This window comes from Triticum urartu, chromosome 4A, assembly GCF_056163025.1.
Source record: "Triticum urartu cultivar PI428250 chromosome 4A, HENAU_Tu73, whole genome shotgun sequence".
Lineage (NCBI taxonomy): Eukaryota > Viridiplantae > Streptophyta > Magnoliopsida > Poales > Poaceae > Triticum > Triticum urartu.
The window spans coordinates 103,967,264-104,111,442 of NC_141876.1; the positions used below are offsets into that span (position 1 = coordinate 103,967,264).

At 47.4% G+C, this 144,179-nt stretch overlaps 1 protein-coding gene across 1 annotated transcript; it reads right to left on the minus strand.

Moving 5' to 3' along the window:
• Positions 1–120,981: 120,981 nt before the first annotated feature.
• LOC147974990 (uncharacterized) lies at positions 120,982–121,608 on the minus strand. Its single transcript, XM_087520228.1, has one exon. The coding sequence runs from the start codon at positions 121,606–121,608 to the stop codon at positions 120,982–120,984; it is 627 nt and encodes a 208-aa protein (XP_087376354.1).
• Positions 121,609–144,179: the final 22,571 nt, after the last annotated feature.

Below are 144,179 nucleotides of genomic sequence, written 5' to 3' on the forward strand. Positions count from 1 at the left end.
GTACTGGACTGCAGCTAAGCCCCCGAGTGGGAGGATTGCTCTCCACTCGGTAGGATTTTACAAACTTAGGCGAGTACTGGACTGCAGCTAAGCTTCCGAGTGGGAGAACTTAGGCGAGTACTAGACTGCAGCTAAGCCCCCGAGTGGGAGGATTGCTCTCCACTCGGTAGGATTTTACAAACTTAGGCGAGTACTGGACTGCAGCTAAGAGATCCGAGTGGTTGAACTTAGGCGAGTACTTGACTGCAGCTAAGCCCCCGAATGGGAGGATTGCTCTCCACTCGGTAGGATTTTACAAACTTAGGCGAGTACTGGACTGCAGCTAAACCTCCGAGTGGTTGAACTTAGGCGAGTACTGGACTGCAGCTAAGCCCCCGAATGGGAGGATTGCTCTCCACTCGGTAGGATTTTACAAACTTAGGCGAGTACTGGACTGCAGCTAAGCCTCCGAGTGGGAGAACTTAGGCGAGTACTGGACTATAGCTAAGCCCCCGAGTGGGAGGATTGCTCTCCACTCGGTAGGATTTTACAAACTTAGGTGAGTACTGGACTGCAGCTAAGACTCCAAGTGGGAGAACTTAGGCGAGTACTGGATTGCAGCTAAGCCCCCGAGTGGGAGGATTGCTCTCCGCTCGGTAGGATTTTACTAACTTAGGCGAGTACTAGACTGCAGCTAAGCCTCTGAGTGGGAGAACTTGGGCGAGTACTAGACTGCAGCTAAACCCCCAAGTGGGACGATTGCTCTCCACTCGGTAGGATTTTAGAAACTTAGGCGAGTACTGGACTGCAGCTAAGCCTCCGAGTGGGAGAACTTAGGCGAGTACTGGACTACAGCTAAGCCCCCGAGTGGGAGGATTGCTCTCCACTCGGTAGGATTTTACAAACTTAGGCGAGTACTAGACTGCAGCTAAGCCCCCGAATGGGAGGATTGCTCTCCACTCAGTAGGATTTTACTAACTTAGGCGAGTACTAGACTGCAGCTAAGCCTCTGAGTGGGAGAACTTAGGCGAGTACTAGACTGCAGCTAAGCCCCCAAGTGGGACGATTGCTCTCCACTCGGTAGGATTTTACAAACTTAGGCGAGTACTGGACTGCAGCTAAGCCTCCGAGTGGGAGAACTTAGGCAAGTACTGGACTACAGCTAAGCCCCCGAGTGGGAGGATTGCTCTCCACTCGGTAGGATTTTACAAACTTAGGTGAGTACTGGACGGCAGCTAAGACTCCAAGTGGGAGAACTTAGGCGAGTACTGGACTGCAGCTAAGCCCCCGAGTGGGAGGATTTCTCTCCACTCGGTAGGATTTTACAAACTTAGGCGAGTACTGGACTGCAGCTAAGACTCCGAGTGAGAGAAGTTAGGCGAGTACTGGACTGCAGCTAAGCCCCCGAGTGGGAGGATTGCTCTCCACTCGGTAGGATTTTACAAACTTAGGCGAGTACTGGACTGCAGCTAAGCTTCCGAGTGGGAGAACTTAGGCGAGTACAAGACTGCAGCTAAGCCCCCGAGTGGGAGGATTGCTCTCCACTCAGTAGGATTTTACAAACTTAGGCGAGTACTGGACTGCAGCTAAGACTCCGAGTGGTTGAACTTAGGCGAGTACTTGACTGCAGCTAAGCCCCCGAATGGGAGGATTGCTCTCCACTCGGTAGGATTTTACAAACTTAGGCGAGTACTGGACTGCAGCTAAACCTCCGAGTGGTTGAACTTAGGCGAGTACTGGACTGCAGCTAAGCCCCCGAATGGGAGGATTGCTCTCCACTCGGTAGGATTTTACAAACTTAGGCGAGTACTGGACTGCAGCTAAGCCTCCGAGTGGGAGAACTTAGGCGAGTACTGGACTACAGCTAAGCCCCCGAGTGGGAGGATTGCTCTCCACTCGGTAGGATTTTACAAACTTAGGTGAGTACTGGACTGCAGCTAAGACTCCAAGTGGGAGAACTTAGGCGAGTACTGGACTGCAGCTAAGCCCCCGAATGGGAGGATTGCTCTCCACTCAGTAGGATTTTACTAACTTAGGCGAGTACTAGACTGCAGCTAAGCCTGTGAGTGGGAGAACTTAGGCGAGTACTAGACTGCAGCTAAGCCCCCAAGTGGGACGATTGCTCTCCACTCGGTAGGATTTTACAAACTTAGGCGAGTACTGGACTGCAGCTAAGCCTCCGAGTGGGAGAACTTAGGCGAGTACTGGACTACAGCTAAGCCCCCGAGTGGGAGGATTGCTCTCCACTCGGTAGGATTTTACAAACTTAGGCGAGTACTAGACTGCAGCTAAGCCCCCTAATGGGAGGATTGCTCTCCACTCAGTAGGATTTTACTAACTTAGGCGAGTACTAGACTGCAGCTAAGCCTCTGAGTTGGAGAACTTAGGCGAGTACTAGACTGCAGCTAAGCCCCCAAGTGGGAAGATTGCTCTCCACTCGGTAGGATTTTACAAACTTAGGCGAGTACTGGACTGCAGCTAAGCCTCCGAGTGGGAGAACTTAGGCGAGTACTCGACTACAGCTAAGCCCCCGAGTGGGAGGATTGCTCTCCACTCGGTAGGATTTTACAAACTTAGGTGAGTACTGGACTGCAGCTAAGACTCAGAGTGGGAGAACTTAGGCGAGTACTGGACTGCAGCTAAGCCCCCGAGTGGGAGGATTGCTCTCCACTCGGTAGGATTTTACAAACTTAGGTGAGTACTGGACTGCAGCTAAGACTCCGAGTGGTTGAACTTAGCCGAGTACTAGACTGCAGCTAAGCCCCCGAGTGGGAGGATTGCTCTCCACTCGGTAGGATTTTACAAACTTAGGCGAGTACTGGACTGCAGCTAAGACTCCGAGTGGGAGAACTTAGGCGAGTACTAGACTGCAGCTAAGCCCCCGAGTGGGAGGATTGCTCTCCACTCGGTAGGATTTTACAAACTTAGGCGAGTACTGGACTGCAGCTAAGCCTCCGAGTGGGAGAACTTAGGCGAGTACTAGACTGCAGCTAAGCCCCTGAGTGGGAGGATTGCTCTCCACTCGGTAGGATTTTACAAACTTAGGCGAGTACTGGAGTGCAGCTAAGACTCCGAGTGGGAGAACGTAGGCGAGGACTGGACTGCAGCTAAGCCCTCGAGTGGGAGGATTGCTCTCCACTCGGTGGGATTTTACAAACTTAGGTGAGTACTGGACTGCAGCTAAGCCCCCGAGTGGGAGGATTGCTCACCACTTGGTAGGATTTTACAAACTTAGGCGAGTACTGGACTGCAGCTAAGCCTCCGAGTGGGAGAACTTAGGCGAGTACTAGACTGCAGCTAAACCCCCGAGTGGGAGGATTTCTCTCCACTTGGTAGGATTTTACAAACTTAGGCGAGTACTGGACTGCAGCTAAGACTCCGAGTGAGAGAAGTTAGGTGAGTACTGGACTGCAGCTAAGCCCCCGAGTGGGAGGATTGCTCTCCACTTGGTAGGATTTTACAAACTTAGGCGAGTACTGGACTGCAGCTAAGACTCCGAGTGAGAGAAGTTAGGCGAGTACTGGACTGCAGCTAAGCCCCCGAGTGGGAGGATTGCTCTCCACTCGGTAGGATTTTACAAACTTAGGCGAGTACTGGACTGCAGCTAAGCTTCCGAGTGGGAGAACTTAGGCGAGTACTAGACTGCAGCTAAGACCCCGTGTGGGAGGATTGCTCTCCACTCGGTTGGATTTTACAAACTTAGGCGAGTACTGGACTGCAGCTAAGACTCCGAGTGGTTGAACTTAGGCGAGTACTTGACTGCACCTAAGGCCCCGAATGGGAGGATTGCTCTCCACTCGGTAGGATTTTACAAACTTAGGCGAGTACTGGACTGCAGCTAAGCCTCCGAGTGGTTGAACTTAGGCGAGTACTGGACTGCAGCTAAGCCCCCGAATGGGAGGATTGCTCTCCACTCGGTAGGATTTTACAAACTTAGGCGAGTACTGGACTGCAGGTAAGCCTCCGAGTGGGAGAACTTAGGCGAGTACTGGACTACAGCTAAGCCCCCGAGTGGGAGGATTGCTCTCCACTCGGTAGGATTTTACAAACTTAGGTGAGTACTGGACTGCAGCTAAGACTCCAAGTGGGAGAACTTAGGCGAGTACTGGATTGCAGCTAAGCCCCCGAGTGGGAGGATTGCTCTCCACTCGGTAGGATTTTACTAACTTAGGCGAGTACTAGACTGCAGCTAAGCCTCTGAGTGGGAGAACTTAGGCGAGTACTAGACTGCAGCTAAGCCCCCAAGTGGGACGATTGCTCTCCACTCGGTAGGATTTTACAAACTTAGCCGAGTACTGGACTGCAGCTAAGCCCCCGAGTGGGAGGATTGCTCTCCACTCGGTAGGATTTTACTAACTTAGGCGAGTACTAGACTGCAGCTAAGCCTCTGAGTGGGAGAACTTAGGCGAGTACTAGACTGCAGCTAAGCCCCCAAGTGGGACGATTGCTCTCCACTCGGTAGGATTTTACAAACTTAGGCGAGTACTGGACTGCAGCTAAGCCTCCGAGTGGGAGAACTTAGGCGAGTACTGGACTACAGCTAAGCCCCCGAGTGGGAGGATTGCTCTCCACTCGGTAGGATTTTACAAACTTAGGCGAGTACTAGACTGCAGCTAAGCCCCCGAATGGGAGGATTGCTCTCCACTCAGTAGGATTTTACTAACTTAGGCGAGTACTAGACTGCAGCTAAGCCTCTGAGTGGGAGAACTTAGGCGAGTACTAGACTGCAGCTAAGCCCCCAAGTGGGACGATTGCTCTCGACTCGGTAGGATTTTACAAACTTAGGCGAGTACTGGACTGCAGCTAAGCCTCCGAGTGGGAGAACTTAGGCGAGTACTGGACTACAGCTAAGCCCCCGAGTGGGAGGATTGCTCTCCACTCGGTAGGATTTTACAAACTTAGGTGAGTACTGGACTGCAGCTAAGACTCCAAGTGGGAGAACTTAGGCGAGTACTGGACTGCAGCTAAGCCCCCGAGTGGGAGGATTGCTCTCCACTCGATAGGATTTTACAAACTTAGGTGAGTACTGGACTGCAGCTAAGACTCCGAGTGGTTGAACTTAGGCGAGTACTAGACTGCAGCTAAGCCCCCGAGTGGGAGGATTGCTCTCCACTCGGTAGGATTTTACAAACTTAGGCGAGTACTGGACTGCAGCTAAGACTCCGAGTGGGAGGATTGCTCACCACTCGGTAGGATTTTACAAACTTAGGCGAGTACTGGACTGCAGCTAAGCCTCCGAGTGGGAGAACTTAGGCGAGTACTAGACTGCAGCTAAACCCCCGAGTGGGAGGATTTCTCTCCACTTGGTAGGATTTTACAAACTTAGGCGAGTACTGGACTGCAGCTAAGACTCCGAGTGAGAGAAGTTAGGCGAGTACTGGACTGCAGCTAAGCCCCCGAGTGGGAGGATTGCTCTCCACTCGGTAGGATTTTACAAACTTAGGCGAGTACTGGACTGCAGCTAAGCTTCCGAGTGGGAGAACTTAGGTGAGTACTAGACTGCAGCTAAGCCCCCGAGTGGGAGGATTGCTCTCCACTCGGTAGGATTTTACAAACTTAGGCGAGTACTGGACTGCAGCTAAGCTTCCGAGTGGTTGAACTTAGGCGAGTACTTGACTGCAGCTAAGCCCCCGAATAGGAGGATTGCTCTCCACTCGGTAGGATTTTACAAACTTAGGCGAGTACTGGACTGCAGCTAAGCCTCTGAGTGGTTGAACTTAGGCGAGTACTGGACTGCAGCTAAGCCCCCGAATGGGAGGATTGCTCTCCACTCGGTAGGATTTTACAAACTTAGGCGAGTACTGGACTGCAGGTAAGCCTCCGAGTGGGAGAACTTAGGCGAGTACTGGACTACAGCTAAGCCCCCGAGTGGGAGGATTGCTCTCCACTCGGTAGGATTTTACAAACTTAGGTGAGTACTGGACTGCAGCTAAGACTCCAAGTGGGAGAACTTAGGCGAGTACTGGACTGTAGCTAAGCCCCCGAGTGGGAGGATTGCTCTCCACTCGGTAGGATTTTACTAACTTAGGCGAGTACTAGACTGCAGCTAAGCCTTTGAGTGGGAGAACTTAGGCGAGTACTAGACTGCAGCTAAGCCCCCAAGTGGGACGATTGCTCTCCACTCGGTAGGATTTTACAAACTTAGGCGAGTACTGGACTGCAGCTAAGCCTCCGAGTGGGAGAACTTAGGCGAGTACTGGACTACAGCTAAGCCCCCGAGTGGGAGGATTGCTCTCCACTCGGTAGGATTTTACAAACTTAGGCGAGTACTAGACTGCAGCTAAGCCCCCGAATGGGAGGATTGCTCTCCACTCAGTAGGATTTTACTAACTTAGGCGAGTACTAGACTGCAGCTAAGCCTCTGAGTGGGAGAACTTAGGCGAGCACTAGACTGCAGCTAAGCCCCCAAGTGGGACGATTGCTCTCCACTCGGTAGGATTTTACAAACTTAGGCGAGTACTGGACTGCAGCTAAGCCTCCGAGTGGGAGAACTTAGGCAAGTACTGGACTACAGCTAAGCCCCCGAGTGGGAGGATTGCTCTCCACTCGGTAGGATTTTACAAACTTAGGTGAGTACTGGACTGCAGCTAAGACTCCAAGTGGGAGAACTTAGGCGAGTACTGGACTGCAGCTAAGCCCCCGAGTGGGAGGATTGCTCTCCACTCGGTAGGATTTTACAAACTTAGGTGAGTACTGGACTGCAGCTAAGACTCCGAGTGGTTGAACTTAGGCGAGTACTAGACTGCAGCTAAGCCCCCGAGTGGGAGGATTGCTCTCCACTCGGTAGGATTTTACAAACTTAGGCGAGTACTGGACTGCAGCTAAGCCTCCGAGTGGGAGAACTTAGGCGAGTACTAGACTGCAGCTAAGCCCCTGAGTGGGAGGATTGCTCTCCACTCGGTAGGATTTTACAAACATAGACGTGTACTGCACTACAGCTAAGCCTCCGAGTGGGAGAACTTAGGTGAGTACTGGACTGCAGCTAAGCCCCCGAGTGGGAGGATTGCTCACCACTCGGTAGGATTTTACAAACTTAGGCGAGTACTGGACTGCAGCTAAGCCTCCGAGTGGGAGAACTTAGGCGAGTACTAGACTGCAGCTAAACCCCCGAGTGGGAGGATTTCTCTCCACTTGGTAAGATTTTACAAACTTAGGCGAGTACTGGACTGCAGCTAAGACTCCGAGTGAGAGAAGTTAGGCGAGTACTGGACTGCAGCTAAGCCCCCGAGTGGGAGGATTGCTCTCCACTCGGTAGGATTTTACAAACTTAGGCGAGTACTGGACTGCAGCTAAGCTTCCGAGTGGGAGAACTTAGGCGAGTACTAGACTGCAGCTAAGCCCCCGAGTGGGAGGATTGCTCTCCACTCGGTAGGATTTTACAAACTTAGGCGAGTACTGGACTGCAGCTAAGCCTCCGAGAGGGAGAACTTAGGCGAGTACTGGACTGCAGCTAAGCCCTCGAGTGGGAGGATTGTTCTCCACTCGGTAGGATTTTACAAACTTAGGCGAGTACTGGACTGCAGCTAAGCCTCCAAGTGGGAGAACTTAGGCGAGTACTGGACTGCAGCTAAGAACCCGAGTGGGAGCATTGCTCTCCACTCGGTAGGATTTTACAAACTTAGGCGAGTACTGGACTGCAGCTAAGACTCCGAGTGAGAGAAGTTAGGCGAGTACTGGACTGCAGCTAAGCCCCCGAGTGGGAGGATTGCTCTCCACTCGGTAGGATTTTACAAACTTAGGCGAGTACTGGACTGCAGCTAAGCTTCCGAGTGGGAGAACTTAGGTGAGTACTAGACTGCAGCTAAGCCCCCGAGTGGGAGGATTGCTCTCCACTCGGTAGGATTTTACAAACTTAGGCGAGTACTGGACTGCAGCTAAGCTTCCGAGTGGTTGAACTTAGGCGAGTACTTGACTGCAGCTAAGCCCCCGAATAGGAGGATTGCTCTCCACTCGGTAGGATTTTACAAACTTAGGCGAGTACTGGACTGCAGCTAAGCCTCTGAGTGGTTGAACTTAGGCGAGTACTGGACTGCAGCTAAGCCCCCGAATGGGAGGATTGCTCTCCACTCGGTAGGATTTTACAAACTTAGGCGAGTACTGGACTGCAGGTAAGCCTCCGAGTGGGAGAACTTAGGCGAGTACTGGACTACAGCTAAGCCCCCGAGTGGGAGGATTGCTCTCCACTCGGTAGGATTTTACAAACTTAGGTGAGTACTGGACTGCAGCTAAGACTCCAAGTGGGAGAACTTAGGCGAGTACTGGACTGTAGCTAAGCCCCCGAGTGGGAGGATTGCTCTCCACTCGGTAGGATTTTACTAACTTAGGCGAGTACTAGACTGCAGCTAAGCCTTTGAGTGGGAGAACTTAGGCGAGTACTAGACTGCAGCTAAGCCCCCAAGTGGGACGATTGCTCTCCACTCGGTAGGATTTTACAAACTTAGGCGAGTACTGGACTGCAGCTAAGCCTCCGAGTGGGAGAACTTAGGCGAGTACTGGACTACAGCTAAGCCCCCGAGTGGGAGGATTGCTCTCCACTCGGTAGGATTTTACAAACTTAGGCGAGTACTAGACTGCAGCTAAGCCCCCGAATGGGAGGATTGCTCTCCACTCAGTAGGATTTTACTAACTTAGGCGAGTACTAGACTGCAGCTAAGCCTCTGAGTGGGAGAACTTAGGCGAGCACTAGACTGCAGCTAAGCCCCCAAGTGGGACGATTGCTCTCCACTCGGTAGGATTTTACAAACTTAGGCGAGTACTGGACTGCAGCTAAGCCTCCGAGTGGGAGAACTTAGGCAAGTACTGGACTACAGCTAAGCCCCCGAGTGGGAGGATTGCTCTCCACTCGGTAGGATTTTACAAACTTAGGTGAGTACTGGACTGCAGCTAAGACTCCAAGTGGGAGAACTTAGGCGAGTACTGGACTGCAGCTAAGCCCCCGAGTGGGAGGATTGCTCTCCACTCGGTAGGATTTTACAAACTTAGGTGAGTACTGGACTGCAGCTAAGACTCCGAGTGGTTGAACTTAGGCGAGTACTAGACTGCAGCTAAGCCCCCGAGTGGGAGGATTGCTCTCCACTCGGTAGGATTTTACAAACTTAGGCGAGTACTGGACTGCAGCTAAGCCTCCGAGTGGGAGAACTTAGGCAAGTACTAGACTGCAGCTAAGCCCCTGAGTGGGAGGATTGCTCTCCACTCGGTAGGATTTTACAAACATAGACGTGTACTGCACTACAGCTAAGCCTCCGAGTGGGAGAACTTAGGTGAGTACTGGACTGCAGCTAAGCCCCCGAGTGGGAGGATTGCTCACCACTCGGTAGGATTTTACAAACTTAGGCGAGTACTGGACTGCAGCTAAGCCTCCGAGTGGGAGAACTTAGGCGAGTACTAGACTGCAGCTAAACCCCCGAGTGGGAGGATTTCTCTCCACTTGGTAAGATTTTACAAACTTAGGCGAGTACTGGACTGCAGCTAAGACTCCGAGTGAGGGAAGTTAGGCGAGTACTGGACTGCAGCTAAGCCCCCGAGTGGGAGGATTGCTCTCCACTCGGTAGGATTTTACAAACTTAGGCGAGTACTGGACTGCAGCTAAGCTTCCGAGTGGGAGAACTTAGGCGAGTACTAGACTGCAGCTAAGCCCCCGAGTGGGAGGATTGCTCTCCACTCGGTAGGATTTTACAAACTTAGGCGAGTACTGGACTGCAGCTAAGCCTCCGAGAGGGAGAACTTAGGCGAGTACTGGACTGCAGCTAAGCCCTCGAGTGGGAGGATTGTTCTCCACTCGGTAGGATTTTACAAACTTAGGCGAGTACTGGACTGCAGCTAAGCCTCCAAGTGGGAGAACTTAGGCGAGTACTGGACTGCAGCTAAGAACCCGAGTGGGAGCATTGCTCTCCACTCGGTAGGATTTTACAAACTTAGGCGAGTACTGGACTGCAGCTAAGACTCCGAGTGGGAGAACTTAGGCGAGTACTAGACTGCAGCTAAGCCCCTGAGTGGGAGGATTGCTCTCCACTCGCTAGGATTTTACAAACTTAGGCGAGTACTGGAGTGCAGCTAAGACTCCGAGTGGGAGAACGTAGGCGAGTACTGGACTGCAGCTAAGCCCCCGAGTGGGAGGATTGCTCTCCACTCGGTAGGATTTTACAAACTTAGGCGAGTACTGGACTGTAGCTAAGCCTCCGAGTGGGAGAACTTAGGCGAGTACTGGACTACAGCTAAGCCCCTGAGTGGGAGGATTGCTCTCCACTCGGTAGGATTTTACAAACTTAGGCGAGTAATAGACTGCAGCTAAGACTCCGAGTGGAAGGATTGCTCTCCACTCAGTAGGATATTTTAAACTTACGCGAGTATTGGACTGCAGCTAAGCCCCCGAGTGGGAGGGTTTCTCTCCACTCGGTAGGATTTTACAACCTTAGGCGAGTACTGGACTTCAACTGAGCCTCCGAGTGGGAGAACTTAGGCGAGTACTAGACTGCAGCTAAGCCCCCGAGTGGGAGGATTGCTCTCCACTCGGTAGGATTTTACAAACTTAGGCGAGTACTGGACTACAGCTAATCCTCCGAGTGGGAGAACTTACGCGAGTACTAGACTGCAGCTAAACCCCCGAGTGGGAGGATTTCTCTCCACTTGGTAGGATTTTACAAACTTAGGTGAGTACTGGACTGCAGCTAAGACTCCGAGTGAGAGAAGTTAGGCGAGTACTTGACTGCAGCTAAGCCCCCGAGTGGGAGGATTGCTCTCCACTCGGTAGGATTTTACAAACTTAGGCGAGTACTGGACTGCAGCTAAGCCTCCGAGTGGGAGAACTTAGGCGAGTACTAGACTACAGCTAAGCCACCGAGTGGGAGGATTGCTGTCAACTCGGTAGGATTTTACAAACTTAGGCGAGTACTGGACTGCAGCTAAGCCTCCGAGAGGGAGAACTTAGGCGAGTACTGGACTGCAGCTAAGCCCTCGAGTGGGAGGATTGTTCTCCACTCGGTAGGATTTTACAAACTTAGGCGAGTACTGGACTGCAGCTAAGCCTCCAAGTGGGAGAACTTAGGCGAGTACTGGACTGCAGCTAAGCCCCCGAGTGGGAGGATTGCTCTCCACTCTGTAGGATTTTACAAACATAGGCGAGTACTGGACTACAACTAAGACTCCGAGTGGGAGAACTTAGGCGAGTACTAGACTGCAGCTAAGCCCCCGAGTGGGAGGATTGCTCTCCACTCGGTAGGATTTTACAAACTTAGGCGAGTACTGGAGTGCAGCTAAGACTCCGAGTGGGAGAACGTAGGCGAGGACTGGACTGCAGCTAAGCCCTCGAGTGGGAGGATTGCTCTCCACTCGGTAGGATTTTACAAACTTAGGCGAGTACTAGACTGCAGCTAAGACTCCGAGTGGGAGGATTGCTCTCCACTCAGTAGGATTTTACAAACTTAGGCGAGTACTAGACTGCAGCTAAGCCTCTAAGTGGGAGAACTTAGGCGAGTACTAGACTGCAGCTAAGCCCCCGAATGGGAGGATTGCTCTCCACTCGGTAGGATTTTACAAACTTAGACGAGTACTGCACTGCAGCTAAGACTCCGAGTGGGAGAAATTAGGCGAGTACTGGACTGCAGCTAAGCCCCCGAGTGGGAGGATTGCTCTCCACTCGGTAGGATTTTACTAACTTAGGCGAGTACTAGACTGCAGCTAAGCCTCTGAGTGGGAGAACTTAGGCGAGTACTAGACTGCAGCTAAGCCCCCGAATGGGAGGATTGCTCTCCACTCGGTAGGATTTTACAAACTTAGGCGAGTACTGGACTGCAGCTAAGACTCCGAGTGGTTGAACTTAGGCGAGTACTGGACTGCAGCTAAGCCCCCGAATGGGAGGATTGCTCTCCACTCGGTAGGATTTTACAAACTTAGGCGAGTACTGGACTGCAGCTAAGCCTCCGAGTGGTTGAACTTAGGCGAGTACTGGACTGCAGCTAAGCCCCCGAATGGGAGGATTGCTCTCCACTCGGTAGGATTTTACAAACTTAGGCGAGTACTGGACTGCAGCTAAGCCTCCGAGTGGGAGAACTTAGGCGAGTACTGGACTACAGCTAAGCCCCCGAGTGGGAGGATTGCTCTCCACTCGGTAAGATTTTACAAACTTAGGTGAGTACTGGACTGCAGCTAAGACTCCAAGTGGGAGAACTTAGGCGAGTACTGGACTGCAGCTAAGCCCCCGAGTGGGAGGATTGCTCTCCACTCGGTAGGATTTTACTAACTTAGGCGAGTACTAGACTGCAGCTAAGCCTCTGAGTGGGAGAACTTAGGCGAGTACTAGACTGCAGCTAAGCCCCCAAGTGGGACGATTGCTCTCCACTCGGTAGGATTTTACAAACTTAGGCGAGTACTGGACTGCAGCTAAGCCTCCGAGTGGGAGAACTTAGGCGAGTACTGGACTACAGCTAAGCCCCCGAGTGGGAGGATTGCTCTCCACTCGGTAGGATTTTACAAACTTAGGTGAGTACTGGACTGCAGCTAAGACTCCAAGTGGGAGAACTTAGGCGTGTACTGGACTGCAGCTAAGCCCCCGAGTGGGAGGATTGCTCTCCACTCGGTCGGATTTTACAAACTTAGGTGAGTACTGGACTGCAGCTAAGACTCCGAGTGGTTGAACTTAGGCGAGTACTAGACTGTAGCTAAGCCCCCGAGTGGGAGGATTGCTCTCCACTCGGTAGGATTTTACAAACTTAGGCGAGTACTGGACTGCAGCTAAGCCTCCGAGTGGGAGAACTTAGGCGAGTACTAGACTGCAGCTAATCCCCTGAGTGGGAGGATTGCTCTCCACTCGGTAGGATTTTACAAACATAGACGTGTACTGCACTACAGCTAAGCCTCCGAGTGGGAGAACTTAGGTGAGTACTGGACTGCAGCTAAGCCCCCGAGTGGGAGGATTGCTCACCACTCGGTAGGATTTTACAAACTTAGGCGAGTACTGGACTGCAGCTAAGCCTCCGAGTGGGAGAACTTAGGCGAGTACTAGACTGCAGCTAAACCCCCGAGTGGGAGGATTTCTCTCCACTTGGTAGGATTTTACAAACTTAGGCGAGTACTGGACTGCAGCTAAGACTCCGAGTGAGAGAAGTTAGGCAAGTACTGGACTGCAGCTAAGCCCCCGAGTGGGAGGATTGCTCTCCACTCGGTAGGATTTTACAAACTTAGGCGAGTACTGGACTGCAGCTAAGCTTCCGAGTGGGAGAACTTAGGCGAGTACTAGACTGCAGCTAAGCTCCCGAGTGGGAGGATTACTCTCCACTCGGTAGGATTTTACAAACTTAGACGAGTACTGGACTGCAGCTAAGCCTCCGAGAGGGAGAACTTAGGCGAGTACTGGACTGCAGCTAAGCCCTCGAGTGGGAGGATTGTTCTCCACTCGGTAGGATTTTACAAACTTAGGCGAGTACTGGACTGCAGCTAAGCCTCCAAGTGGGAGAACTTAGGCGAGTACTGGACTGCAGCTAAGCCCCCGAGTGGGAGGATTGCTCTCCACTCGGTAGGATTTTACAAACTTAGGCGAGTACTGGACTGCAGCTAAGACTCCGAGTGGGAGAACTTAGGCGAGTACTAGACTGCAGCTAAGCCCCCGAGTGGGAGGATTGCTCTCCACTCGGTAGGATTTTACAAATTTGGCGAGTACTGGAGTGCAGCTAAGACTCCGAGTGGGAGAACGTAGGCGAGTACTGGACTGCAGCTAAGCACCCAAGTGGGAGGATTGCTCTCCACTCGGTAGGATTTTACAAACTTAGGCGAGTACTGGACTGCAGCTAAGCCTCTGAGTGGGAGAACTTAGGCGAGTACTGGACTGCAGCTAAGCCCCTGAGTGGGAGGATTGCTCTCCACTCGGTAGGATTTTACAAACTTAGGCGAGTACTAGACTGCAGCTAAGACTCCGAGTGGGAGGATTGCTCTCCACTCAGTAGGATATTTTAAACATACGCGAGTATTGGACTGCAGCTAAGCCCCCGAGTGGGAGGGTTTCTCTCCACTCGGTAGGATTTTACAAACTTAGGCGAGTACTGGACTTCAACTAAGCCTCCGAGTGGGAGAACTTAGGCGAGTACTAGACTGCAGCTAAGCCCCCGAGTGGGAGGATTTCTCTCCACTCGGTAGGATTTTACAAACTTAGGCGAGTACTGGACTACAGCTAATCCTCCGAGTGGGAGAACTTATGCGAGTACTAGACTGCAGCTAAACCTCCGAGTGGGAGGATTTGTCTCCACTTGGTAGGATTTTACAAACTTAGGTGAGTACTGGACTGCAGCTAAGACTCCAAGTGAGAGAAGTTAGGCGAGTACTGGACTGCAGCTAAGCCCCCGAGTGGGAGGATTGCTCTCCACTCGGTAGGATTTTACAAACTTAGGCGAGTACTGGACTGCAGCTAAGCCTCCGAGTGGGAGAACTTAGGCGAGTACTAGACTACAGCTAAGCCACCGAGTGGGAGGATTGCTCTCAACTCGGTAGGATTTTACAAACTTAGGCGAGTACTGGACTGCAGCTAAGCCTCCGAGAGGGAGAACTTAGGCGAGTACTGGACTGCAGCTAAGCCCCCGAGTGGGAGGATTGATCTCCACTCGGCAGGATTTTACAAACTTAGGCGAGTACTGGACTGCAGCTAAGCCTCCAAGTGGGAGAACTTAGGCGAGTACTCGACTGCAGCTAAGCCCTCGAGTGGGAGGATTGCTCTCCACTCGGTAGGATTTTACAAACATAGGCGAGTACTGGACTACAGGTAAGACTCCGAGTGGGAGAACTTAGGCGAGTACTAGACTGCAGCTAAGCCCCCGAGTGGGAGGATTGCTCTCCACTCGGTAGGATTTTACAAACTTAGGCGAGTACTGGACTGCAGCTAAGCCTCCGAGTGGCAGAACTTAGGCGAGTACTAGACTGCAGCTAAGCCCCTGAGTGGGAGGATTGCTCTCCACTCGGTAGGATTTTACAAACTTAGGCGAGTACTGGAGTGCAGCTAAGACTCCGAGTGGGAGAACGTAGGCGAGGACTGGACTGCAGCTAAGCCCTCGAGTGGGAGGATTGCTCTCCACTCGGTAGGATTTTACAAACTTAGGCGAGTAGTAGACTGCAGCAAAGACTCCGAGGGGGAGGATTGCTCTCCACTCAGTAGGATTTTACAAACTTAGGCGAGTACTAGACTGCAGCTAAGCCTCTGAGTGGGAGAACTTAGGCGAGTACTAGACTGCAGCTAAGCCCCCGAATGGGAGGATTGCTCTCCACTCGGTAGGATTTTACAAACTTAGACGAGTACTGCACTGCAGCTAAGAATCCGAGTGGGAGAAATTAGGCGAGTACTGGACTGCAGCTAAGCCCCCGAGTGGGAGGATTGCTCTCCACTCGGTAGGATTTTACTAACTTAGGCGAGTACTAGACTGCAGCTAAGCCTCTGAGTGGGAGAACTTAGGCGAGTACTAGACTGCAGCTAAGCCCCCGAATGGGAGGATTGCTCTCCACTCGGTAGGATTTTACAAACTTAGGCGAGTACTGGACTGCAGCTAAGACTCCGAGTGGTTGAACTTAGGCGAGTACTGGACTGCAGCTAAGCCCCCGAATGGGAGGATTGCTCTCCACTCGGTAGGATTTTACAAACTTAGGCGAGTACTGGACTGCAGCTAAGCCTCCGAGTGGTTGAACTTAGGCGAGTACTGGACTGCAGCTAAGCCCCCGAATGGGAGGATTGCTCTCCACTCGGTAGGATTTTACAAACTTAGGCGATTACTGGACTGCAGCTAAGCCTCCGAGTGGGAGAACTTAGGCGAGTACTGGACTACAGCTAAGCCCCCGAGTGGGAGGATTGCTCTCCACTCGGTAGGATTTTACAAACTTAGGTGAGTACTGGACTGCAGCTAAGACTCCAAGTGGGAGAACTTAGGCGAGTACTGGACTGCAGCTAAGCCCCCGAGTGGGAGGATTGCTCTCCACTCGGTAGGATTTTACTAACTTAGGCGAGTACTAGACTACAGCTAAGCCTCTGAGTGGGAGAACTTAGGCGAGTACTAGACTGCAGCTAAGCCCCCAAGTGGGACGATTGCTCTCCACTCTGTAGGATTTTACAAACTTAGGCGAGTACTGGACTACAGCTAAGCCTCCGAGTGGGAGAACTTAGGCGAGTACTGGACTACAGCTAAGCCCCCGAGTGGGAGGATTGCTCTCCACTCGGTAGGATTTTACAAACTTAGGCGAGTACTAGAGTGCAGCTAAGACTCCGAGTGGGAGAACGTAGGCGAGTACTGGACTGCAGCTAAGCCCCCGAGTGGGAGGATTGCTCTCCACTCGGTAGGATTTTACAAACTTAGGCGAGTACTGGACTGCAGCTAAGCCTCCGAGTGGGAGAACTTAGGCGAGTACTGGACTGCAGCTAAGCCCCTGAGTGGGAGGATTGCTCTCCACTCGGTAGGATTTTACAAACTTAGGCGAGTACTAGACTGTAGCTAAGACTCCGAGTGGGAGGATTGCTCTCCACTCAGAAGGATATTTTAAACTTAGGGGAGTATTGGACTGCAGCTAAGCCCCCGAGTGGGAGGGTTTCTCTCCACTCGGTAGGATTTTACAACCTTAGGCGAGTACTGGACTTCAACTAAGCCTCCGAGTGGGAGAACTTAGGCGAGTACTAGACTGCAGCTAAGCCCCCGAGTGGGAGGATTGCTCTCCACTCGGTAGGATTTTACAAACTTAGGCGAGTACTGGACTACAGCTAATCCTCCGAGTGGGAGAACTTACGCGAGTACTAGACTGTAGCTAAACCCCCGAGTGGGAGGATTTCTCTCCACTTGGTAGGATTTTACAAACTTAGGTGAGTACTGGACTGCAGCTAAGACTCCGAGTGAGAGAAGTTAGGCGAGTACTGGACTGCAGCTAAGCCCCCGAGTGGGAGGATTGCTCTCCACTCGGTAGGATTTTACAAACTTAGGCGAGTACTGGACTGCAGCTAAGCCTCCGAGTGGGAGAACTTAGGCGAGTACTAGACTACAGCTAAGCCACCGAGTGGGAGGATTGCTCTCCACTCGGTAGGATTTTACAAACTTAGGCGAGTACTGGACTGCAGCTAAGCCTCCAAGTGGGAGAACTTAGGCGAGTACTGGACTGCAGCTAAGCCCTCGAGTGGGAGGATTGTTCTCCACTCGGTAGGATTTTACAAACTTAGGCGAGTACTGGACTGCAGCTAAGCCTCCAAGTGGGAGAACTTAGGCGAGTACTGGACTGCAGCTAAGCCCCCGAGTGGGAGGATTGCTCTCCACTCGGTAGGATTTTACAAACTTAGGCGAGTACTGGACAACAGCTAAGACTCCGAGTGGGAGAACTTAGGCGAGTACTAGACTACAGCTAAGCCCCAGAGTGGGAGGATTGCTCTCCACTCGGTAGGATTTTACAAACTTAGGCGAGTACTGGACTGCAGCTAAGCCTCCGAGTGGGAGAACTTAGGCGAGTACAAGACTGCAGCTAAGCCCCTGAGTGGGAGGATTGCTCTCCACTCGGTAGGATTTTACAAACTTAGGCGAGTACTGGAGTGCAGCTAAGACTCCGAGTGGGAGAACGTAGGCGAGGACTGGACTGCAGCTAAGCCCTCGAGTGGGAGGATTGCTCTCCACTCGGTAGGATTTTACAAACTTAGGCGAGTACTAGACTGCAGCTAAGACTCCGAGTGGGAGGATTGCTCTCCACTCAGTAGGATTTTACAAACTTAGGCGAGTACTAGACTGCAGCTAAGCCTCTGAGTGGGAGAACTTAGGCGAGTACTAGACTGCAGCTAAGCCCCCGAATGGGAGGATTGCTCTCCACTCGGTAGGATTTTACAAACTTAGACGAGTACTGCACTGCAGCTAAGACTCCGAGTGGGAGAAATTAGGCGAGTACTGGACTGCAGCTAAGCCCCCGAGTGGGAGGATTGCTCTCCACTCGGTAGGATTTTACTAACTTAGGCGAGTACTAGACTGCAGCTAAGCCTCTGAGTGGGAGAACTTAGGCGAGTACTAGACTGCAGCTAAGCACCCGAATGGGAGGATTGCTCTCCACTCGGTAGGATTTTACAAACTTAGGCGAGTACTGGATTGCAGCTAAGACTCCGAGTGGTTGAACTTAGGCGAGTACTGGACTGCAGCTAAGCCCCCGAATGGGAGGATTGCTCTCCACTCGGTAGGATTTTACAAACTTAGGCGAGTACTGGACTGCAGCTAAGCCTCCGAGTGGTTGAACTTAGGCGAGTACTGGACTGCAGCTAAGCCCCCGAATGGTAGGATTGCTCTCCACTCGGTAGGATTTTACAAACTTAGGCGAGTACTGGACTGCAGCTAAGCCTCCGAGTGGGAGAACTTAGGCGAGTACTGGACTACAGCTAAGCCCCCGAGTGGGAGGATTGCTCTCCACTCGGTAGGATTTTACAAACTTAGGTGAGTACTGGACTGCAGCTAAGACTCCAAGTGGGAGAACTTAGGCGAGTACTGGACTGCAGCTAAGCCCAAGAGTGGGAGGATTGCTCTCCACTCGGTAGGATTTTACTAACTTAGGCGAGTACTAGACTGCAGCTAAGCCTCTGAGTGGGAGAACTTAGGCGAGTACTAGACTGCAGCTAAGCCCCCAAGTGGGACGATTGCTCTCCACTCGGTAGGATTTTACAAACTTAGGCGAGTACTGGACTGCAGCTAAGCCTCCGAGTGGGAGAACTTAGGCGAGTACTGGACTACAGCTAAGCCCCCGAGTGGGAGGATTGCTCTCCACTCGGTAGGATTTTACAAACTTAGGCGAGTACTAGACTGCAGCTAAGCCCCCGAATGGGAGGATTGCTCTCCACTCAGTAGGATTTTACTAACTTAGGCGAGTACTAGACTGCAGCTAAGCCTCTGAGTGGGAGAACTTAGGCGAGTACTAGACTGAAGCTAAGCCCCCAAGTGGGACGATTGCTCTCCACTCGGTAGGATTTTACAAACTTAGGCGAGTACTGGACTGGAGCTAAGCCTCCGAGTGGGAGAACTTAGGCGAGTACTGGACTACAGCTAAGCCCCCGAGTGGGAGGATTGCTCTCCACTCGGTAGGATTTTACAAACTTAGGCGAGTACTGGATTGCAGCTAAGACTCCGAGTGGTTGAACTTAGGCGAGTACTGGACTGCAGCTAAGCCCCCGAATAGGAGGATTGCTCTCCACTCGGTAGGATTTTACAAACTTAGGCGAGTACTGGACTGCAGCTAAGCCTCCGAGTGGTTGAACTTAGGCGAGTACTGGACTGCAGCTAAGCCCCCGAATGGTAGGATTGCTCTCCACTCGGTAGGATTTTACAAACTTAGGCGAGTACTGGACTGCAGCTAAGCCTCCGAGTGGGAGAACTTAGGCGAGTACTGGACTACAGCTAAGCCCCCGAGTGGGAGGATTGCTCTCCACTCGGTAGGATTTTACAAACTTAGGTGAGTACTGGACTGCAGCTAAGACTCCAAGTGGGAGAACTTAGGCGAGTACTGGACTGCAGCTAAGCCCCCGAGTGGGAGGATTGCTCTCCACTCGGTATGATTTTACTAACTTAGGCGAGTACTAGACTGCAGCTAAGCCTCTGAGTGGGAGAACTTAGGCGAGTACTAGACTGCAGCTAAGCCCCCAAGTGGGACGATTGCTCTCCACTCGGTAGGATTTTACAAACTTAGGCGAGTACTGGACTGCAGCTAAGCCTCCGAGTGGGAGAACTTAGGCGAGTACTGGACTACAGCTAAGCCCCCGAGTGGGAGGATTGCTCTCCACTCGGTAGGATTTTACAAACTTAGGCGAGTACTAGACTGCAGCTAAGCCCCCGAATGGGAGGATTGCTCTCCACTCAGTAGGATTTTACTAACTTAGGCGAGTACTAGACTGCAGCTAAGCCTCTGAGTGGGAGAACTTAGGCGAGTACTAGACTGAAGCTAAGCCCCCAAGTGGGACGATTGCTCTCCACTCGGTAGGATTTTACAAACTTAGGCGAGTACTGGACTGGAGCTAAGCCTCCGAGTGGGAGAACTTAGGCGAGTACTGGACTACAGCTAAGCCCCCGAGTGGGAGGATTGCTCTCCACTCGGTAGGATTTTACAAACTTAGGTGAGTACTGGACTGCAGCTAAGACTCCAAGTGGGAGAACTTAGGCGAGTACTGGACTGCAGCTAAGCCCCCGAGTGGGAGGATTGCTCTCCACTCGGTAGGATTTTACAAACTTAGGTGAGTACTGGACTGCAGCTAAGACTCCGAGTGGTTGAACTTAGGCGAGTACTAGACTGCAGCTAAGCCCCCGAGTGGGAGGATTGCTCTCCACTCGGTAGGATTTTACAAACTTAGGCGAGTACTGGACTGCAGCTAAGCCTCCGAGTGGGAGAACTTAGGCGAGTACTAGACTGCATCTAAGCCCCTGAGTGGGAGGATTGCTCTCCACTCGGTAGGATTTTACAAACATAGACGAGTACTGCACTACAGCTAAGCCTCCGAGTGGGAGAACTTATGTGAGTACTGGACTGCAGCTAAGCCCCCGAGTGGGAGGATTTCTCACCACTCGGTAGGATTTTACAAACTTAGGCGAGTACTGGACTGCAGCTAAGCCTCCGAGTGGGAGATTTTAGGCGAGTACTAGACTGCAACTAAACCCCCGAGTGGGAGGATTTCTCTCCACTTGGTAGGATTTTACAAACTTAGGCGAGTACTGGACTGCAGCTAAGACTCCGAGTGAGGGAAGTTAGGCGAGTACTGGACTGCAGCTAAGCCCCCGAGTGGGAGGATTGCTCTCCACTCGGTAGGATTTTACAAACTTAGGCGAGTACTGAAATGCAGCTAAGCTTCCGAGTGGGAGAACTTAGGCGAGTACTAGACTGCAGATAAGCCCCCGAGTGGGAGGATTGCTCTCCACTCGGTAGGATTTTACAAACTTAGGCGAGTACTGGACTGCAGCTAAGCCTCCGAGAGGGAGAACTTAGGCGAGTACTGGACTGCAGCTAAGCCCTCGAGTGGGAGGATTGTTCTCCACTCGGTAGGATTTTACAAACTTAGGCGAGTACTGCACTGCAGCTAAGCCTCCGAGTGGGAGAACTTAGGCGAGTACTGGACTGCAGCTAAGCCCCTGAGTGGGAGGATTGCTCTCCACTCGGTAGGATTTTACAAACTTAGGCGAGTACTGGAGTGCAGCTAAGACTCCGAGTGGGAGAACGTAGTCGAGTACTGGACTGCAGCTAAGCCCCCGAGTGGGAGGATTGCTCTCCACTCGGTAGGATTTTACAAACTTAGGCGAGTACTGGACTGCAGCTAAGCCTCCGAGTGGGAGAACTTAGGCGAGTACTGGACTGCAGCTAAGCCCCTGAGTGGGAGGATTGCTCTCCACTCGGTAGGATTTTACAAACTTAGGCGAGTACTGGACTGCAGCTAAGCCTCCGAGTGGGAGAACTTAGGCGAGTACTGGACTGCAGCTAAGCCCCTGAGTGGGAGGATTGCTCTCCACTCGGTAGGATTTTACAAACTTAGGCGAGTACTGGAGTGCAGCTAAGAATCCGAGTGGGAGAACGTAGTCGAGTACTGGACTGCAGCTAAGCCCCCGAGTGGGAGGATTGCTCTCCACTCGGTAGGATTTTACAAACTTAGGCGAGTACTGGACTGCAGCTAAGCCTCCGAGTGGGAGAACTTAGGCGAGTACTGGACTGCAGCTAAGCCCCTGAGTGGGAGGATTGCTCTCCACTCGGTAGGATTTTACCAACTTAGGCAAGTACTGGAGTGCAGCTAAGACTCCGAGTGGGAGAACGTAGGCGAGTACTGGACTGCAGCTAAGCCCCCGAGTGGGAGGATTGCTCTCCACTCGGTAGGATTTTACAAACTTAGGCGAGTACTGGACTGCAGCTAAGACTCCGAGTGGGAGGATTGCTCTCCACTCAGTAGGATTTTACTAACTTAGGCGAGTACTAGACTGCAGCTAAGCCTCTGAGTGGGAGAACTTAGGCGAGTACTAGACTGCAGCTAAGCCCCCGAATGGGAGGATTGCTCTCCACTCGGTAGGATTTTACAAACTTAGACGAGTACTGCACTGCAGCTAAGCCTCCGACTGGGAGAAATTAGGCGAGTACTGGACTGCAGCTAAGCCCCTGAGTGGGAGGATTGCTCTCCACTCGGTAGGATCTTACAGACTTAGGCGAGTACTGGACTGCAGCTAAGCCTCCGAGTGGGAGAACTTAGGCGAGTACAGGACTACAGCTAAGCCCTCGAGTGGGAGGATTCATCTCCACTCGGTAGGATTTTACAAATTAGGCGAGTACTGGACTGCAGCTAAGCCTCCGAGTGGGAGAACTTAGGCGAGTACTGGACTGCAGCTAAGCCCCTGAGTGGGAGGATTGCTCTCCACTCGGTGGGATTTTACAAACTAAGGCGAGTACTGGACTGCAGCTAAGACTCCGAGTGGTTGAACTTAGGCGAGTACTGGACTACAGCTAAGGCCCCGAGTGGGACGATTGCTGTCCACTCGGTAGGATTTTAGAAACTTAGGCGAGTACTGGACTGCAGCTAAGCCTCCGAGTGGGAGAACTTAGGCGAGTACTGGACTACAGCAAAGCCCCCGAGTGGGAGGATTGCTCTCCACTCGGTAGGATTTTACAAACTTAGGTGAGTACTGGACTGCAGCTAAGACTCCGAGTGGGGGAACTTAGGCGAGTACTGGACTGCAGCTAAGCCCCCGAGTGGGAGGATTGCTCTCCACTCGGTAGGATTTTACAAACTTAGGCGAGTACTGGACTGCAACTAAGCCTCCGAGTGGGAGAACTTAGGCGAGTACTGGACTGCAGCTCAGCCCCCGAGTGGGAGGATTGCTCTCCACTCGGTAGGATTTTACAAACTTAGGCAAGTGCTGGACTACAGCTAAGATTCCGAGTGGGAGAACGTAGGCGAGTACTAGACTGCAGCTAAGCCCCCGAGTGGGAAGATTGCTCTCCACTCGGTAGGATTTTACAAACTTAGGCGAGTATTGGACTGCAGCTAAGGCTCTGAGTGGGAGGATTGCTCTCCATTCGCTAGGATTTTACAAACTTAGGCGAGTACTGGACTACAGCTAAGCCTCCGAGTGGGAGAACTTAGGCGAGTACTAGACTGCAGCTAAGCCCCTGAGTGGGAGGATTGCTCTCCACTCGGTAGGATTTTACAAACTTAGACGAGTACTGCACTACAGCTAAGCCTCCGAGTGGGAGAACTTAGGTGAGTACTAGACTGCAGCTAAACCCCCGAGTGGGAGGATTGCTCTCCACTCCGTAGGATTTTACAAACTTAGCCGAGTACTGGACTGCAGCTAAGCCTCCGAGTGGGAGAACTTAGGCGAGTACTAGACTGCAGCTAAACCCCCGAGTGGGAGGATTTCTCTCCACTTGGTAGGATTTTACAAACTTAGGCGAGTACTGGACTGCAGCTAGGCCCCCGAGTGGGAGGATTGCTCTCTACTCGGTAGGATTTTACAAACTTAGGCGAGTACTGGACTGCAGCTAAGCCTCCGAGTGGGAGAACTCAGGCGAGTACTAGACTGCAGCTAAGCCCCCGAGTGGGAGGATTGCTCTCCACTCGGTAGGATTCTACAAACTAGGCGAGTACTGGACTGCAGCTAAGCCTCCGAGAGGGAGAACGTAGGCGAGTACTCGACTGCAGCTAAGCCCTCGAGTGGGAGGATTGTTCTCCACTCGGTAGGATTTTACAAACTTAGGCGAGTACTGGACTGCAGCTAAGCCTCCCAGTGGGAGAACTTAGGCGAGTACTGGACTGCAGCTAAGCCCCTGAGTGGGAGGATTGCTCTCCACTCGGTAGGATTTTACAAACTTAGGCGAGAACTGGACTGCAGCTAAGCCTCCGAGTGGGAGAACATAGGCGAGTACTGGACTACAGCTAAGCCCCCGAGTGGGAGGATTGCTCTCCACTCGGTAGGATTTTACAAACTTAGGCAAGTACTGGACTGCAGCTAAGACTCCGAGTGGGAGAATGTAGGCGAGTACTAGACTGCAGCTAAGCCCGCGAGTGGGAGGATTGCTCTCCACTCGGTAGGATTTTACAAACTTAGGCGAGTACTGGACTGTAGATAAGCCTCCGAGAGGGAGAACTTAGGCAAGTACTGGACTACAGCTAAGCCCTCGAGTGGGAGGATTGTTCTCCACTCAGTAGGATTTTACAGACTTAGGCGAGTACTGGACTGCAGCTAAGCCTCCAAGTGGGAGAACTTAGGCGAGTCCTGGACTGCAGCTAAGCCCTCGAGTGGGACGATTGCTCTCCACTCGGTAGGATTTTACAAACTTAGGTGAGTACTAGACTGCAGCTAAGACTCCGAGTGGGAGAACTTAGGCGAGTATTGGACTACAGCTAACCCCCCGAGTGGGAGGATTGCTCTCCACTCGGTAGGATTTTACAAACTTAGGCGAGTACTGGACTGCAACTAAGCCTCCGAGTGGGAGAACTTAGGCGAGTACTGGACTGCAGCTAAGCCCCCGAGTGGGAGGATTGCTCTCCACTCGGTAGGATTTTACAAACTTAGGCGAGTACTGGACTGCAGCTAAGATTCCGAGTGGGAGAACGTAGGCAAGTACTAGACTGCAGCTAAGCCCCCAAGTGGGAGGATTGCTCTCCACTCGGTAGGATTTTACAAACTTAGGCGAGTACTGGACTGCAGCTAAGGCTCTGAGTGGGAGGATTGCTCTCCACTTGGTAGGATTTTACAAACTTAGGCAAGTACTGGACTGCAGCTAAGCCTCCGAGTGGGAGAACTTGGGCGAGTACTAGACTACAGCTAAGCCCCTGAGTGGGAGGATTGCTCTCCACTCGGTAGGATTTTACAAACTTAGGCGAGTACTGGACTGCAGCTAAGCCACCGAGTGGGAGAACTTAGGCGAGTACTAGACTGCAGCTAAACCCCCGAGTGGGAGGATTGCTCTCCACTTGGTAGGATTTTACAAACTTAGGCGAGTACTGGAGTGCAGCTAAGACTCCGAGTGAGAGAAGTTAGGCGAGTACTGGACTGCAGCTAAGCCGCCGAGTGGGAGGATTGCTCCCCACTCGGTAGGATTTTACAAACTTAGGCGAGTACTGGACTGCAGCTAAGCCTCCGAGTGGGAGAACTTAGGCGAGTACTAGACTGCAGCTAAGCCCCCGAGTGGGAGGATTGCTCTCCACTCGGTAGGAGTTTACAAACTTAGGCGAGTACTGGACTGCAGCTAAGCCACCGAGTGGGAGAACTTAGGCGAGTACTAGACTGCAGCTAAACCCCCGAGTGGGAGGATTGCTCTCCACTTGGTAGGATTTTACAAACTTAGGCGAGTACTGGACTGCAGCTAAGACTCCGAGTGAGAGAAGTTAGGCGAGTACTGGACTGCAGCTAAGCCCCCGAGTGGGAGGATTGCTCCCCACTCGGTAGGATTTTACAAACTTAGGCGAGTACTGGACTGCAGCTAAGCCTCCGAGTGGGAGAACTTAGGCGAGTACTAGACTGCAGCTAAGCCCCCGAGTGGGAGGATTGCTCTCCACTCGGTAGGAGTTTACAAACTTAGGCGAGTAGTGGACTGCAGCTAAGCCTCCGAGAGGGAGAACTTAGGCGAGTACTGGACTGCAGCTAAGCCCTCGAGTGGGAGGATTGTTCTCCACTCGCTAGGATTTTACAAACTTAGGCGAGTATTGGACTGCAGCTAAGCCTCCAAGTGGGAGAAGTTAGGCGAGTACTGGACTGCAGCTAAGCCCCCGAGTGGGAGGATTGCTCTCCACTCGGTAGGATTTTACAAACTTAGGCGAGTACTGGACTGCAGCTAAGACTCCGAGTGGGAGAACTTAGGCGAGTACTGCACTGCAGCTAAGCCCCCGAGTGGGAGGATTGCTCTCCACTCGGTAGGATTTTACAAACTTAGGCGAGTACTGGACTGCAGCTAAGCCTCCCAGTGGGAGAACTTAGGCGAGTACTGGACTGCAGCTAAGCCCCTGAGTGGGAGGATTGCTCTCCACTCGGTAGGATTTTACAAACTTAGGCGAGAACTGGACTGCAGCTAAGCCTCCGAGTGGGAGAACATAGGCGAGTACTGGACTACAGCTAAGCCCCCGAGTGGGAGGATTGCTCTCCACTCGGTAGGATTTTACAAACTTAGGCAAGTACTGGACTGCAGCTAAGACTCCGAGTGGGAGAATGTAGGCGAGTACTAGACTGCAGCTAAGCCCGCGAGTGGGAGGATTGCTCTCCACTCGGTAGGATTTTACAAACTTAGGCGAGTACTGGACTGTAGATAAGCCTCCGAGAGGGAGAACTTAGGAAAGTACTGGACTACAGCTAAGCCCTCGAGTGGGAGGATTGTTCTCCACTCAGTAGGATTTTACAGACTTAGGCGAGTACTGGACTGCAGCTAAGCCTCCAAGTGGGAGAACTTAGGCGAGTCCTGGACTGCAGCTAAGCCCTCGAGTGGGACGATTGCTCTCCACTCGGTAGGATTTTACAAACTTAGGTGAGTACTAGACTGCAGCTAAGACTCCGAGTGGGAGAACTTAGGCGAGTATTGGACTACAGCTAACCCCCCGAGTGGGAGGATTGCTCTCCACTCGGTAGGATTTTACAAACTTAGGCGAGTACTGGACTGCAACTAAGCCTCCGAGTGGGAGAACTTAGGCGAGTACTGGACTGCAGCTAAGCCCCCGAGTGGGAGGATTGCTCTCCACTCGGTAGGATTTTACAAACTTAGGCGAGTACTGGACTGCAGCTAAGATTCCGAGTGGGAGAACGTAGGCAAGTACTAGACTGCAGCTAAGCCCCCAAGTGGGAGGATTGCTCTCCACTCGGTAGGATTTTACAAACTTAGGCGAGTACTGGACTGCAGCTAAGGCTCTGAGTGGGAGGATTGCTCTCCACTTGGTAGGATTTTACAAACTTAGGCAAGTACTGGACTGCAGCTAAGCCTCCGAGTGGGAGAACTTGGGCGAGTACTAGACTGCAGCTAAGCCCCTGAGTGGGAGGATTGCTCTCCACTTGGTAGGATTTTACAAACTTAGGCGAGTACTGGACTGCAGCTAAGCCACCGAGTGGGAGAACTTAGGCGAGTACTAGACTGCAGCTAAACCCCCGAGTGGGAGGATTGCTCTCCACTTGGTAGGATTTTACAAACTTAGGCGAGTACTGGAGTGCAGCTAAGACTCCGAGTGAGAGAAGTTAGGCGAGTACTGGACTGCAGCTAAGCCGCCGAGTGGGAGGATTGCTCCCCACTCGGTAGGATTTTACAAACTTAGGCGAGTACTGGACTGCAGCTAAGCCTCCGAGTGGGAGAACTTAGGCGAGTACTAGACTGCAGCTAAGCCCCCGAGTGGGAGGATTGCTCTCCACTCGGTAGGAGTTTACAAACTTAGGCGAGTACTGGACTGCAGCTAAGCCACCGAGTGGGAGAACTTAGGCGAGTACTAGACTGCAGCTAAACCCCCGAGTGGGAGGATTGCTCTCCACTTGGTAGGATTTTACAAACTTAGGCGAGTACTGGACTGCAGCTAAGACTCCGAGTGAGAGAAGTTAGGCGAGTACTGGACTGCAGCTAAGCCCCCGAGTGGGAGGATTGCTCCCCACTCGGTAGGATTTTACAAACTTAGGCGAGTACTGGACTGCAGCTAAGCCTCCGAGTGGGAGAACTTAGGCGAGTACTAGACTGCAGCTAAGCCCCCGAGTGGGAGGATTGCTCTCCACTCGGTAGGAGTTTACAAACTTAGGCGAGTAGTGGACTGCAGCTAAGCCTCCGAGAGGGAGAACTTAGGCGAGTACTGGACTGCAGCTAAGCCCTCGAGTGGGAGGATTGTTCTCCACTCGCTAGGATTTTACAAACTTAGGCGAGTATTGGACTGCAGCTAAGCCTCCAAGTGGGAGAAGTTAGGCGAGTACTGGACTGCAGCTAAGCCCCCGAGTGGGAGGATTGCTCTCCACTCGGTAGGATTTTACAAACTTAGGCGAGTACTGGACTGCAGCTAAGACTCCGAGTGGGAGAACTTAGGCGAGTACTGCACTGCAGCTAAGCCCCCGAGTGGGAGGATTGCTCTCCACTCGGTAGGATTTTACAAACTTAGGCGAGTACTGGACTGCAGCTAAGCCTCCCAGTGGGAGAACTTAGGCGAGTACTGGACTGCAGCTAAGCCCCTGAGTGGGAGGATTGCTCTCCACTCGGTAGGATTTTACAAACTTAGGCGAGAACTGGACTGCAGCTAAGCCTCCGAGTGGGAGAACATAGGCGAGTACTGGACTACAGCTAAGCCCCCGAGTGGGAGGATTGCTCTCCACTCGGTAGGATTTTACAAACTTAGGCAAGTACTGGACTGCAGCTAAGACTCCGAGTGGGAGAATGTAGGCGAGTACTAGACTGCAGCTAAGCCCGCGAGTGGGAGGATTGCTCTCCACTCGGTAGGATTTTACAAAGTTAGGCGAGTACTGGACTGTAGATAAGCCTCCGAGAGGGAGAACTTAGGAAAGTACTGGACTACAGCTAAGCCCTCGAGTGGGAGGATTGTTCTCCACTCAGTAGGATTTTACAGACTTAGGCGAGTACTGGACTGCAGCTAAGCCTCCAAGTGGGAGAACTTAGGCGAGTCCTGGACTACAGCTAAGCCCTCGAGTGGGACGATTGCTCTCCACTCGGTAGGATTTTACAAACTTAGGTGAGTACTAGACTGCAGCTAAGACTCCGAGTGGGAGAACTTAGGCGAGTATTGGACTACAGCTAACCCCCCGAGTGGGAGGATTGCTCTCCACTCGGTAGGATTTTACAAACTTAGGCGAGTACTGGACTGCAACTAAGCCTCCGAGTGGGAGAACTTAGGCGAGTACTGGACTGCAGCTAAGCCCCCGAGTGGGAGGATTGCTCTCCACTCGGTAGGATTTTACAAACTTAGGCGAGTACTGGACTGCAGCTAAGATTCCGAGTCGGAGAACGTAGGCAAGTACTAGACTGCAGCTAAGCCCCCAAGTGGGAGGATTGCTCTCCACTCGGTAGGATTTTACAAACTTAGGCGAGTACTGGACTGCAGCTAAGGCTCTGAGTGGGAGGATTGCTCTCCACTTGGTAGGATTTTATAAACTTAGGCGAGTACTGGACTGCAGCTAAGCCTCCGAGTGGGAGAACTTGGGCGAGTACTAGACTGCAGCTAAGCCCCTGAGTGGGAGGATTGCTCTCCACTCGGTAGGATTTTACAAACTTAGGCGAGTACTGGACTGCAGCTAAGCCACCGAGTGGGAGAACTTAGGCGAGTACTAGACTGCAGCTAAACCCCCGAGTGGGAGGATTGCTCTCCACTTGGTAGGATTTTACAAACTTAGGCGAGTACTGGACTGCAGCTAAGACTCCAAGTGAGAGAAGTTAGGCGAGTACTGGACTGCAGCTAAGCCGCCGAGTGGGAGGATTGCTCCCCACTCGGTAGGATTTTACAAACTTAGGCGAGTACTGGACTGCAGCTAAGCCTCCGAGTGGGAGAACTTAGGCGAGTACTAGACTGCAGCTAAGCCCCCGAGTGGGAGGATTGCTCTCCACTCGGTAGGAGTTTACAAACTTAGGCGAGTACTGGACTGCAGCTAAGCCACCGAGTGGGAGAACTTAGGCGAGTACTAGACTGCAGCTAAACCCCCGAGTGGGAGGATTGCTCTCCACTCGGTAGGATTTTACAAACTTAGGCGAGTACTGGACTGCAGCTAAGACTCCGAGTGAGAGAAGTTAGGCGAGTACTGGACTGCAGCTAAGCCCCCGAGTGGGAGGATTGCTCCCCACTCGGTAGGATTTTACAAACTTAGGCGAGTACTGGACTGTAGATAAGCCTCCGAGAGGGAGAACTTAGGAAAGTACTGGACTACAGCTAAGCCCTCGAGTGGGAGGATTGTTCTCCACTCAGTAGGATTTTACAGACTTAGGCGAGTACTGGACTGCAGCTAAGCCTCCAAGTGGGAGAACTTAGGCGAGTCCTGGACTGCAGCTAAGCCCTCGAGTGGGACGATTGCTCTCCACTCGGTAGGATTTTACAAACTTAGGCGAGTACTGGACTGTAGATAAGCCTCCGAGAGGGAGAACTTAGGAAAGTACTGGACTACAGCTAAGCCCTCGAGTGGGAGGATTGTTCTCCACTCAGTAGGATTTTACAGACTTAGGCGAGTACTGGACTGCAGCTAAGCCTCCAAGTGGGAGAACTTAGGCGAGTCCTGGACTGCAGCTAAGCCCTCGAGTGGGACGATTGCTCTCCACTCGGTAGGATTTTACAAACTTAGGCGAGTACTGGACCGCAGCTAAGACCCCGAGTGGGAGGATTGCTCTCCACTCGGTAGGATTTTACAAACTTAGGCGAGTACTGGACTGCAGCTAAGACTCCGAGTGGGAGAACGTAGGCGAGTACTGGACTGCAGCTAAGCCCCCGAGTGGGAGGATTGCTCTCCAGTCGGTAGGATTTTACAAACTTAGGCGAGTACTGGACCGCAGCTAAGACTCCGAGTGGGAGGATTGCTCTCCACTCGGTAGGATTTTACAAACTTAGGCGAGTACTCGACTGCAGCTAAGCCTCCGAGTGGGAGAACCTAGGCGAGTACTAGACTGCAGCTAAGCCCCCGAGTGGGAGGATTGCTCTCCACTCGGTAGGATTTTACAAACTTAGATGAGTACTGCACTGCAGCTAAGCCTCCGAGTGGGTGAACTTAGGCGAGTACTGGACTGCAGCTAAGCCCCCGAGTGGGAGGATTGCTCTCCACTCGGTAGGATTTTACAGACTTAGGCGAGTACTGACGGCAGCTAAGCCTCCGAGTGGGAGAACTTAGGCGAGTACTGGACTGCAGCTAATCCCTCGAGTGGGAGGATTGCTCTCCACTCGGTAGGATTTTACAAACTTAGGCGAGTACTGGACTGCAGCTAAGCCTCCGAGTGGGACAACTTAGGCGAGTACTGGACTGCAGCTAAGCCCCTGAGTGGGAGGATTGCGGCTAAGCCCCTGAGTGGGAGGATTGCTCTCCAGTCGATAGGATTTTACAAACTTAGGCGAGTACTCGACTGCAGCTAAGCCTCCGAGTGGGAGAACTTAGGCGAGTACTGGATTGCAGCTAAGCCCCCGAGTGGGAGGGTTGCTCTCCACTCGGTAGGATTTTACAACCTTAGGCGAGTACTGGACTGCAACTAAGCCTCCAAGTGGGAGAACTTAGGCGAGTACTGGACTGCAGCTAAGCCCCTGAGTGGGAGGATTGCTCTCCACTCGGTGGGATTTTACAAACTTAGGCGAGTACTGGACTGCAGCTAAGACTCCGAGTGGTTGAACTTAGGCGAGTACTGGACTGCAGCTAAGCCCTCGAGTGGGAGGATTGCTATCCACTCGGTAGGATTTTACAAACTTAGGCGAGTACTGGACTGCAGCTAAGCCTCCGAGTGGGAGAACTTAGGCGAGTACTGGACTGCAGCTAAGCCCCCGAGTGGGAGGATTACTCTCCACTCGGTAGGATTTTACAAACTTAGGCGAGTACTGGACTGTAGCTAAGCCTCCGAGTGGGAGAACTTAGGCGAGTACTGGACTGCAGCTAAGCCCCCGAGTCGGAGGATTGCTCTCCACTCGGTAGGATTTTACAAACATAGGCGAGTACTGGACTGCAGCTAAGACTCCGAGTGGGAGGATTGCTCTCCACTCGGTAGGATTTTACAAACTCAGGCGAGTACTAGACTGCAGCTAAGCCTCCGAGTGGGAGAACTTAGGCGAGTACTGGACTGCAGCTAAGCCCCCGAGTGGGAGGATTGCTCTCCACTCGGTAGGATTTTACAAACTTAGGCGAGTACTGGACTGCAGCTAAGATTCCGAGTGGGAGAACGTAGGCAAGTACTAGACTGCAGCTAAGCCCCCAAGTGGGAGGATTGCTCTCCACTCGGTAGGATTTTACAAACTTAGGCAAGTACTGGACTGCAGCTAAGGCTCTGAGTGGGAGGATTGCTCTCCACTTGGTAGGATTTTACAAACTTAGGCGAGTACTGGACTGCAGCTAAGCCTCCGAGTGGGAGAACTTGGGCGAGTACTAGACTGCAGCTAAGCCCCTGAGTGGGAGGATTGCTCTCCACTCGGTAGGATTTTACAAACTTAGGCGAGTACTGGACTGCAGCTAAGCCACCGAGTGGGAGAACTTAGGCGAGTACTAGACTGCAGCTAAACCCCCGAGTGGGAGGATTGCTCTCCACTTGGTAGGATTTTACAAACTTAGGCGAGTACTGGACTGCAGCTAAGACTCCGAGTGAGAGAAGTTAGGCGAGTACTGGACTGCAGCTAAGCCCCCGAGTGGGAGGATTGCTCCCCACTCGGTAGGATTTTACAAACTTAGGCGAGTACTGGACTGCAGCTAAGCCTCCGAGTGGGAGAACTTAGGCGAGTACTAGACTGCAGCTAAGCCCCCGAGTGGGAGGATTGCTCTCCACTCGGTAGGAGTTTACAAACTTAGGCGAGTACTGGACTGCAGCTAAGCCACCGAGTGGGAGAACTTAGGCGAGTACTAGACTGCAGCTAAACCCCCGAGTGGGAGGATTGCTCTCCACTTGGTAGGATTTTACAAACTTAGGCGAGTACTGGACTGCAGCTAAGACTCCGAGTGAGAGAAGTTAGGCGAGTACTGGACTGCAGCTAAGCCCCCGAGTGGGAGGATTGCTCCCCACTCGGTAGGATTTTACAAACTTAGGCGAGTACTGGACTGCAGCTAAGCCTCCGAGTGGGAGAACTTAGGCGAGTACTAGACTGCAGCTAAGCCCCCGAGTGGGAGGATTGCTCTCCACTCGGTAGGAGTTTACAAACTTAGGCGAGTAGTGGACTGCAGCTAAGCCTCCGAGAGGGAGAACTTAGGCGAGTACTGGACTGCAGCTAAGCCCTCGAGTGGGAGGATTGTTCTCCACTCGGTAGGATTTTACAAACTTAGGCGAGTATTGGACTGCAGCTAAGCCTCCAAGTGGGAGAAGTTAGGCGAGTACTGGACTGCAGCTAAGCCCCCGAGTGGGAGGATTGCTCTCCACTCGGTAGGATTTTACAAACTTAGGCGAGTACTGGACTGCAGCTAAGACTCCGAGTGGGAGAACTTAGGCGAGTACTGCACTGCAGCTAAGCCCCCGAGTGGGAGGATTGCTCTCCACTCGGTAGGATTTTACAAACTTAGGCGAGTACTGGACTGCAGCTAAGCCTCCGAGTGGGAGAACTTAGGCGAGTACTGGACTGCAGCTAAGCCCCCGAGTGGGAGGATTGCTCTCCACTCGGTAGGATTTTACAAACTTAGGCGAGTACTGGACTGCAGCTAAGACTCCGAGTGGGAGAACGTAGGCGAGTACTGGACTGCAGCTAAGCCCCCGAGTGGGAGGATTGCTCTCCACTCGGTAGGATTTTACAAACTTAGGCGAGTACTGGACTGCAGCTAAGACTCCGAGTGGGAGGATTGCTCTCCACTCGGTAGGATTTTACAAACTTAGGCGAGTACTAGACTGCAGCTAAGCCTCTGAGTGGGAGAACTTAGGCGAGTACTAGACTGCAGCTAAGCCCCCAAGTGGGACGATTGCTCTCCACTCGGTAGGATTTTACAAACTTAGGCGAGTACTGGACTGCAGCTAAGACTCCGAGTGGGAGAACTTAGGCGAGTACTGCACTGCAGCTAAGCCCCCGAGTGGGAGGATTGCTCTCCACTCGGTAGGATTTTACAAACTTAGGCGAGTACTGGACTGCAGCTAAGCCTCCGAGTGGGAGAACTTAGGCGAGTACTGGACTGCAGCTAAGCCCCCGAGTTGGAGGATTGCTCTCCACTCGGTAGGATTTTACAAACTTAGGCGAGTACTGGACTGCAGCTAAGACTCCGAGTGGGAGAACGTAGGCGAGTACTGGACTGCAGCTAAGCCCCCGAGTGGGAGGATTGCTCTCCACTCGGTAGGATTTTACAAACTTAGGCGAGTACTGGACTGCAGCTAAGACTCCGAGTGGGAGGATTGCTCTCCACTCGGTAGGATTTTACAAACTTAGGCGAGTACTCGACTACAGCTAAGCCTCCGAGTGGGAGAACCTAGGTGAGTACAAGACTGCAGCTAAGCCCCAGAGTGGGAGGATTGCTCTCCACTCGGTAGGATTTTACAAACTTAGATGAGTAGTGCACTGCAGCTAAGCCTCCGAGTGGGTGAACTTAGGCGAGTACTGGACTGCAGCTAAGCCCCCGAGTGGGAGGATTGCTCTCCACTCGGTAGGATTTTACAGACTTAGGCGAGTACTGGACGGCAGCTAAGCCTCCGAGTGGGGGAACTTAGGCGAGTACTGGACTGCAGCTAATCCCTCGAGTGGGAGGATTGCTCTCCACTCGGTAGGATTTTACAAACTTAGGCGAGTACTGGACTGCAGCTAAGCCTCCGAGTGGGACAACTTAGGCGAGTACTAGACTACAGCTAAGCCCCTGAGTGGGAGGATTGCGGCTAAGCCCCTGAGTGGGAGGATTGCTCTCCAGTCGATAGGATTTTACAAACTTAGGCGAGTACTCGACTGCAGCTAAGCCTCCGAGTGGGAGAACTTAGGCGAGTACTGGATTGCAGCTAAGCCCCCGAGTGGGAGGGTTGCTCTCCACTCGGTAGGATTTTACAACCTTAGGCGAGTACTGGACTGCAACTAAGCCTCCGAGTGGGAGAACTTAGGCGAGTACTGGACTGCAGCTAAGCCCCTGAGTGGGAGGATTGCTCTCCACTCGGTGGGATTTTACAAACTTAGGCGAGTACTGGACTGCAGCTAAGACTCCGAGTGGTTGAACTTAGGCGAGTACTGGACTGCAGCTAAGCCCTCGAGTGGGAGGATTGCTATCCACTCGGTAGGATTTTACAAACTTAGGCGAGTACTGGACTGCAGCTAAGCCTCCGAGTGGGAGAAGTTAGGCGAGTACTGGACTGCAGCTAAGCCCCCGAGTGGGAGGATTGCTCTCCACTCGGTAGGATTTTACAAACTTAGGCGAGTACTGGACTGTAGCTAAGCCTCCGAGTGGGAGAACCTAGGTGAGTACAAGACTGCAGCTAAGCCCCAGAGTGGGAGGATTGCTCTCCACTCGGTAGGATTTTACAAACTTAGATGAGTAGTGCACTGCAGCTAAGCCTCCGAGTGGGTGAACTTAGGCGAGTACTGGACTGCAGCTAAGCCCCCGAGTGGGAGGATTGCTCTCCACTCGGTAGGATTTTACAGACTTAGGCGAGTACTGGACGGCAGCTAAGCCTCCGAGTGGGGGAACTTAGGCGAGTACTGGACTGCAGCTAATCCCTCGAGTGGGAGGATTGCTCTCCACTCGGTAGGATTTTACAAACTTAGGCGAGTACTGGACTGCAGCTAAGCCTCCGAGTGGGACAACTTAGGCGAGTACTGGACTACAGCTAAGCCCCTGAGTGGGAGGATTGCGGCTAAGCCCCTGAGTGGGAGGATTGCTCTCCAGTCGATAGGATTTTACAAACTTAGGCGAGTACTCGACTGCAGCTAAGCCTCCGAGTGGGAGAACTTAGGCGAGTACTGGATTGCAGCTAAGCCCCCGAGTGGGAGGGTTGCTCTCCACTCGGTAGGATTTTACAACCTTAGGCGAGTACTGGACTGCAACTAAGCCTCCGAGTGGGAGAACTTAGGCGAGTACTGGACTGCAGCTAAGCCCCTGAGTGGGAGGATTGCTCTCCACTCGGTGGGATTTTACAAACTTAGGCGAGTACTGGACTGCAGCTAAGACTCCGAGTGGTTGAACTTAGGCGAGTACTGGACTGCAGCTAAGCCCTCGAGTGGGAGGATTGCTATCCACTCGGTAGGATTTTACAAACTTAGGCGAGTACTGGACTGCAGCTAAGCCTCCGAGTGGGAGAAGTTAGGCGAGTACTGGACTGTAGCTAAGCCCCCGAGTGGGAGGATTGCTCTCCACTCGGTAGGATTTTACAAACTTAGGCGAGTACTGGACTGTAGCTAAGCCTCCGAGTGGGAGAACTTAGGCGAGTACTGGACTGCAGCTAAGCCCCCGAGTCGGAGGATTGCTCTCCACTCGGTAGGATTTTACAAACATAGGCGAGTACTGGACTGCAGCTAAGACTCCGAGTGGGAGGATTGCTCTCCACTCGGTAGGATTTTACAAACTCAGGCGAGTACTAGACTGCAGCTAAGCCTCCGAGTGGGAGAACTTAGGCGAGTACTAGACTGCAGCTAAGCCCCCGAGTGGGAGGAATGCTCTCCACTCGGTAGGATTTTACAAACTTAGACGAGTACTGCACTACAGCTAAGCCTCCGAGTGGGAGAACTTAGGCGAGTACTGGACTGCAGCTAGGCCCCCGAGTGGGAGGATTGCTCCCCACTCGGTAGGATTTTACAGACTTAGGCGAGTACTGGACTGCAGCTAAGCCTCCGAGTGGGAGAACTTAGGCGAGTACTGGACTGCAGCTAATCCGTCGAGTGGGAGGATTGATCTCCACTCGGTAGGATTTTACAAACTTAGGCGAGTACTGGACTTCAGCTAAGCCTCCGAGTGGGAGAACTTAGGCGAGTACTGGACTGCAGCTAAGCCCCTGAGTGGGAGGATTGCGGCTAAGCCCCTGAGTGGGAGGATTGCTCTGCACTTGATAGGATTTTACAAACTTAGGCGAGTACTGGACTGCAGCTAAGCCTCCGAGTGGGAGAACTTAGGCGCGTACTGGACTGCAGCTAAGCCCCCGAGTGGGAGGGTTGCTCTCCACTCGGTAGGATTTTACAACATTAGGCGAGTACTGGACTGCAACAAAGCCTCCGAGTGGGAGAACTTAGGCGAGTACTGGACTGCAGCTAAGCCCCTGAGTGGGAGGATTGCTCTCCACTCGGTGGGATTTTACAAACTTAGGCAAGTACTGGAGTGCAGCTAATACTCCGAGCGGTTGAACTTAGGCGAGTACTGGACTGCAGCTAAGCCCTCGAGTGGGAGGATTGCTATCCACTCGGTAGGATTTTACAAACTTAGGCGAGTACTGGACTGCAGCTAAGCCTCCGAGTGGGAGAACATAGGCGAGTACTGGACTGCAGCTAAGCCCCCGAATGGGAGGATTGCTCTCCACTCGGTAGGATTTTACAAACTTAGGCGAGTACTGGACTGTAGCTAAGCCTCCGAGTGGGAGAACTTAGGCGAGTACTGGACTGCAGCTAAGCCCCCTAGGGGAGGGTTGCTCTCCACTCGGTAGGATTTTGCAAACTTAGGCGAGTACTAGATTGCAGCTAAGCCTCCGAGTGGGAGAACTTAGGCGAGTACTGGACTGCAGCTAAGCCCTCGAGTGGGAGGATTGCTCTCCACTCGGTAGGATTTTACAAACTTAGGCGAGTACTAGACTGTAGCTAAGCCTCCGAGTGGGAGAACTTAGGCGAGTACTAGACTGCAGCTAAGCCCCTGAGTCGGAGGATTGCTCTCCACTCGGTAGGATTTTACAAACTTAGGCGAGTACTGGACTGCAGCTAAGACTCCGAGTGGTTGAACTTAGGCGAGTACTGGACTGCAGCTAAGCCCCCGAGTGGGAGAACTTAGGCGAGTACTGGACTGCAGCTAAGCCCCTGGGTGGGAGGATTGCTCTCCACTCGGTAGGATTTTACAAACTTAGGCGAGTACTGGACTGCAGCTAAGCCTCCGAGTGGGAGAACTTAGGCGAGTACTGGACTGCAGCTAAGCCCCCGAGTGGGAGGATTGTTCTCCACTCGGTAGGATTTTGCAAACTTAGGCGAGTACTGGACTGCAGCTAAGCCTCCAAGTGGGAGAACTTAGGCGAGTACTGGACTGCAGCTAAGCCCCCGAGTGGGAGGATTGCTCTCCACTCGGTAGGATTTTACAAACTTAGGCGAGTACTGGACTGCAGCTAAGACTCCGAGTGGGAGAACTTAGGCGAGGACTGGACTGCAGCTAAGCCCCCGAGTGGGAGGATTGCTCTCCACTCGGTAGGATTTTACAAACTTAGGCGAGTACTGGACTGCAGCTAAGCCTCCGAGTGGGAGAACTTAGGCGAGTACTGGACTGCAGCTAAGCCCCCGAGTGGGAGGATTGCTCTCCTCTCGGTAGGATTTTACAAACTTAGGCGAGTACTGGACTACAGCTAAGACTCCGAGTGGGAGAACGTAGGCGAGTACTGGACTGCAGCTAAGCCCCCGAGTGGGAGGATTGCTCTCCACTCGGTAGGATTTTACAAACTTAGGCGAGTACTGGACTGCAGCTAAGACTCCGAGTGGGAGGATTGCTCTCCAATCGGTAGGATTTTACAAACTTAGGCGAGTACTAGACTGCAGCTAAGCCTCCGAGTGGGAGAACTTAGGCGAGTACTAGACTGCAGCTAAGCCCCCGAGTGGGAGGATTGCTCTCCACTCGGTAGGATTTTACAAACTTAGACGAGTACTGCACTGCAGCTAAGCCTCCGAGTGGGAGAACTTAGGCGAGTACTAGACTGAAGCTAAGTTCCAGAGTGGGAAGATTGCTCTCTAGTCGGTAGGATTTTACAAACTTAGGCGAGTACTAGACTGCAGCTAAGACTCCGAGTGGGAGAACTTAGGCTAGTACTGGACTGCAGCTAAGCCCCGAGTGGGAGGATTGCTCTCCACTCGGTAGGATTTTACAAACTTAGGCGAGTACTGGACTGCAGCTAAGCCTCCGAGTGGGAGAACATAGGCGAGTACTGGACTGCAGCTAAGCCCCCGAATGGGAGGATTGCTCTCCACTCGGTAGGATTTTACAAACTTAGGCGAGTACTGGACTGTAGCTAAGCCTCCGAGTGGGAGAACTTAGGCGAGTACTGGACTGCAGCTAAGCCCCCTAGGGGAGGGTTGCTCTCCACTCGGTAGGATTTTGCAAACTTAGGCGAGTACTAGATTGCAGCTAAGCCTCCGAGTGGGAGAACTTAGGCGAGTACTGGACTGCAGCTAAGCCCTCGAGTGGGAGGATTGCTCTCCACTCGGTAGGATTTTACAAACTTAGGCGAGTACTAGACTGTAGCTAAGCCTCCGAGTGGGAGAACTTAGGCGAGTACTAGACTGCAGCTAAGCCCCTGAGTCGGAGGATTGCTCTCCACTCGGTAGGATTTTACAAACTTAGGCGAGTACTGGACTGCAGCTAAGACTCCGAGTGGTTGAACTTAGGCGAGTACTGGACTGCAGCTAAGCCCCCGAGTGGAAGAACTTAGGCGAGTACTGGACTGCAGCTAAGCCCCTGGGTGGGAGGATTGCTCTCCACTCGGTAGGATTTTACAAACTTAGGCGAGTACTGGACTGCAGCTAAGCCTCCGAGTGGGAGAACTTAGGCGAGTACTGGACTGCAGCTAAGCCCCCGAGTGGGAGGATTGTTCTCCACTCGGTAGGATTTTGCAAACTTAGGCGAGTACTGGACTGCAGCTAAGCCTCCAAGTGGGAGAACTTAGGCGAGTACTGGACTGCAGCTAAGCCCCCGAGTGGGAGGATTGCTCTCCACTCGGTAGGATTTTACAAACTTAGGCGAGTACTGGACTGCAGCTAAGACTCCGAGTGGGAGAACTTAGGCGAGGACTGGACTGCAGCTAAGCCCCCGAGTGGGAGGATTGCTCTCCACTCGGTAGGATTTTACAAACTTAGGCGAGTACTGGACTGCAGCTAAGCCTCCGAGTGGGAGAACTTAGGCGAGTACTGGACTGCAGCTAAGCCCCCGAGTGGGAGGATTGCTCTCCTCTCGGTAGGATTTTACAAACTTAGGCGAGTACTGGACTACAGCTAAGACTCCGAGTGGGAGAACGTAGGCGAGTACTGGACTGCAGCTAAGCCCCCGAGTGGGAGGATTGCTCTCCACTCGGTAGGATTTTACAAACTTAGGCGAGTACTGGACTGCAGCTAAGACTCCGAGTGGGAGGATTGCTCTCCAATCGGTAGGATTTTACAAACTTAGGCGAGTACTAGACTGCAGCTAAGCCTCCGAGTGGGAGAACTTAGGCGAGTACTAGACTGCAGCTAAGCCCCCGAGTGGGAGGATTGCTCTCCACTCGGTAGGATTTTACAAACTTAGACGAGTACTGCACTGCAGCTAAGCCTCCGAGTGGGAGAACTTAGGCGAGTACTAGACTGAAGCTAAGTTCCAGAGTGGGAAGATTGCTCTCTAGTCGGTAGGATTTTACAAACTTAGGCGAGTACTAGACTGCAGCTAAGACTCCGAGTGGGAGAACTTAGGCTAGTACTGGACTGCAGCTAAGCCCCGAGTGGGAGGATTGCTCTCCACTCGGTAGGATTTTACAAACTTAGGCGAAACAGATTCGCAGCTAAGCCTCCCGAGTGAGAGGCTTGCCCATCACTTGGTAGGATTTTCTTTCGAACTTAAGCTAAACGGATTCGTGGCTCAGCACCCCCACTGGGGGATTTCGGAGGTAAATAAAAGCAACAACAATCGTGCGAGAAGACTGAAAATCTCTTGTCTTTGACGAACAAATTACAAAAGTACTTCTTATTACATTTTATTCAAATGAGTGCTTATGTATAAAAGGGGCGAAGCAGCTCCACGTTCCAGGCCCGTGGCTCATCCCTCTGATGCTCAACACTGTAGAGATGGTATGCTCCATTGTGGAGAACTTTGGTGATGATGAAGGGGCCTTCCCAAGCCAGGGCGAGCTTGTGTGGTTTCTGTTGATCCACTCGAAGAACCAGGTCTCCCTCTTGAAAGGTTTGACCCCCCACATTTCTGGCATGGAATCGACGCAAGTCTTGCTGATAAATGGTCGACCAGATCAAGGCCATCTCTCTTTCCTCCTCTAAGAGATCGACTGAATCTTGCCGGGCCTGCTCTGCTTCCTCTCGGAGAAGAGCTCGACTTGGGGTGCGTTGTGGAGCAGGTCACTTGGCAGAACAGCTTCGACTCCATAGACCAAAAAGAAAGGAGTTCGTCCAGTCGACCAATTGGGATTTGTCCTCAAACCCCAAAGAACTGAAGGAAGTTCATCAACCCAAGCTCCTGCTACGTGTTTGAGATCACGCATCAGTCAGGGTTTCAATCCTTTGAGAATTAGTCCATTCGCCCTTTCTGCTTGTCCATTCGACTGCGGGTGGGCGACTGAAGCATAGTCGACTCGTGTGGCTTGAGAAGCGCAGAAAGCTCTAAAATCATCAGAATCGAAGTTCGACCCGTTGTCAGTGATGATGTTGTGTGGAACTCCATATCTGAATGTCAACTCTCTGATAAAACTGACAGCGGTGCTGGCTTCGAGATTCTTGATAGGTTTAGCTTCGATCCATTTGGTAAACTTGTCAAGTGCTACGAGCACATGAGTGAAGCCGCTCCTACCGGTTCTCAGTGGTCCCACCATATCCAATCCCCAAACAGCAAAGGGCCAGACGAGGGGAATGGTCTTCATGGTGGACGCTGGCTTGTGAGACATGTCGGAGTAAAACTGGCAGCCTTCACATCTGTCGACTATATCTTTCGCCATTTCATTTGCTCGCGGCCAATAGAATCCTGCTCGGTATGCTTTAGCCATGATGGCCCAAGAGGACGCATGGTGACCACAAGTTCCCGAGTGGATGTCATTGAGGATCATTTGACCTTCTTCTGGCGTTATGCACTTCTAACCAACTCCAGTCACACTTTCCCTGAACAATTCTCCTCTTATCACAGTAAAGGCCTTTGATCGACGGATGATCTGTCGAGCCTCTTCTTCGTCCTCTGGGAGTTCCTGCCTAAGGATGTACGCAATGTACGGCACTGTCTAGTTGGGAGTAATGACTAGAACCTCCATGACCAGGTCGACCACGGCTGGGACCTCGACTTCAGTCGGATCTGTTGCGCTCTTAGGTTGCAGGGGCTCTTCAGTAAAAGGATCTTCCTGAACTGTCGGTGTGTGAATATGCTCCAAAAACACATTGCTGGGAATGGCTTCTCTCTTGGAACCTATCTTTGCCAAGTCATCGGCTGCTTGATTTTTCAGTCGGGGTATGTGATGGAGCTCTAACCCCTCAAACTTCTTTTCCAACTTCCTCACCGCGTTGCAGTAACCAGTCATGGCTGGGCTTCTAACGTCCCACTCCTTCATCACTTGATTGACTACCAAATCTGAGTCGCCGTAAACCATGAGGCGATGGACACCGAGTGAGATGGCCATACGCAACCCATATAGGAGTGCTTCATATTCAGCTTCATTATTGGAGGAATCAAAGTGAATCTGAAGGACATATCTGAGCTTGTCTCCTCGGGGGGATACCAGAACCACCCCAGCACCAGAACCATTCAGCATTTTGGATCCATCAAAGAACATGGTCTAGTGCTCTGAGTGAACTTGAGTCGATAGTTTTTGTTCAATCCACTCGGCGAGGAAATCTGCTATTGCTTGGGACTTCATAGCTTTCTTTGCCTCAAACTTGATATCTAAGGGAAGGAGTTCAATCGCCCATTTTGCCACTCGACCAGTTGCATCTCTGTTGTGCAGGATCTCTGACAATGGAGCATCACTGACGACTGTAACAGAGTGATCAGAGAAATAGTGTGCAACCTTCTTCGTGGTCATGTAAATCCCATAAACGAGCTTCTGATAGTGCAGATATCTCTGCTTTGACGGAGTCAGAACTTCAGAAATATAATAAACTAGGTGCTGAACTTTATAGGCTTTTCCCTCTTCTTCCTGCTCGACCGTAAGTACTGTACTGACGACTTGTCCAGTGGCTGCTATATAAAGTAGTATAGGCTCTTTGCTGATTGGGGCAGCAAGCACCGGCTGGGTGGAAAGCAGGGCTTTTAGCTCTGCAAATGCTGCATCAGCTTCAGGAGTCCACTCGAACTTATCTGAATTCTTCATCAGTCGGTAAAGAGGAAATGCCTTTTCACCGAGGCGAAAAATGAATCGACTTAAGGCGGCCAAACAACCAGTAAGCTTCTGGACATCGTGCACATGCACAGGGCATTTCATCCGGACTATGGCACCCACTTTCTCTGGGTTAGCATCGATCCCTCGTTCGGAAACGAGAAAACCAAGTAATTTCCCGCCTGGAACTCCAAACGTGCACTTTGATGGATTAAGCTTGATATCGTACCTTCTGAGGTTGGCAAAGGTTTCAGCAAGGTCAGCCAGTAGGTCGGAACCTTTACGTGACTTGACCGCAATGTCATCCATGTATGCTTCCACATTCCAACTGATCTGAGTGAGCAGGCACTTCTAAATCATCCGCATGAATGTGGCACCAGCATTCTTCAAGCCGAATGGCATAGTGACATAACAAAAGCATCCAAATGGGGTGATGAAAGCTGTTTTTATCTCGTCGGGTCCGTACAGACGGATCTGGTGGTACCCAGAGTAGGCATCCAAAAAGGACAAACGCTCGCACCCCGCAGTCGAGTCAACTATTTGGTCGATGCGAGGGAGAGGAAAGTGGTCCTTCGGGCAGGCCCGATTGATATGCTTGAAGTCAATGCACATGCGAAGTGAATCGTCCTTCTTTGGGACCATGACAACATTAGCTAACCACTCGGAGTGGTAAATCTCACAGATAAACTCAGCTGCCAAAAGCCGAGCCACCTCTTCACCGATTGCCTTCCTCTTCTATACGGCGGACCGTCGGAGATGTTCTTTGACTGGTTTCACTTTTGGGTCGACTCGCAAATGATGCTCAGCTAGTCCCTTGGGAACACCTGGCATGTCCGAAGGTTTCCATGCAAAGATGTCCCAGTTCTCACAGAGGAACTGGATGAGCGCTTCTTCCTATTTGGAGCCGAGTGTGGTTGAAATGTGAGTCGGAGCAGCATTGGAGTCTGTCGGGTGAATGTGAATCGACTTTGTTTCGCCAGACGACTGGAATGCTGAATCTGTGGCGGGCTTCTTGGCTCGCAACAAATCACTCGGATCTTCATTTTTCTGATATTCTTGCAATTCTACTACGGCCATATGTGCATCGGCGATGTTTGAACCCTTCTGGAAGCACTCTTCCGCCTTCTTCCGATTACCAGTGATAGTGATCACCCCTTTGGGACCAGGCATCTTCAATTTGAGGTACACGTAACATGGTCGGGCCATAAAACGTGCATAAGCTGGCCTGCCCAGAATACCATAATAGGCACTCTGAAAATCCACAACTTCAAATCTCAACCTTTCTTTGCGGTAATTCTTGGAATCACCGAAAACCACGTCGAGAGCAATCTGGCCGAGTGATGCAGCCTTCTTACCTGGAATGACCCCATGGAAACTCATATTACTCTCACTGAGTCTGGACATCGGAATGCCCATTCCTTTCAACGTCTCTGCATACAGTATATTCAGGCCACTGCCACCATCCATCAGAACCTTTGTCAGTCGGGTGCCTTCGACTACTGGGTCGACCACCAACGCTTGCCTCCCAGGGGTGGCTATGTGCGCTGGGTGATCGGACTGGTCGAATGTAATGGCAGTCTGGGACCACTTCAGATAACTGGGTGTCACCGGAGCGACCATGTTCACTTCTCTGTTGATGACTTTCAATCGACTTTTACTCTCAACGTCAGCGAAAATCATCATCCTCTTCCTCGTCCTCATGTGGGGATAACCATCATCATCCTCTTCCTCATCCTCAACCTTGTCTGCTTCCTTCTCCTTTTCCTTGAGTTGTTTCTCTCGGAACTGTTGGATTAGGAGTCGACACTGTCGAGTGGTATGCTTCGGCTAAATGAAATTACCCTCTTCATCTTTTTTGGTGTGGATGTGGCATGGCAAATCCAGCACATCATTTCCATCTTGATCTTTTACTTTCCTGGGGTTCCACGGCCCCTTGGGCTTCCCCTTGAACTTTCCTTGAGTCACAACTAAGGCTTCACCAGGAGCGGCTTGCTTGGCCTTGTGCTTCTGTTTCCGACTGGAGTTTCCTCCTCCGGCTTCATGGGCGACTGTTTTGTGCTTGCCACTCCGGAGTCGATCTTCTTCTTCACCGTTGGCATACTTGGTGGCAATGTCCATCATCCGAGTCAGAGTCATATCTCATGTCCGACCGAGTTTCATATTCAACTCCCAATACTTGACGCCTTCTTTAAAGGCACAAATTGCCTGATGATCAAACACATTCTCCACCGTGTGATGCAATGTGATCAAGCTCTGGATATAATCCCTCAAAGACTCATTCGGTTTCTGCACGCAACACTGTAATTCGGTCAGCTCTGCCGGCCGTTTGCAAGTACCTTCGAATGTTCTGACAAATACTCGGGCAAGATCTTCCCAAGTATAAATACTTCTTGGTGCTAACTGATTCAGCCATGCTCTAGCCGAGCCCTCCAGCATCAAAGGAAGGTGTTTCATGGCCACTTCATCATTGCCGCCACCAATCTGGACAGCCACTCGGTAGTCTTTGATGACCCACAAGAATAGGGGATCGCAACAGTTTTTGATAAGTAAGAGTGTCGAACCCAACGAGGAGCTAAAGGTAGAACAAATATTCCCTCAAGTTCTATCGACCACCGATACAACTCTACACACGCTTGACGTTCGCTTTACCTAGAACAAGTATGAAACTAGAAGTACTTTGTAGGTGTTGTTGGATAGGTTTGCAAGATAATAAAGAATACGTAAATAAAAAGTAGGGGCTGTTTAGATAAAGAAACAATAAAGTAAATATAGCGAGTGTGGAAAAGTGGTGGTAGGAGTTGCGAAATTGTCCCTAAGCAATTAACTACTTTAATAGACCGCGATAGCAAGTATTATGTGGGAGAGGCCACTGCTAGCATGTCATCCCTGACTTGGAATTCTATGCACTTATGATTGGAACTATTAGCAAGCATCCGCAACTACTAATATTCATTAAGGTAAAACCCAACCATAGCATTAAGATATATTGGTCCCCCTTCAATCCCGTATGCATCAATTTCTATGCTAGGTTGAAGCTTATGTCACTCTTGCCCTCCAATACATAGTCCTATCAACATTGTGACGCCCCCGATTTGATCGTACATTACTCATACATGCAAACATGTACGATCAAGATCAGGGACTCACGGGAAGATATCACAACACAACTCTACAAATAAAATAAGTCATACAAGCATCATATTACAAGCCAGGGGCCTCGAGGGCTCGAATACAAGAGCTCGATCATAGACGAGTCAGCGGAAGCAACAATATCTAAGTACAGACATAAGTTAAACAAGTTTGCCTTAAGAAGACTAGCACAAACTGGGATACAGATCGAAAGAGGCGCATGCCTCCTACCTGGGATCCTCCTAAACTACTCCTGGTCGTCGTCAGCGGGCTGCACATAGTAGTAGGCACCTCCCGAGTAGTAGTAGTCGTCGTCGACGGAGGCGTCGGGCTCCTGGACTCCAATGTCTGGTTGCAGCAATCGGATATAGGAAAGGGGAAAAGGGGGAGAAAAGCAACCGTGAGTACTCATCCAAAGTACTCGCAAGCAAGGAGCTACACTACATATGTATGCATTGGTATCAAATGGAAAAAGGATATCTTATGTGGACTGAACTGCAGAATGCCGGAATAAGAGGGGGATAGCTAGTACTGTCGAAGACTACACTTCTGGTAACCTCCATCTTGCAGCAGGAGAAGAGAGTAGATGGTAAGTTCACCAAGTAGCATCGCATAGCATAATCCTAACCGATGATCCTCCCCTCGTCGCCCTGTGAGAGAGCGATCACCAGTTGTATCTGGCACATGGAAGGGTGTGTTTTATTAAGTATCCGATTCTAGTTGTCATAAGGTCAAGGTACAACTCCAAGTCGTCCTGTTACCGAAGATCACGGCTATTCGAATAGATTAACTTCCCTGCAGCGGTGCACCAGATAACCCAACACGCTCGATCCCATTTGGCCGGACACACTTTCCTGGGTCATGCCCGGCCTTGGAAGATCAACACGTCCCAGCCCTACCTAGGCACAACAGAGAGGTCAGCACGCTGGTCTAAATCCTATGGCGCAGGGGTCTGGGCCCATCGCCCATTGCACACCTACACGTTGCGTACGCGGCCGGTGAGCAGACCTAGCAACCTCCATTACAAAGGAAGTTGTGTTACGCGGTCCAACCTGGCGCGCGCCGCTCAGTTGCTGACGTCACGAAGGCTTCGGCTGATACCACGACGTCGCGTAGATGGTTAGTGCGTATAGGCCAGTAGCCAGACTCAGATCAAATACCAAGATCTCGTTAAGCGTGTTATTCTAAAATAACCATGGATGCCGACCAGGGCCAGGCCCACCTCTCTCCTAGGTGGTCTCAACCTGCCAAGTCGTTCCGCCACAAAGTAACAGTCAGGGGACTTCGGGAACTCAGGCCCACCTCTACCGGGATGGATCCACCTGCCCCTTCAGCCCCCAACATCGGAATCACTCACGGGTACTACTACGAGCCGACCCGACTTTAGTCACCACCTGTATAGCATGTATATATTTATAAGTATATACCCGCGATCACCTCCTGAGTGATCACTGCCCGATAGTATAGCATGGCATACGGACAAGAATGTAGGGCCACTGATGATAAACTAGCATCCTATACTAAGCATTAGGATTGCAGGTAAAGGTAACAACAGTAGTAGCAAGGACAGGCTATGCATCATGATAGGATTAACGGAAAACAGTAACATGCTACACTACTCTAATGCAAGCAGTATAGAGGGTAGAGTAGGCGATATCTGGTAATCAAGGGGGGGCTTGCCTGGTTGCTCTGGCAAGAGAGAGGGGTCGTCAACACTGTAGTCATACTGGGTAGCAGCAGCGTCGGTCTCGGTGTCTAGCGAGAGATGAGGGGGAAGAAACAATAAATATGAAGCAAACAAATGCATAGCGATGCATTACATGACAAGTAGCGGTGCTAGAGGTGCTCTAACGCGATAAGAGGTGGTACCGGTGAACGGGGGAAACATTCAGGAAAATATCCTTGGTGTTTCGCGTTTTCGGACAGATGAACCAGAGGGGGAAAGTTGCGTGTTCACTATGCTAGGGATGCGTGGCGGACGAACGGGCTGCGTATCCGGATTCGTCTCATCGTTCTGAGCAACTTTCATGTACAAACTTTTTCCATCCGAGTTACAGTTTGTTTTATATGATTTTTCAAAGTTTTAAACAATTTCTAAAATTTTCTGGATTTATTTATTATTTCAAAATTAAAGGTGAAAATGCTAAGTGTACCCACAGCTTGTACACAACAATGTACTAAAGGGGATGACAGGTGGGGTCCAGTTGACTGCCCAGTCAGCAGTCAACTAGGACTGTTGACTGGTCAAAGGGGGTCTAGTGGGACCCTCCTGTCAATGACTAGGCTAGTCCAGTCAGTAGTTTGACTTAGTCAAACTAGACAGGGGGTCCACCTGCCATTGGTTGATATTTTAACAGATTGTTTTTAATGGAATAATTACTTGACGGGGCCCATCTATCAGGGTCACATGTGTTTTAACAAATTGTTTAAATCAGTGTAATCAGAGGTGGGGCCCTACTGTCATGGACACATCAAGCTAATTAGAAGTTAATTAGCTATTTAAGCTACATTAATTAATTTTAATTAAAAATTTATTATTATCATTATTCTTTTTACTCATTTATTTTCATTCTTATCCCGGGGCGGGCCCCAGCGGTCAGTGGCACAACAGAGCCACTCGGGGATGGGCATGCGAGCACACGCGCAAAGGCATGGCCGCGCCGCAGTAGGGCGCTGACGAGCAGCGGCTTGCCCTGTGAGCGCAGTCATAGCTGGGGTTCGTTGGACGACGGAGACCCACTGTAGGGCGACGGCCAGACGCAACCAGTGCAGGGAGAGCAGCAGCAGGGGAGGCACCGGGTGGCGTGGCTGCGGACGGAGAGGGGCGAAGGCGGGTAGCATGACGGAGGAGGAGGAGCAGCTGCGGCTGCAGCGTGGTAGAGTGGGGGCGACGAGCGCGGGCCGAACGGAGCGAAGGGAGGCGCGGCGGCGTGCGCGCGGGCGCAGGGGGGCTGCGGGTGGCATAGGTCGCGGCAAGGCGCGAGCAGGCGAGGCAGGGTTGTGCCTGGGCACGGCCAGGCGCTCGGTAGCAAGGGCAAAAGGGCGGGGGTGAGCGGGAGGTGCAGACGACGGTGGACGGTGGCTATCGGCGGCTACGAGGAGGAGGCAACGAAAAAAGGGGGGGTGTCGAGGGGGAGCTCACCCCAGAGCTCAGGGGGCAGCGGTGGTGGTGGCCGGGGCAGAGGGATCATTGCGGCGGCGTTGGAGGAGCTGCGGGGCGGAGGAAGTGCTCCTCGGGCGCGGGCGAAGCATCGAGGGGGAGGGCGGCTCCGGCGAGAGGGGGGGTGCTCCGGGCGTCGTCGTCGAGGCCGAAGCGGCGGTGGCAGGGCGGCGCCGGCGACAGCGAGCCGCGACGGGGTCGCACCCCCGATTCGGATCGGAGGGGGATGGAGCGAGGGGTAGTGGGGGTTGTGGGTGCGGTTAGGATTTCGGAGGGGGAGGGTAAGGGGCCATATAGGCCAGGGGAGGTGCGGGGTGGGCCGGCTGGGCCGGCCTAGTCGGCCGAGCCGACTGGGCCAAGAGGCCCAGGGTGAGGGGGGCCTTTTGTTTTTATTTTATTTTTTTGTTTTTGTTTACAGTTTTGCCTTTTCTTTTTATTTTATTCTCGTTTCTATTTTATTAAATCTTATATTTTACAAAATACAAAAGTTGCACCTAAAAGAGCATTAATAATTATGCCACTGTCACAATTAGCTTCACAACTAAAACAAAATAGTTTGCAATGGTTTATTATTTTAACCTCATTTAAATAATTGGTTTTGCTACTGTTTTAATCATTTTAGATTATTAAAGCATCTTAATAAAATGTGGTTTCTCCATCATATTTACCTATGCATTATTTGGTACAACCCGATCATTTTTGTTTTAAGGTTTGAAAACTTTTATAGTTTGTTTTTTTTAATTTGGACTCGAACCAGTTTCGAACTAACGCGAGATTAGCAACAGTAACCGATGTGACCTGGCATCATTAGTGTGGGATCACTGTAGCTTAAATATCCGGGCGTCACAATTCTCCTCCACTACAAGAAATCTCGTCCCGAGATTTAAGAGGGGGAATAAGGGGGAAAGGTCTGGTTACGAAATTCTAACGAATCTTCTCGGTCTTGGTTGCTCTTCTCTAAGTCGTCGATCCATTACATTGACGTCTTCATTTGTCTGCTTCAGGTCATCCTGATGAAGTCGCCATCCTTCCTTCAGGATCTCCATCGTACTTACGGAAAGCTAAGGGGAAAAACTCGAGAAGGACGGAGCTAAACATATGTTAGGTACCTGGGGGCTATCTCAGTGAACGTGGTATAGAGGCATCTCTTGAGTTGAAATTCAAGAAAGTTATCGAGAGCAAGGTAAGGAGGGGCAACAAGAAGCTCCAAGCGGTTAGGCAATCGTCCGTTGCCTGAAACAGAGGGTGAAAGGGGTTCATAGCAATGGCAATAAGTATTGCGCCTGATACCAGAATAGATCACTAGGAAGGTGGCTCGTGATCTTTCATATGAAGCCAAGCGTGAGGAATAACTTTAGAAACAGGGGTGTACAGGAGAGTCAGGTTTCGATCCTATGGAACTTTGGGTTATGGTCCCACCATATGGTTAAAAGTAGGAAGGTCGGTGACATCTTGCACGATCATGTAAGCAAGGCATGTCAGAGGATAGTATGTCGGTCATGTCGGCAACACATCAGTACCAAGGGCGAGGGACGAAGAGAACCATTTTCCTGCTCATTGAACGAGGCGGACCAGTAGGCAAGATTCTCGTCCATCGGTGGTTACTGGAATGCCATCAACAAAAGTAACAGGGTCTTTCTAACAGAGTGGTACAACGAGGTGTTTACATAAGCAGGGATATATTACTACTTATACAATATAGATCACAAGAAGGTTTAAACAAACCAATGGAAAGGAAAAGTGATTATCAGGTTTAAACAGAACAATGGAAAGGAAAATGTGTTTAAACACATATTTCAAGGGTATATTTTTCCCAAGGACAAGCAGAACATATTATCCATGACAAGATATAATGTAGAAAACTCTTTAGGTAGGGGAGAGAATTTTCATGACATTACCCGTACAACGGTGTTTGGATAATTGAGCAGGAAACATTTAACATTAGGCTTCAAATGTTCTCGTTGAAAATTGGAGTACCATATATATGCTTCGAGATAGCTTTGACATGGTATTCAGGCAAAGGTCAGACTTTGGAAACATAAAGGATCCATCAGGAATAACTTGTAGAATAAGTCTTACAATTTCCTCATGGAAGAATGGATAACCTTGCTGAAAAGGAATCTATAACCATAGGGCCTCCGGCCGGGTGTGCTAAGCATGACATCCTTGATATAAAAGATGGTAATACTCCAAGGTAAAGAAGAACAAATGTTGGATAGCAAGGATCTCCAAGTATAACTCAAAACACGAACAAGTTTGTGTTGGAGGGAAGGCAAGAATGTTGTCGATGACAACTCAAATCATCGAGGGGCACTGATGGTGTTCCTCAACATGAATTTATTTGATATTCTAGAAGAACTCAGAATGCTCATGATGATCACGACACATTAGTCGAGAGATTCCATGAAGATGTAATCAATTGGAGATGATTTCAAGTCAAAGGAATGATGAAGCGAAAGGTTATTGGACATGGGTACGACACAAACTCGAAATCAAGCTTGCTGTTCAAGGGGAAATGATACAACAAGGAGGATCGACGTAAGGTTAGTTCATCGTCGAAAATTTGTGCTCCGGGAAGGACCAGGTAGCACAGTTAAAATCATCACAGTAATGATATAGCCAAACAGGGTAGGAAGGACATGGTCGGGTACAAACTCGTAAGCAAAGAAGATTTATAATAGTTGTTGAACCATAGTGTGGACTCGGGTTATCGATCTTTGGGTGTTTAATAACTCAGAGCCTGTGAAAAATTGGAATCAGTGAGAATGTAGTACTTGATGAAGAACTCATAATAGGTTGTGTAGTACTTGATATTATCGAGGTACCATGGTGTAATACTCGACAGAAGATCAAAGTAAAGGTTGGACTGGTGTATTGATCCACAAAAGACAAGTGCTTAAACATGCCCATGAAATGGGGTAAAAGAAGAACATATGGTCGAAACCACGATTGCAAAAGGTCGGATCCCAGATATAAGAACTTATACAAATGGAAAATTTTTAATTTAAGAGAAGCTTTAATGATAAGATCTACATTGTGTCCATGGGCATGAACACAAAGTTCAAGGTCGACTCCCACTTCTTCAATGCATAACCTTTCATTCACTACTCTAGATAAAAATGATTTCAGTGTCAAAACCTACTTGGTGAATTACCAGAGAAGTATGACCCATGAAAACTTTCGGGTTCACACAGATTAAGAAAGGCATAGGTTTAACCCGTCAGGGTATCGTGGAAACATATACCACAAGCTTCAATTGTAAATACCACCAGCTCGAAAGCAGAGCATGGTTGGCCAAATCAGAGAATAAGATTTACCAATGGCATTATGTATCAGGGAAAGAACTTCTCAAGGTTTTTGTATACAAAGGACACTGTCAGATGATAATTCAACAAAGGATCTAATGGTCCACAATGGAGTTGATGTGAGTACTGACACACAATCAGAAGAAGAAACAATGCAAGGAGATCAGATTATAGGAACAACTGACTAACTCAAATCTCAAATGCAAAGGAATTATGAATTCCAAGACAAGAGATCAGAAGCAATGCTCTGATTGGGGATGGATAAGTTGAATAGCCTTAGGGGTACAATCGATGGCAATTGCGTTGGTCGAGATCCAGCTCATGTATAAAATGGCGTCTGAGCCGGAAGGATGAATTCTAGGATCTGGTTGAGGATTGCGAGCATTCATAATTTATTGAATCGATGGACTCAATATGATAGTGATAAAGGATGCCAATAAGATTACTATACTTATGGGATTAATCATAATGAAAGCAAGCAAGAAATTCCAGAGCAATAGGTTGCTGAGGATCAGAAGATCGAATGGTGTTTCGAAGACTTCTGTGAAACACATGAACAACTGGGGACGAGTGGAAACTCGGTATGTGTGAGAAAGTATTCGTAGGGGTATTTCTGCGGCAAAGAACTAGAAGACAGTGGTACTAGGGATTCTTAAAAGTCGGAGAGCAATTCGATGCATCTTGTAACAACAAGAGAAACTCAGAGTAATGGTATGAACAACAAGTGTATGCCATTATCCATATGGATATATCGGTAGTCGGGAATTGAAAATGCAGAGGGCATAAGGGTCTCGGGAATGGTCGAAGAGTATCTTCAAAATCTTTTGGTGTAGTAGATGATCATCTGTAGTAAGGGGCTCTCCGGAAGGAAGTAATTACGAGAACCTAGAGTTAGAGTTAGCAAAATCTTTTAACCCGAATAGAAGAGAGATCAGAGTCCCAGATTATAGATGAGGAATAAAAGATCCTAATACCACCCAACGGCGACGTGGGCCCGTAAGGCACACAACCATGTTAGTAAAAAGTTTTGTAATGTCTAGACTCGACTTCGGCCAAGGAGGGTGGAAGGGGGATTCCTACAGGCAGTCAGCTCTGATACCAACTTGTGACGCCCCCGATTTGACCGTACACTAATCATACACGCAAACGTGTACGATCAAGATCAGGGACTCACGGGAAGATATCACAACACAACTCTACAAATAAAATAAGTCATACAAGCATCATATTACAAGCCAGGGGCCTTGAGGGCTCGAATACAAGAGCTCGATCATAGACGAGTCAGCGGAAGCAACAATATCTGAGTACAGACAAAAGTTAAACAAGTTTGCCTTAAGAAGACAAGCACAAACTGGGATACAGATCGAAAGAGGCGCAGGCCTCCTGCCTGGGATCATCCTAAACTACTCCTGGTCATCGTCAGTGGGCTGCACGTAGTAGTAAGCACCTCCCGAGTAGTAGTAGTCGTCGTCGACGGAGGCGTCGGGCTCCTGGACTCCAACGTCTGGTTGCAGCAATCGGATATAGGAAAGGGGAAAAGGGGGAGAAAAGCAACCGTGAGTACTCATCCAAAGTACTCGCAAGCAAGGAGCTACACTACATATGTATCCATTGGTATCAAATAGAAAAAGTGTATCTTATGTGGACTGAACTGCAGAATGCCGGAATAAGAGGGGGATAGCTAGTACTGTCGAAGACTACGCTTCTGGTAACCTCCATCTTGCAGCAGGAGAAGAGAGTAGATGGTAAGTTCACCAAGTAGCATCGCATAGCATAATCCTAACCGATGATCCTCCCCCCGTCGCCCTGTGAGAGAGCGATCACCGGTTGTATCTGGCACTTGGAAGGGTGTGTTTTATTAAGTATCCGGTTCTAGTTGTCATAAGGTCAAGGTACAACTCCAAGTCGTCCTGTTACCGAAGATCACGACTATTCGAATAGATTAACTTCCCTGCAGGGGTGCACCACATAACCCAACATGCTCGATCCCATTTGGCCGAACACACTTTCCTGGGTCATGCCCGGCCTCGGAAGATCAACACGTCGTAGCCCTACCTAGGCACAACAGAGAGGTCAGCACGCCGGTCTAAATCCTATGGCGCAGGGGTCTGGGCCCATCGCCCATTGCACACCTGCACGTTGCGTACGCGGCCGGTGAGCAGACCTAGCAACCTCCATTACAAAGGAAGTTGCGTTACGCGGTCCAACCCGGCGCGCGCTGCTCAGTCGCTGATGTCACGAAGGCTTCAGCTGATACCACGACATCGAGTGCCCATAACTGTCCCCGCATAGATGGTTAGTGCGTATAGGCCAGTAGCCAGACTCAGATCAAATACCAAGATCTCGTTAAGCGTGTTATTCTGAAATAACCACGGATGCCGACCAGGGCCAGGCCCACCTCTCTCCTAGGTGGTCTCAACCTACCTTGTCGCTCTGCCACAAAGTAACAGTTGGGGGCCTTCGGGAACTCAGGCCCACCTCTACCGGGATGGAGCCACCTGCCCCTTCAGCCCCCAACATCGGAATCACTCGCGGGTACTCCTACGAGCCGGCCCGACTTTAGTCACCACCTGTATAGCATGTATATGTATAAGTATATACCCGCGATCAGCTCCCGAGTGATCACGGCCCGATAGTATAGCATGGCAGACGGAAAAGAATTTAGGGCCACTGATGATAAACTAGCCTCCTATACTAAGCATTAGGATTGCAGGTAAAGGTAACAACAGTAGTAGCAAGGACAGGCTATGCATCAGGATAGGATTAACGAAAGATAGTAACATGCTACACTACTCTAATGCAAGCAATATAGAGGGTAGAGTAGGCGATATCTGGTGATCAAGGGGGGGGGGCTTGCCTGGTTGCTCTGGCAAGAGAGAGGGGTCGTCAACACTGTAGTCGTACTGGGTAGCAGCAGCGTCGGTCTCGGTGTCTAGCGATAGAAGAGGGGGAAGAAACAATAAATATTAAGCAAACAGATGCATAGAGATGCATGACATGACAAGTAGCGGTGCTAGGGTGCTCTAACGCGATAAGAGGTGGTACCGGTGAAGGGGGGAACATTCGGGAAAATATCCCCGGTGTTTCGCGTTTTCGGACAGATGAACCGGAGGGGGAGAGTTGTGTGTTCACTATGCTAGGGATGCGTGGCGGACGAACGGGCTGCGTATCCGGATTCGTCTCATCATTCTAAGCAAGTTTCATGTACAAAATTTTTCCATCCGAGTTACAGTTTGTTTTATATGATTTTTCAAAGTTTTAAAGAATTTCTAAAATTTTCTGGATTTATTTATTATTTCAAAATTAAAGGTGAAAATGCTAAGTGTACCCACAGCTTGTACACAACAATGTACTAAAGGGGCTGACAGGTGGCGTCCAGTTGACTGCCCAGTCAGCAGTCAACTGGGACCGTTGACTGGTCAAAGGGGGTCTAGTGGGACTCTACTGTCAATGACTAGGCTAGTCCAGTCAGCAGTTTGACTTGGTCAAACTAGACAGGGGCGTCCACCTGCCATTGGTTGATATTTTAACAGATTGTTTTCAATGGGATAATTACTTTACGGGGCCCATCTATCAGGGTCACATGTGTTTTAACAAATTGTTTAAATCAGTGTAATCAGAGGTGGGGCCCTACTGTCATGGACACATCAAGCTAATTAGAAGTTAATTAGCTATTTAAGCTACATTAATTAATTTTAATGAAAAATTGATTATTATCAACATTCTTTTTACTCATTTATTTTTGTTCTTATCCCGGGGCGGGCCCTAGCGGTCAGTGGCACAATAGAGCCACTCGGGGATGGGCATGCGAGCACACGCGCAAAGGCATGGCCGCGCCGTAGTAGGGCGCCGACGAGCAGGGGCTCGCCCTGTGAGCGCAGTCGTAGCAGGGGTTCATTGGACGGCGTAGACCCACTGTAGGGCGGCGGCCAGACGCAGCCAGTGCATGGAGAGCAGCAGCAGGGGAGGCACCGGGTGGTGCGGCTGCGGACGCGGAGGGCCGAAGGCGGGTAGCACGACGGAGGAGGAGGAGGAGCAGCTGCGGCTGCAGCGTGGTGGAGCGGGGGTGACGAGCGCGGGCCGACCGGAGCGAAGGGAGGCGCGGCGGCGTGCACGTGGGCGCAGGAGGGCTGCGGGTGGCGTAGGTCGCGGCAAGGCGCGAGCAGGCGAGGCAGGGTTGTGCCTGGGCGCGGCCAGGCGCTAGGGAGCAAGGGCAAAAGGGCGGGGGTGACCGGGAGGTGCAGACGACGGCGGACGGCGGCTATCGGCGGCTACGACGTGGAGGCAACAAAAAAAGGGGGTGTCGAGGGGGAGCTCACCCCAGAGCTCAGGGGGCAGCTCGGCGACGTCGGGGCAGCGGTGGTGGTGGCCGGGGCAGAGGGATCGTTGCGGCGGCGTTGGAGGAGCTGCGGGGCGGAGGAAGTGCTCCTCGGGCGCGGGCGAAGCATCGAGGGGGAGGGCGGCTCCGGCAAGAGCGGGGGGGGGGGGGGGGGGGGGTGCTCCGGGCGTCATCGTCAAGGCCGAAGCGGCGGTGGCAGGGCGGCGCCGGCGACAGCGAGCCGCGACGGGGTCGCAGCCCCCGATTCGGATCGGGGGGAATGGAGCGAGGGGTAGTGGGGGTTGTGGGTGCGGTTAGGGTTTCGGGGGGGGGGGGGGGGTAAGGGGCCATATAGGCCAGGGGAGGTGCGGGGTGGACCGACTGGGCCAAGAGGCCAAGGGGGAGGGGGCCTTTTGTTTTTATTTTATTTTTTGTTTTTGTTTACAATTTTGCTCTTTTTATTTTATTCTCGTTTCTATTTTATTAAGTCTTATCTTTTTCAGAATACAAAAGTTGCACCTAAAAGAGCATTAATAATTATGCCACTGTCACAATTAGCTTCGCAACTAAAACAAAATAGTTTGCAACAGTTTATTATTTTAAGCTCATTTAAATAATTGTTTTGCTACTGTTTTAATCATTTTAGAGTATTAAAGCATCTTAATAAAATGTGGTTTCTCCATCATATTTACCTATGCATTATTTGGTACAACCCGATCATTTTTGTTTTAAGGTTTGAAAACTTTTATTGTTTGTTTGATTTTTAATTTGGACTCGAACCGGTTTCGAACTAAAGCGAGATTAGCAACAGTAACCGATGTGACTTGGCATCATTAGCGTGGGATCACTGTAGCTTAAATATCTGGGCGTCACAAACATACAACTAACCCTATGGTGTGATCCACGCGCGCAATCATATGATGGGCACCAAAGGACAGCAACATAACCACAAGCAAATTAAATCAATCATAGCAATTCATCAACCACCGATAGGACAACGAAAATCTACTCAGACATCATAGGATGGCAACACATCATTGAATAATAATATGAAGCATAAAGCACCATGTTCAAGTATATGGTACAGTGGGTTGCGGGAGAGTGGAACTCTGTATATAGAGGGGGGAAGGTGATGGAGATGTTGGTGAAGATGGCGGAGGTGTTGGTGTAGATCGCGGTGATGATGATGCCCCCCGGTGGAACTCCGGTGTCACCGGAAGCGAGGGGGAGAGAGCCCCCCTCCTTCTTGTTCTTCCTTGACCTCCTCCCTAGATGGGAGAAGGGTTTCCCCTCTGATCCATGGCCTCCATGGCACGGGAGGGGCGAGATCCCCTATGAGATTAGATCTGTCTCTCTGTCTCTTCTCTATTTCTGCGTTCTCAGATTCTTCCCTTCCACCGTTTCTTATATTCCCGGAGATCCATAACTCCGATTGGGCTGAAATTTTGACACGATCTCTATCCGGAAATTAGCTTTCTTGCGGTGAAAGAGGGCATCAACCGCCTTACGGGGTGGCCATGAGGGTCAGGGGCGCGCCTGCCTCCCTAGGGCGCGCCCCCTACCTCGTGGGCCCCTCGTGCATCGTCTCACGTGGATTCTTCTTCCAAAAAATCATATATATTCCAAAAAAAAATCTACGTCAGTTTTTATTCCGTTTGGACTCCGTTTGGTATGGATATTATGCGAAACAAAAAACATGCAACAAACAGGAACTGACACTGGGCACTGGATCAATATGTTAGTCCCAAAATAGTATAAAAAGTTTCCAAAAGTATATGAAAGTTGAATAATATTGGCATGGAACAATCAAAAATTATAGATAGGACGGAGACGTATCAGCATCCCCAAGCTTAATTCCTGCTCGTCCTTGACTAGGTAAATGATAAAAAAGATAATTTTTCATGTGGAATGCTACCTAGCATAATCTTGATCACATATCTAATCATGGCATGAATATTAAGATACGAGTGATTCAAAGCAATAGTCTATTATTTGACATAAAAACAATAATACTTCAAGCCTACTAATAAAGCAATCATGTCTTTTCAAAATAACATGGCCAAAGAAAGTTATCCCTACAAAATCATATAGTCTGGCTATGCTCCATCTTCACCACACAAAATATTCACATCATGCACAACCCCGATGACAAGCCAAGCAATTGTTTCATACTTTTGACATTCTCAAACCTTTTCAACTTTCACGCAATACATGAGCGTGAGCCATGGACATAGCACTATAGGTGGAATAGAATATGATGGTGGAGAAGACAAAAGGAGAAGATAGTCTCACATCAACTAGGCGTATCAACGGGCTATGGAGATGCCCATCAATAGATATCAATGTGAGTGAGTAGGGATTGCCATGCAATGGATGCACTAGAGCTATAAGTGTATGGAAGCTCCAACTGAAACTAAGTGGGTGTGCATCCAACTTGCTTGCTCATGAAGACCTCGGGCATTTGAGGAAGCCCGTCGTTGGAATATACAAGCCAAGTTCTATAATGAAAATTCCCACTAGTATATGAAAATGATAACTCAAGAGACTCTCTATATGAAGAACATGGTGCTACTTTGAAGCAGAAGTGTGGTAAAAGGATAGTAACATTGCCCATTCTCTCTTTTTCTCTCATTTTTTTTTGTTTTTTTTGTTTTTTTCTATTTTTTGTAGGCTTCTTTGGCCTCTCTCTCTTTTTTGGGGGGCTTCTTTCGCCACTTTTATTTTGATAACCTCACATGGGACAATGTTCTAATAATGATGATCATCACACTTTTATTTACTTACAACTCAATATTACAACTCGTTATATAGAACAAGGATATGACTATATATGAATGCCTCCGGCGGTCTACCGGGATGTGCAATGATCTAGCGTAGCAATGACATAAAAAAAATGGACAAGCCATGAAAACATCATGCTAGCTATCTTACGATCATGCAAAGCAATATGACAATGAATGCTCAAGTCATGTATACGATGATGATGAAATTTGCATGGCAATATATCTCGGAATGGCTATGGAAATTCCATGATAGGTAGGTATGGTGGCTGTTTTGAGGAAGCTATATGGTGGGTTTATGGTACCAGCGAAAGTTGCGCGGTACTAGAGAGGCTAGCAATGATGGAAGGGTGAGCGTGCATATAATCCATGGACTCAACATTAGTCATAAAGAACTCACATACTTATTACAAAAATCTATTAGTCATCGAAACAAAGTACTATGCGCATGCTCCTAGGGGGATAGATTGGTAGGAAAAGACCATCGCTCGTCCCCGACCGCCACTCATAAGGAAGACAATCAATAAATACCTCATGCTCCAACTTCGTTACATAATGGTTCACCATACGTGCATGCTACGGGAATCACAAACCTCAACACAAGTATTTCTACAATCCACAACTACCCACTAGCATGACTCTAATATTACCATCTTTATATCGCAAAACTATTGCAAGGAATCAAACATATCATATTCAGTGATCTACAAGTTTTATGTAGGATTTTATGACTAACCATGTGAATGACCAATTCCTGTCATCTCTGTAAATAGATATAAGTGAAGCAAGAGAGTTTAATTCTTTCTACAAAAGATATGCCTATGCTCTAACAAATATAAGTGAAGCAAAAGAGCATTCTACAAATGGCGGTTTCCTATGTAAAGAGAAACAGACAATCCAAACTTCAAATGATATAAGAGAAGCACATGAAGCATTCTATAAAGCCATACTCAAAAGATATAAGTGAAGTGCAGTGAGAATTCTATAAATCAACCAAGTACTATCTCATACCAGCATGGTGCAGAAAAGAAAAATGAAAACTAAATGCAAAAGATGCTCCAAGATTGCACATATCGCATGAACGAAATGAATTTGAAAACATACCGATACTTGTCGAAGAAAGAGGGGATGCCTTCCGGGGCATCCCCAAGCTTAGACGCTTGAGTCTCCTTGAATATTTACTTGGGGTGCCTCGGGCATCCCCAATCTTGAGCTCTTGCCTCTCTTTCTTCTTCTCACATCGAGACCTTCTCGATCATCGAACACTTCATCCACACAAAACTTCAACAGAAAACTGGGTAAGACCCGTTACTATAATAAAGCAAATCACTACTCTAAGTACTGTTGAAAACCAATTCATATTTTGTTTTAGAATTGTTTCTACTGTAATATAACTTTTTCATGGCTTAATCCACTAATATAAATTTGATAGTTTCATCAAAACAAGCAAACTATGCATCAAAAACAGAATATGTCTAAAACAGAACAATATGAAATAATCTGAACATTCACTATACTTATGGTACTTGAGAAATTCTACAAAAATTAGGAAAAATAAATAATTTGTATATAAAGACAGTGCAAAAAGAATCAGAACCATTTGACATTCCAGCTAAAAATGTAAAATCACGCACTACAGCCAAAGTTTCTGTCCTGCACCGTACAAACCATCAAGCAAATGTAAACATCCTAAAGGCAAACCTTGGCACATTATTTTTATAATAAAATGGAATTGTACAAGGGTATAATTATTTTTATTGAAAAGTTTCTGTAATCAAGATTCACAAAGTTTCCATGAGCATGAACAAAGTTCAAGGCTAGCTCCCACTTCAACAATGCTTGTTTTTCTCACTTTCACTTTCCTTTTTGAAAAAGTTTTGGGTTCCCCTCTTTATTTTTGTTGTTTTTAAACTATATGAAAGCACTCAACAGAAATAAATGACTCTCTAAAACTTCCAGGTTGTCTCCCTGGCAGCGCTTTCTTTAAAGCCATTAAGCTAGGCATATAGTGCTCAAGTAATGGATCCACCCGGATCCCAAGGTATATCAAAGCTAATTTCAATTAACAATGATTTGTAATTTAGTGGTGAGCACAAGGTAACATATATCATGTAATGATGAAGTCTAACTCTCTTCCTATGCATCATCATGTCATAAAAGAACAATTCATGCACACACAGTAAAGGTCAATGCATAGTATAAACAGTTTTTTGCAATCTTGTCATATTGGAAACATAATGAGGTGGAGATATAGTTCCTCTCTCATAATAATTGCAAGTAGGAGCAAAAAGCACATGCATATTATATTCATCAAAATCATCATGTGCAACGGTAAAAGGCAACCCATCAATATAATCCTTAATAAGTGCAAACTTCTCCGATATAGTGTAGTCGGGAGAATTCAAAAGGATAATAGGACTATCATGCGTGGGTGCAATAGCAACAATTTCATGTTTAACATAAGGAACTATAGCAAGTTCATCTCCATAAGCATAATTCATATTGGCATCTTGGCCACAAGCATAGAAAGCATCATCAAAAAGGGATATTTCAAGAGAATCAAAGGGATCATAATAGTCATCATCAAAATCATCCTTCGGTAAGCACGAAGGGAAATTAAACAATGTATGAGTTGTAGAGTTACTCTCATTAGAAGGTGGGCACGGGTAGCTAATCCGCTCTTCCTCCTTTTGTTCTTCGCTCTCCTCCTCATCTTTTTCATCCAATGAGCTCACAGTTTCATCAATTTCTTCTTCCATAGACTCCTACAAAATATTAGTCTCTTCTTGGACAGCGCAGTAGTACTCAATATATGGTTCAACATAGGCATTAGAAGCATAATTATCATAGCAATATTTAAGTATGGCAAAATTTTCTGATTTGTAAAGAGTAGCACCATACTTTTCAATCAAAGAAGCAATTTCGTAAGCACCCTTAAAAGCAACACATTCTTCAATTTGTTGAACATCATAGTAATTATAAACACCCTTAGCATATGAAGATACGATTCCATTATCACCAAACTCACATTGATAGGGAAGGTGTTTCTTAGGGTTTTCAGAACAACAAGTAAAATCATATATTTCACGTAAATTCCAAGCATAGCATTGCAAACGATGAATTTGATCCAGTAAAAGTTTCCCTTTTTCAGATATTCGGTGTCGCACACAACAAGCATGCTCATCTAAGGATTTTCCCTCAACTAAGCTAGTTGGGGTTTCAGCACGAGCACATAGGGATCGAGGATGATCCAAGTAATAGGCTTCAGAAGTGTGATAGATTTTGAGTGGTTCTTCAACCATTGGTTTAGTAGGTACAACTAATTATTTTGGTATTTTGCGATTCCTACCCATAACTGAAGATAGAAAACAACTAAGAACGACAAATAAAAATTACTTAGTGATAAAGCAAACAAGCACACATGAGAATATTCACCCCACGCTATTGCTCCCCGGCAACGGCGCCAGAAAAAGGTCTTGATAACCCACAAGTATAGGGGATCGCAATAGTTTTCGATAAGTAAGAGTGTTGAACCCAACGAGGAGCTAAAGGTAGAACAAATATTCCCTCAAGTTCTATCGACCACCGATACAACTCTACGCACGCTTGACGTTCGCTTTACCTAGAACAAGTATGAAACTAGAAGTACTTTGTAGGTGTTGTTGGATAGGTTTGCAAGATAATAAAGAATACGTAAATAAAAAGTACGGGATGTTTAGATAAAGAAACAATAAAGTAAATATAGCGAGTGTGGAAAAGTGGTGGTAGGAGTTGCGAAATTGTCCCTAAGCAATTGACTACTTTACTAGACCGATAGCAAGTATTATGTGGGAGAGGCCACTGCTAGCATGTCATCCCTGACTTGGAATTCTATGCACTTATGATTGGAACTATTAGCAAGTATCCGCAACTACTAATGTTCATTAAGGTAAAACCCAACCATAGCATTAAGATATATTGGTCCCCCTTCAATCCCGTATGCATCAATTTCTATGCTAGGTTGAAGCTTCTGTCACTCTTGGCCTCCAATACATAGTCCTATCAACATACAACTAACCCTATGGTGTGATGCACGCACGCAATCATATGATTGGCACCAAAGGACATCAACATAACCACAAGCAAATTAAATCAATCATAGCAATTCATCAACCACCAATAGGACAACGAAAATCTACTCAGACATCATAGGATGGCAACACATCATTAGATAATAATATGAAGCATAAAGCACCATGTTCGAGTAGAGGGTACAGCGGGTTGCGGGAGAGTGGACCACTGTAGATAGAGGGGGGAAGGTGATGGAGATGTTGGTGAAGATGGCGGAGGTGTTGGTGTAGATTGCGGTGATGATGATGGCCCCCGGTGGCACTCCGGTGTCATTGGAAGCGAGGGGGAGAGAGCCCCCCTCCTTCTTGTTCTTCCTTGACCTCCTCCATAGATGGGAGAAGGGTTTCCCCTCTGGTCCATGGCCTCCATGGCACGGGAGGGGCGAGAGCCCCTCCGAGATTGGATCTGTCTCTCTCTGTTTCTGCGTTCTCAGATTCTTCCCTTCCACCGTTTCTTATATTCCCGGAGATCCGTAACTCCGATTGGGCTGAAATTTTGACACGATCTCTATCCGGAAATTAGCTTTCTTGCAGCGAAAGAAGGGCGTCGACTGCCTTATGGGGTGGCCACGAGGGTCAGGGGCGCGCCCCCTACCTCGTGGGCCCCTCGAGCATCGTCTCGCGTGGATTCTTCTTCCCAAAAATCATATATATTCCAAAAAAATCTCCGTCAGTTTTTGCTCCGTTTGGACTCCGTGTGATATGGATATTCTGCGAAACAAAAAACATGCAACAAACAGGAACTGGCACTGGGCACTGGATCAATATGTTAGTCCCAAAATAGTAGAAAAAGTTGCCAAAAGTATATGAAAGTTGAATAATATTGGCATGGAACAATCAAAACTGGCACTGGGCACTGGGTTGGATCGACTCCGCTATCCGGGCTGTAGCTGCGAGATTCTGGATCGGAGTTTGGTATACCTGAGTCGGAGGCGGAAAGAGTTGACGTCGACTGGATTTAGGAGCACACCGTGGAGCACGCTCGCCGAGTGCGTGCTGGAGATTCTCCAGTCGAGTGCGCTCAGCCAAGTTGGCCAGGCGCGCCGCCTCCAAGTCCTGGGCCTCAGGGGTTTCTCCTACGATAGGAGTGTGCAGTGCATCCATGTTCCGGCGGCGAAACTCTTCTCTTCGCTGTGAAGATAGGGGTTCGGGGCGGTACTCTTCATGAACGCGCGACGGATCGCCGTCCCCATCGCCTCCATCTTCACGGGTGAAACCAGGAGGACTGCATGGCCCATTGACCATCAAAACTTCCGCCGCAGGGTCGCTGCTATCGCACTCGGATGCAGTCTCTACGGAGCCAGCCGACAGATCGAACAAGCCGTAGAGAGTTTCGTCGGGCTCGATTGCCGCGACTTGAGGGGTGGCCGACTGGCGAACCACCGCATGCTTCACCCACCGCTGAAGCCTCGATCGACCGGAACGTTTGCTCTGGCGGGTCGCAGGGAGGGGGAAGCCGTAGGAGCCGACCGATACTGGGTCGACGGCTGCCGCAGGAGGACGCCGCGGACATACGCACGAAAGTGCGTTGCCCCGCGGACGGGGAGTGCGTCGACGTCGAGTGGAGCCTCCTGAAGCCAAGCTGAGTCGTCGGCAATAAACACGAGCACGCCAAGATGGATCTCGCGGCGCTCAGCCAAACTTCCGCCTGAAACCATGATGAAGGGGATCGGAAAAATTGCAACTTCTCCAAAAAGTCGCTAAGACACCTGCCCCATAGTGGGCGCCAACTGTCGTGGTTCTAAGTCTGACAGTAGAATGGGGGGGTAGGTATGTAGAGGCAAGATCCTAGCTACGGAGGAGTTGTACACGCGAGTTTTACGAGTTCAGACCCTTCTCGGAGGAAGTAACAGTCCTACGTCTCGAAGCCCGGAGGCGGTCGACTGGATATATGCGTGTGAGTTACAGGGGGTGCGAGCCCTTGTCGGGGAGGAGGAGGGTGGCTTATATAGAGTGCGCCAGGACCCCAGCCAGCCCATGTTACAAAGGGTTCAATGTACATTAAGGCAGGGCGTTACTGGTAACGCTAGCAATAAAGAGATATAAATGATCTTTAAGGTTACGGAGTGAATGATCGACCGTTGTCATCCTGAGTGATGTTAGGCCTTCTACACTCTGAGTGGTTTCTTGTATCGTCGAGTGTCTTCAAGACTGTCGAGTGGAACATAGCTTTACGGTCGAGTGGATGATGATTTTTCTTCGACTGCTTCTGGTCCTTTTAGAGGTTACCTTGGGGAGGGTATCTTGGACAGATCCATGACCCTACCCTAGGTACATAGTTTCGTCAGCAACCACCGTTGGGGACGAAATTGCAGCAGCGCAACTCGACGCGTTGAAGGAGGAGTACTAGCTCGCCTTCGTCCTCTCCAATTCTCTCATGGAGCACCACCTCAGCGTCGGCAAGTCCGGTGATGGTTAGGGCGACAACAAATAGAGCTCCGATGGCGAGTAGTTTAAATTTAAGTATGATCTAGTTTAAGTTTGAAGTATGTTTTATCAACTATGTTTATGTCGCGAACTATGTTTACTTTTCGTTTTATTAAGCTTGTATATGTTTATGTGGAACTCCGATGATGTTTAAATTACGCGAACTACTAGTTTGAAAACCGGGAAGAATTTCGTGACATTTGTGGGATCTGTCCTGTCTCTGCGTTCGTTGCACCGCAAATTTTGTTCGCAGGATACCGTAAACAAAATTTGCACGACGACGGTTTGCGGAATCTTCTAGAGATGCTCTTACACCCTTCATGCTTTTCAGTTAACATATAAGATTTCCTTATAGTTTGATTCAATTTAATTCCATATTTTTAGAGGTAAAAAGGAGTTTTTATTACATAGTAACAGGCTTACAATATGCTAATTGCCTTGCCAGCCCTAGCCCCTCGCCCTAGCCGCGTCATGGGCCACTCCGGCTACTGCGGCCACCATATTTCCATCGGATTGCTATGACCAACCTTCTCTCCCAACCTTCCACTACTACACCTTACGATCATGTCAGTCGCAACACTCAACTTCAAGAGGGGACATGATTTGAAGAGAAGATCTGGGACCAGTGGGATCTTTGCACCAATTCTTTGGAGAGTGATGAGGAGTTCCATCTCATGGCGGAATTCACTAGATCCAAGATCAGACTCACATAGTCATATTTTTTGTAATCATCTGTGTAAATCTTATGGCCAAGTCCTTAGATCCCATGCCATCTATCTATACTAGATGCGAGCCAATTTGGCCATAGATCTCTTGCAACAAATCGAGTCACACGGCTAACAGATGTTGTTGTGTGTTCTAGGCGCCTCCCCCCTCATATATATAGGTGGGAAGGAGAGGGAGCAGCCAAGGGGGCGCCCAAGTAGGAGGAATCCTACTTGGGGCCCTAGTGCAATTTTCCCTCCTTACCATAACTTCTGGAGGGGGAAGGAAGGAGGAGGGAGGAGGGAAGGAAGGGGGAGACCGAATCCCTCCCCTTCCTTTCTCTCTTATCCTCTTTCCTTCCCCTCCTATTTCGGCCTACATGGAGTGCACCAGCCCCTAAGGGGCTGGTCTGCCCCCTTCTTGGCCCATTAAGCCCATGGAGTTGCCGGGGGGATGCTCGGAACCCCTTCCGCTGACCTGATACGTACTCGATACCCCCAGAACACTTTCGGTGTCCGAATACCATCGTCCTATATATCAATCTTTACCTATCGACCATTTGAGACTCCTTATCATGTCTGTGATCTCATCCGGGACTCCGAACAACATTCAGTCACCAAATCACACAACTTGTATAATACAAAATCGTCATCGAACGTTAAGCATGCGTACCCTATGGGTTCGAGAACTATGTAGACATGACCGAGACACCTCTCCGGTCAATAACCAACAGCGGAACCTGGATGCTCATATTGGGTCCTACATATTCTATGAAGATCTTTATCGGTCATACCGTAATGAGAACATATGTTATTCCCTTTGTGATCGGTATGTTACTTGTCCGAGATTCGATCATCGGTATCTAAATACCTAGTTCAATATCGTTACCAGCAAGTCTTACTCGTTCCGTAATACATCATCCGGTAACTAACTCATTAGTCACATTGCGTGCATGGCTTATTATGATGTGCATTACCGAGAGGGCCCAGAGATACCTCACAGATACTCGGAGTGACAAAGCACAATCTCGATCTATGCCAACCCAACAAACACCTACGAAGATACCTGTAGAGCATCTTTATAATCACCCAGTTACGTTGTGATGTTTGATAGCACACAAGGTATTCCTCCGGTATCCGGGAGTTGCATAGTCTCATAGTCGAAGGAACATGTATTTGTCATGAAGAATGCAATAGCAATCACTACAAAAAAAAGACACATCCATGACATTTTGTGCCGAACGATTTTTTTTCTGTCATGCTTATGACACTTCTATGACGATAATCGTGACAAAACCCGGTATCATCATAGATGTGGTGGGCTCCTACTTCTATGACAAAAAATCATGACAGAAAATGGGCTTTTCGTCCTGGGCGGGCCAGAGACGTGGCTGCATGACATTCTTTGGGCCGCCCATGACAGAAAAAATCCTGGTAGAAGTGGGGGTGAGGAAAAAATCGCGGAGTTCCCGGTTACGGTGGGTAGTCAGGGCAGAGCGATGCACTGTGGTTTGCGCGTTTCTCTCATGTACGCGTGTGTGTGTGAGGCGTTGGCTAACTGAACCCAAGCAATCACACGCTACTGAACCCGAGTAATCGATCCCTTGGCTGTTAACTGAACCGAGCGATTCATTCGTTGTTGACTGAACCCGAACAATTCCTTCTCTGCTTCTGCTAACTGAACCCGAGTGATCGATCACTTCTACTGCTTACTGAAGCCGATCGAGCCCGTGCGAGACGTAGCCAGCCGGTGTTGGGTTGCCTCATGATGAATAGTGACTGTTGCTACCGTGCACGCAGTATGTAGAACGAGTCGAGGCATGGTGAGTCGAGCCGGGTGGTTGGCTGTGGATGAACAGTTCCTGGTGGGGGTTGGATGAATAGGACCCTGTGGTAGTAGGCCATTGCTTCTGGATGAACAGGACGCCGAGGAGGCCACCGCACCCCAGCCGGTTGGGGGTGGATGAACAGGACCCCGTGGAAGCTCTATGAACAGCAGCCGGTGGAGGCTGGATGAACAGTGGCCGTGGATGAACAGTAGCCCATGGAGGCTGGAGGTGGTCGACGGTGGATAACCTTGGTCTCATCACTGAGGGAAATACCTACCGTAGCTGTGCTGCATCATCCCTTCCTCTTTGGGGAAATACCGACGTAGTTCAAGCCGCATCAAAATGAATTTCTGGCGCCGTTGCCGGGGAGACATCATCAACATCTTCGAGGTTCCTAATAACAAATCTTATCTCCTTGCAATTTACATTATTTGCCATTTGCCTCTCATTTTCCTCCCCCCACTTCACAAAATTTACCGTTTTATTCGCCCTCTCTTTTGTTCGCATTTCTCATGGAGTTCTTGTCACCATGAGTGACTTTGGTATGGCAGAAACAGATGGTGGCCTAACTCCTAAAATTTGACGTTCTGGCAATCTGGATGCTAAAACTTTTGTTCTAGGGCAAGGGAATGTTATAGGAAAGTAACGTATCCAAGAATATTTCAGTTGTGTTGGAAATTTAAGTCTTGATAATGATCCTATACTTAACAGGACTAAATCTTATGCAGAAGCTATTTCAGCGCTAGTTCTGAAACTTGAAAATAAATTTATCCACACTCATCCTACCTTGCAAAGATTGTTTTTGAGTTACTCGTTATAAAGAATCCTAAGGCTAAAAATTTGGCTACACTTGTCCTTATGAATGAATTCGATTACATACTATGGGAAGCTAGGGAGAATTTTGTTTTCTATGGTACGAATCGTGAAAAACCGGTGATAGATGAAATTCTTTATAATAGTGATTATGTGCTAAGACATTTTCTTGGGGATAATCAAATCTTTGATGAGAATCTTAAGAAGGAAGTCCTTGTGTTTAGATATAATCCAACAAGTTTTCAATGATGTTAATCAACACTATTCTTGGATTGTTGCGGGAAATCAAAGGGGTTATAATGATAAGCAAATTGATAGTGCTAAAGTATCTATGGATAAGGTGTTTTATGTTGTGTTTGCAAAACCTCCCGAGGAAAACACCACTAAGGAAAAGAAAAATAAATATGACATACTTAGATCCTTCACATTATGCCTAGCTAGGGGCGTAAAACGATAGCGCTTGTTGGGAGGCGACCCAATGAATAAAATTAATTTTGTCTTTTTCTTTCTATTCTTGAGTGTTTGCATAATTACGCTACTGTTATGATTGTGTTTTTTGTATTTTAATTAGTGTTTGTGCAAATCAAAGCCTTTGGGATCATGTTGGGTAATAGTTGATTTGATCTTGCTGAAAAACAAAAACTTTTACGCCTAGAAAAATAATTTTCATTTTTAACAGAGCCGTGATATAATACTAATTCTTTTTGCAGAAGATTAATATACAGATTTCCTACTTTGTCCTAATTGTTCAGAATTTTTGGAGTTACAGAAGTATTCTAAATATCCAGATTGCTACAGACTGTTCTGTTTTTGACAGATTCTGTTTTCTTTGCGTTGTGTGCTTGTTTTGATGATTCTATGGTTTCCTTTGAAGAGTTTTTACCATAGAAAAGTTGGAATACAGTAGATATAATGCAAAAATAAAATACGAATGGGTTTGCAACAGTACTTATAGTAGTGATTTGCTTTCTTATACTAACAGATTTCTCAAAGGTTTTATTGAGTTTTGTGTGATTGAAGTTTTCAAGTTTTGGGTGATATTACGATGGATGAAGGAATACGAAGTAAGAAGAGCCTAAGTGTAGTGACCAGACCTCAAACGGTCCAATCTCTGTGATCAGGTGTCATCCCTGGATCAGTAATGCTGACACCACACAATACTTGAAGGATTTATAACAGAGTAGCAATCACACACTTATTACATCGAGTGTCTCAAAAGAGAAGTTATTACAATAAATATAGATTAAGGCCATCTAATAACGTTAACAGCGGAAGGCTTCGAAGATAAGTGAGTCCATCAACTCCAACAGCATCACTAAGTATAGAACCACGACCTAAAAGCACCTTAATCATCGTTTGAAAAGTCTGCAACATTAATGTTTATTGTAATGGAATAAATTTTTCGTAAAGCTCTATGGTTACAGTTTTGCGTAAAGCCAATTTTTCCCTACTGCAAAGGAATAAATTTTATTTAACTATCATGGTAGTTGTTAAACATTGAGAATGGTTGACAGCATTCTCAATCCCAATTAAGCATCATCATTAAACAAAACCCAACAAAATTACTTTTAGAGTAACATTTTGAGATTCACATGATAATCCAGGTACTAGATACTCAAGATGTCCGTAACCGGGGACACGACTAATCATGATTAGTTTATACACTCTGTAGAGGTTTGCGCACTTTTCCCCACAAGACTCGATCGCCTCCATTTGGTTTCTCGCACTACATGGTGTTTGAGAAAATGGATAACCGAGACATAGTCTTTCAGAAGCGCTAGAACCTTCTGATCGGGTAGACCGTTACACCTACTTTCCCCTACATCTGCTAGTCTACCACTGTAAGAGTTCGCACAACTTAATCAACTATGCTAGAGCCCATAATAGCTTGTGGCTGCACACGGATGTTTCTAGCATGAATAATCTCATGATCCCTTTGAGCCTGGGTGGCGGTCCATAAAGACAAACAGGCAATCGCTGGAATACCCAGGTGCCTCAATCCACCCAGATGTGTATTTAAGTTGCCACCTTAAATAAACCATTAATTAACAATCTCACATCTGTCATGGATACACTCACCCAATCCACGTCTACTAGCATAGCATGGCATAATAAGCAAACGTAGAAGTAACTCCCAAAGGTTTGATAATAATCAGGTAATAGGTACTACCTCAACTACTTCCCAAACCCACAATTTAATTAGATCCTAATCATGCAATGTGTGAGGATTGATCTAATGCAATAAAACTGGGTAGTGGGAAAACATGATCAAAGTGTTACTTGCCTTGCTGATGATCCGGGAAACCTAGCGATTCGAAATAGCAAGTGGCTCACTTCGGGTACTCTATCGCAAACAAACAAGCATACAATAAGTACTCAACTAATGCATGGTAAAACTCAAATAAGATATCTAACCAGAAAGTTCAACTTAAGAACTCCGGTTGGCAAAAAGAATCAAATCGACCGAAGCAACGAAGGACAAACGACAAAAGAAACAGGCTTCGTTTACTATTCTGGATCTAGGGCAATTTTTACAGTGGCAAAAACTTGTTTGAGTTGGTTAAACGGAAAGAGGGTTTCGAGACGAAACACCAGGCGCTTGAATCGCCTGATTCTGATAAACGAGTGAAAAGTTAGACTAAAACAAAAATCGGATCAGGAATCGCGATCAGAGAAATCGCGGATTCAAACCGAGAAAAAGAAAAACGATGAACGTTCGTTAAAACGAACGAACAGACGAACGCTCGCTAATTAAATAAACCGGAAAAACCGATCTATTTAAAAAAACCAAAACTAAAAAACCAAACAAAACCGACGGAAAACTACCTCCGGCGGTGGCGGATCCGGCGTCCGGCGAGGCGGTGGCGGTCCGGCGGCAGCGGCGAGCGGCGCGGCACGGGCGGTGGCGAGGCGGCGGGCGGCGGTGGCGGGCGCGGCGCGGGCGGCGGCGGCGGCTGCGTGGCCTAGGGTTAGGGTTTCGGGGGCGGGGCGCGGCTTGGGCTGGCCTCGGGGCCTCAGGGCACTATTTGAAGGCCGGTCGGGCCAAGGGTCCTAGTCGGACACGGCCCGGTTAGGTCGGTTCGTTTTTTAAAATAATTACGCTCGAAAAAAAACAAAAATAATACTAAACGGACTCCAAAAATCCAGAAATAAATTTTCCTCGGCTTCTAAAATCAAGCCGCACAGGATGAACATTTATTTGGGGCCTAAATGCAATTTTGAAAAACGCGCATTTTTTTTCCCTAATTCAAATAAAATAGCAAATAAAACCAAAAAAAATCTTATTTGATTTTTTATTAAATCCTCAATATTTCTTTCTTTTGGGAAAGTCATTTTATTCCCTCTCTCATATTTTCGTAATAGAAATAATTGAAGATAAAATAAATAAAATCAAATGATCCTATTTTCGAAATTTGAGAAAACTCAAATATGAAAATAACGAAATTCCCAACTCTCTCCAAGGGTCCTTCAGTTGCGTAGAATTTCAAGGATCAACCAGAATGCAACAAAATATGATATGCAAATGATGATCTAGTGTACAACATTCCAAATTGAAAATTTGGGATGTTACAAACCTACCCCCCTAAGATGAATCTCGCCCTCGAGATTCGGGTTGGCTAGAAAATAGGTGAGGGTGGTCCTTCAGCAAATCTTCCTCTCCTTCCCAGGTGGCTTCATCCTCCGTGTGGTGGCTCCACTGAACCTTGCAAAACTTGATAACCTTGCTGCGGGTGACTTGACTGGCATACTCTAGAATCTTAACTGGTTTCTCCTCATAGGTCAAATCATTGTCCAACTGAATTGCTTCCAGTGCTACTGTATCTCTCAGCGGTATATCAGCCATCTCTACGTGGTACTTCTTCAACTGGGATACGTGGAACACGTCATGTACTCCTGACAATCCTTCGGGCAATACCAACTTATAGGCTACTTCTCCCATACACTCCAAAACTTTGTATGGGCCTACAAAACGTGGCGCTAACTTTCCCTTAACTCCAAAGCGCTTAACTCCTCGAAGTGGTGATACTCGAAGATAAACTCGGTCTCCGACTTCGTAAATTGTCTCCTTGCGTTTAGAATCTGCATAACTCTTTTGCCTGGATTGAGCTACCTTGAGCCTATCGCGAATCAATTTCACTTTCTGTTCAGACTCCTTTATCAGATCCGGTCCAAACAACTGGCGGTCTCCAACTTCATCCCAAGACAAAGGGGTCCTGCACCTCCTTCCGTACAAGGCTTCAAAAGGGGCCATCTTCAAACTGGTTTGATAGCTGTTGTTGTAAGAGAACTCTGCATATGGCAAATTCTCGTCCCAACTAGATCCGTAATCTAGCGCACAAGCTCTTAGCATATCCTCCAAAATCTGATTGACTCTCTCGGTCTGTCCATCTGTCTGCGGGTTGTGCTAAAATCCAGTCTGGTACCCAAAGTTTCATGCAACTGATTCTAGAACTTTGAGGTAAATTGGGTTCCTCTATCTGATACTATGCTCCTTGGAACTCCATGCAGACAAGCGATTCTAGTCATGTATATCTTTGCCAACTTTGCACTGGTATAGGTAGTCTTCACTGGAATGAAATGAGCTACCTTTGTCAAACGATCGACTATAGCCCATATAGAGTCATAGCCTGAACGTGTTCGGGGCAATCCTATAATAAAATCCATGCCTAACTTATCCCACTTCCATTCGGGTATCGGCAATGGCTGTAGCAATCCTGCTGGCTTCTGATGCTCTGCCTTTACTCTCTGACATACGTCACAAACTGCTACATAGTCCGCAATATCCTTCTTCATTCCGGTCCACCAGAAAGTATCCTTCAAATCCAAATACATCTTGGTATTTCCTGGGTGAATCGAATATGGTGAATCATGTGCCTCTTGCAGAATTAACTTCCTGATCTCCGAATCATTTGGTACATAGACACGGTCTTCAAACCATCGTGCTCATCCTCACGAAATCCCTTAGCTTTTCCTTTGCTCATTCTCTCCTTAATAGAGGCAATCTCCTTGTCAGTCCTTTGAGCTTCTCTGATCTTATCCATCAAAGTAGACTGAATCTCCAATGCTGCTACATAGGCTCTTGGAACTATTTCCAAACATAGCTCTCGAAGATTTTCGGCTAACTCTCTTAGTAAATCTCCCGTCATTAGGGTGTTGACATGGCTCTTACGGCTCAACACGCCAGCTACTACGTTAGCCTTTCTGGGGTGATAATGCAATTTCATATCATAATCCTTGATGAGCTCCAACCATCTCCTTTGTCTGAGGTTCAACTCCTTCTGTGTCAAAATATACTTCAAACTCTTGTGATCCGTGTACACCTCACAATGGTTTCCAATCAGAAAATGTCTCCAAGTCTTTAATGCATGCACTATGGCTGCTAACTCCAAATCATGCGTAGCATAATTCAACTCATGGGGCTTAAGGGGTCGTGAGGCATATTAAACAACTCTTCCTTCCTGCATAAGCACTGCTCCAATTCCTTGACGTGAAGCGTCGCAATACACCTCATAATTCTTGGTCTGATCCGGTAAAATCAATACTAGTGAGGTAACCAAACGTTTCTTCAACTCCTGGAAACTAGCCTCACATTCCTCAGTCCATTTGAACTTGGTATCCTTCTTCAACAACTCCGTCATAGGCTTCACAATCTTTGAGAAATTCTCAATAAACCTCCGGCAGTATCCTGCGAGTCCAAGAAAACTCCGCATCTCTCCAACTGTTGTTGGGGCTTCCCAATTGGTCACAGTATCAACTTTAGTGGGATCTACTGCTATACCTTCTCCGGATATAACGTGTCCGAGAAATCCAACTTCTTTCAACCAAAACTCACATTTGCTAAATTTGGCATATAATTGATGTTCTCTGAGCTTTCCGAGTACCAAACGCAAATGCTCCTTATGCTCCTCTTCATTTTTCGAGTAAACCAGGATATCATCAATGAATACTATGACGAACTTATCCAAGAACTCCATAAACACTTTGTTCATCATGTTCATAAAATATGCAGGTGTGTTAGTCAGACCAAATGACATAACGGTATACTCTTATAGCCCATACCCGGTGGTAGAGGCCGTCTTAGGTATATCCTGTTCTCAAATCTTCAACTGATGGTATCCTGATCGCAGATCGATCTTGGAAAATACCTTAGCTCCTTGCAATTGATCAAACAGATCATTGATCATTGGTAGTGGGTACTTGTTCTTGATGGTTACTTCATTCAATCCTCGGTAATCAACAACCATCCTTAATGATCCATCCTTCTTCTCCACTAGAAGTACTGGCGATCCCCAAGGCGAAGAACTTGGGCGAATATAACCTTTATCCAGTAACTCCTTAATCTACTTCTTAATCTCCACCAAATCCTTTGCGGGCATCCTATATGGTCTCTTTGATTTTGGCCCTGTGCCTGGCAAAAGCTCAATCAAAAACTCAATATCTCTATCCGGTGGCATGCCTGGCAACTCTTCTGGAAATACATCGGGGGAATCCTTCACTACTGGTACTTTCTCCTGCACAACTCCTGTTAAACAATTTACTTGAGTCCTCTTCGGCACATGCCGAGATACATACTTGATCCTTCTCCCTTCTGGAGTGGTAAGCAAGATCGACTTACTAGCGCAATCAATGTTTCCTCCATACATCGACAACCAATCCATACCCAGAATTACTTCCAAACCTCGTGATTCCAATATTATCAAATCTGAGGGAAACACATGCCTACCTATACTTAATGGCACTTGAAAACATCCTTGGCTAGCCATATACTCCGCTCCTGGTGAGCTTACTAACATAGGTGTTCTAAGAACTTTGGTGGGCAGTTTATACTTATCCACAAATCCCCTTGATATGTATGAATGCGATGCACCAATATCAAAAAGAACGAGTGCAGTAAATGACTTAACCAAAAACTTACCGATTACTGCATCCGGCTGCTCTTCAACCTCCTCCATGTTAACGTGGTTCACCTGTCCCCCGTTGAAAGGGTTTGGCTTCTTCCCAGAGCTTCCATTGCCATTACCATTCTGTGATTCAGGACATTCATTGGCATAATGTCTGGTCTTCTGGCACTTAAAACAAGTGACTTGGCTCAGGTCTCTCTTGGCTAGGGTCGATGGGTTGGTGCGGTTCTGGCCGTTGCTTCCTCCATTCCCATTACCATTCTTGGTGCCATTATGATTGTGTGAGCTACCTCCTCCATGGGTATGCTGAAAATGTCCTCCCGGTCTAGGGGTAAAACGTGGCTTCTGCTGAGCTCCTGAATTGTGCTTCCCTTGTACATGCTTCCTCTTGCGATTCTCAATCTGCTGTTGCTTCCCTTCAATCATGAGAGCACGATCTACCAACTCCTGGTAATTGTTGAAGGTTGCTACCATCAACTGCATGCTCAACTCATCATTCAGTCCTTCCAGAAACTTCTCCTACTTAGCTGCATCCGTAGCAACATCATCTGGGGCATAACGTGCTAATTTACTAAAGTCCTCCACGTACTGGCCAACTGTCCGTCCTCCTTGGTGCAAGTTGCGAAACTCTCGCTTCTTCATGGCCATAGCTCCTGCTGAAACATGGGAAGTTCCAAAAGCCTACTGAAACTGGTCCCACGTGACAGTGTCAATAGGGAAAGTGGCTGTGAAATTCTCCTACCATGATGATGCGGGTCCTTAAAGATGATGTGCGGCAAACTTCACCTTTTCCGCATCCGTGCATCCCGCCGTGGTCAACTCCCTAGCTGTCTTGCAGAGCCAATCATCTGCTACTATCGGCTCGGTGCTACTAGAAAACACCGGCGGATTCATCCTAAGAAAACGGGCTAAGTGATCAACAGGTGGTGGTGGTGGTGGGTTGTTGTTGTTGTTCCCCTGATTCTGATTCTGGACTAGCAACTGCATCAATGTGTTCTGCTGCTGGATCAACTGGGTGAGCTCCGGTGGGAAGGTAAATCCGGGGTCACGTCTCGGAGGCATCTGTGGATTTAGAAAAGATGAGATTTAAGAATAGAGGGGGTCTAAAGGGAAAACACTACCCATATGCACATGAGGCAAAAGCAAACAATTCACTTCATTCAATCAATCAAACAAGGGCATACAATCGATCTAACTATCGTAAAAGTGCTCGAACTACTATATTTACATGGTGGACTACTACTACTGTTGGGGTGGTCTACTAGAAATATTCTTCGGTTGCAGACTCCATGATATCTGCTCCTGCTTCATCAACATAGTCATCATCGCTATCATCTGGATCCGAGTCGGTGTCGTCGATGATGATGTAGTCTTCCGGGCGAATTTCCTTGGGTTCTTCGTCTTCTTCCACTTGTGTAGGGCCTCCCATGAATATTCCAATCTTCTTGATCAGATCATCATTCTTTTCCACTAATACTTCGATTTCCTCTTCATAATCTTCATGTGTAGCCTTGAGTTCTTCCTCCAGTTCCTTGATTCTTATCCTCGCCTTCTTCAGATCTATCATGTCGGCACACATCTGGTTCTCAAGACGTCGAATGTGCTGGTTTAACTCCTGGATAAGAGCTGCAACTGATCTATCCTTTCTTGTGCTGATCATCTCCCTGTGCTCATCTCGGCGCCCACAAATCTGGTAGATAGTATCCTTGAGATCATTGCGGTAGACTTCTCCAATGCGTCCCATGGCGATGTGAGCTGCCATGCTCTTTCCTAGATCCCAAGTCGGTGCATCAAAAGAAAACTCTATGGGCTCAGTGACTAGCATGAACGTCCTTCCTGGAACTTGAACTTGAATCATCCAGCGCTCTTCTTCAGGTAGAGTGGTGTTGTAGGTTCCGGTGAAGCTTGGTACTCCTATGTTCAGGTATCTAGTGACTTCCTTCAAGTGACGTCTAAAGGGTGTATCTTCATCCGGTTGCATGAACTTGTTCCTTGCATCTGCCATCCTAAAAGAGTATAAAAGATGAGAAGTCAGAAAGAGAAGAGAGAGTAGTGATCTAGGTCTTTAGCTTAGTGGTCGTGTCCTACAGTCAGTGTGTGCTCTAATACCATCTTGTAGCGACCAGACCTCAAACGGTCCAATCTCTGAGCTCAGGTGTCATCCCTGGATCAGTAATGCTGACACCACACAGTACTTGAAGGATTTATAACAGAGTAGCAATCACACACTTATTACATCGAGTGTCTCAAAAGAGAACTTATTACAATAAATATGGCTTAAGGCCATTTAATAACGATAACAACAGAAGGCTTGGAAGATAAGTGAGTCCATTAACTCCAACGGCATCACTGAGTATAGAACCACGACCTAAAAGCACCTTAATCGTCCTCTGAAAAGTCTGCAACATTAACGTTGCAGCCCGAAATGGGTCAGCACATGGAATATGCTGGCAAAGTAACACATAGAGAGTAATGGAATGAAATAGGCTAATCTATATGCATATTTGGCGGGTGGAAAGTTCTATGGTTACAATTTTGCATAAAGCCAATTTTTCCCTACTGCAAAGGAATAAATTTTATTTAACTATCATGGTAGTTGTTAAACATTGAGAATGGTTGACAGCATTCTCAATCCCAATTAAGCATCATCATTAAACAAAACCCAACAAAATTAATTTTAGAGTAACATGTTGAGATTCACATGATAATCCAGGTACTAGATACTCAAGATGTCCATAACCGGGGACACGGCTAATCATGATTAGTTTATACACTCTGCAGAGGTTTGCGCACTTTTCCCCACAAGACTCGATCGCCTCCGTTTGGTTTCTCGCACTACATGGTGTTTGAGAAAATGGATAACCGAGACATAGTCTTTCAGAAGCGCGAGAACCTTCCGATCGGGTAGACCGTTACACCTACTTTCCCCTACATCTGCTAGTCTACCACTGTAAGAGTTCGCACAACTTAATCAACTATGCTAGAGCCCATAATAGCTTGTGACTGCACACGGAAGTTTCTAGCATGAATAATCTCATGATCCCTTTGAGCCTGGGTGGCGGTCCATAAAGACAAAAAGGCAATCGCTGGAATACCCAGGTGCCTCAATCCACCCAGATGTGTATTTAAGTTGCCACCTTAAATAAACCATTAATTAACAATCTCACATCTGTCATGGATACACTCACCCAATCCACGTCTACTAGCATAGCATGGCATAATAAGCAAACGTAGAAGTAACTCCCAAAGGTTTGATAATAATCAGGTAGTAGGTACTACCTCAATTACTTCCCAAACCCACAATTTAATTAGATCCGAATCATGCAATGTGTAAGGATTGATCTAATGCAATAAAACTGGGTAGTGGGAAAACATGATCAAAGTGTTACTTGCCTTGCTGATGATCCGGGAAACCTAGCGATTCGAAGTAGCAAGCGGCGCACTCCGGGTACTCTATCTCAAACAAACAAGCATACAATAAGTACTCAACTAATGCATGGGTAAAACTCAAATAAGATATCTAACCAAAAAGTTCAACTTAAGAACTCCGGTTGGCAAAAAGAATCAAATCGAACGAAGCAACGAAGGACAAACGGCAAAAGAAATAGGCTTCGTTTACTATTATAGATCTAGGGAAATTTTTACAGTGGCAAAAACTTGTTTGAGTTGGTTAAATGGAAAGAGAGTTTCGAGACGAAACTCCAGGCACTTGAATCGCTTGATTCCGATAAATGAGCGAAAAGTTAGACTAAAACGAAAATCGGATCAGGAATCGCGATCAGAGAAATCACGGATTTAAACTGAGAAAAGGAAAAACGATGAATGTTCGTTAAAACGAACGAACAGACGAACGCTTGCTAATTAAATAAACTGGAAAAACCAATATATTTTAAAAAAACCGAAACTAAAAAAACCAAACAAAACCGACGGAAAACCGTTCTGTTTTTCTAAAAAAACCGGTGGCGAAAAAAAAAACTACCTCCGGCGGCGGATCCGGCGTCCGGCGAGGCAGCGGTCCAGCGGCGGCAGCGAGCAGTGCGGCGCGGGCGGCAGGGCGGCGGGCGGCGGTGGCGGCACGACCTAGGGTTAGGTTTCGGGGGCGGGGCGCGGCTTGGGCTGGCCTCGCGGCCTCGGGGCGCTATTTGAAGGCCGGCCGGGCCAAGTGTCCTAGTCGGACACGGCCCGGTTAGGTCGGTTCGTTTTTTTTAAAATAATTACGCTCGGAAAAAAAACAAAAGAAATACTGAACGGACTCCAAAAATCCAGAAATAAATTTTCCCCAGCTTCTAAAATCAAGCCGCACAGGATGAACATTTATTTGGGGCCTAAATGCAATTTTGAAAAACACACATTTTTTCCCTAATTCAAATAAAATAGCAATTAAAACCAAAAAAATCTTATTTGATTTTTTTATTAAATCCTCAATATTTCTTTATTTTTGGAAACTCATTTTATTCCCTCTCTCATATTTTCGTAATAGAAATAGTTGAAGATAAAATAAATAAAATCAAATGACCCTATTTTCGAAATTTGAGAAAACTCAAATATGAAAATAACGAAATCCCCAACTCTCTACAAGGGTCCTTGAGTTGCGTAGAATTTCAAGGATCAACCAGAATGCAACAAAATATGATATGCAAATGATGATCTAGTGTATAACATTCCAAATTGAAAATTTGGGATGTTACACTAAGCTCGGGGATGACCATGGCACCCCAAGATAATATTCAAGGAGTATCAAACACCTAAGCTTGGGGATGTCCCCAAGTGTCATCCCCTCATTCTTCTAACAACCATTGGTATTTTACTTGAAACTATATTTTTATTCATCACATATTATGAGTTTTGCTTGGAGTGTCTTGTATGATATGAGTCTTTGCTTGCTTTTTCTTTTAATTTTTAATAAGCATCCTTGCTATAAACACCTATTTTGGAGAGCTAAATTATGCTATGCTTGCTCCTATGGTTCACTTAAATTTTTAGAGCCTTGGAACTGCTCTAGTGCTTCACTTATATCTTTTTGAGCACTATGTGCTTTGTTTTCTTTGAAGAAATTCTCTCATGTTTCACTTAGATTAATTTGAGATAAAGAAATATGATGCTCATATATTTGTTTGAGCTTATTAAAAGCAACAAATGAAACTAGTTCCAAAGTGATAGATATCCAAGGAGGATATAATAAAAACTTTCATGAAGATCATTGGACAAAATAAACTTGATTCTTTTGTAAAAGTTCTGAGGTATGATGATAGTGATATGTGAGTCATGTTGATGAATAATTATGATTTAGTAAGAATATTGGTGTTAAGGCTTGTGATTCCCTATGCAAGCACGAAAGTCAATAGTTATGCAATGAAATTACATCCTACTTATGGTGCATTATTCGATGTTAGTTTTGCTTAATGCTCGCTTATGAGATTTTTCATTTCTTGGTTGGATGCTTCTCAATCTTTTTCTAGCCTTCATTTGCACTAAGTATGGTCACTACTTGTGCATCCAAAATCCTTTAAACCAGTTTTTGCCACATGAGTCCACTATACCTACCTATATGTGGTATTCTTTTGCTGTTCTAAGAAAATTTGTATGTGTCGTCTCTAATTTTAAAAATAAAATTTTCTTTTCTATGCTCGTACCGCTCATGAAACGGTAGGGGGTGGCTGATATATTTCCATGCTAGATGTGTTATTCTCAACATGAGTGTTTATTCACTTGTCATTGCACGAGAGTATGACAAAGGTATTAGGGATGCCCAGTCCCAAAATGAAAAATGAATTTACTTTATGTTGTCAAATAATAAATTCCTTGGAAAGTGTTGGTATGGACGACACACGTGGATTCGGTTAGCTGTGGAATGTGAAAGTATGGTGGAAAAGGAATAAACTTTATTTTCTGTTTGGGAACCGCCTATGAATATCTAGCATGGAAAATATTGGGAACTACTCGATAGTTTTCGATGACAGGAAAAGCATGCCACCTAAAATGCTTTATCTCTATCTTTTTCACTTTGAGCTCTGGCACCTCTACAAAAACCCTACTTCCCTCCGCGAAGGGCCTTTCTATTTACTTTATGCAATTTTTATTTTTACTTGAGTCTCCATCCTCTCTTGTAAAGCACCAACTAAGGGGCACTATGATCGTACTTGAGCATTGAGTGTAGCTAATATGGGAGTGTGTTTCATGAATGGACCAATGATTGAGCATAATGGGCTAGGGATAACTTGCTTTAGTGTTGATATTTTGAAAGACATGGTTGTTTTTGATGTGCTTGAGTATTAAAGCCCTCATGTCAAAACTAGACTATTGCTTTGAACCATATAGAAGTTCAATTGTCCATGCTATAAAAGAAAGAATATGCGATGAACATGTTAGGCAGCATTCCACATCAAAAAAAATCTGTTTTTATCATTTACCTACTCGAGGACGAGCAGGAATTAAGCTTGGGGATGTTGATACGTCTCCAACGTATCTATAATTTTTGATTGTTCCATGCTGTTATATTATCATTCTTGGATGTTTTATAATCATTTTATATCATTTTTTGGGACTAACCTATTGACATAATACCAAGTGCCACTTGATGTTTTCTGCTTGTTTTTTACATCACAGAAAATCAATATCAAACAGAGTCCAAATGCAGAGTCCAAACAGAGTCCAAAACAGAGTCATAATGGGCTAGGGCCAGAAAAGCACCAGGCGCATGCTGGTGGCTTGTGCCCACCTCGGTGGCCTCCCACATCGCCTCTCCTCTCTATAAATACCTCCTTGCCCCAAAAACCCTAAGGGAGTCGAAGAAAATCAATTCTAGCCCCCCGCAAGTTCCAGAACAACCAGATCCAATCTAGACACCATCACAGAGGGGTTCATCATCCTCATTGGTGCCTCTCCAATGATGCGTGAGTACTTCATTGTAGACCTACGTGTCCATAGTAAGTAGCTAGATGGCTTCCTCTCTCTCTCTCTTTTGGTTCTCAATACAATGGTCTATTGGAGATCTATTTGATGTAACTCTTTTTGCAGTGTGTTTGTTGGGATCCGATGAACTTTGAGTTTATGATCAGATCTAAGTTTTTATCCATGAAAGTTATTTAAGTCTTTTGATCTCTTATATGCATGATTACTTATAGGCTGGTATTTATTCTTCGAATCTTTGGTTTAGTTAGGTCGACTAGATCAATTTTTCTTGCCATGGGAAGAGGTGCTTTGTGATGGGTTCGATCTTATGGTGCTTGATTCCAGTGACAGAAGGGGGAACGACACATATGTATCGTTGCCATTAAGGATAACAAGATGGGGTCTATTTCTACATAAATAGATCTTGTCTACATCATGTCATCATTCTTATTGCGTTACTCCGTTTCTCCATGAACTTAATACACTAGATGCATGCTGGATAGCGGTTGATGTGTGGAGTAATAATAGTAGATGCAGGCAGGAGTCGGTCGACAAATCTTGGACGTGATTCCTATATAATGATCATTGGCTGGATATCGTCATGATTTTTTGAAGTTCTATGAATTGCCCAACAGTAATTTGTTGACCCACCGTATGCTATTTTTCTTGAGAGAAGCCACTAGTGAAATCTACGACCCCGGGGTCTCTTCTTTATTATATTTGCATTCGCGGTCTATTTTATTTGCTTTTATTTTCAGATCTATTAATCCAAAAATACAAAATACCTTGCTGCAATGTTTTAATATTTATTTTATCTCGTGTTCCCGCAAGATCTATTTATCCAATCTACTACAATTTTACCTACCTTTTTACCCGTGAGGGATTGACAACCCCTCTCTTATGTTGGGTTGCAAGTATTTGTTCTTTGTGTGCAGGAGCTGTTTACGTGGTGTTGCGTGGTTCTCCTACTAGTTCAATAACCTTGGTCTCATCACTGAGGGAAATACCTATCATAGTTGTGCTGCATCATCCCTTCCTCTTTGGGGAAATATTAACGTAGTTCAAGCCGCATCAAAAGATAGGGGAGGGTGGCGCCCCCTTCCTTTCTCCCGTGAGAGGGAAAGGCAGGAGGGGCTAGCCCTTCACCTTTTCCTTCCCTAGGGCTGGCCAAACAAGGGAGGGGGTGCGCCAACCCCTTTGTGGGCTGGTCTGTCCCCTCCTTTGGCCCATAAAGCCCATAACTTGCCGGGGGTGCCCGGAACCCGTTCCGGTGACCCGATTCCTTCCCGGTACGTCCCGAAACACTTCCGGTGTCCAAATACAATCATCCTATATATATACACCAAACTTTACCTCTCGACCATTTTGAGACTCCTCTTCATGTCCGTGATCTCATCCGAGATTCCGAACAACATTCGATCACCAAAACATAGAACTCATATAACATTATATCATCAACGAACCTTAAGCGTGCGGACCCTATGGGTTAGAGAACTATGTAGACATGACCGAGACACCTCTCCGGTTAATAACCAATAGCAGAACCTGGATGCCCATATTGGCTCCTACATATTCTACAAAGATCTTTATCATTCGAACCGTTATGACAACAAACGTAATTCCCTTTGTCCATCGGTATGTTACTTGCCTGAGATTCGATCGTCAATATCTTCATACCTAGTTCAATCTCGTTACTGGCAAGTCTCTTTACTCATTCCATAATACATCACCTTGTGACTAAATCCTTAGTCATTTGCTTGCAAGCTTATGATGTGTACTATCGAGAGGGCCCATAGATACCTCTCCGATACTCGGAGTGACAAACCCTAACCTCGATCTATGCCAACTCAACAAACACCTTCGGAGATACCTGTAGATCATCTTTATGATCACCCAGTTATGTTGTGACGTTTGATAGCACACAAGGTATTCCTCCGGTATCCAGGAGTTGCATGATCTCATAGTCGAAGGAATATGTATTTGACGTGAAGAAAGCAATAGCAATATAAACTGAATGATCATTATGCTAAGCTAACGGATGGGTCTTGTCCATCGCCTCATTCTCCTAATGATGTTATCCCGTTATCAAATGACAACACATGTCTATGGTTAGGAAACCTTAACCATCTTTGATCAACGAGCTAGTCTAGTAGAGGCTTACTAGGGACACGGTATTTGTTTATGTATTCACACATGTATTTAAGTTTACGATCAATACAATTCTAGCATGAATAATAAAACTTTATCATGAATAAGGAAATACAAAATAAAAACTTTATTATTGCCTCTAGGACATATTTCCTTCAGTCTCCCACTTGCACTAGAGTCAATAATCTAGTTCACATCACCATGTGATTTAACACCCATAGTTCACATCGCCATGTGACCAACACCCAAAGAGTTTACTAGAGTCAATAATCAAGTTCACATCGCCATGTAATTAACACCCAAAGAGTACTAAGGTGTGCTCATGTTTTGCTTGTGAGATAGGTTTAGTCAATGGGTCTATCACATTCAGATCTGTATGTATTTTGCAAATTTCTATGTCTACAATGCTCTGCATGGAGCTCCTCTAGCTAATTGCTCCCACTTTCAATATGTATCCATATTGAGACTCAGAGTCTTCCGAACCAGCGTCAAAGCTTGCATCGATGTAACCCTTTACGACAAACTCTTTATTACCTCCATAATCGAGAAATATCGCCTTAGTCCTCTTAGATAACTAAGGATAATTTTGACCGCTGTCCAGTGATCTACTCCTGGGTCACTATTGTACCCCATTGCCAAACTCATGGCACAGTACAGAACAGGTTTGGTACACATCATCGCATACTTTATAGAACCTATGACTGAGGGATAGGGAATGACTTTCATTCTCTCTCTATCTTCTGTCGTGGTCGGTTTTGAGTCTTACTCAACTTCACACCTTGCAACACAGGCAAGAACCCTTTCTTTGACTGATCCATTTTGAACTTCTTCAAAATCATTTCAAGGTATGTGCTTTGTGAAAGTCCTATTAAGCGTCTCGATCTATCCCTATAGATCTTGATGCCCAATATATAAGTAGCTTCACCAAGGTCTTTCATTGAAAATTTCTTATTCAAGTATCCTTTTTATGCTATTCAGAAATGCTTTGTCATTTCCAATCCATAATATGTCATCCACAAATAATATCAAAAATGCTATAGAGCTCCCACTCACTTTCATGTAAATACAGGCTTCACCATAAGTCTGTATAAAACCACATGCTTTGATCACATCATCAAAGCTTATAATCCAACTCCGAGATGCTTGCACTAGTCCATAGATGGATCGTTGGAGCTTGCACACTTTGTTAGCACCTTTAGGATCGACAAAAACTTATGGTTGAATCATATACAACTCTTCTGTAATATTCATTAAGGAATGCAGTTTTTGACATCCATTTGCCAGATTTCATAATTATAAAATACAGCAATTATTGCTAAGATGATTCAGATGGACTTAAGCATTGCTACGGGTGAGAAAGTCTCATTATTGTAGTCAACCCCTTGAACTTGTCAAAAACCTTTCACGACAAGTCGAGCTTTGTAGATGGTGACATTACCATCAGCGTCTGTCTTCTTCTTGAAGATCCATTTATTCTCAACGGCTTGCCGATTGCTACCTCTTGAGCTTGCGTTGGTTTTTCCCTTGAGGAGGAAAGGGTGATGCAGCAAAGTAGAGTAAGTATTTCCCTTGGCTTTTGAAAACCAAGGTATCAATCCAGTAGGAGACAACGCACAAGCCACCGAATACCTGCACAAACAAACACCAACTTGCACCCAACGCGGTAAAGGGGTTGTCAATCCCTTCACGGTTATTTGCAAAGTGAGATCTGATATAGATGGATAATCGGTAAAGTAATATTTTTGGTATTTTTGGTTTATAGATCAGAAAGTAAAAGATTGCAAAGAAAGTAAATAGGAAACTAAAATTGTAGATCGAAAACTTATATGATGGAAAACAGACCCGGGGGTCATAGGTTTCACTAGAGGCTTCTCTCAAGATAGAAAATATTACGGTGGGTGAACAAATTACTGCCGAGAAATTGATAGAAAGTGCAAAGTTATGACAATATCTAAGGCAATTATCATGAATATAGGCATCACGTTCGTATCAAGTAGACCGACTGCTGCCTGCATCTACTACTATTACTCCACACATCGACCGACTCCTGCCTGCATCTAGATTATTAAGTTCATAAGAATAGGGTAAGGCATTAAGTAAGATGACATGATATAGCGGGATAAACTCAAGCAATATGATGAAACCCCATCTTGTTATCCTCGATGACAACAATACAATACGTGTCGGTTCCCCTTCTGTCACTAGGATCGAGCACCGCAAGATTGAACCCAAAGCTAAGCACTTCTCCCATTGAAAGAAAAACCAATCTAGTTGGCCAAACCAAATCGATAGTTCGAAGATACTTGCAAAGATATCAAATCATGCATATAAGAATTCATAGGAGATTCAAATAATATTCATAGACAAGCTGATCATAAATCCACAATTCATCGAATCTCGACAAACACACCGCAAAAAAGTATTACATCGAATATATCTCCAAGAACATCGAGGAGCACATGGTATTGAGAATCAAAGAGAGAGAAGAAGCCATCTAGCTACTAGATATGGACCCGTAGGTCTGTGGAAAACTACTCATGCTTCATCGGAGAGGCAATGGTGTTGTTGTAGAAGCCCTCCGTGATCGAATCTCCCTCCGGCAGGATGCCGAAAAAGGCCCCTAGATGGGATCTCACAGATACAGAAGGTTGCGGCAGTGGAAAAGTAGTTTCCTGGCTCCCTTGGAAGGTTTTGAGATATTTGAGAATATATAGGCGGAAGAAATAGGTCGGTGGAGTCATGAGGGCCCACAAGGGTGGGGGGCGCGCCCTACCCCCCTGGGCGCGCCTCCCGGCCTTGTGGCCGCCTCCTGGATTTCCTGACGTGCAATCCAAGCCCTCTGGATGTCTTCTGGTCCAAGAAAAATCATCGCGAAAGTTTCATTCCGTATGGACTCCGTTTGGTATTCCTTTTCTGCAAAACTCTAAAACAAGGAAAAAACAGGAACTGGCACTCGGCTTTAGGTTAATAGTTTAGTCCCAAAAATCATATAAAATAGCATATTAATGCATATAAAACATCCAAAACAGATAATATAATAGCATGGAACAATCAAAAATTATAGATACGTTGGATACATATCAAGCATCCCCAAGCTTAATTCCTGCTCGTCCTCGAGTAGGTAAACGATAAAAATAGAATTTTTGATGTGGAATGCTACCTAACATATTTATGATATAATTCTCTTTATTGTGGCATGAATGTTCAGATCCGTATGATTCAAAACAAAAGTTTAATATTGACATAAAAACAATAGTACTTCAAGCTAACAAAATAATTATGTCTTCCCAAAATAACATGGCCAAAGAAAGCTTATCCCTACAAAATCATGTAGTCTGGCTATGCTCCATATTCACCACACAAAATATTCAAATCATGCACAACCCTGATGAAAAGCCAAGCAATTGTTTCATACTTTTGATGTTCTCGAACCTTTTCAACTTTAACGCAATACATGAGTGTGAGCCATGGACATAACACCATAGGTGGAAAATATGGTGGTTGTGGAGAAGACAAAAAGAAGGAGATAGTCTCACATCAACTAGGCGTATCAACGGGCTATGGAGATGCCCATCAATAGATATCAATGTGAGTGAGTAGGGATTGCCATGCAACGGATGCACTAGAGCTATAAGTTTATGAATGCTCAAAAATAAAACTAAGTGGGTGTGCATCCAACTTGCTTGCTCATGAAGACCTAGGGCATTTTAAGGAAGCCCATCGTTGGAATATACAAGCCAAGTTCTATAATGAAAAATTCCCACTAGTATATGAAAGTGACAATATAGGAGACTCTCTATCATGAAGATCATGGTGCTACTTTGAAGCACACGTGTGGCAAAAGGATAGTAACATTGTCCCTTCTCTCCTTTCTCTCATTTTTTTGGGCCTTCTTTTTTATTTGGCCTTTCTCTTTTTTTCCTCACATGGGATAATGCTCTAATAATGAAGATCATCACACTTTTATTAACTTACAACTCAAAAATTACAACTCGATACTTAGAACAAAATATGACTCTATATGAATGCCTCCGGCGGTGTATCAGGGTGTGCAATGAATCAAGAGCGACATGTATAAAAAATGATGAACGGTGTCTTTTCCACAAATATGATGTCAACTACATGATCATGCAAAGCAATATGACAATGATGAAGTGTGTCATAATAAACGGAACGGTGGAAAGTTGCATGGCAATATATCTCGGAATGGCTATGAAAATGCCATAATAGGTAGGTATAGTAGCTGTTTTGAGGAAGGTATGTGGTGGATTTATGGTACCGATGAAAGTTGCGCGGCACAAGAGAGGCTAGCAATGGCGGAAAGGTGAGAGTGTGTATAATCCATGGACTCAACATTAGTCATAAAGAACTCACATACTTATTGCAAAAACATATTAGTCATTTAAACAAATTACTACACACATGCTCCTAGGGGGATATATTGGTAGGAAACGACCATCGCTCGTCCCCGACCGCCACTCATAAGGAAGACAATCAAAAATATCTCATTCCCCAACTTTGTTACATAACGGTTCACCATACGTGCATGCTACGGGACTTACAGACCTTAACACAAGTATTTCTCAAATTCACAACTACTCAGTAGCATGACTCTAATATCACCATCTTCATATCTCAAAACAATCATAAGGAATCAAACTTCTCATAGTATTCAATGCACTTTATATGAAAGTTTTTATTATATCCCTCTTTTTTGAGGAGATGGATAGTAGGAGAGGCTCCTACCGTGTTTTCATATATAATGTAGGTGTTTACACAATTGCATCATATGTACAACCATGCCAACCACCATAGAGAGAGCAGTGATTGGCCAGAAGCAGGACAGGAAGGGGACGTGCTACAGAGTCTACTTATTCAAATAGCAGCTACGAAAGAGGAGATGAGGGCACAATGTGCCCTCTTGGTTCTATCTTGCAGTAGGCCAAAGTCTTCCTTGAACCTCCGAAGTCAGGCGTCAATGGTAGGGTCCACCCTTCTAAAATGCTTGTTGTTCCTTTCCTTCCACAAGCTCCAAGATGCCACGAGGAATGTGTCGAAGAAAAGGGGGCCGTCCCAGGTGTCTTGGGTGGTTTGCAACAGGTGCAGTCGACAGTCGAACCCCGGTCAGGTGATACCAAGTTTTTGCCAGCAACTTTGACTAAAAGGGCAAGCAAAGATCATATGATCCACTGTTTCTTCCACTGGGACCCCACACAGGAGACAACTCTGGTCATCACCAATGTCATAATGCTGGCATTTTAGCATGTTGCGTGTGTTGAGCCTGTCATGGAGTAAAAGCCACCCGAAGACTTTAATCCTCATGATGCAGTGAGAGCGCCATAAGAATTTGAAGATAGGATGAACGGTTGCGTCTCTGAACAAGTATTGATAGTATTCAGCTGGTTTGTAATCTGTCTTGCCCCAAACATAGTACCAGACATCATTAATGGTGGAGGTCGGGCTCATGTGGGATGAAACCATTTGGATGTCCCGCACCTCATTCAAAGCCTAGGGGGATAGTGGAAGGTGGAAGGCCTTAGCGAGTGTCGTGCTTTCCAAGAAACCCTTCACGGACACGTCCTCATGCAAGGAAAAGGAGAAAGCATGGGGATGTGAGGATTGTAATACACCATTGCCCCAGAGATCCTTCCAAAATAGCGTTGTCGTGCCCGACACCACCTGCACCTGTGATATACCATGGAAGATGGGGGTGAGCTTGAGGATGTCGCACCACCAAAATGAGCCGATCGGTGCCATTGCATGTGGTATCTTGTCCGTGTAGTACGTGTTCCATATAAGCTGCACCGAATGTATATCCATCTTGTTATAAAACTTGTGGAGAAATTTCAGGAGCAATGCGTCGTTTTGCAACTTAATGTTGATGACCCCGAGGCCTCCAAGTTTTCTGGGTTTGCAGACCAATTCCCAAGAAGCTAAGGAGTTGCACTTGTCTCCTTGTTCAGTTTTGTTGGTCCAAAGACATCTCCTCCAGATCTTGTCAAGCATCTCGATCAGTTTAGGGGGGAACTTGAGCATGCACATGGCATAGATGAGGAGAGAAGTAAATGTTGCATTAAGCCAGGATAGTTTGCCACCATAAGACATGCATCATCGCGATAGTAGAGGTGAGGTGGCGTTCAACACTAAAAACAAGCGACGTGAGATCCAGGACAGTGGGTTTGGACGTACCGAGAGGCAAGACGAGATATGTGAATGGCATTGATCCAACCGAGCAACCAAACAAATTTGCGAAGATAGCAGCTACGTCCGTAGAGAGGTTGATTGGGATGAGCGTGGATTTATGGAAATTAATCCGCAAGCCAATGGATGATGCATAATCGGTGAGGATCCCGTTGATGGTGGTTGCTTGTTGTGTGCATGCCGGTATTACCAAAATCATATCGTCCGCGTATTGGACCACCGGATATTCTATTTGCCCGACACATGGGAAAGGCAGCTGGATTTGGCCTTGTTGGAAAGCAGGATTGATGGCGGCCTGGAGGAGGTCAGCGGCTAACACAAAAATAAGGGGAGAAAGTGGATCCCCTTGGTGCACCCCGCTGCGATAATGGAACTGATGACCGGGGACCCGTTAAGCAGTACAGAAGATCGACCAGTGGAGAAGATGCTATCAATCCAGGAGATCCACTTGTCATTAAAACTCATGTGCTTCATGATGTTAAGCATGGGGACGTGCTCAATTGTATCGAAGGCTTTGGCGAAATCTAGTTTTAGGAGGATAATTTCGTGCTTCGAAGCTTGACATTGGTGAATATACTGAAAGGCTCATGCAAGACAGTCTTGGATCGTACGCCCCTTGACGAAGCCATATTGGTTCGTGTGGACAATTTGCAGGATGACGCTCTGCAACCGATTTGCAAGGAGATTGGTGATCAGCTTTAGGCAGCAGTTTAGCAACGTAATCGGCCTATAATCATTCACAGTCTCAGGGGAGTTGGTTTTTGGGATTAGAGTAATGAGCTCGTCGTTTATACTTGCGTGGTCCAGGATACCTTCATGGAATTGGTCACACAAAGAGTAAAAATCATGTTTGATGAGGGGCCAACACGCTTTGAGGAAGGCTCCGCTGAATCTGTCGGGACTGGGTGCACGATCAGCTGGCATTTCCTTAATCACCTCATCAATTTCAGCATGTGTAAACGGCATAGTAAGGTGTTCTAGGTTTGTGTGGCGCTGGATGGTGTCTGGGAGATTAAATTTCATTTCAGTCGGGTGAGAGGTGCCCAACCATTCAGTATAAGTTTGGAAGAGCAGAGCTTCTTTCCCAGCATGATCATCCACAGTTTCTCCCTCCGTCATTTCTGAAGCTCACAATGTTGTTGCGTCTGAACCGTTCAGTGGCAACAACTTGGAAGAACTTTGTGTTTTCGTCTCCGAATTTGATCCAACGAATGGTACAATGTTTCTTCTAGTATTGGTTTTGATAGTTGAGAAGGCGCAGCAGATGTTTCTTGAGGATGGTGCGAAAATTCGTCTCAGGTATTGACAAGGGTCTATTGTTTTCAAGCTCACCAATTTGAGCCAAGATCTCATTACATTTGGCGATAGCCACTGATAGGTGAGAGAGATTTTTACTCCAGAGTTTCAGAGCATGCCGGAGTGCTTTGAATTTGCGACAGAGAACTGTCGCAGCATTAAAGGATCTAACTGGTCTGTTCCAAACCTCTTGAACTAGATCTGTGAAGCCAGGGTGTAGAATCTATTATGGTATAGAAGTTTGCAGATCTGTGAAACCTAAAAATTTTGCTGCGAGGTATAGAAGTTTGTATTGAAACCAGACAAGGGACATGGTCGGAGACAGGCTTACCGAGAGGTTTAACCATGGTGTTGGGGTAAGCATTAGTCCACTGGAGTGAGGTAAAGAACCAATCTAATTATTCAAGTAGGGGGTCTTGTTGCATGTTACTCCAGGTGTAGGATCGGCCTTTTATGGGTAGTTCAATTAGGCTTTGCTTGCGGATAATATCATTAAACACACACATGTCATGAGGACAGCCCCCAGGCTTGTTACGGTTATCAGGTGCTCGAATATAATTGAAATCACCGAGAAGGAGCCAGTCTTGCGTGGATGGAATGTCAATATCATAAAGCCATTTTGTAAAGGCCACACATGCTTCACCTGAGCAAGGCCCATAGACGTTGGCTAGAGACCACAATTGAGCAGATAAGGTACTCGTAAAATTAATAACCAGGGCAAACTCAAATGAATATATGACATTGCCAGAGAAAGCATAGCTTTTCCAAATAGTAACTAAACCCCCCGAGGCCCCTTGAGAGGGGATAAAAGGAAATTTTTCAAACTGCCGAGGACAACAAGTCTTAATAAACGATAAATCAAAAGATGTCTTTTTAGTCTCCTGTAGGCAAATCACTAAACAACCACTAGAGCGAACCACATTATTCAGGGCAAGTTGTTTGTCATCAGAGTTCAAACCATGGATGTTCCAGCAGAGTACATTCCAGCTATGCAAGGGTGGCATGCAAAAGGAGGGCTTTAGGCCCTGTGGTCAACAGACTCGCCCTCTGGATCATGTGGAGAGGAGGTCGCAGTTGCAGCAGTTGCCGAAGGTGCAGCAGTGAGCATTTCTTCAGATGGTTCAGTAGGAGGGACCGCACACCTGTTGATGCCAATCTTTTGCAGCACTTGGACTGGCGTGGGAGGTATAATCTCATCCACAGAAGCCCAAGCGGAAGAGGAAGATCCAATAGAAGGCACCGGCCGAGGTTTAACCCGGGAGATAACAGGGCGGGTGTTAGTTAGCTGCTGTGTTCTGAAGCCATTATATTTGTTGGAGCGGTTGTTGCGGCGCACCTGGTGGTGGAGATGGGGGCGGAGGATGGGTACGGCACCCACGGGTGATCACAGGGCCAGATGGCATGGTGATAGCATTGACAGCAACAAGCCCAAGCGGGTCAGACGCCATTCTGACATGGTGATCTTCATGCGAGCTAGTAGCTATCCCAGTGATTGCAAGTGGCAGATCATTGTTCAGAGGATTTGGCAGCGCGTTCTGCAGAGTTTCTTCTTGGATTTCTTCAATAACCACTGAGGAAGCAGAAGAAGGTGCAGTGGGGCACTGAGAGAAACTGATCCCATTTGCACCAGATGACACTATGACAACAATATCCATGTTATCGGGCCTAAGACCATAGCCAGCACTCCATGGGCCAATAGCAGCAATCATAGGGCGTAGAGCGTGAAAAATATAAGTGTTGAGCTACTGGTGAGGAATTGGATCATTCAGAAGGAAATTGACCAGATCAGACCCTTGAGCTGATAGTCCAAACTGAATGCCATGGTTGTGCAAAGCCACCGAGACAGTGACAGAGGTTCGAGAAACATGTTGCTGGTAGATAGGTGCATTCAAAGGGATCAGGATCATCACAGTGTCAGCAGAACTTTCATGAGATGCAGAAAAGGTGTCATTCTAGGCCTCCATTGCATTATCAGTCAGATTATCTTCAGACAATAATCCATGTTGGACAGTTAGTCCTTGTGCAGTTAGCCATGCCTGGTAATTCACCAGATGAGGAGGAATCGGCGGCATTGGTGGTACGGGGGGAGGGGGGGTCCAAGCCAGTCATCCCAAGCAGCATTGTTCTGGCCATTACCCTAGTTTGCAACTCCAGCAGGTGGTGTGCCATTCTGAACCAACCAATTATGCACCTATTGCTGGTACAGTTGTTCGGCGGTGAGCTCGGGACCAAACTGTGGATTGTACCAACTGACCGGGGAGCCATAACCACCCAAAGCTTTGGTGATGTAGTAGTCGGTCTGATAGTCATACGGAAATCCAAAGAACATTAACCAGACTTCAGGGCCAAAAGATGTGGTGCAGTGACTCAGGGCCTCATTATGGGGCACAAACGTGATGAGGAGATCCTCATCATTGAGCTCCAGCAGGGTGGCCACCGCAGTATCACACATAAAGGAATCCACAAACCCAAAAATGCCAATGCCATAAGGATGATCAGAGACTTTAGTTGTGAAGAGCTGGGATTCATGCAACAGACCTTCAACGGTGGCATGGATGGTCGCGTGACGATGCAGATGAACATAGTGGCTGGCTTCAGCGATGGCGAGGAAGTCGTGGTTGAGCGGCGCAATGGGGACGACCACCATACTGCTATGCACCAGGCGGTCAGCCGGACCAGTCTCGACGGCGAAGCCCGGATGAAGGAAGGGCACCGGATTCAGCCGGTAGTTCTCCATGAGCACCAAGGACGCAGAGGTGGGCGGTGGCGACTGATGTTGTGACAAGACAGGGCGATGTTGCGATGTGGGGGAAACCGAGGCAGAAGCTGGACCGTGAGGGGTAGGAAAGGAAGTCTGCGGATTCTTGGGCATCCATTGCCATTTTTTGTTGTATCATCGCTTGAGGCATGGTCGTTCCATGTGGTCGTAGATACCAGAGGCAGAGCATCGAACGGTTGGTCTTTTTCTGCATTGTATAGGTACGTCCACGCAAAAAAGAGTGTCTCCGGTCTGGCTCTTTTTGTTACCAAATGTGTCGTGCAGTTCAGGGCAAGTCTATGATTTAGGGACTGATGGGCAATCAGACGCCTTGTGACTAGGAGATGGACAAATGATGCAAATCAACTGAGCCTGGCAAGAAATCTTGTGATGGCCCCATTGTAAGCAGCGCGGGCAAAGAACTGCCCAATTATTTGATAAATCTGTAATTGTTGTAGCCGTGTAGCGAGAGTGGGCCTAATCCACTTTATGCCGGGCCGAGAGAGTAGCAGGCCAAGAGGTATGCGTGGGGGCATATTTGAAAGCCGAGTGTAAGAAACATTGGGGAAGCTGAGGATACGAGCGAGACAGAGGGCAATTAAAAGCCCAAAATTTAATGAAAGGGGCCGGCTGATGCTCCTCTAATTCTGCCAGACGTAAATAATGCTCAATTAATTCAGCAGGATTATTGCTGTCGGGAGCTGGATGAATAGTTTTTCCAATAGGATTATCCAAATAATCGAAAGAAGAGACCGAGGAATCAGTGGGCAAGGAGGATGATCCCTGTGCAGGTATAGTTTGATGCTTGTGAGAGCCAGTGTCGTGCTTCGAGCTCGAGTGTAAGAACTGGAGAGAAGTTCCAATTGCCATGGGACGACGAGCAGAGATATCCATAAGTTCTTGATCAGCATGCCAGCATGAATCAACAATAGGGGCCGGGGCAAAACGACCATTATAGAGATGGAAATGAAAAACAAAGTCAGGCCAAATTATGTCCGTCAACCGATGAATTAAATGCCCCACCTTATTATTTGCCACCGAGAACCGAAAAGAACGTGCATTGATCTTGGACACACGAATGCCAGAGCTAATACCCCCAATGCAACATTGTAAAGCAATGCCCACCAAATCAACAAAGAGAGCAAATGAGGACGAAGAGAAGGAGACCACCAAAAAGAATTCCTTGGAGTCCCGAGAGGGGGGAAAATGGACCGTGGATCCAAACCTTCTTCTCACTTGTTCGGCTAGGGCAAGGCCCGGTGAAAAATCCCAATGTAGGAGCCCTTCCATGGAGATCTAGCGTAGAGGTCGCCATGAAGCTTGGTGGAGGTGGGAGAGGGAGAGGGAGAGGGAGGAGAGAGGTGGGAGGTGGGAGCCATCCTATTATATCCCTTTTGGATGCCTATCATATTAGGACTAGTTTTATAACCAAAGCAAATTGCCATGATGTTCTAAAGACTCTCAAAATAATATAAGTGAAGTGCGAGAGTTCATCAATTTCTATAAAATAAAACCACCGCTGTGCTCTAAAAAGATATAAGTGAAGCACTAGAGCAAATTTGCCTAGCTCAAAAGATATAAGTGAAGCACATTAGAGTATTCTAATAAATCATGATTCATGTATGTCTCTCTAAAAAGGTGTGTACAGAAAGGATGATTTTGGCAAACTAAAAACAAAGACTCAAACCATACAAGACCCTCCAAGCAAAACACATATCATGCGGTGAATAAAAATATAGCCTCAAGTAAAGTTACCGATAGACGAAGACGAAAGAGGGGATGCCTTCCGGGGCATCCCCAAGCTTAGGCTCTTGGTTGTCCTGGAATATTACCTTGGGGTGCCTTGGGCATCCCAAATCTTAGGCTTTTGACACTCCTTATTCCATAGTGCATCAAATCCTTACCCAAAACATGAAAACTTCACAACACAAAACTCAACCGAAAATCTCATGAGCTCTGTCAGTATAAGAAAATAAATCACCACTTTTGGTACTGTTGTGAACTCATTTTTTATTTATATTGGTGTAATATCTATTGTATTCCAACTTTTCCATGATTCATACCCCCCGATACTAGCTATAGATGCATCAAAATAAGCAAACAATACGCGAAAAATAGAATCTGTCAAAAACAGAAGAGTCTGTAGTAATCTGGATATTTCGAATACTTCTATAAATCCAAAAATCCTGAAAAATTAGGAACACCAAATAAATTTTTTTATTAATCTTGTGAAAAAAGAATCAGTATTTTATCGCGCTTCTGCTAAAAATGAGATTTTTTCCTAAGCCCAAAAGTTTCATTTTTTTCAGCAAGATCAAATCAACTATCACCGTAAGCTACCCCGAAGGTCTTACTTGGCACAAATACTAATTAAAACATAAAAATCACATCTAACCAGGGGCTAGATGAATTATTTAATGCAAAACAGGACCTAAAAAGCAAGAACAAAAATAAAATTGGGTTGCCTCCCAACAAGCGCTATTGTTTAACGCCCTTAGCTAGGCATAAAGTACGAATAGATCTAGGTATAGTTGTAATAATGATAAGGAAAATCTCAAAAACTCATCTCATACTCCCTTCGTTCAGCTGCATGTTTTCTTTGAGGTAAGCAAAAGTAATCAAAATGGCTAAATTTAATGGGATAAGAATCCCCAAGATCGATCTCGGGAGGAATTGGTTCCTCCTTCGGCCCTTCATATTGTATGACCAACTCATCATTATAAGTATTCTTTTGGAAAAAAGTCATGAGTTTATGTCCAAGAGAGAAACCCAATTCGTTGTTTTGTATAACAAAATCATCATTAAGCTCAGAAATCTTATTAACTAAAACATCAGTAGGAACCCTCTTTCTTAAATTTTCATTATAAGCAACATGATCTAAAGATCATAAACGCATTATGTCCTCTTGATTATAGATAATTCCCTCTATGGGAGGACAACCACCATCTACTTTATAATGTGCGGAAATTCACTAGCTTCTTTCATAATAGATCTAAACTCATGTGCTAGGAAAATAGTGGCGGCGTGCTTAACAGAAGAACGCTCAATATTAGAAAACTCTAGAAAAATCTTTTGAATGGAAGGATGCATATGAACAAATTGTCTTTCAAGTTCAACTATGAGCAAGTATATAGCTTCCGGAAGGCTACTAGTTTTATGGAGAATAGACCCACCCATAGTGGGAAGTGCACCGAGACAAGTAAGAAATCTTGAATAACCCCTGTTCCAATAATATTGCCGCTACCTAAGCGAGTTTTTGTGTGTGTAGAATAGTAGATTCTTCATGAGGATTAGTAAAAGCATCAAAGTTTCCCTCATCGTACTACTACGTTTTTCAGCGATAACCTCCCCAGTTTCAGACATGGTGGCAACTGGCAAACGAGCAAACAAGCAAGCGAAGAAAACGAACGAAAGAGGGGCGAAGAAAAGAAAAATCTTTTCGAAAATCATTTTAGACGCGGGGCAGAGGAAAACGAGAGGCGAATGACAAATAATGTAATGCGAGGGATGAGAGTTTATGATGGGTACTTGGTATGTCTCGGCTTGGCATAGATCTCCTCGGCAACGGTGCCAAAAATTCTACCTGCTGCCTCTTGAGCTTGCGTTGGTTTTCCCATGAAGAGGAAAGGGTGATGCAGCAAAGTAGAGTAAGTATTTCCCCTAGCTTTTGAGAACCAAGGTATCAATCCAGTAGGAGATAACACACAAGTCACTGAATACCTGCACAAACAAACACCAACTTGCACCCAACGCGATAATGGGGTTGTCAATCCCTTCATGATTATTTATGAAGTGAGATATGATATATATGAATAATCGGGATAGGGTCTATGTGCGTGTGTTAGTATGGGTGAGTGTAAGTAAACATCTGCGACTTTACCATGTTAAGAAAAGACACACTACCACCTTTTTTATGTTGGTTCCTAGTAGAGTCATTAAGCACATGGTCAACGCAAGGGCATCGAAACGCTCGCAGCTCTCATTGTTTGGACGATCTAGAAGCACCGCAATGCTTGCGTTTTTTATGGAGCCACATCATCGCATATAAACCTGATCCATAGTATACATGAGGAAGCTCGCACCTGGGCGAAAACTGGTGGTCGAGGGCTTAGTAACATCAGTCATGTAACGTAAACCTGTTGTATCTCTGGGCCAAGAAACCTCCTCTCTCTGCTCATTTGCGTCCTCATTCAGCGCCTTCTAGTGTACACTACACGAGGAGCACCACCTGTAACTTCTACCCCTCTATCAACGGAGATACAAACTATGCGTATTCGCAAAGAAAAGAAGAGTCAGTAAGTTCCATGAAAGTTCAAACGGTTACAAGATATATACAATATTAGACTCGTGTCGAGGATCATTTCATGTGTTAATAGGCATCAAATATTAGTCTTCCACTAGATATCTCATCATGGAAAACATGAAGAGTTCAAATGAATCATATGTGAAGTTTAAATGGATGGTTATAGATAGGGAAAAGTATTTTTCGTCCCTAAACTCTCTCAAAAGTATAGAAATGATCCCTCAACTCTAAAACCAACAAACCTTAGTCCATCAACTTCTCAAACTGGATTACTTTAGTCCCTTGACTCATCAAAAGTGGTTTTCATGCTGACTTGGCATGGTTTTGACCACTGATGGCCCATGTGGCATTCTTCTTCCTCTCCTTCCCATTTTAATTTAGTTGAGCATTTCATCGAGCAGTTGACGAGCGTTGAGCTACAATAGAAGGAGGTAGCCGTGGCCCGTGGAGCATGTGTGGCTCGCGGTGGCACACGCAGAGGGTGCAGGCGGCCAGAGACCTGCGGCACGACGAGCCTTGTGGGACGAGCGGGGTAGAAGCAGCGCTATCGCGGCTAGCAACATGGAGGCACATGGTGGCTTGGCCCGAACACAGGTGAACTCGTGACACAACTAGGTGCTCATGGAATGCCTACCATTGCCGCGAGATGGTCACGTGGATGCGAGCTCCCAGGCGCCGTGCACAGATTGAGAAACGAGGTGTCGACAAAAAGCACATGCGCCCAGAGCTCCATTATCCTCGATGTGCTCTCCGCCACACGCGACTCCCAGGTGTAAGCCGCCTCATAGCCCTCGTCGAGCTCGATTCCCTTGTGGGCTTTGGTCCCGTACGTACTAACTCCGATGAGTACTTTCCGCGGAGAAGCTTACGTAGGCAGCAACTCTATCTAATCAGGCACACAAGAGATAATCCGGCGAGACGCACGCGTATGCTCCAAGCTAACGCCTTAAGCAGCTGGATCGATTCTATGCTTGTACACGGCGAGTTGATGGAAAACAGGGCCGTGTCAGTCCTGTGCTTTTTATTGCTTTGATTGATCTGGGTTTACAACGTAGGGGTGTTATATATAATGCTTTAGGTTAACATAAATTGGATCTGGATCTCTTGATTAGAACACCAATACATGTGCGGTAGCGTGTGAACTTACAGGTGCTTAACGAAATCCCGTACTCTTGATGCAGATCCTACTCGATGCAGCACACAGGAATAGTTGGCGAAGCGGAACAACACCGAGTGAATAGCCCATGGCCAAAAGTGTGAACGTGGCCAGCAGTAGGTAGAAGACGTCCAGAAGGCTACCGGCACTAGAGATGACCGACATCAACCAGCGGCTGGTCGGTGTAGAGCAGCAGGAAGCCGCCGGCACATCCTTGCGGTGGCCGGCTGTGGTGATGGCCTTCTGATCCCTTTGTGCACCCTTTTAGGATCGGTAGTTAGGAGTTTGTTGGGGGGTTAACCCATGTATGCGTGTGTCATTGCCCAAGGGGCACCACCTCCTCCTTTTATACTTGGTGCTAAGGGACAGGGACCAAAACCAAAAGTTGTCTTTCTGTGTGCCTCCGATCATAGCACAAAACGTGGAGAAGAGCTCCCCCTTTCCTCTTGGTCTGTTATGACCTGAGATCAAATTCCAACATTCTCCCCCTTGATCGTAAGGTCAAAAAACATCATAAGCTCATTCTCAATAGAAATAATATACCAAGGCAAAGTGTTACAATGACCAATGAGATGCCATTGAACCTCATTACCTATAGTACATAATTCTATCTCGAAATGAAAAAAATAATACTTTATGGGAGATGGTTTACAAGATGGTCCTAATTTCCAGGATCAAAAGGCTTTCCTAACCCATGCCGGCGACATAATCATAAATACGGGTGGTGAGCCTTTGGTAAACGGATCCGTAATACATACAAATCATTTTTATATGCTTATCATTAGCTTGATTCTGGATTCTATCTTTCACAACATGAAACATATTGTCAATGGTTTTGGCAACACCATTTGACTTGTTGTTACTCGCATAGAAAACTACATGTTCATAATGCAGTAGGTGGTTTTTATAAATGTTGTGTACCACCTTAATTTCGGGAATATAACTTCTTCGACATACAACCTTCCCAATAGCCTCTTAACATGCCACATCGTAAATTGCATTATTTCTAATGCCATCCATGTCATTATGGAGCTTTTCCACGACATAGCTCCATATGCGAGAGTGAGGATGTAACATAACATGGAGACTTTAATATCCACACACCTCGCGGAAACAATGTCTGAATAGCCAAGGATATCGAGGTTATCAGACTTCTTATTAGTGAGCATATAAACTTTTATTGCCTTGCATATCTACAAGACTTTTTGCAGCTTCTCTGGTGGTCCATTTCTGGACTTCTATATTTGCCAATTATCCCGATCATAAATAGGGCAAGTTCATATTTGAATACTTACATTGCTTCTGACAGCTGAAGCATAAGGAACTAACATTACCTGATCAGTTCATACTGGTTCCTTGGACACTAAATTGTCCACCTTTATTGCCCTTGACTTTAGTAGCAGGTGCGATAGAGTACTACCACGTAATATTTTCTTCCGTACTCTATCAACGTATGTCATCATAATAAAACTTATACTCCTTTTGGACCTATATCTTGGCGAAACTCAATACAAGCAAAGTATGAGGCATCACCAAGATCCTTCATGTTACAAACATAAAGATAGAAATTACTTGGCTCGCCAAAATATTATATCTCCACAAGATAGTGATCTTACTCCCCTCGTATTATCTCATAATTGTATTTCTTTAGATAACATGCCTTATGTCAATTTCACCCATGACAAAACCGTACAATTGAGCCATACGTACATTATCAACTAAGTCAACACAAGTGCATGTCATAGTAATAACACAAACGTCACAACAACTCACTAAGGAAATTCTATGGAGTTTCATACATCATTAGAGCTCAGAATCTTCATCCTATATGGCAACAAGCCACTAAGATGATCATTCACACACATTATTGGTCATATGGAAATTGTTGAATCTCAACAATAAGTGTTGCATTAGAGAAAAATAAATTACCTTCAATTTACCTGATGCATATGAACAAAGATCTAATGGAATTATCCTTAAGATTAATGTTCATACGCTCCAGGTTCCCTGATGATCACTTTATTTAAAACATGGAAAATATATCCAAAAATCTTTGTAACAATCATCTCAGCTCTAAACCACAACACCGTTGGGCTAAAGATGGAAAAGAACTTAATGAACTATGACAAATGATTATAAACGACGTTAGTCAGAAATATAACCACAAGCCACATGATACCGACAAACTTGCCACTTGAGTGAAGTGTCACATATGATTATAAACGATGTTGGTCATATATAATCAACATGTTACATCGTGATGGTCATTGGACTAGCAAGCTTGCCACTTTAGCATTCATGTGTGCTTCGTAATGCTCATAAGGGACTAAGTACACACTAATATGATAAAGGAGTCATTTTTCATTCATTCTTCTAAATAAAACTTGTTGCATCTTAATTAGAGAACCAACATTAGAATGTGCTTTTCATACATTCTCCAACCAAGACTTCTCGTTGGTTCCATCTTAATTAGAGAATTGAGATACATAGTTTGCTTAATTGTACATGCTATGATCTAAGTATGGAGAAGTGAACGTGATATCTCGTATTAAATGAGACTTCCATTCTCCCCCTCGAAATGTGGTCTAAAACCACAATTTTGATGAGGTCTCATTATTCACACTTCTCTTACATCTTCAATGGTAACATAGCATTTAATCTTTACAAAAGATTCATTTAGTGAAAACATAACTGGTCTCACCATAAGGTGGGACTAACATTACATAATTTGAGTTGACTTGATAACATATAAAATCACGTCATATATTCGAGAGACGAAATTAAGGTTGTCAAATAACTAGGAGCGTGAACAAAACATCATCAATAAGATGAAGAATTAAGTCATCTCCAAAAGCTAGTGGAATAAATCCAATAGTTTTGACTTTAATCTCCTTTGCATTGGTGATGTGCATGATGGCACATGCGTCCTCACCCAATGTCTGCCTTATCATCATCATTAACATCCTTTAACCTTAGTGCAGAAAAATGTTGGGAGATTCCTTACATGAGACAATGATCTCCACTCTCCATGTGGGAAAGTTATTTACATAAGGTTCTTCTATGCCAAACAAAAGTTTGACAACATTATTATTGCTGGAAAAGAGGAGACAATTTTATGATCATCATAACAGAAAATAAAGCATGAACTAACCATGCAATGCCATGAACAAAAACATGCTTAATGTTTATTCTAATCTGTATCACCGTTGGGCAGATAACGAAAAAGAACCTTACTCATTCGTAAATGACACATGAAAAACATAATCAATGTTGGTCTGAATATCATCATATGCCATTAGAACATTTGCTAATTAAATCTCTAATCAAAACTCTCGATGGTTCCATTTTGACCAGAGAGATGTAAAATCTCGTAATGACCAGCAATAACTACACTGAATTAATTGCCATCATTAACATAAAGCAACATCACAATATAATCATGTGCGCCATGAGGCACAGTGATGCATTTTGACACTAAATCTCACAACGATAAATAAGAATATTGAACTTAAGTGTCAAAATTATCATTAGAATTCTCAATGACATACATGAAAATGATATTGGAATTAACATATAAATATAAATGTCACTCCCACCGAGTAATCATTAAAGAGGGCATTCAGAGTGAAAATGCCATAAATATAAATCATCATAAGAATTTCCAAAATTATAAAATTTGGATATCAAAATTATCAAGATTCTCCAAATAATAATATTGGGCAAATTAATAATTGTCAAATAAATGACCATGTGAAAAAAATGTAAACAAAATTTCTTCATTAAGAGAATTGATCATAATCCATTAACATCATTTTTGGACCGTTATGAATATTTGACAGGTGCACACTATAATAAAAATGGCATAAAATGCCCCAACCAACAACTTTAGTTTTTCCCAATAGGCATATTGCCCCAACATTATTATGACACATAGTGTGGTGCAGAAAACCGAACCACGCGTCCATCATTATTTTCCTTGAGGTGGCGTGAGCCCATTAGAAATGACCACATCTTTAAGAAATGTCATAAGTATGGCATCAACATTAAATTCACACTCATTCAAATTTAAAATATATCCTTTTATAACATTAATTTCACCATTGAAAAGATACTAGAAATGTTATCATCATTAAAAGGTACCATTACAAAAAAAAACTTCGACATTAATGTCACATTAAATCTTCCAAATAAAATTTCCTGTTGGTTATATTTTATTCAGAAAATTTAAAACATAATTTCAACATAATTATAGGTAATTCCAAAACTTTTTTTAGTGCATACACATTATTGGGAACTTAACATATGCACTGAAACTGCATAATATGGCTAAAAATATAATTCGACCCATAACAACCCACGGCTTTCTATTAATAAAATTTCATCATCATTAAAAGATTTCCATAGAAGGGACATAAACATTATTTACACAAATAAACACTAATTACATAGAATGACTTAAGCATAATTTACAACATAATTTTCTGGCTATTGTTAATTTACAACAGTGCAAAACATTTTGAAAACAACCATAATATCAGGAAAAACACTGAATAGACTGAAAATGCCTATAACATAATTTTGTCCAATATAACCCATGACAGCCCATTAGAAAACTTAATGACCATTTTAATTTTCACATATAAGTTGGGGATCTGTTTCTAATATGAACAGTGCATAAAAGATACACATTTTCATAATATAGCAGAAAATACAATGATTTTTTTATAAAGTGTAGCAGCGGCCTGTTGACTTTCTGGCCCAGCAGATGAAAACTTCAATATGGAAAATTGTTTTCTGCAGGCTAACTTAACCTGGGAAATAGCCCACTGCCAGATTTGGCTCATTTATGCAACCCAGGCCCGTTTATGCTCCGCGTTGTTCTTAGTCGTCCGATTGGATCGACAGACCAGATCGAGCCTCGGCGGAACAAAACTGCGGCCCGGTGCGAACCCTAGGCTCATTTCTCCCCATCTCCCCGATTTCTACGCTCATGCAGAGAGGGAGGCGACTTTGGCGGCGCTAGATGCTCGCCGGCCATGGCGGCGCGGTGGCAGCCCTCGCCGGAAGAGCGTGCAGTGGACCAAGTCCGGCGCGCTCCTCCGTCGAAAGTTGCTGCCGATGACGCGCATGAGGCGGTGGCGTATTCGGGGCGGTATCTCGCCGGCGGCTACCGATGCAGGCTTTTGCAGCGACATCGACGTGCTAGGCGCGGAGGCCAAGTGACGCGCACGTCCTTGAGCGCAGCAGCGGTGGCCGCATCCTTCCCGCGCGTCGTCCCGAGAGACGACGGCGTTGCCGGCGTCAGGATCACCGCACGACATCATTAGGTGAGCCCAAATGCTCTCTGTTCTTTCAATTTCGTCATTTTGGGCTCCGATTTGGGGAAATTTCGGGTTCCAGGGAATGAATTTGTTTTTTTTTCAAACATTTAATTCCCCTCCTTCAAATTGCTTTACCAGGGCTAAGAGTACTAATTAAAACACTAACGTAATGCGGAAGCATGGCTCAATTAGTTTAATCTGGATAGGTTAAACATCATCATTGTAGAATTAGCACTAGCCCATAGCAATTAGTATCTGAACCGGAACAATTAACCTTAAATGTAGATTATCAACTTGTACTTTAAGCATCAACCATTAATCTTAAACATGCATAATTTGATCTTAACAGAGGGTTCTAAACAGAGATCATTCATGCTCATGATACCAATGTTATATATAATGCTTTAGGTTAACATAAATTGGATCTGGATCTCTTGATTAGAACACCAATACATGTGTAGTAGCGTGTGAACTTACAGGTGCTTGACGAAATCCCATACTCTTGATGCAGGTCCTACTCGATGTAGCACACGGGAATAGTTGGCGAAGCGGAACAACACCGAGTGAATAACCCATGGCCGAAAGCGTGAGCGTAGCCAGAAGTAGGTAGAAGACGTCCAGAAGGCTACCAGCACTAGAGATGACCGGCATCAACCAACGGCTGGTCGGTGTAGAGTAGCAAGAAGCCGCCGGCACATCCTCGCGGTGGCTGGCTGTGGTGATGGCCTTTTGATCCCTTTTTGCACCCTTTTAGGATCGGTAGTTAGGAGTTTGTTGGGGGGTTAACCCATGTATGCGTGTGTCATTGCCCAAGGGGCACCACCTCCTCCTTTTATACTTGGTGCTAAGGGACATGGACCAAAACCAAAAGTTGTCTTTCTATGTGCCTCCGATCATAGCACAAAACATGGAGAAGAGCTCCCCCTTTTCTCTTGGTCTGTTATGACCTGAGATCAAATTCTAACAAGGGGTACATGGGTATTTATATTAGCTGCTAGCCTATAAAAATACCGAGTCGGTGACTGCTCCTAGTCCGTACCGGACAGGACTTTCACTACGTGGTTGATTCCAATAATCACCCCAACCACGATGTCCTCACTTCACAGCTTGGACGCCGATCCATCCCCACATCTCCTGAACTTCTGTCGCCCCAAAGACTTGGTCAGGATGTCTGCAAGCTGGTTGTCGGTGCAAATATAATTGACTTCAATCTTGCCTTCTTCCACGCAATCCCGTATGTAATGATACCTTATATCAATCTGCTTACTTCTATCATGATGCACTGGATTCTTACATAGAGCAATCGTGGACTTGTTGTCAACGTAGAGCACCACTCCTTCCGGTTCCTTGTCAGTGAGGTCACTGAGTAACCTTTCTAGCCACACACCTTGACCCGCCGCGGTTGCAGCTGCAATATACTCCGCTTCACAAGATAATAATCTGACCACCTTCTGCTTTTGTGATAGCCAACTCACAATGCTTCTTACCAAGAAATATGCCACACCCGAAGTACTTTTACGGTAGTCAATATCTCCTGCCAAGTCGCTATCACTGTAGCCAAGTAGCTCCACCATCTCCTACCACTTTTCTCTCAAATAGACACAACTGAAGTTAGTTGTCCCTTTGATGTACCTGAGTATTTGTTTCACAACTGCCCAATGTTCCGTCGTGGGTGCTTCCATGAAGCGACTCACTACACCAACGGAATAGGCCAAGTCTGGTTGTGTATTCACAAGATACCTTAGACTTCCGACCACACTTCTATACTCCGTTGCATCAACCGCGGGTGCTTGGCTCCTCTTGCTAAGTTTATGTAGAGGCTCCATTGAAACATGACTTGGATTGCAGTCCTCCATGCTACAACTTTCAAGAATCTTCTTTGCATATGCCTCCTAGTATAGTGTGATTCCCTACGGCTTTTGATGTACCTCGATCCCAAGATAGTAAGTCAAGAGCCCTAGATCGCTCATCTTGAAAAGCTCCTTCATTTGTAGCTTGAATCTAGCAATCTCCTCCTCATCTGCCCCAATTATCAAGAGATCATCAACATAGATGCCCACTAGGATATGATCCTTGCCTTTACCTCGCTTGTACATAGCATGCTCCAGTGAACTTTTCTCAAAACCAAGAGAAACTAGTGTACGATCAAGCTTGATGTTCCACGCCTAAGGAGCTTGGCATAGCCCGTACAATGCATTGTGTAGTTTCAACACCTTGTGCTCCTGTCCCTTTTTGATGTAACCCAGTGGTTGCTTCATATATACTTTTTCTTTCAACTCCCCGTTCAAAAAAGCGGATTTTACATCCATGTGATGTAGCTTCCAAGATTCTTGAGCCACGAGAGGTATAACTAGACTCACCGATTCCATCCTTGTGACAGGAGCGAACACTTCCTCGAAGTCTACACCTTACTCTTGCACATATCCTTTGGTTACGAGCCTTGCCTTATGCTTCACCAAGTTTCCTTCGGCATCTTTCTTGACTTTGTACACCCACTTGAGCCCTATGATTTTATGGTCGTTGGGTGGATCCATGAGCTCCCATGTTTTGTTGTCTTGGATCGATCCCAACTCCTCGTCCATAGCACGACGCCAACACTCCTCCGTGTTTGCATCTTCAAATTTTGTCGGTTCCTCGATGCTTAGAAAACACCGTCCTCTTCCTTTAATTTTCACAAGATTTACTTTTGGAAGCGCTTCCTTTGGATATAAATCCACCACTGGTCGAAGACGTACTGGTGTCAGTGGATGTTCCCTTGTCTCATGTTCAGTCGAAGAAGTAACATCATCTAGAGTTGCCAAACTCTCGTTTTCAGGCGATTCAGACTCTTTCGGGCTATCTGCGTGTCCACTGGACGAACTAGCCGTGCTTCTCCTATATGTACAGTGGGCGAACCAGCCAAAACTGGTGTTTCTTCACCATCACGTGGGTGGCTTTTTGAGCCAACCTCCACACCACGTGGGCTTCCCAGCCTAGATGAGCCACTAGGACGAGCGCCACTCGCGCTGCCCGGCGTGTCTTCGCCCGTGTTAGCCGCTCCTTCTCGCGCGTGCGTGTGAGACTTAGTGAGAGTAGCTAGTGCGTCTCCTGTCGTGCCTCCGTCTAGAGCATCGCTCCGTCCCGAAGAGTTTGCTGGTTGATCAAAATTTCCTGCATGCTCGGATTCGTCGTAAACGACATTGAAAATATCATCGGAAGATGGTTATACTGGCTCGGTGGAGTTCCAATTCCATGACCTTGATTCTTCAAAGACCACGTTGCACGTCACAACAACCTTATTGGTAGAGTGGTTGCATGCATAGTATGCCTTCGTTCCTTTTTCATAGCCCACCAATATCATTGGAGTACTCCGATCCGCCAATTTGCTAGTATGCCCGACCACCGTCTTCACATGCGCCACGCACCCGAAGTGCAAAGATGATCAACTGCGGGCTTGTGACCGTACCATGCTTCATACGGCGTCAACCCAACCACACTCTTGGTTGAAGCCCGATTCGACAAATAAACGACCGTATTGACCGCCTCACCCCAGTAATTTCCCGGCATGCCTTTACTCTTCAACATGCTTGGTGCCATCGCCACCACGGTTTGATTCCTCCTTTCCATAACACTGTTTTGCTGCAGTGAATATTATGCTGTAAGATACCACTTAATTCCTTGGGCTTCGCAAAATTCCATGAATGCACGAGACTTGAACTCAACCCCCCCTATCGGTACGGAGGGCCTTCAGCTTGGCTTCAGATTTTACTTCATCCGCCATCTTTATTATCCTAAAGGCTTGCAAATCTTGGTCCTTCATCTTCAACAACACGATCCACATGAATCTGCTGAAGTCGTCGACGACGTGCAAGAAGTATCTATTTCTGGCAGGGTGGCCGATGTAATCGGTCCGTACAAGTCTCCGTGGACCAACTCAAGAGCTTTACTCGCTCTAAAGTTTCCCTCTCTTGGGTACGGGGCTCGCCTTTGTTTCCCAATGAGACAACCATCGCACACTTGGTCAACATGATTGATGCACGGTAGATCACGTACCATCTCCTTTTTTCCAAGTTGCCGAAGAGCTTGGAAATTTAGATGATCGTAGCATGCGTGTCACTTCCATGCCGAGTCGTCCATGCTCGACAGGAGACATACCGAATCCACAAGATCCAAGTTGAGGATGTAGAGCCTGTTTGGTGACCTCTAGACCCTCATAATCAACATCCTCTGATGATCATACCCCCATAGAAAGCCATCTTCGAGCACAATCTTGCAACCATAAGCTGGCCAAGACTTATGATGCTACTCTTTAGATTGGGATTATAGTACACATCTGTGAGTACCTTGTGACCGCCATTCTTCAACTCAAACAGGACAGTACCTCGCCCTGCGATGTCAACGGTTCGTCCGTCACCGAATTGAACCGTGCCTCCCACCAAAACACTAAGCTCAGAAAATTGGTCCTTGCCGATGGTCATGTGGTTGCTAGCGCCCGTGTTGAGGTACCACACGTGCCTTGATGTGTTCATCATCTTCTTATCATGAAGATAAACTGCCTCCTCTATGAGCATGACAACCTCTTTAGTCGGCGCCTTTGGAGTTGGACTATTGATACGTCTCCAACATATCTATAATTTTTGATTGCTCCATGCTATATTATGTTTTGTTTTGGATGTTTATGGGCTTTATTATACACTTTTATATTATTTTTGGGACTAACCTATTAACCCAGAGCCCATTGCCAGTTTCTGTTTTCTCCTTGTTTTAGAGTATCGCAGAAAAGGAAAATCAAACGGAGTCCAATTGACCTGAAACTTCACGAAACTTATTTTTGGAAGGAAAGCAACCCGGGAGACTTGGAGTCCACGTCAAGGAAGCTTCAAGGAAGCCACGAGGTAGGGGGCGCGCCCACCACCCTGGGCGTTCCCTCCACCCTCGTGGGCCCCTCGTGGCCCCCCTGGCATACTTCTTCCGCCTATATCTCCATATACCCTAAAACGATATGGGGGCACAATAGATCGGGAGTTCCGCCGCCAGAAGCCTCCGTAGCCACCAAAAACCAATCTAGACCCGTTCCGGCACCCTGCCGGAGGGGCAATCCTTCTCCGGTGGCCATCTTCATCATCCCGGTGCTCTCCATGACGAGGAGGGAGTAGTTCTCCCTCGGGGCTGAGGGTATGTACCAATAGCTATGTGTTTGATCTCTCTCTCTCTCTCGTGTTCTTGAGGTGGTATGATCTTGATGTATCGCGAGCTTTGCTATTATAGTTGGATCTTATGATGTTTTCTCCCCCGTCTACTCTCTTGTAATGGATTGAGTTTCCCCTTTGAAGTTATCTTATCAGATTGAGTCTTTAAAGATTTGAGAACACTTGATGTATGTCTTGCCGTGCGTATCTGTGGTGACAATGGGATATCACGTGATTCACTTGATGTATGTTTTGGTGATCAACTTGCGGGTTCCGCCCATGAACCTATGCATAGGGGTTGGCACACGTTTTCGTCTTGATTCTCCGGTAGAAACTTTGGGGCAATCTTTGAGGTTCTATGCGTTGGTTGAATATATGAATCTGAGATTGTGTGATGCATATCGTATAATCATACCCACGGATACTTGAGGTGACATTGGAGTATCTAGGTGACATTAGGATTTTGGTTGATTTGTGTCTTAAGGTGTTATTCTAGTACGAACTCTAGGGTTGTTTGTGACACTTATAGGAATAGCCCAACGGATTGATTGGAAAGAATAACTTTGAGGTGGTTTCGTACCCTACCATAATCTCTTTGTTTGTTCTCCGCTATTAGTGACTTTGGAGTGACTCTTTGTTGCATGTTGAGGGATAGTTGTGTGATCCAATTATGTTATTATTGTTGAGAGGACTTGCACTAGTGAAAGTGTGAACCCTATGCCTTGTTTCAACACATTGCAATACCGTTTACGCTGATACGTCTCCAACATATCTATAATTTTTGATTGCTCCATGCTATATTATCTACTGTTTTGGACTATATTGGGCTTTATTTTCTACTTTTATATTATTTTTGGGACTAACCTATTAACCAGAGGCCCAGCCCAGAATTGCTGTTTTTTTTTGCCTATTTCAGTGTTTTGAAGAAATGGAATATCAAACGGAGTCCAAACGGAATGAAACCTTCGGGAACGTGATTTTCTCACCGAACGTGATCCAGGAGACTTGGACCCTATGCCAAGGCATCAGAGAGGCGATCACGAGGGTGGGGGGCGCGCCCCCTGCCTCGTGGGCCCCTCGGTGCTCCTCCGACGTACTTCTTCTTCCGATATATACCTACGTACCCCCAAACGATCAGAACAGGAGCCAAAAACCTAATTCCACCGCTGCAACTTTCTGTATGCACGAGATCCCATCTTGGGGCCTGTTCCGGAGCTCGGCCGGAGAGGGCCGTCATCACGGAGGGCTTCTACATCATCATAGCCTCTCCGATGAAGTGTGAGTATTTTACCTCAGACCTTCGGGTCCATAGTTAATAGCTAGATGGCTTCTTCTCTCTTTTTGGATCTCAATACGAAGTTCTCCCCCTCTCTTGTGGAGATCTATTCGATGTAATCTTCTTTTTGCGGTGTGTTTGTTGAGACCGATGAATTGTGGGTTTATGATCAAGTCTATCTATGAATAATATTTGAATCTTCTCTGAATTCTTTTATCTATGATTGGTTATCTTTGCAAGTCTCTTCGAATTATCCGTTTGGTTTGGCCAACTAGATTGGTAGTTCTTGCCATGGGAGAAGTGCTTAGCTTTGGGTTCGATCTTGCGGTGTCCTTTCCCAGTGACAGAAGGGGCAGCAAGGCACATATTGCATCGTTGCCATCGAGGATAACAAGATGGGGTTTATTTCATATTGCATGAATTTATCTCTCTACATCATGTCATCTTGCTTAAGGCTTTACTCTGTTTTTAATTTAATACTCTAGATACATGCTGGATAGCAGTCGATGAGTGGAGTAATAGTAGTAGATGCAGAATCGTTTCGGTCTACTTTTCACGGACGTGATGCCTATATACATGATCATGCCTAGATATTCTCATAACTATGCTTAATTCTGTCAATTGCTCAACAGTAATTTGTTCACCCACCGTAGAATACTTATGCTCTTGAGAGAAGCCACTAGTGAAACCTATGGCCCCCGGGTCTATTCTCATCATATCAATCTCCATCACTTTAATCTTGCTTTGCTTTTTTACTTTGCTTTTTTACTTTTTACTTTGCATCTCTATACCAAAAATACCAAAAATATTATATCTATCAGATCTCACTCTTGTAAGTGATTGACAACCCCTAATCGCGTTGTTTGCGAGTAGCTATCGTTTTGTGTAGGTACGAGGGACTTGAGCGTGGCCTCCTACTGGATTGATACCTTGGTTCTCAAAAACCGAGGGAAATACTTACGCTACTTTGTTGCATCATCCCTTCCTCTTAGGGGAAAACCAACGCAAGCCCAAAATGTAGCAAGAAGGATTTCTGGCGCCGTTGCCGGGGAGTCTACGCAAAAAGTCAACATACCAAGTACCCATCACAATTCCTATCTCTCGCATTACATTATTTGCCATTTGCCTCTTGTTTTCCTCTCCCCCACTTCACCCTTGCTGTTTTATTCGCCCTCTCTCTCTCCTCCCTCTCTATTTGCCTCTCTTTTTCGCTTGCCTTTTTGTTTGCTCGTGTGTTAGATTGCGGGTTTGTCGCGATGGCTCAAGATACTACCAAATTGTGTGACTTCACCAATACCAATAATAATGATTTTATTAGCACTCCGATTGCTCCTCTTACCGATGCTGAATCTTGTGAAATCAATACTGCTTTGTTGAATCTTGTTATGAAAGATCAATTCGCCGGCCTTCCTAGTACAGATGCCGCTACTCATCTGAATAGCTTCGTTGATTTATGTGATATGCAAAAGAAAAAAGATGTCGATAATGATGTCGTTAAATTGAAGCTATTTCCTTTTTCGCTTAGAGATCGTGCTAAAGCTTGGTTTTCATCTTTGCCTAAGAATAGTATTGATTCTTGGAACAAGTGCAAAGACGCTTTTATCTCTAAGTATTTCCCTCCCGCTAAGATCATCTCTCTTAGAAACGATATTATGAATTTTAAGCAACTTGATCATGAACATGTTGCACAAGCTTGGGAGAGAATGAAATTAATGATACATAATTGCCCTACTCATGGTTTGAATTCGTGGATGATCATTCAAATTTTTTATGCCGGATTGAATTTTGCTTCTAGAAATCTTTTAGATTCGGCCACGGGAGGCACTTTTATGGAAACCACTTTAGGAGATGCTACTAAACTCCTAGATATTATGGTTAATTATTCTCAATGGCATATTGAAAGATCTTCTAATAAAAAAGTGCATGCAATAGAAGAAATCAATGTTTTGAGTGGAAAGATGGATGAACTTATGAAGTTATTTGCTACTAAGAGTGTTTCTTCTGATCCTAATGATATGCCTTTGTCTACTTTGATTGAGAATAACAATGAATCTATGGATGTGAATTTTGTTTGTAGGAATAAATTTGGTAACAATTCTTATAGAGGGAATTTTAATCCTTGGCCATATCCTAGTAATCCTTCTAATAATTATGGGAATTCCTACAACTACTCTTATGGAAATTATAATAAGATGCCCTCTGAATTTGAGAATAGTGTTAAAGAGTTTATGAATTCACAAAAGAATTTTAATGCTTTGCTTGAAGAGAAATTTCTTAAAGTTGATGATTTGGCTAGAAACGTTGATAGAATTTCTCTTGATGAGTGCAAGGAAAGAACTGCTAGGATGTGTGCTTCCAAAGATGCCTTTATTAAAGCGTGTTCTTCCAATTCTTATAAAAATCAAGATGAAGATATAAAAGTTATTGATGTGTCCCCTATTAAATCTTTATTTTGCAATATAAATCTTGATGAAACTGAATATGATCTTCCTTTACCTAGAAGGCGTTCTAAAAATTCGGAGTATTTAGATCTTTACGATGAAATTGATGAAAGTGGGGTTGAAAGAAATAAAAATCTAGATGTTGCTAAACTCACTATATTGGATTTCAAGGAATTTAATTATGAAAGTTGCTCTTTAATTGATTGTATTTCCTTGTTGCAATCCGTGCTAAATTCTCCACATTCTTATAGTCAAAATAAAGCCTTCACCGAACATATTGTTGATGCCTTGATGCAATCTTATGAAGAAAAACTTGATTTGAAAGTTTCTATCCCTAGAAAACTCTATGATGAGTGGGAACCAACTATTAAAATTGAAATGAAAGATCATGAGTTTTATGCTTTGTGTGATTTGGGTGATAGTGTCTCCACTATTCCCAAAACTTTGTGTGATTTGCTAGATTTCCGTAATTTTGATGATTGCTCTCTAAACTTGCATCTCGCGGATTCTACTATTAAGAAACCTATGGGAAGGATTAATGATGTTCTTATTGTTGCAAATAGGAATTATGTGCCCGTATATTTCATTGTTCTTGATATAGATTGCAATCCTTCTTGCCCTATTATTCTTGGTAGACCTTTCCTTAGAACGGTTGGTGCGATTATTGATATGAAGGAAGGGAATATTAGATTTCAATTTCCATTAAAAAAGGGCATGGAACACTTTACAATAAAGAAAATAAAATTACCATATGAAACTATCATGAGATCCACTTATGGATTGCCTACCAAAGATGGCAATACCTATATCTATCCTCGCTTTTATGCCTAGCTAGGGGCGTTAAACGATAGCGCTTGTTGGGAGGCAACCCAATTTTATTTTTATTTCTTGCTTTTTGCTCATGTTTAGTAATAAATAAATTATTTAGCCTCTTTTTTGGTTGTGTTTTTTTGTGTTTAATTAGTGTTTGTGCCAAGTAGAACCGTTGGGAAGACTTGGGGAAAGTCTTGTTGAACTTGCTGTAAAAAACAGAAACTTTAGCGCTCACGAGAACTGCTTTCATTTTTATTTGAAGAGTTCTATTTAGTTAATTATTTTTGAAGATTATTAATAGATAAATTCCTCACGTCCAGAAATTTATTTTAGAATTTTTGGGGTTCCAGATCTTGCGATAGCTACAGATTACTACAGACTGTTCTGTTTTTGACAGATTCTGTTTTCCGTGTGTTGTTTGCTTATTTTGATGAATCTATGGTTAGTAAAATAGTTTATAATCCATAGAGAAGTTGGAATACAGTAGGTTTAACACCAATATAAATAAAGAATGAGTTCATTACAGTACCTTGAAGTGGTCTTTTGTTTTCTTTCGCTAAGTAGCTCACAAGTTTTCTACTTTAAGTTTTGTGTTGTGAAGTTTTTAAGTTTTGGGTGAATTCTTTTGATGGATTATGGAACAAGGAGTGGAAAGAGCCTAATCTTGGGGATGCCCATGGAACCCCTAAGATAATCCAAGGACACCAAAAAGTCAAATCTTGGGGATGCCCCGGAAGGCATCCCCTCTTTCGTCCACTTCCATCGGTAATTTACTTGGAGCTATATTTTTATTCACCAACATGATATGTGTTTTGCTTGGAGCGTCTTGTATTATTTGTGTCTTTGTGTCTTAGTATGCCATGATCATCCTTGCTGTACACACCTTTTGAGAGAGCCATACATGAATTAAAATTTGATAGAATACTCTATGTGCTTCACTTATATCTTTTGAGCTATGTAGTTTTGCTCTATGTGCTTCACTTATATCTTTTGAGCGTTATAATTTTTCTCTATGTGCTTCACTTAGATCTTTTAGAGCACGGTGGTGGATTTGTTTTAAAGAAACTATTGATCTCTCATGCTTCACTTAAATTATTTTGAGAGTCTCTTAATAGCATGGTAATTTGCTTAATAATAATATGCCTTGTATTCAAGATTTGTGAAACTTTCTTTTGAGTGTGATGAATACTAAGAAAAGATTGAAACAAGATAATTGTTTTGAGATATGGAGGTGATAATATTAAAGTCATGCTAGTTGAGTAGTTGTGAATTTAAAGAATACTTGTGTTAAAGTTTGTGATTCCCGTAGCATGCACGTATGGTGAACCGTTATGTGATGAAGTCGGAGCACGATTTATTTATTGATTGTCTTCCTTATGAGTTGCGGTCGGGGATGAGCGATGGTCTTTTCCTACCAATCTATCCCCCTAGGAGCATGCGTGTAATACTTTGCTTTGATAACTTCTAGATTTTTGCAATAAGTATATGAGTTCTTTATGACTAATGTTGAGTCCATGGATTATACGCACTCTCACCCTTCCACCTTTGCTAGTCTCTTTAATACCGTGCACTTTTCGCCGGTATCATACACCTACCATATACCTTCCTCAAAACAGCCACCATACCTAGCTATTATGGCATTTCCATAGCCATTCCGAGATATATTGCCATGCAACTTTCCACCGTTCCATTTATTATGACACACTCCATCATTGTCACATTGCATATTCCGGTACACCGCCGGAGGCATTCATATAGAGTCATATTTTGTTCTAAGTATTGAGTTGTAATTGTTGAGTTGTAAGAAAAAATAAAAGTGTGACGATCATCATTATTAGAGCATTTTCCCAGTGAGGAAAGAATGATGGAGACTATGATTCCCCCATAAGTCGGGATGAGACTCCGGACGAAAAATAAAAAAGAGACCAAAGAAGCCCAAATAAAAAGAGGCCATAAAAAAAGAGAAAAGGCCCAAATAAAAAAAATGAGGGAAAAAGAGAGAAGGGACAATGTTACTATCCTTCTACCACACTTGTGCTTCAAAGTAGCACCATGATCTTCATAGTAGAGAGTCTCTCATGTTATCACTTTCATATACTAGTGGGAATTTTACATTATTGAACTTGGCTTGTATATTCCAATGATGGGCTTCCTCAAATTGCCCTAGGTCTTCATGAGCAAGCAAGTTGGATGCACACCCACTTAGTTTCTTTTTGAGCTTTCATATACTTATAGCTCTAGTGCATCCATTGCATGGCAATCCCTACTCACTCACATTGATATCTATTGATGGGCATCTCCATAGCCCGTTGATACGCCTAGTTGATGTGAGACTATCTTCGAATTTTTGTCTTCTCCACAACCACCATTCTATTCCACCTATAGTGTTATATCCATGGCTCACGCTCATGTATTGCGGGGAGATTGAAAAAGTTATGAAAAAGATTAGAGTATGAAACAATTGATTGGCTTGTCATCGGTGTTGTGCATGATTTAAATACTTTGTGTGGTGAAGATAGAGCATAGCCAGACTATATGATTTTGTAGGGATAACTTTCTTTGGCCATGTTATTTTGAGAAGACATAATTACTTTATTAGTATGCTTGAAGTATTATTATTTTTATGTCAATACAAACTTTTGTCTTGAATCTTTCGAATCTGAATATTCATATCACACTTAAGAAGATTTGCATTGAATTTGTGCCAAGTAGCACTCCGCATCAAAAATTATCTTTTTATCATTTACCTACTCGAGGACGAGCAGGAATTAAGCTTGGGGATGCCTGATATGTCTCCAACGTATCTATAGTTTTTGATTGCTCCATGCTATATTATCTACTGTTTTGGACTATATTGGGCTTTATTTTTTACTTTTATATTATTCTTGGGACTAACCTATTAACCGGAGGCCCAGCCCAGAATTGCTGTTTTTTTTTGCCTATTTCAGTGTTTTGACGAAATGGAATATCAAACGGAGTCCAAACGGAATGAAACCTTCGGGTACATGATTTTCTCACCGAACGTGATCCAGGAGACTTGGACCCTACGCCAAGGCATCGAAGAGGCGGTCACGAGGGTGGGGGGCGCCCCCTGCCTCGTGGGCCCCTCGGTGCTCCTCCGACGTACTTCTTCCTCCTATATATATACCTACGTACCCCCAAACGATTAGAACAGGAGCCAAAAACCTAATTCCACCGCCGCAACTTTCTGTATCCATGAGGTCCCATCTTGGGGCCTGTTCCGGAGCTTCGCCGGAGAGGGCCGTCATCACGGAGGGCTTCTACATCATCATAGCCTCTCCGATGAAGTGTGAGTAGTTTACCTCAGACCTTCGGGTCCATAGTTAGTAGCTAGATGGCTTCTTCTCTCTTTTTGGATCTCAATACAAAGTTCTCCCCTTCTCTTGTGGAGATCTATTCGATGTAATCTTATTTTTGCGGTGTGTTTGTTCAGACTGATGAATTGTGGGTTTATGATCAAGTCTATCTATGAATAATATTTGAATCTTCTCTGAATTCTTTTATGTATGATTGGTTATCTTTGCAAGTCTCTTCGAATTATCCGTTTGGTTTGGCCAACTAGATTGGTAGTTCTTTCCATGGGAGAAGTGCTTAGCTTTGGGTTTGATCTTGCGGTGTCCTTTCCCAGTGACAGAAGGGGCAGCAAGGCACGTATTGCATCGTTGTCATCGAGGATAACAAGATGGGGTTTATTTCATATTGCATGAATTTATCTCTCTACATCATGTCATCTTGCTTAAGGCGTTACTCTGTTTTTAATTTAATACTCTAGAAGCATGCTGGATAGCGGTCGATGAGTGGAGTAATAGTAGTAGATGCAAAATCGTTTCGGTCTACTTGTCACGGACGTGATTCCTATATACATGATCATGCCTAGATATTCTCATAACTATGCTCAATTCTGTCAATTGCTCAATAGTAATTTGTTCACCCACCATAGAATACTTATGCTCTTGAGAGAAGCCACTAGTGAAACCTATGGCCCCCGGGTCTATTCTCATCATATCAATCTCCATCACTTTAATCTCGCTTTGCTTTTTACTTTGCTTTTACTTTTTACTTTTCATCTCTATACCAAAAAATACCGAAAATATTATATCTATCAGATCTCACTCTCGTAAGTGACTGTGAAGGGATTGACAACCCCTAATCGCATTGGTTGCGAGTAGCTATCGTTTTGTGCAGGTACGAGGGACTTGAGTGTGGCCTCCTACTGGATTGATACCTTGGTTCTCAAAAACTGAGGGAAATACTTACGCTACTTTGCTGCATCATCCCTTCCTCTTCGGGGAAAACCAACGCAAGCTCAAGACGTAGCATACGCTCACTTTTATCATTAGTTACCTTGCTGTTTTTATATTTTCAGATTACAAAAATCTATATCTACTATCCATATACCACTTGTATCACCATCTCTTCACCGAACTAGTGCACCTATACAATTTACCATTGTATTGGGTGTGTTGGGGACACAAGAGACTCTTTGTTATTTGGTTGCAGGATTGCTTGAGAGAGACCATCTTCATCGTACGCCACCTACGGATTGATAAACGTTAGGTCATCCACTTGAGGGAAATTTGCTACTGTCCTACAAACCTCTGCACTTGGAGGCCCAGCAACGTCTACAAGAAGAAGGTTGTGTAGGAGACATCAACTATCCTCGTCCATTATCTCGCATATTTCTACCGTGAGCATCATGTCTCCATCATCTCCTCCTTTGGCCATGAGATCTTTCTCCTTCGGTGGTTTCTTGCACTCTGACTTGAAGTGCCCCATGATCCCACAGTTGTGACACTTGATCTTGCACTTTTCGAACTTCTTCTTCTTTGGAGCACTGTCGCCGGCGTTCTTCTTACTTTGTTCTTTTGGCGCACGATCTTGGCAAGTGTTGTTGCTAGAGCCCTCGCCTCCTCTCCTTGAGTCTAGCGCTGGCCACTGAGCCCGTGTGAGCATGACATTCTCATTGTTCCTCCCATCCCCAAGACTGTACTACATATGCTCATCGTGGGCCTTGTAGCGTCTGACAAGATCATCAATGGAGAGGGTCTCAAGATCGACGCACTGCTCGATCGCCGTGACAATTCGCAAGTACCGGGGAGGGGCCGCGCGCAAGAACCGCCGGACAACCGAGGTCTCTGTGAGGTTTTCTCCAAGCACATGGATCCGATTGACGAGAGTAGCCACCCGTGAAGCGAACACATCCACAGACTCATTGTCGCCCATGACGTAAATCTCATAGTTCCTTAGGAGAGTTTGGAAATTTGCTTGCTTGATGCAGGTGTATCCCTCGAACATGAGCTTCAAAGTATCCCACGCCTCCTTCGCCGTTTCTTTGGCGATTAGGTGTTGAAGGACATCCATCGGCATCACTGAGTAAATCACCGACGCCGCCTGCCAATCCTCCTGGTGCTCGGCTCCCTCCGCCTTGAATGCGCTGCCTCTGGGATTGACCACGTCCCATAGCTCGTTGGCGCGGAGACCACACTCCATGAGGGCCTTCCAGACCCCGAAGTTCTCGCGATCAAACCATGGGTATGACGTACTCGCCGAAGCAGCAAATACTTTAGCCACACCAGAGTACTCTGTCAGCTGCTTGTTCTTCTCGTCGTCCGACATAATCCTCCGTTACTAGAAGATCAACCTTGCTCTAGATACCAATTGTTGGCTTTGGTCCTAGACGTACTAACTTCGACGAGAACTTTGCACGGAGAAGCATACGTAGGCAGTAGCTATAGCTAACCAGGCACACAAGGGACAATCCGGTGAGACGCATGCGTATGCTCCAAGCTAACGCCTTAAGCAGCTGGATCGATTCTACGCTTGTACACGGCGAGTTGATGGAAAACAGGGCCGTGTCGGTCCTGTGCTTTTTATTGCTTTGATTGATCTGGGTTTACAGCATAGGTGTACACGGGTATTTATATTAGCTGCTAGCCTATTACAATACCGAGTCAGTGACTGCTCCTAGTCCGTATCGGACAGGACTTTCACTACATGGTTGATTCCAACAGCCATGCGGTCTCTCTCACGCACTGTTGTGCTTTGACATGATGGTTTGTTGGCGCTCGATGGAGCAGTGGTGACGGCAAAGTTCTTGAGCCTGAGCAGGCATTGGAGTCACTGCTCTCTTCGTCCTCCTCGTCGTTCGAGGATGGTGGTGCCGATGGGCGCGGATAGTCCTGGCTGGACGACTCAACGCGGCCGCATCACTACCGGCGTTGAGCGCTCTAGGCGGCTGCGTCGTGCCCTCTGTTGTCTTTACCTTGGAGTCTTTTGGGTGCTGAACGTGGTGGTGGTGGTGTCGCTAGCTAGTCAAGGCGACCATGGACGGCTAGCTGCAAGCACAGCGCCGCCTCGGCCATGGTAGTCCCACGAGCATCACCATGCCGCACCTCCCTGGCCGCCTGCACCCTCTCTATACGCTGTCGCGAGCCACACTCGCTCCAGGCCTACCTCTTATCTTGGTGCTCGGTGCACGCAAACTACTTGATGTAATGTCTAGCCGAGTTGAGATGAGAAGGAAAAAGGAAGATTGCCACAGGTGCGATGACTGGTCAAAACCACACCAATTCAGCACAAAAACCGCTTTTATTAAGTCAAAGGACTAAACTAATCTGGTTTAAGAAGTTGAGGGACTAAGGTTTGCCGGTTTTGAAGTTGAGGGACCATTTCTATACTTTTGAGAGAGTTTAGGGAAAAAATATACTTTTCCCTTATAGATATGTGTCGATAAGTTTTGATCGAGAGAGGGGATAGGCTTTCCTGCTTGCTGTACACAACGGGTGTGCCGAGAAGACCTGAACTCGTACGGAAACTTGTATACACGTGTTGAACTTTCTCCTTTCCGGGAAAAGAAATAAACTTTTCATTCAGTAAAGTTAGTTTTCTCGGATTTGGAAATCAGTCACAATCTTTGCATGTTTTCACCTGAAACTATAGGATATTGTTTTTCCTTTCATGCATTGACATGGTTACCTAATGTAAACAAATTCTCTTGATCCTTAATAGGATGTAACTCCCTTTATTGATGTGACTTGACCATCTCGATTTTATTCATTGTTCATGCATTACATCTAACAACAACTTCCCATGGATTTTATTCATTGATCGTAGCTAGCAAGTTCTCTAGCATAGAGGTTAAGTGGAACACAACAGATAGTATTCAGCTGAAACTATAAGATGCCTGTTTTTTTTCATGCATTCGTGGTCATTTTTTCTGTGGGAAACATGCATTTTGTGGTCATTAGCGTAAACAAATTCTCTTGATCCTTGATAGGATGTAACTCTCTCCATTGGTGTGACTTGACCAGCTCGATAGGAAAATTTCTCCTTCATGGTGTATTACATCAATCAGGAACATTGTCAGAGCAAATGACCATGGGTAGCCTCATCCACTCCCCCTGGTATTTCAGGACATTGGGCCGGCTGCGTCTCTCAAACCACAAAGATGAATAGCCGCCTTCTTCGGGTCGGCTGGTCCAAGCCGCCGGCTGATAGACGGCGGCGGGGCCCAGAGGACGGCCATGATGTGGTCCGACTCCTACCTGGCAGCCTCCTGGGAGGCTGGCTCCTGATAGTCGGACCCCCTCTCCCTCAAAGTCTGCACCTCATTATGATGAGGAGACGGGGCGTGGCTACAGTACAACCTGCCACCCCTGAATCCAGGGCTGAGCGTGGCCACAGTGCAACGTGCCGAGCGGACGTCCCCCACCAGGCGCGACATTCTTGCCATGCGACCCATGACATCACCCATGATAGGAGGAGCCATGCTCCCACTACGGGCTGTCGGTACAGCCTGCAGGAGGCGGGCCCTACCTATCTGTGAGAAGCTAGAGGACGGCAGGCCCTGACCAGTCGGCGAGGGGGAGGCTGAATCCCAGCAGCCAGCCTTCCCCTTTCCTCAAAATCTGTGTGCCATTAATCAGAAGAGATGGGGAATGGCTACATTAAACACCCGCCAGGTGGCGGCACTGTAGCCACGCTCCCCCGACAAAGCATACATCATTAGTGGCGTTGCCATAGTGCTAAGCAGCCAGCAGGACCCGCCAGTGGCGGGCGCGGCCTGTCGGCCAAGTACAAGACTGCTAGTGGGACCCACCAGGCAGCGGGCCCCAGCAGCCGGCGGAGAAGCCGGCCACCAGAGACACTGACGGCTGGGTCCTACACCCAGCCAGATTACCATTGTACCCCTGGGGGGTAGGCCTATATAAACTCCCAGGGCACCCATGCAAAGGGTTCAGCCTCTTAGATAGCACACGCACATAGAGAGAGGAGTAGAGCTAGCCCTACCCTTCTTCCTCCTCTAGCCAAATAGCTCGAGGAGCAAGCTTGTAGCTACTTGTTGAGATAGTGATCATGCGGAGACCCCGCAGAGCAGGACTAGGGGTGTTATCTCCTAGGAGAGCCCCGAACTTGGGTATGATACGTCGGCGTACCTATCTATGCCTTATCCCGTTTCCAGGCACCGGCGACGTATTACTCTTCCCCTCCATGATAAGCCATCCTTTGGCATATGTCGCACGACACCCCCGACATTTGGCGCTGTCGGGTTTCAGGTTCCGGCAGACCCTTGAGGTTCGAACACCGGGGTGCGCGCGGAGATCTCTCCCCTACCGATCTACGTCTGATCCTCTCGTGCGAACTAAGATGAAAATGATGAACAACACAAGAGACACGAGGTTTATACTGGTTCGGGCCACCGTTGTGGTGTAATACCCTACTCCAGTGTGTGGTGTGGTGGATTGCCTCTGGGGCTGATGATGGACAGTACAAGGGAAGAACAACCTCGCGAGAGGTGTTCTTGAGCTGGTGCAATGAACTGCTAGGGTGAGTTCATCGCCTCTTTCTCTCTCTCTGCTAGGGTTCTACCAGATCTCTCGATGTTCTTGGGGTGTCTAGATGTCTCTACTCTATGGTGGCTAGCTCTATTTATAGAGGCCCTGGGCATCTCCCCAAATAATGAGCGGGAAGGGCGCCAACAATTGGCCATTTCAAAGAGGAACATCTAGTACAAGTTATCCTGACCAAAGGTGGTCTTTGGCTTCCAAAAGCACTGGCGATGATGCTGTCTTGGGCTCCACGGTGACCTCTGTCCTGCCGTCGGGCTGGTCTTGGTCTCGTTGCACCGGAATGGTAACCTTTCCTGATGCGTTGGCCTGTGCTTGCCCCCTTTGCACCTAAGGGGAAACAAGGACACTGCGCAGGACGGCGCCCGTCTGGTCTCGATTGTCATAGCTTGCATCACGAGTTCCTTGCGAGGTACCCCTGCCTTGATCTCTCCGCCTCCTCGCGAGCCTTCCTGATGAGGCTACCTCTGAGGAAGCTTCCTATCGTCCGCCCCGTGAGGCTTGGCCCCTCGTGAGGGTCTTGAGCTTGAGCTGATGAAGATGGGCCACACTGGGCCCCCGCTTGAGCCACGCCGTAGGCCGCAGGCAGGCAAGTCTGGGGACCCCCGTTCCTAGAACACCGACAGTAGCCCTCAGGCCCAAGGTGCGCGCGGGCTTGGCTTAGCAGAGAAGCGAAGGGGCAAGCGCGAAGCGCCGCGGGCCCCAACAGCCTGCGGCCCTGGGCGCCACATGGTGGTTGATTGGGAATGGGCGTGGGTGTCTGCACTTCCCACGATGCCTCGGCAAGTGCACGACTTGACAAGTCCCTGCATGCAAAGATATGGGTCATGATTACCTGAGGTCATGGTGCTCGGCGGTTGGCCTTCCCCGGCTCTAAGTACGGGGCCGCGTGAGCTTCGCCGGTTCACCCCTTTCCGTCACTCCTCCTCTTCTTCTTCCTCATCCTTGCTTCCTCTTGCGCCAATGGCACCGATCCGCCGGTTTTCAGCTAAGGAGAAGGGAAAGGCCCCCAGAGAGGGTCCTGACCCCCTCCCGCCGAAGAAGCGGCCAATCCTTTGTCACCGGGACAAAGGCGCCTGGCAGGTGGTGTCGAGGCCGTGGTACGAGCGGCCGCCGCCTGGGTTTCCGCTGCCCTTGCACGCCCGCGTTGTAGGCCCCAAGGGGGAGGGCGCCGAGCAACACCGACAGCGTCGCCGCCGACGCCGGCGAGTCATGGTGGTGCGCGTCGTCCCCCTAGGAGTCCATGCGGAGCATTCCTCTCGCGAGCTTGTGCTTCATGCCGCCATGCCTCCAACTTCGTGGATCCGCCTTCCTCCCTCCTTCGCCTTCGAGATGCCGCCGAGTGGGGCCCTGGAGCTCTGGCTGCAGCACGCCGACTGTGGCACCCCTGCAAACCGGAGCAGAGGTCGCGGTCGTCGCTCCAGGCAAGGTCTTCATGACCCGGGGCTGGGGTGAGATTGCCTGGGTCTGTCACGCGGGCGGCACCTTGGTGATCCATCTTGAATACGACGACGCCTCCTTGATGTTCTTCATGGTCTTTGATGCAGAAGGACGCCGGCTGGAATGATGCCCAAAGGGAAGCGGCAGTGGTGACGAACTGGCGAGGACCAGCCTCGCCCGTTGGTCCTCCTGCAGCTCCTCAGGCAGCAACGGAGGGACTGCGGGCTTCAGCGGCTCCCCCGAACTCCTGGCGACCCCGGAGACGAGCGACGACAGCTACGAGCCTCCGAGCTCGCGCCGCGCTCGGAGTGAGGCAGCTGCCTCGGGCCGCCGACGCCACTGATCTGGATGGGGTTGGCGCCGGTGCTGGGCAGCCCACTGTTGATGATGGCGTCTCCTGGGGAGGTGCTAGCAAGTAGCATTCCTTAGGGTTAGCACCTTTTGTTCCCTGCAAGGAATTAAAGCAACACCCCGCGGGGGTATGTAAGGCGTCTGCCATGCTTTTGTAATTACATGTCCTTAATATGAATTAGCGTGAGGTGTCCGTTCTGTTCCAGCTAAGCTCCACCTTTCTATCCTTACGAGGACTTGGCGCTCTACGCTGACTGGTCCCAGTCCCCAGGCAAGCTTCAGTCGTCACTGGTATGCCAGGTCGCGATGTCGTGGTCAAGGCCAGGAGGTGAGCGGCCCGAGGTCTGGTAAGAGCCCCCGAGTCGCGATGCTCGGGAGGTCCCCTTTAGCGCTCAAGCAATCCTTGCTGGGCGAGAAAGGAAGGTAGCGCCGCCGTGACAGAGTTGCACTAGGCGGGGATTTAGTGCTGCGTTGGTCTAGCTTTTGTGACGGCGCGACTTATCCTGTGTGTCTGACGTAGTTCCTCGAAGAGGCGCCTGGCCCGAGAGGCGGTGGTTGAGGCACTGCTGGGTTAGGCCCTCGTGAGCTTCCTCCCAGTCCACCGCACTTTCCTTAACGCTCTACGTCCTCAGGTCCCGGCCCTCGAGCGAGCTCAGCCGCCGCTGGTATGACAGGTCATGATGTCGTGGATCAAGGCCAGGGGATGAGGGCTGGAGAGCCAGTAGGAGCCCATGAGTTGTGATGCTCAGGTACCCCCCTTTTAACGTGCAAGCAGTCCGTGCCGAAGAGAGGGAGAGAGAGCTCACGATGCCCCCAATGTTGCTCCTGGAGTAGGTCCTGCACACCAATCATGAGGAGAAACAAGGCCTGTCGTTACGGTCGCCGGCCAACCTATGGTCACTCCGAGGGAGCGGTCAGGGCACTGAGGGCCTAGTGAGGTGGCGCCGTGCGGGGCTGTCGCGGCCAGAGCTCGACCACTCAGGTTTATCAACGCTGCAGGGACAGACCCGTGCGCACGCGCCGTGCCAGAGCGAGCGGCTCTTCAAATAGGCGTCGATCGAGTAGGTGATTAGGTCGGGTATGTTAAGCACATAGGAGGAAATCCAATTTCAAACAAGCGCAGGTAAAAGCAACTGCCGCTGGGTCGGGCCCGAGCGGCGTGGGGATGATGCAGCCCGAGGGGTGCCCCAACAAGGTAAATAAAGAGCATAAACAAAATGGATACATGCCGCGGGGACGGACCCATGCGGCCTGGGAATGTTGCAGCCCTGTGGGCGCTCCCAGCGGAAAGTAGAACTCTGAAAGATGTCACCTGGTGCTATTGAAGATGAAGTGATGCTGAGGAAGTGAGCGATGCACAGTGAAGATGTCGGCTCTCATGAGCCCCCAGGCCCAGGGGCCTCGGGAGGCTCTAGTGGCACGTGCAGGTCTTCGGGGACCATCGCCACCTCTGCTAGGACCGCGCGATGCCTGACCTCCTGAGCCTCCAGAATGCTCCTCAACAGGCGCTGATGTGCGGCGACCGCGCTCGGCAGGCCGAAGGGCATGCGAACATAGCTGTGGGGTGGTCCCACGCAGCGCCCTATAGCCGAAGGCCATAGGCGCTCCTGGGACGCAGCTCGGTTGAGCCCTGGTATGTCGACGCAGACGCGCGGTCCTCCATCCTCGCCTGGATGGGGGGCCACGGCAGGTAAGCGGCGGCTGCTGCGCATGACTCTGGACTCTTGTAGCTCTTGGGTGTTCCTTGCGATGAACTCCTGAGGGTTTTGTCTCCTTTGACTTGTACCTTTCTGAGGGAAGCGTGCCTGAAAGCACCCCTCTAAGTGGTGCCCGAGCGCCTCCCCCGCGACCTTGGCAAGGTCGGTGGCTCTCCAAGAGAGAGCCCCCGAGCCCTGCCTGAGGAGGTCGCCAGGCGCGCCTTCCTATGCGTGAGAGGGCGGCGCTCCCTGATCGGGCGCGAATCCTGACGCAATACCTCCGGAGGTGCCTGCTTCCTTGTGGCTCTGGCCGGGTGAGGTCTTCTTCTTCTTGAGGGTCGCCTCGGGAGGCCTCCCGCTCCTGCAATCTGGGTCTTCGATTGCTGCGGCTTGGAACGCATGTTCGAGCGAGCACACTGCGTCCCTTTCTTCACAGGGTACGGTGATGACTCCACCGCTTCCTGGCATCTTGAGGACATTGTAACCATGGTGAGTCACTGCCATAAACTTGGCTAGGGCTGGGTACCTGAGGATGACATTGTACAGCAGGAGGATGTGAGAGACATCGAAGTCGATGAGCTCGGTGCGGTAGTTGTTGCGTTCCCTGAAGGTGACCAGAAGGCGAACCTGCCCAATTGGAATAGTGGAACCATCGGTGACTCCTGAGAAAGGCTTGGTCGGCTGAAGCTGGTCGTATGGCACTTGGAGATTGTCGAACGTCTCGACGGACAGGACGTTGAGTCCTGCTCCGCCATCGATGAGGGTCCTGGTGACCTGCACGTTGCTGATGACTGGGGAGCAAAGCATCGGGAGGACTCCGACCGTTGCCGCACACTTGAGCTGGTCTGCGGAACTGAATGTGATCGCGCACGAAGACCACCTGAGAGGGCGCGTGGCCTCAAGCTTGGGAAGGACTGCATTCACCTCACGAGCAAACTGCTTGAAGATGCGTTGTGAGGCTGGGGCCTGGGCGCCGCCCAAGATGCAAGCAATTGCGCGTGGCTCTTGGAAGCCCCCAGCCCCATCGTCTTGGTGTTGATCTTTGTTCCTCCTCGGTGGAGGCGGCAGAGGAGGGAGGCCTGCGTTGCCGTGGGGACGGTCCTCACGAGGCTGGTCCCTCCAGCCTCCCTTGCGAGGCTGGGCCTGCCAGTGGTCCTAGCGAGGGCGGTCACGCCATCCCTGGCGAAGGCCACGGTCTTCCCATCTTCCACTGCCTCTTCCTCCTCCTCGGCCATAGCCCCTGTCGTTGCGCTTTGGGTGTCGGCCGATTCGCCCATCTCGCACAGCTCTGAGCTCTTGATATTCATTGGTGTTGTGGGTGTGGAGGTCGTGGTACACGTAGTACCCGGAAGATGACTCAGGCTGATCCCTGCCTCGCTTGGTGTCCGGTTCCGCTGCTAGCACGGCAGCCCCCTTGCACTTCACGTCCTTGGCCTTGAGCTTCTTTTCTTCCGGGTCGGCTGCCGGGAGCTCGAGGAGGGAGAGACGCCCTTCCTCAGCCCTGGCGCACTTGGTCTCCAAGTTGAACAGCTCCAGGGATGTGCACAGGTCTTCATGGATTGCTAGCTCTTCCTTCATCTTGACGTCACGCACGCCGTCGAAGAAGGCTGAGATGATGGCTTCTTTAGTCACCTTGGGGATCTTGAGGAGAGCGTAGTTGAAGCGCTGGATGTACTTCTGCAGGGTTTCTCCTGGCTGTTGCTTGATGCGGCGCAGGTCGCTCATGGACGGGGGCCGGTCGCGAGTGCCCTGGAAGTTGGCGATGAAGCGGGTGCACATCGCGTTCCAGGAGGAGATCGTGCTGGGCGCCAGGTTCAGGAGCCAGGTGCGGGCGTCGTCCTTGAGCGCCATGGGGAACCAATTCGCCATGACCTTCTCGTCTCCGTTGGCGGCTACGATGCCCAGCTCGTAGAGCTGCAGGAACTCCGCGGGGTCCGCTATGCCATCATAGCGGGGAGGGAGGCCAGGCTTGAACTTGCCTGGCCATGTAACGCCGCGCAACTCGGGGGTGAAGGAGAGGCAGCCCGCCATGGCCACCGGCGCCCTTTGCTGGTGCTGGACTCATTCTTGTGGGTCACCACGCGCCGCCACTAGGAGCAGCGCGGGGTTTTGTCATGGAGGCGCTGGGGCGCGATCTTGGCGCGCCGGCGCTAGGAGCACGCGAGCACCTTCCCGGGGACGTGGGATCTACTGGCAGCTCCCTTCTTGCTGCGCAGGCACCGGACGTGGAGGGTCTCGCCCTGGGGCTGCGCGCCTTGGAGCCAAGGCACCTTCTTGGGGAGGAGGCGGCGGAGGCGCCTCCTAATCCTCGCCCCTACACGGGACGGAGGGCGAGGCAGCAAGACAGACCGCAAGGGGGAGCCCCCTGCGGCACTGACGAGCTCGGTGATGCAGGCGAGCCAATCCTCGTAGAGGTCATCGAAGGGGTGATAGTGCAGGAGCTCCCGCGCCAAGAGCAGTGAGGCATGCGCATCCATGGGTGCGCGACGGGCATGGGACGACGAGCCAGCTGGAGTCAGCGACGTGGTGGTGGTGCGGCCATCCCGCCGCACCGAGGGGTGCTGGGACGAGGCCTGCTGCTCGTTCCCCGCCGGGCTGGTGGCGGCATTGGCGGCGGGCGATGGGGAACAATGAGGGGGGCCGCCGACGGGCGCCGTCTGGGCGACGCGAGCGGCGTGAGCAGGCCGGCGCTCGGTGCGAGCCCGACGAGCGTCAGCCATGGACATGACGGAAGATCACACGCGAACAACGGAAGGAAGATTCCGGCGCACCCCTACCTGGCGCGCCAAATGTCGTGTTTCGGGTTCTGGCAGACCCTTGAGGTTCGAAAACTGGGGTGCGTGCGAAGATCTCTCCCCTACCGATCTACGTCTGATCCTCTCGTGCGAACTAAGATGAAAATGATGAACAACACAAGAGACACGAGGTTTATACTGGTTCGGGCCACCGTTGTGGTGTAATACACTACTCTAGTGTGTGGTGTGGTGGATTGCCTCTGGGGCTGATGATGGACAGTACAAGGGAAGAACTGCCTCGCGAGAGGTGTTCTTGAGCTGGTGCAATGAACTTCTAGGGTGAGCTCATCGCCTCTCTCTCTCTCTGCTAGGGTTCTACCAGATCTCTCGATGTTCTTGCGGTGTCTAGATGTCTCTGGGGCTCTCTAGATGTCTCTACTCTGTGGTGGCTAGCTCTATTTATAGAGGCCCTGGGCCTCTCCCCAAATAATGAGCGGGAAGGGCGCTAACAATTGGCCATTTTCAAAGGGGAACATCTAGTACAAGTTATCCTAACCAAAGGTGGTCTTCGGCTGCCAAAAGCACTGGCGATGACGCCGTCTTGGGCTCCACGGTGACCTCCATCCTGCCGTCCGGCTGGTCTTGGTCTCGTTGCACCGGAATGGTAACCTTTGCGTGATGCCTTGGCCTGTGCTTGCCCCCTTTGCACCAAAGGGCAAACAAGGACACTACGCAGGCCGGCGCCCACCTGGCGCCCGCCTGGTCTCAATCGTCATGGCTTGCGTCACGGGTTCCTCGCGAGGTACCCCTGCCTTGATCTCTCTGCCTCCTCGCGAGCCTGCCTGATGAGGCTGCCTCTGAGGAAGCTTCCTGTCATCCGTCCCGCGAGGCTTGACCCCTCGCGAGGGTCTTGAGCTTGAGCTGATGAAGATGGGCCACGCTGGGCTCCCGCTTGAGCCACGAGCAGGCCACAGGCAGGCAAGTCTGGGGACGCCCGTTCCCAGAACGCAGACATGCGCCCACCGTGGGGCTAGGTGCACCATCGTCTAGAGATCTGTTCTGGACGGGAACACTTTTTCTCCCTGGCAAGCACAGCCAGCCCAGCACGCCCAACGGCGTTTACACCGATGCACTGCATGGCGCGGAAGTCGCTTGCGCGGCGACCAGCCTCGCTGATCTCGTCGGCGAGATCCGCCTCTCCGAGGAGCCCGCACCCGACGCGGGAGCAGCCAGCTCCGAGAGCTACTTCGTCGACCTCCTTGGCAAGATCCACATCGCCAACGAGCCCGCCACCGACCTAGAGTCGGTTGGCTACTCCAACCCGATGCTTGTCGACACCGACACGGCTTCCTTCGACTACTTCCCCGCCAACGTGGTGGTCATCGACGACCCTCTCTCTCGCACGGAGAGCGGCGGCAGCACCGTCACAGACGTGCTCGTCATCAGCCACAATGAAGCCTCTGGCGGGGCCAGCCAAGACCCATTGCATGCGGCATTGTGGGACCTGTCCACGCCCGTCACGGTAGATGCCAATGCCGAGACACTAGAAGCTTGCCGCGTCTCGCTCGCTGAGAACGCCAAAAAGTTGGCTACCATGAGATGCCTCTCCCAGGCCTTCCAGCGCGAGATCGACCGCGCCATTGGTGGCACCCCGGCTGCTGGCGGGCCCAACCGCATAGGCACGGTCCGACAGCACGGCGCTGCCGTTGCTAGCATGTTTGGGGTAGACCGCCCTGTCTACACCATGCCCATGGAGAACATACGAGCTACCCAGGTGGCAGTATATGAGCTGGACCACCTGGAGGGCGACGAGCGCCGCTGCGTGACGGAGCGCGTTCAACAACTCATCAATGCGGCCGCTGCGTAGCAAGAGGCCGGCTACCGCGTGGAGGATCCCGGCTAGCATGCCGAAAACCTCCCTCCTTGCCGAGAGAAAGGCGCGACCTCCCGGTCATCGACAAGCGGCAACCGCGACCGGAGAGACAGAGAGCTGGCTGCAAGCCGCAGTCGGATGCACATCACCTTCCAGCACGACCGAGACGGCCGCCCTCGAGTAGTGGAATGATGGGACGATCTTCCACCTCCTCCCCCCTCGTCGGGAGAGGCATGCTTCCTCGCCGCCTATTAACCACCCGACACTCGGCGACCGGCTAGGCCGCTGTGAAGGAGTCAAAGAGAACGACGCCCGCCACCGGATCGACCGTCTGGCACGATCCCTGACACTGGAAGAAGAAGATGCGATCGGCCTGCCTTGCTTCGGCCCCCGCATTCGCGACGAGCCCTTCCCCAAAGGGTTCTCTCTCCCAAGAGACACGCCCAAGTACAACGGCTCCGTGAAGCCGGAGGATTGGCTGGTGGATTACTACACGGCCATCAACATAGCAAACGGCAACAAGCGTGTTGCCGTGAAGTACGTTCCGCTCATGCTCTAGGGCACTGCCCGAACATGGCTGAAGATCCTGAAGCCCCACAGCATCAACAACTGGGTAGATTTCACCGAAGTCTTGGTCCGCATCTTCACCAGCACCTACAAGCGGTCGTCCAAGCCTCGCCATCTTTCTCTATGCGTCCAAGGCCCCACCGAATCCACGCGTGACTACTTGATGTGGTGGGCCGAACTGCGCAACTCCTGCGAAGGGGTGCACGAGGTGCAAGCCATTGAGTACTTCACGGCCGAGTGCCGACAGGGCACCTTGCTCAAGCACCGACTCCTATGCAACGAACCGGCTCCCCTCGACGAGGTGCTGATCATAGCAGACAAGTATGCCACGACCGACTCCTCCATGAAGTCGGAGCTTCAAGTGGACGCAATTGGAAAGGTGCTCCCTCCGGCTCCCCGGACACCGGTTGGCAACAACAATAGGTGCCAGCAGCAGAACGACAACAAGCGCAAGGCCCCGCAGCCGGCTTCCACCAGCCAGCAGGTGGCGACAGTTGAGGACCAGCAGCCGGAGGGACAACCCGGCCCTAAGCATCAGAAGGGCGGAAAGCCTGCTTGGCTTCCCGCTTTCTCCTATGAGCAAACCCTTGATGCTCCCTGCAAGTTCCATAGCTGCGCGAAGCCATCCAACCACACCACCCGGAAATGCCACTGACTCACTCGAATCTCCAAGGGCGAAGGACTGCTGCCTCCTCCGCCTGCTGGCCAGCCGCCTCCTCCTCCTCAGCAGCCGGCGGCTCGCCCAGCGGTCAGTGCGGTCGAAGATGACTACCCCGAAGAGCATGGAGCTTAGGTCGTCTTCACCAGTGTGTCCGATGACCAGCACGGTCGATGTCAGCAGCATCGTGAAGTAAACGCTGTTGCCTCAGCTGCCCCAGAGTTCATGCACTGGTCTGAGAAGCCTATCAGCTGGAGCCGTGCGGACCACACGGAGGTAATGCCTTCTCCGGGTTCATATGCCCTAGTGTTGGATGCCACCCTTGCAACAAAGAGGTGAGCTGCTCGTTTCTCCCGGATTCTGATAGATGGTGGCAGCAGCATCAACATCCTGTACCGTGCCACCATGGATAAATTGTGCATCAAAGAGAGGCAGCTCCAGCCTAGCCGGACTGTTTTCCGTGGCATTTTGTCCGGCCTGTCCTGCTCACCAATCGGCAATATCAAAATAGATGTCATCTTCGGAGACAAAGATCACTTCCTCTGCGAGGCAATTTGGTTCGAGGTGGTTGACCTAGAGAGTCCTTATCATGTACTCTTAGGTTGGCCAGCTCTAGCCAAGTTCATGGCGGTGCCACATTACGCCTACCTCAAGATGAAGATGCTAGAGACCAAGGGCACTATCACGATATCCGGAGACTATGAGAAGTCGGCCGACTATGCTACAGCTAGCAGCCGGCTGGCCGGGTCCCTTGTGATTGCTACCGAGAAGAAACTCCTGGACCGAGTGGTGGCCAGGGCCAACAAGCAACCGGACCTATTGCCAGATCCCAAAGACTCAGAGGCCCAGGGCTCCTTCCAGCCGGCTAAAGAAACAAAGAAGATCCCCTTGGACCCCGACCACCCGGAGAGGCATGCTGTCATAGGGGCCAACCTTGACAGCAAATAGGAAAGCGAGCTCGTTAATTTCCTCCGTGAGAATCGGGACATCTTCGCATCGTCCCCCAAAGACATGCTGGGTGTTCCGACGGATTTCGCTGAGCACAAGCTACATGTTAGAGCATATGCAAAACCAGTCAAGCAACCGCTCCGCCAATTGTCGGAGGAGAAGAGAAGAATTGTTGGCGAAGAGATAGCCCGGCTTTTGGCAGCCGACTTCATTATGGAAGTGTTTTTTCCAGAGTGGCTTGCCAACCCAGTCCTTGTACTGAAGAAGAACAACAAATGGCGTATGTGTATTGACTATACCAGCCTCAAAAAAGCCTGACCCAAAGATCCGTTTGTCTGCCTCGGATCGACCAAGTGATAGACTCCACAGCCGGATGCAAGCTGCTGAGTTTTTTCAATGCTTATTCAGGCTACCACCAGATCAAATTGGACCCGGCCAACTGCCTGAATACCGCCTTCATCACACCATTCAGAGCCTTCTGCTACCTGACTATGACATTCGGCTTGAGAAATGCCGGTGCCACTTTTCAGCATTGCATGCAGAAGTCCCTCCTCAAGCAACTCGGCAGAAATGCCCACGTCTATGTAGACGATATTGTGGAGAAGACGGAGAAGTGCGGAACCCTCTAGGAAGATCTCAAGGAAACTTTTGATAACTTGCGCCGATTTTAAATCAAGCTCAACCCAGAGAAGTGCGTCTTTGGGGTACGAGCCGGATAGCTCCTTGGCTTCCTGGTCTCATTGCGCGGCATTGAGTGCAACCTGTGAAGATCAAAGCCATTGAGAGGATGGAGAAACCCACCTGACTGCAAGATGTCCAGAAGTTCACCGGCTGTTTGGCATCAATCAGCCATTTCATCAGTCGGCTGGGTGAGAAGGCTCTTCCCCTGTACCAACTCATGAAGAAAACCACTCACTTCGAGTCGAACGACAAGGCGGACAAGGCCTTTCTCTAGCTGAAGAAGGCGCTGACTGCGCTGCCTGTCCTGGTGGCCCCGACTGTCAAAGAGCCCATGTACCTCTACATCGCCACCACCAGCCGGGTGGTCAGCACTATCATCGTGGTGGAACGACCGGAGGAAGGCAGGGCACAGCCTGTCCAGAAGATGTGCGAGGTGTTGTCGACCTCAAAGCAGAACTACCCCCACTACCAGAAGATGTGCTATGGCGTCCACTTTGCCGCCAAAAAAGTTGAAGTCGTACTTTCAAGAGCACCCAATCACGGTTGTTTGCACTGCCCCACTTGCCGAGATCATAGGCAACAGAGATGCATCAGGTCGGGTGGCCAAATGGGCCATCGAGTTGGCTCATTACACCTTCTTCCACCAGCCACGCACCGCCATCAAGTCCCAAGCACTAGCTGACTTTCTCGTTGACTGGGCCAAGACCCAGTACCTGCCGCTAGCTCCGGACTCCACTCATTGGCGGATTCACCTTGATGGCTCGAAGATGCGCACCGGCTTGGGAGCCGGCGTCGTCCTCACAAGCTCAGATACACATTGCAAATTCATTTCACCGTCTCCAACAACGTGGCCGAGTACGAGGCACTGGTACATGGACTCCGGCTGGCCAAAGAAATTGGCATCCGCCGGATCCTGTGCTATGGCGACTCGGACTTGGTTGTCCAGCAGTCGTCTGACGACTGGGATGCCAAGGATGCAAATATGGCAAGTTACCACTTCCTCGTCCAGCAGATCAGCGGATATTTTGACGGGTGTGAGTTACTTCATGTGCCACGGAACGACAACGAGCAAGCTGATGCCCTGGCACGGATCGGCTCCACCCGCCAAGCAATACCAGCCGGCATTTCCCTTCAATGCCTCTGCAAGCTGTCTATCAAACCTTCTCCAGAATCCGAATCCATCTTCATGCCGGCTGCTCCCGAAGCAGTCGGATCCGACTCGGGGGCTACAGCAGCCGACCCTGGGACTTTGGCAGGCGGCACGGGGACTGCAACAGTTGCACCCGGCCCGGGGACTTCACAACCCGGCCTAGGGGCTGCGACAGTTGGCCCGGGGACTTCAACGGCACAACAAGAGACGGCCGATTCCACCCTGCCAACTCCCAACCCAACCTCCCTAGTACCAGTGGCTGTGATGACAGTCGATGAAGTTCAAGCACCATCCTGGGCGCAGCCCATCCTCAATTTTCTGGTGAAAAGAGGGCTGCCGGCTGATGAGATCTCGACCCGGCAGGTGCAGCGCCGCGCACGAGCCTAGACGATAGTAAACAGAGAGCTTGTCATATGCAGCATAACTGGACTTCCAACATTGCGTAGAACAAGAGAAGGGCCAAGCAATTCTCAAAGATATCCACCAAGGCGAGTGCGTCCACCACGCGACCTCCAGATCCGTTGTCGCCAAAGCTTTCGCCATGGTTTCTTCTAGCCGACTGCTTTGGAGGACGCCAAGGACTTGGTCAAGCATTGCAAGGGGTGCCAGAAATTCAGCTCCAAGCAACATCTGCCGGCTTCTGCACTCAAGACCATCCCCCTTACCTGGCCTTTTGCCGTCTGGGGTCTGGACATGGTGGCACCATTCAAGACAGCACGCGGCGGCATGACCCATCTGCTTGTCGCCGTGGACAAATTCACTAACTGGATTGAAGCAAAGCCAATCAAGAAATTGAATGGTCCGACTGCTATGACTTTCATCACAGATATCACCGTCCGATATGGTGTACCACACAGCATCATCACCGACAATGGCACAAATTTCGCCAAAGGCGCCTTGGCCCGTTTCCACGTGACATAGGGCATCTGACTGGACTTAGCGTCTGTTTCCCATCCACAGTCAAACGGTCAAGTCGAGCGAGCAAACAGCCTTATTGTGTCCAGCATCAAGCCCTGGCTGGTTGAGCCTCTGGAGCGCTCGGCCGGCTGCTGGATCAACAAGCTGCCAGTCGTCCTCTGGAGCCTCCGCACCACTCCGAACAAGTCCACCAGCTTCACTCCTTTCTTCCTCGTGTACGGGGCCGAGCCGTCATCCCAACTGACATTGAGTACGACTCACCTCACGTCACCATGTACACGGAGGCGGAGGCAAAAGAAGCATGAGAAGACGGCGTCGATCTGCTGGAAGAGGGCCGGCTGTTGATGCTTAGTCGGTCCGCCATCTACCAGCAGAGCCTGTGCGGTAACCACAGTCGAAAGATCAAGCCAAGATCCTTCCAAGAGGGAGACCTTGTGCTCCGGTTGATCCAGCGAACAACCGGCCAGCACAAGCTCTCGGCCCCTTGGGAAGGCCCCTTCACCATCAGCAAAGCTTTGGGCAATGACTCCTACTACCTCATCGACGCACAGAAGCCCAGAGCGCACAAGAGAGACGACTCTGGCAAGGAATCGGAGTGCCCATATGGAATGCAAACCTCCTCCAAAAATTTTACAGTTGATACAATATGGGAAAACTTTTTTTACCACTCTAGTTTTTGCCAACTTTGCTTATGCCACTCTAGAATTTGACATTTCACTTTTTCCACTCTTAGCTTTTGACAATATATCACTTTTGCCATTCTATGGCAAAAGAAAAATTTTCAGAGTGGCAATTGTGATACATATCAAAAAGCTGAGAGTGGCAAAAGTGAAATGAAAAATTATCGTTTTTGCCACAGAATGGCATTTGTGATGTATTGTCAAAAGCTAAGAGTGGCAAAAGTGAGATGTCAAATTCTAGAGTGGCATAAGCAAAGTGGGAAAAAACTAGAGTGGCAAAAACAAAGTTTTCCCATACAATATGTACCACGCTACCTTTTGTATTTGAAAGCTAAGACATTGGGGCCCCCGAGGAGAACTCGGGGGCTACCCTTTTATCTATGTGATAAGAATTATGCTTATGAATGTATTATTTCATTATTTTGCCTGGCACCGGGTTCGACTAGTCGGCCTGGGGGCTTGCCGCCTTGTACTATGTCGGTGCTACCTGTAGTCGGACAAGTAATGTGTCGGCACCTAAGCCCTCTCTTGCCATACGGGCAATTGCATTTTTGCCCCTAGTTGGTTCCTACCCACGGGTTTTGCCCTTACTTTTCGAGCTTGCTCAGTTTTGCCCTTACCTTTTTCGCCGAGGTCCCTCGAATGCCCTTTGACCTTTTGACCAAAATTTTGAAAATTCATAACTAATTCATATGAAATCAGAAAAATGCAAATAAGATATCAAAATGTTCAGATAAACATTAGCTTTATGTGCATAGCATTTGCATTCAGGACAAAAGCACCCTTTAAACTACCTGAGGTAATTAATGTTATTAACATTATTGAAAATAAAAAGGTACAAACAATATTTTTTTTCATGAATAAAAATTACATGCAAATGTAGGTGATTTTTTCTGAACATCCTGATATCTTATTTGCATTTTTCAGAGTTCATATCAATTTGTTATGAAGTTTCCAAATAATGGTCAAACTCGTTAGAACATTCATAACAAGATGATACGAACTCGGAAAAATGCAAATAAGATATATGGATGTTCAGAAAACATCACCTACATTTGCATGTATTTTTTTCATGAAAAAAATATGGTTTATACCTTTTTATTTTTAATAATGTTAATAACATGAATTACCGTAGGTAGTTTAAAGGGTGCTTTTGTCCTGAATGTAAATGATATGCACATAAAGGTAGTGATTATCTGAACATTTTGATATCTTATTTGCATTTTTCTGAGTTCATATGAATTAGTTATGAATTTTCAAAGTTTTGGTCAAATGGTCAAAGGGCATTCAAGGGACCACGACGGAAAAAGTAAGGGCAAAACTGAGCAAGCTCAAAAAGTAAGGGTAAAACCCGTGGGTAGGAACCAACTAGGGGTAAAACTGCAATTGTCCCTTTTATCTATGTGATAAGAACTATGCTTATGAATGTGTTATTTCATTATTTTGCTTGGCACCGGGTTCGATCAGTCGGCCCGGGGGCTTGCCGCCTTGTACTATGTCGGTGCTACCTGTAGTCGGACAAGTAATGTGTCGGCACCTAAGCCCTCTCTTGCCATAGGCCGTACCTCGTAGAGCGACTTTTCGGCTGGCAAGAGTACTTAAAGGCAGGAAATGGTGTTCACATGAAAAATGGCTAAGGACCAAAGCGCTCACATAGGTCAAGCCGGCTCCTTGCCTCGGCGATTGGCTGCTGAGTGCTTCCTCTTGAGCACTGCGTTGGTTTTTCCCCGAAGATGAAGGATGATGCAGCAGAGTAGCGTAAGTATTTCCCTCAGTTTTGAGAACCAAGGTATCAATCCAGTAGGAGGCTACGCGCGAGTCCCTCGTACCTGCACAAAACAAATAAATCCTTGCAACCAACGCGATAAGGGTTTGTCAATCCCTACACGGCCACATACGAGAGTGAGATCTGATAGATATGATAAGATAATATTTTTGGTATTTTTATGATAAAGATGCAAAGTAAAATAAAAGCAAAGTAAAAAAGCAAAGGAAATTACTAAGTATTGGAATATTAATATGATAAAGATAGACCCGGGGGCCATAGGTTTCACTAGTGGCTTCTCTCAAGAGCATAAGTATTCTACTGTGGGTGAACGAATTACTGTTGCACAATTGACAGAATTGAGCATAGTTATGAGAATATCTAGGTATGATCATGTATATAGGCATCACGTCCGAGACAAGTAGACCGACTCCTGCCTGCATCTACTACTATTACTCCACTCATCGACCGCTATCCAGCATGCATCTAGAGTATTAAGTTAATGAAAACAGAGTAACGCCTTAAGCAAGATGAGATGATGTAGAGGGATAAACTCATGCAATATGATGAGAACCCCATCTTGTTATCCTCGATGGAAACAATACAATACATGCCTTGCTGCCCCTACTGTCACTGGGAAAGGACATCGCAAGATTGAACCCAAAGCTAAGCACTTCTCCCATTGCAAGAAAGATCAATCTAGTAGGCCAAACCAAACTGATAATTCGAAGAGACTTGCAAAGATAACCAATCATACATAAAAGAATTTAGAGAAGATTCAAATATTATGCATAGATAGACTTGATCATAAACCCACAGTTCATCGGTCTCAAGAAACACACCGTAAAAATAAGATTACATCAAATAGATCTCCACAAGAGAGGGGGAGAACATTGTATTGAGATCCAAAAAGAGAGAAGAAGCCATCTAGCTAATAACTATGGACCCGTAGGTCTGAGGTGAACTACTCACACTTCATCGGAGGGGCTATGGTGATGATGTAGAAGCCCTCCGTGATTGATGCCCCCTCTGGCGGAGCTCCGGAACAGGCCCCCAGATGGGATCTCGTGGATATAGAAAGGTGCGGCGGTGGAATTATGGTTTTGGCTTCGTATCTGATCGTTTGGGGGTACGTAGATATATATATAGGTGGAATGAGTACGTCGGTGGAGCAACAGGGGGCCCACGAGGGTGGAGGGCGCGCCTGGGCGGGGGGTAGGCATTCCCCCCTACCTTGTGGCCTCCTATTTTTTTTCTTGACATAGGGTCCAAGTCCTCTAGATCATGTTCGGTGAGAAAATTACGTTCCCGAAGGTTTCATTCCGTTTGGACTCCGTTTGATATTCATTTTCTTCGAAACCCTAAAATAGGCAAAAAAAACTTTCTGGGTTGGGCCACCGGTTAGTAGGTTAGTCCCAAAAATAATATAAAAGTGGATAATAAAGCCCAATAATGTCCAAAACAATAGATAATATAGCATGGAGCAATAAAAAATTATAGATATGTTGGAGACGTATCAAGCATCCCCAAGCTTAATTCCTGCTCGTCCTCGAGTAGGTAAATGATAAAAATAGAATTTTTGATGCGGAGTGCTACTTGGCATAATTTTAATGCAATTCTTCTTAATTGTGGTATGAATATTCAGATCCGAAAGATTCAAGATAAGAGTTTAATATTGACATAAAAATAATAATACTTCAAGTATACTAACAAAGCAATCATGTCTTCTCAAAATAACATGGCCAAAGAAAGTTATCCCTACAAAATCATATAGTCTGGCTATGCTCCATCTTCACCACAAAAAATATTTAAATCATGCACAACCCCGATGACAAGCCAAGCAATTGTTTCATACTTTTGACATTCTCAAACTTTTTCAATCTTCACGCAATACATGAGCGTGAGCCATGGATATAGCACTATAAGTGGAATAGAATGGTGGTTGTGGAGAAGAAAAAAGAGGAGAAGATAGTCTCACATCAACTAGGCGTATCAACGGGCTATGGAGATGCCCATCAATAGATATCAATGTGAGTGAGTAAGGATTTCCATGCAACGGATGCACTAGAGCTATAAGTATATGAAAGCTCAAAAAGAAACTAAGTGGGTGTGCATCCAACTCGCTTGCTCACGAAGACCTAGGGCAATTTGAGGAAGCCCATCATTGGAATATACAAGCCAAGTTCTATAATGAAAAATTCCCACTAGTATATGAAAGTAACGAAATGAGAGACTCTCTACTATGAAGATCATGGTGCTACTTTGAAGCACAAGTGTGGTAAAAGGATAGTAGCATTGTCCCTTCACTCTTTTTCTCTCATTTTTTATTTGGGCCTTTTCTCTTTTTTATGGCCTCTTTTCTTTCTCTTTTTTATTTTTCATCCGGAGTCTCATCCCGACTTGTGGGGGAATCATAGTCTCCATCATCCTTTCCTCACTGGGACAATGCTCTAATAATGATGATCATGACACTTTTATTTTCTTACAACTCGACAATTACAACTCGATACTTAGAACAAAATGTGACTCTATATGAATGCCTCCGGCGGTGTACCGGGATATGCAATGAATCAAGAGTGACACGTATGAAAGAATTATGAATGGTGGCTTTGCCACAAATACGATGTCAACTACAAGATCATGCTAAGAAATATGACAATGATGGAGTGTGTCATAATAAACGGAATGGTGGAAAGTTGCATGACAATATATCTCGGAATGACTATGAAAATGCCATAATAGGTAGGTATGGTGGCTGTTTTGAGGAAGGTATATGGTGGGTGTATGATACCGGCGAAAGGTGCGCGGTATTAGAGAGGCTAGCAAAGGTGGAAGGGTGAGAAAAGTGCATATAATCCATGGACTGAACATTAGTCATAAAGAACTCATATACTTATTGCAAAAATCTACAAGTTATCAAAGCAAAGTATTACGGGCATGCTCCTAGGGGGGTAGATTGGTAGGAAAAGACCATCGCTCGTCCCCGACCGCCACTCATAAGGAAGACAATCAAAAAATAAATCATGCTCTCACTTCATCACATAACGGTTCACCATACATGCATGCTACGGGAATCACAAACTTTAACACAAGTATTTCTCAAATTCACAACTACTCAACTAGCATAACTCTAATATCACCATCTTCATATCTCAAAACAATTATCACGCATCAAACTTCTCATAGCATTCAACACACTCATAAGGAAGTTCTTTTATTATTCTTGAATTCCAAGCATATTAGGATTCTTTAAGAAAATTACCATGCTCTTTAAGACTCTCAAAATAATCTAAGTTAAGCATGAGAGATCAATAGTTTCTATAAAACAAATCCACCACCGTGCTCTAAAAGATATAAGTGAAGTACTAGAGCAAAATTATATAACTCAAATGACTTAAGTGAAGCGCATAGAGTATTCTAACAAATTCCAAATAATGTATGGCTCTCTCAAAAGGTGTGTACAGCAAGGATGAGTGTGGTAAACTAAAAATCAAAGACTCAAATCATACAAGACGCTCCAAGCAAAACACATATCATGTGGTGAATAAAAATATAGCTCCAAGTAAAGTTACCGACAAAAGTAGACGAAAAGAGGGGATGCCTTCCGGAGCATCCCCAAGCTTTGGATTTTAGGTGTCCTTAGATTATCTTGGGTGTGCCATGGGCATACCCAAGCTTTGGCTCTTGCCACTCCTTGTTCCATAATCCATCAAATCTTTACCCAAAACTTGAAAACTTCACAACACAAAACTTAAAGTAGAAAATCTCATGAGCTCTGTTAGCGAAAGAAAACAAAAGAACACTTCAAGGTACTGTAATGAACTCATTATTTATTTATATTGGTGTTAAACCTAAAGTATTCCAACTTCTCTATGGTT

Excerpts from the sequence above, each read along its gene's own strand:
- LOC147974990 (XM_087520228.1), bottom strand. The coding sequence starts at position 121,608 with ATGTCGGACGACGAGAAGAACAAGCAGCTGACAGAGTACTCTGGTGTG.